Below are 138,170 nucleotides of genomic sequence, written 5' to 3'. Positions count from 1 at the left end.
GCCCTTTTTCTTGCTCCCTGAGCCTTTACTGGTCAGGCTCCTGTGTGTGTTGGGCAGGGCAGAGGTGGGATGTGCTAGGAAGGGGCCGGCATGCAGGAATCCAGGGGGTGGATCTGTGAACCCCACGTGTGAGCCATGAACCCCACAAGCACACACTCTGCCTGACCCTGGTTACCTTTCGGTCTCGTCTGGTGTATGATTTTATCCTCCCCGCCCATAGATGCTCGTTAGTTCTCTTGCTTGCCTGTGTGCATCTTGTCGTCAGTCCATCGTCTTTGCTCGGTGAACATACCTTTCAGACTCTGTGCTGGGCCCTTCACACCATCATCTTTTTAATCTTCACAACAGCCCAGCACAGTAGGTGGTCTTACCTGTACTCTGCAGAGAAGGCTGAGGTTCAGATAAGGAACGCATTGAAGGTCACACAGCTGTTAAGTGATGAGATTCTCAGCCCGGTCTGGCTGACTCCAAAACCACATTTCTTTCCTTTACATGCTCCCCAATACCCACAGGCCATGTTTTTATTTATTTATTTATTTATTTTTCTTGGCACACAAAATATTTGTACTACCTTTTTCAAAAAAAACCTTCCTTAAGTAGATCCTCACGGACCTGTTCAACACGACGTGAATGAAGTGTAAGCTTTGGGGCCCATCCCTCGCACAGGTCCCTTCTGCTGTCCTGGAAGGCTCCCTAGCAAGTCCACGTTCTTTTCCTTAAATGGGACTCCCCGTAAAACTGGGACTTGCACCCGCATACCCTCATGGAAATGCCCCAATTCGGTCGTCTCACTTAGACCTGTAAAAGGCGACCTGCCTCATCACCACACGCTGGGGCCCTTTTCACACATGGTGTCCGCATGGCTCTCACAGAACTCGTGTTCATGTTGAGACAATACACTCTCTCCTTCGTCAGCGGCCGCCGTTCCCGGCTCAGGCCTGGCGGGCAGAGCTGTGGCCCGCTATTCTCTCTTCATGGCGGCCTGTCTTCTTCCATTCGTGGACGCCCTCCACTGGGGGAAGTGCTCAGAGTTTATTCAGAGGCCAGTCTGGTGAACAGGGTGAACCCTGAGAACAGTGTCTTGTGAGAATTCTGGCTTCAGCCGAACTCACCGATCCTGTGGCGCTGGCCCTCTGAGCCTGTGCCCTGCTTCCCCTGCTTCCTGGGCAGTCTCCGTGCCCGCGAAACGCAGGCAGTGCCCTGTCCCTGACAGGTCGTCGTGCTGGGGGTAAATGGTAGCTGTGTCCCCCTCCTCCTTTCCGCAGGGGAATTGTGAGCTTTAGCAATAGGACAGCCTCTGGGGACCCGTATGTTGGCCTCCTAAGGGACCGCTGCGCAGGAGAACACAGTAGGACCTGCTCCTTGTAAAATGACTGTTTTCCCACGTACAGGCTTTGTGTGCTTAGCAAACATTTAGTAGGCACCTCTGGGCACAGAGCACTGTTGGAACCATAAAGTGATTTGGACAGGTGGGTCGGCGCTGGCTCATGGAGGGCCTTAAACCCCAGGACGAGGTGACCTCTAGGGCAGGGCATGACCTGTTGAAAAGGAGGCCGATGCTAGGGCAGAATGGGGAGGAGGGATGGGCCCCGGTCTCTGACGGTGGGGAGGCCAGTGAGAGTGTGGGATCGGGAGCTGTCGCCATCGGGGACACCTCCTACCTGGCCCGTCCTCTCACCGCTTCTCACTCACTCTCCTGGGCAGCTCTTTCTGCCCAGGTGTTGGCGGCAGCTCTGGGCAGTGGAAGGAGCTCCGGCCCTGCACTGTGGCCCTGGCTCTAGTGCTGACTCGCTGTGTGATCTTGGGCAAGTCACTACCCCTCTCTGAGTATCTGTTTTCCCCTCTGTGACATGGGGGACCAGGAGACAAACCCTGGCTTCCTTTCCAGCTCAGCCGTTCAGCCTGACAGATGTGCCTCAGTTCCGCTGGGCTGACACTTTCCTCAGCTGGCGTTTCTTTGGCCACAGGGGAGGATTGGATGCCCAAGACCCCATCTACTTTGTTGAGTCTGGCGTGAGGGGGCGACAGTCTCTGAGTGCGCCTGGCATCAGTTGGGGTCATGTGTGTTTTGTGGGCAGGGACAGGAGGAGACCTGAAGTGAACCTTTGGTGCAGTCTGTGGGCCTGCAGTTGCAGGTTTGGTTTGGTTTGGCGAGGAGTGGTTATTCCCGGAGGACAGCTGACGAGCTGGAGCTGGGGCTGGGCCCCTCTCTCTTAGCACCTGCTCCAGAGAAAGCCGGGCTGCCAGGCCCTGGGTCAAACGCAAGGCTTTCTTTCATCAGAAATGGAAGGCCAGATGGTGTTGATTTAGGGAGAAAGGACTGCTGTCTGCCCCCTCACCCCAATCCACAAGGTGACATCTGAAGTCTGAGCTGGAGGTGTCCACTGCAGATATGACCTCTGGCCTGCAGCTCTGGCTCCTGGGCCTCCATGTGGCTGGCACCCCTGGGCTTACCCAGGCCTCATGTCCCTCTCTTCCTGCTAGGTCGACACTACCCCTAAAGCAAGAAGAATATGAGGTGAGTGTCAGCTGTCAGGCTGGGGGAAGGAGAAGGGCAGGGGTGTCCAGGAGAGGCGGGGATGGGGCCCAGGTGCTAGGGCCGGGGCTGGGTGGAGAAGGCCCCCTGAGCTCCCTCTGTGCCCTGCCCCCACAGGCCTTTCTGCTCAAGCTGGTGCAGAACCTGTTTGCCGAGGGCAATGACCTGTTCCGGGAGAAGGACTCCAAGCAGGCCCTGGTGCAGTACATGGAGGGGCTGAACGTGGCCGACTACGCCGCCTCCGACCAGGTGTCCCTGCCCCAGGAGCTGCTGTGCAAGCTACATGTCAACAGGGCCGCCTGCTACTTCACCATGGTGAGCTTTGCACCCTGCCTTCCTCCCCCACCCCGGTCACTGCTTTGCCCAGATGCCCAGCCGAGCTAGGCCCACACCCTGAGGAGCCTCTGCAAGGCTGGGTCTTCCGCGTCGTCCTATCTGAGTCTCACCGTCTATACCCTTGGCTGTCAACTCTGCTGTACAACCGATTCACCCTGAGAGCTTTTGAAGTACTAATACATAATAAAAAAATTTTTTTAAGTAAGACTTGTGCCTAAGTCCTACCCCAGATAGATTCAGTTAGAATCCTGGGGTGGCCTGGCCGTTGGCAGGAGTCCGTGGGCAGTCAGGGTTGAGGACCGCTACTCTCATCAGGCTGCCTCTTGCCGCAAACCTCCGGCCTCCCTCGCTCCTTCCTCCTGGGCTCCTCCCCTCCCATCACACCTCACTTTCTCCACACTCAGTCTCCTCCTCTCTTCCTCAGGGCTCCGGCCCACCCCTCTTCCCTGCCCTGCTCCCCTCTTCCCTGCCCTGCTCGCTCCCTGACTCAGTCACCCGCCAGATCCTGTGGGAGGCTGTGCTGTGGGCTCTGTAGAGGCTCCAGTGACACCTCTGCAGCCCACAGTGGATGTTCCGGATACGTGAGCCTACCAGATGCCGGCTCCCACCATGTTCTGTACGTGGGCCGCCTTCACGATTTCGCTTCCTCTCGGAGGTGCCTGTATCACTCTCAGTCCATGGTGTCCTGAACTGAAGACAGCTATGAAATAGACGTGTCTGGGTGACCGGGCTCATCACTGTAGAATGTGAAGGCCCCTCCCCTTCAGTGACCTGCCGGGGTCCATTGGCAGCCCCTTCAGCTGGACACACGGATGCCCTTGACCAGAGTGTGAATGCCAGAGCTGTTTTTTGGAGCCCCCTCCCTGAGCCTGGTCCTCCCTCATCTTCCACCTCTGCAGGGAAGGGTGGCTGGTCTTCAGTGGGACGGGGTGGGGGCAGGATGCCTGGGGGAGGGCGGGTAACAGGTGCTGACCACCAGGCCACCTGTTCCTCTCTGGCAGGGGCTGTATGAGAAGGCGCTGGAGGACAGCGAGAAGGCACTGAGCCTGGACGGCGAGAACATCCGGGCGCTGTTCCGCAAGGCACGTGCCCTCAACGAGCTGGGGCGCCACAAGGAGGCGTATGAGTGCAGCAGCCGCTGCTCCCTCGCCCTGCCCCACGTGAGTGCGGCCCTGCGTCCACGCGGGGGTGGGGTCAGGCTCCCGCCTCTGTGCCCGCCCACACTTGGGCCAAGCTACCACATCTTTCTGAATCTCGGCTTCCTCCTTTGTGACATGCAGTTGCAGATACTGACTTAACACTAAGCTCTGATTGTGTGCCAAGCATCGCTAAAGATACACTATGTGAACTCACCTGCAACAACCCTCTGAGGCAGCTACAATTACCCTTTTGAAGATGACAGAGGAAAGGAACTTTTCCCCACATCACAGCTAGGGGGCGACAGAGCTAAGATTTGAACTCAGGCGGTATGATTCTAGAACCCGCACAATCAGCCTCAACACTGAGTGCCAGGTTGCAGTGAGGACTAAGAGGGGTGCCACATGCATGGGGTCCTGATATCCAGGCTGTCATTTGGGGAAGAGATGATGGGACATGACAAATAGCTTGCTTAGGCCACTCACAGCTGGTCGTACCCCCCAGCCCCACACGTATTCGTCTGTTTAACAAGTATTTACTGAGTGCCCATGCAGTGATCTGTACCTTTCAGGGAGTCATAGTCCACTAGGAGGTAAATGGAAACAGTCTTGGGGGCTCGGCCCGGCTCCACCATAGACCTTGGACAAAGCTCTTCCCCTCTCTGCACATGAGCTTCACATCTACGAAGTGCCCATCCTTCTTTACCCCTGAAATAATGAGTGTGAAAAGGCTTGGGGATAGGTAGTTGCTGCCCAGGGAGGGATGAGAGCCCTCGAGAGTGGTCAAGATCCCAGAGGACTCCCTGGAGGAGGTGGGGCTCAAGTAGGAACTCATGTGCACGATGGTCAAGGACGCCGGTGCCAGAGAGTTGGCCTGGGTTTGGGTCCTAATCTTGGGATTGCCATCTACCAGCTGTGTGACCTTGGACACAAGGCTTAGCCTCTCTGAGCCTTGGTTTAGACCCTGTGAAGTGGGAGTGATAATATACTGTCATCATAGGGCTGACAAGGCAGGTGGTACGGTGGCCAGACACAGTGTTCAGAACACATTCACTGTTATTCTGCTTTTTATTATTCTTTCTTCCCCAACTCAGCTTAGTTCCCCATGAGAACCTTTCTTGTGATAATTGTCCTCGATCTGAACTGCGTTTTCTGGCATTTGCGGCAGGCCCACGTCCTGCTGTCATGGCTCCCTACTCCTGGGAGGGCAGGCGGACTTACCCCACCGGACCACCCAGTGAGGGCTGGTGACTTGCTTGAGGAAAGTACCCAGACAAGGACTTCGGACCTAAGGGGGAGATTCCCCGGTTTTCCAGTCGTTGTGGGCAGATACCGAGCCCTGCTCTGTGCTGGGCACCGGGGCCATAGATGACCCGGGCCCTGGCGCTGGGCTCCAAGAGCTCGTCAGTGAGGTGGACAAGTGCACAGGATGTCCCAACATCCCTGTTGCCCTTTGCTACCCAGACCACAGTCCCCATTTCTTTGTTTATTAATTGGTCTCTCCCACACGACTGGCGCCTCCACAAGACCTGGGCCCTGTGACGGAGGTGTTGCTGGCCCCTCACTTGTGTCCGGCACATGGTACAAGTGCAGTAATATGGACTAGGAGCAAGGAAGGCATGCTGGGTGCTGTTACTGAGCTCTAACCGTGGGCCAGGCACATTCTAACACGTCCTCCTCTTTTGGGCCTGTGCATAATCCCTGACTCGCAGAGAATTATAAGATATTGTTTGATGAAAGAAGCAAGTTGAAGAAAAACAGGTATAATATGATCCTAGTTCTGTAAAAAAAAAGAAGGAAAACTCTCCGCAGAGCAAAACTAAACATCCGTTATAGGTCCAGATGCACGTCTGTAAATTCCTAGAAAAGATCTGTAGGGAAACACATCAGACTGACGAGGCGCACTCCCTCTAGGGAGTAGCCTGGGGAGAGGGCGGCGTGGTCCAGGGCACATTCCAGCCTTCCACAGTGGCACTGTGACTTGCTGAGTTGTGGAAATAAAAAGATAATATGAAGATGACCAAAAACCATTCCTTTCCCCTCCCCACAGGGAGAGAAAGCCAGAAGCATGGGTTTCTGGTCCCAGCCCCACCACCCTGTAGCTGTGTGGCTTGGACAGCCAGTGTCCCCTCCCGGGGCCCCACTTATCTATAACATGGGGTGACGGCAGGCCCCCTTGCAGAGCTACACAGCTATCCATAGCATGGCTTCGTGAACCAGGCAGATTAATGCACTCCACCCTGTGTCTTGCCTTCCCAGGATGAAAGTGTAACTCAGCTTGGACAGGAGCTGGCTCAGAAGCTTGGGCTGCGAGTTCGGAAAGCATATAAGAGGCCCCAGGTAGGTGGGCTCTGGGTGCTGGGGGTGGGCCGGGGTGGAGATGGGGCAATCTGAAGAGGGGACCAGGTGCCTTTAATGAGGGTGGCCACAGCCAGGCCATCACAGAGGGAAGTGACAGCAGGTAATCTTCCCTCCCTTTGGCTGAAAGCCCTGGAATGACTTTCAGAAGCTTTTGGGAAAGGAAAGAACAGCCAAAACTTCCAGCTCACCTTAGACACCAGCTGTTAAAACCTGCTCCCTCCCTTGCCCTGGCCGACTTCGGTACCAGGGAGATGGCCTGTGTTGACACTGGTGTCCTTCAGCCTTAGCTTCTCAAATAAGCCCTGTATGATGCATATTTGAAATGTTGATATCTGTTTGGATCATTCAAATCCAGGTATGTTCACCTGGCACCTGCATTTTGCCTGGAAGCTGCACGTAGGAAAGGATATGGCTCCAGAATCTCTGTTGTGACCTTGAGTAACTGAGCTCTCGCTCCACCTTGTTTTCGGCACCTGGAATGTGGGATCACTATGCCCATCTCGGGGGCTCGTGGGAATGCGATGGCGCTGGAGCAGTGCCTGGCACATGGCAGGGGCATGTGCATGGAAGCTTTCTGTTCAGATCATGGTTGCAGGAAGAAAACACCCAAATCTGACTCAGTGCAGGTGACCCCCGGCCAGCCCGGAGACCCGGAGCCTTGGAGGGCACTACAGAGCCCACTGCCTGTTCTGTTTCCTTTGCTACCCTGACTGAAGGGACCCTGAGCATCTTTCCAGAATCTCCATCTCTTCCCACCTTTCTTCTATCTCTGACAGGAATTGGAAACCTTTTCTCTGCTCAGTAATGGCACAGCGGCTGGCATGGCAGATCAGGTAGGATGGGGCCAGAACTCCAAGCCTTCCTCCTCGCCCCCAGAAACAACCTCTTGTGGTTCATCCATTGTGAGAGCTTTGAATTCTCTCTCTGCGGTATGAATGACCTCAGGTAGCAGGGGCAGAGGCTTCAGGCTGAAGGGTTGGGTTCAGTCTCTCCTTGTCCCCACCACTGTAAGCCAGACACCTGCCCTGGGAAGACGGGGTGACAGCCTGGGCCTGAGTCAGGCTCGTGAGGACAGCTCTGGGATGCCCAGCTCTCCACCTCCCATGAGGTAACTCTTGTGACCATAGGAGCAAAGCATGGGGACAGGCCATGGCTGCTGCTGGTGGGAATGGTCCCTGTAGGGGACCGTCAGTGGTAGCCTTACTCACAGACTCCTGAGAAAGAAAACAGTGGCAGCAAGAAGGTTGGAGGTAAAGAAGTAGAAACAAAGGCAGTTGGGACCAGACCACCTACGCCTTGTCCTGGGGGTGGTGGCAGGGCCCGGTACGTATGCGACTGCCCCACTGCTTACCGCCTAAGAACTGCTCAGTGGACTTCGAGGCTTTCTGGAAGATGAGGAGCAGGCTGTAAGAGTGCCGATGGAGCTGGTGTCCTGCCTCCTTGTACATAAGGGGCGACTGAGGCACAGAGTGCACTGGGGACTTGGCCAGTGTCACACAGCACGACAGCAGCAGGCTTCCCTCCCTCCAGAGAGTTCCAGTACTTTCATTCATTCACTCAGCACCCTCCCAGGCAACCCCTTCTTGCCTCTGGGCTGGCCACTGGGCCAGAGTCAAATTAGGTGTGTCCTTGCCTTTGGGACCCTCTCAGACTATAGGGGAGGCAGATGTGGCTCTGCCTGTGTAGCACACATTGTGGTTTGTAACCAGAAACTATTAGCCCCTCACATACTGGGTTCTCAAAAATAAAATAAATAAATAAGCGATTGTTAGTCTAGTCATGCTGCTATAGCAAAATGCCATAGACTGGGTGACTTTTAAAGAAAAAGTCTTTATCTCACAGTTCTGGAGAGTGGAAAGTTCAAGATCAAGGCACTTGCAGATTTGATATCTAGTGAGGACCTGCTTCCTGATTTACAGATGGGGCCATCTAGTTGTAACCTCATGGGGGCAGAGAGGAAAGGGATTTCTCTGGGGTCTCTAATCCCATTCATGAGGGCTTCACTTTCATGACCTAGTCACCCCCAAAGTCCATACCTCCAAATACCATCACCTTGGGGATTACAATTTCAACATGTGAATTTCGAGGGAACAGACATTCAGACCATAAGCAGTGAGTGAATGAATGAATGAATGAACAGTCATAAATAACTTCACAACAATGCCTTGAGGGAGGTACTATTAATGTCTTATGACAAAGGAGAAACAGGTGCAAGTTAGGATTGTGACTTGCATGAGTTTGCCCAGTGTGTGCCAGGCACTGAGCTTGGGGCTGGGTATGTGGTGAACCAAACAAGTGTGGTCCCTGCCCTCAACAAGCTCCCAGTCCATGGCAGGTGATCACTAGTCCGATCGTTTCTGGTTACAAACCAGCTCTCGGTGTACACTGAGTCTGCAGCCAGGGGACCACAGATGGTGCCATGCTTGCTGTACCAGTCAACCATCCCTGCAGCCATACTTGGGCCCCCACCACGTGCAGAGAGGCCAGGGCCGGTCACAGAAATGGGGGTCTGGGAGAAGTTCAGGCAGAGCGGACTCCATGGTGGAGAAGACCAGGTCAGATCCTGCCTCAATGTGCTAGCATGGTGCATGCGCACGCACGCGCACGCACGCACGCACGCACACAGAGCCAGATCCCCTGACCGTCAGGAAGTTTTGCACAGGCACTGGGGTGAGCCTGCCTGCTGGGATGCCTGCGGGACTCTCCAGCGTGGAGGTCCTGTTCACTCAGCCAGTCAGTCGTTCGTCGTGTGCACTCGTGGCGGAGACCACACTGCGAAGAGCTGCTTATGGCTTGGGAGTTGGGCAGGCCCTGCAGGCACAGTCTCTGTGCCAGAGCTGCCTCGTGGCAGCATGACGAGCGAGATGCAGGGAGGGCTTTGAGTTCTAGGAGCAGATGGAGCCTGAGGCAGCCGTGCTTGGAGAGGACTTCACCGCCGGGTAGCAGGATTCAAGCAGGTGGAGAGGAGGGAGCAGCACTCAAGGTCGGGGAGACAGCTCGAGCAAAGGCTGAGAGAGGAGAAGGAAGTACATGCCTGGACCCCGGGACCGGTTTCTCCACGCTGGGGCTCAGAAAAGTCTGGGCTCCGCAGCTACATGTGTGTCGGTTCAGAGCCTGAGTGTGTCTCTTATCAGGGGTGGCCCCCCACCTCTCAGGTGCTGGGACCTGCCATCTGTGGTGGCGGTAGGACCGTCGTAGGTGACATGCGAAGGCTCCCAGCAGCGCACCTGCCAGAGAGGAGGTGCTCGATAAACTTCTGTTGCTAAGTGGGTGTCAGTAGCAGCAAAAAGGGCAGGGAGCGGTGAACCTGGAGAGATGGGCCAGGTACCTGGTGGGCAGGGGACTGAGAAGGCTTCTGCCCCGGGGGGGCTGTGGCCGCACTGAGCACAGGGAAGCACAGCTGCTCTGAGAGATGTTCATCTGGCATCTTTTTCCCCTCAACTGTTTCATATACTGACTGTAAGAGCAGCAGCTGTCATCCAGCGTGGTGGCCTTGGTTTGTGCCCCTTGCCTGTGTTGGACAGACATACCCCGGGAGGCTGAACCGCACGCGTTTGCCATGTGCCCAGGAATGGGCTCTGTGCGAGAAGGAGGCACTCTGTGCAGGCGGCCGAGGGGATGACAGCATCTCTGGACTGACATCGCCCCTGTGCCAGGGGACAACACCTCCCAGGGCGCCTGGACCAAGGGCTCAAGTTGATCTTGACTGGGCGCGCAGTGCCGGCCCAGGCCTAGCGCGCGGCAGGGGCCTGGTTAATCCTGCTGCTCTGTCCGTCGCTGTGATACGTGGGCGGGGATGGCCCGCAGTGAGGTCCTGGTCCCCCTGCTACCTTCTGCGGGAGCACAGAGGAGATGGGGTCACCTAGGGCCTCACCAGGGAAGGAGGACTTCCGCTTGACTGTGCAGGACTCTGAGAAGGGGAGGCCATGCCAGGCTTGAGGGATGACAGGTCGCGGCTTGGAGGTGGTGGTGAACCGGGCGCATCTGTGGGCATGGAACATGGAGGCTGGGGAACGAGAGCACCCAGTTCACCCAGGCCGGCCCTCTGAGGGCATGGACTTAAAGTTTTATGTTACACATTTATCAAACACATAAAGTGCTTCCTGTACGCCAGGCAGTGTTGTCAGCTCCGTATGAACGTCAAGTGATTTCATCCCCGTGACAGTCCTAGGAGGTGGTGGCTATGTTGTCCTCCCTTTAAACAGAAGAAAACAGGTCCAGAGAGGATGAGGAAGAGCGAGCTCTGCCAGGCTTCCCCTCAGAAGTGGGGTCCCACTCGTGCTGCTTCAGCCTGGGGCTGTCCTGGAGAAGGGGACTCTGGTGATTCAGGGTGTGGTACTCTGGTCTTTGAGCTGCTAACTGTCGGTTCCTGGATGGTGTGTGGAGGGCTCAGTAAAACCCTCTGCAGCCTCCCCAGGATATGCACCCTGTCCTGTGACGGCTGAGGAAACTGAGGCTCAGAGGTTGTATGTACCCTTCTCCCAAGGGCGCTTCTCCAGCATGGGGGGCAGATGGAAGGCTGTCTGACCCTACACTCCTGCCTCCCAGCCCAGCTGGTCCAGCCCTATGGTTAATATCAGCAATAGTTACTTGGGCCCAGGTGACATTTTGGGTGGTGGGCACCGTGGCCTACGCAGCCTGCTTCTGCCTGACTCGCCATGTCTTTCTCCACAGGGAACTTCCAATGGATTGGGGTCCATAGATGACATCGAAACAGGTAGTGTGCATGATGTGAGGGGACAGGTGGAGATGGGGTCCTGGGGAGGGCTCAGCCCCAACTCCCCAAGACCCCTGGGAGGTCAGGCGAGTCAAGCTCCACCTCTGCAGATACGGGCTCCTGAGGGCTCCCTGCCCTGGGGACTCCCTGAAGCATGAAAGCAAATAGTGGGTTCTGGAAAGGCCTCCCCCTCAGGGAGGGGAGAGCACCCCTTCAGCCTGGGAGGGTGGGGGCTGCCTCACAGTGGGGTAGCACTGGCCCCACGTCCTCCACGCCAGGCCAGCTGCCCCAGCTGGGAGTCTGCCTCTCTGAAAGCCGTCTTCCCCTTCTCCTCCTCGATGGCTTCCAGAAAGCGTCATTTTAAAAGTGCCCCTTACAGAAGTACTGCTTACGCCAGAGGCAGGACATGTAGGGACTGAGCCAGGCCCATCAGGGACTCACTGTGGGACTGAAGGACCCTCTCCCGCCCTGTGTGGCCTTCCTCCACCAAGACCGAGCCTCCGCCAGTGGGGCCAGGCCAGCGGCACAGGCAGGTTCCCAGCAGGAGCTGGAGGAAGGAGGGGAGGGCTAGGCGAGGACCCCCGGGCCCGGAAACCTTCCCTACTTGGAGCAAGCAGGACCCCCTGCACCTACTGAGCCCACCCCCCTTTACAGACTGCTACGTGGACCTGCGAGGCTCCCCAGCCCCGCTCCCCTCTCCCCCCACGATGCCCCTCTTCCCTCACGTTCTGGACTTGCTGGCCCCCCTGGACAGCAGCAGCAGGGCCCTCCCCAGCACCGAGGGCCTGGACGACTTCTCCGACGGGGACGTCTTTGGTCCTGAACTGGACAGCCTCCTGGACTCACTGGTGAGCCATGCTGCTGCCCTCCTGTACCTCTGAACCCCTCTCCCGCCTAGGACCCCATCACATGCGTCCTCACATCCCATGACAGGCAGAGGGAAGGCCCCATCTCCATGTCACCTGTGGGGAAACTGAGGCCTTGGGAGGGAAAGAGACCTGCTTGGGATTGAAATGAAGCTACAGAACGTGCAGCCGGAAGAGAGGGGCAAGGCCAGGGCTGGAGCGTAGAGGGGTCGGGGCCCCTGCAGTGCCCGACTGTGCCCAGGCCTGGGCAGTCGCGATCTCCTTCGACCACCCCCCCTCTGTTCTCCACCTTGCAGTCTCTGGTCCAGGGCGGCCTGCCTGGCAGCGGTGTGCCCAGCGAGTTGCCCCAGCTGATACCCGTGTTCCCCGGCGGGACCCCGCTGCTGCCGCCTGTGGTGGGCGGCTCTATCCCTGTCTCCAGCCCACTGCCCCCTGCCTCTTTTGGCCTCGTCATGGACCCCTCCAAGAAGCTGGCTGCTTCCGTGCTGGATGCCCTCGACCCCCCAGGCTCCGCGCTGGACTCCCTGGACCTGCTGCCGTACTCCGAGACCCGACTGGACGCCCTGGACAGCTTCGGGCCGACCCGGGGCTCCCTGGACAAGCCCAGCTCCTTCATGGGTGAGGCCTGGCTGGGCACAGTCACCCCCCCACCCCCTTGACAGTTCTCAAAGTGCCGTCCCCTCTCCAGATACGGGAGTTGAGAATTACAGCTCTGTTTTGCCAAAGCCCAGGTCCGTGCACCTGTTACAGCCCAAGGCCACATCTTCTGAGTTGCTGTGTCTCCTGCAGCACTGGGCACAGTGTGAGGCTGAGGCCTGAGGGCCTGGTGTCTTGTTAAAGATCACACACAGCACTGAGATAGTCCAGGGCCCCAGACCTGCAGTCTGGTGCTGTCTGCCCAGCCTCCCAGGGCCCTGGGGTCGCCAGGCTGGTGGGGTCCCACAGGAATGATCCTGAGGCTGGGGGAAGGGATGCAAAGCCATGGGCTTTGGCACCACTCTGAGCTGGGTGCCACTGGCCTAGTGAGTATACAGGTCTGTTTGGGCCTTTGTGAGACTGGCTTTCCACAGTCAGACCTAGCCCTGGGCACTTGTGGCTCAAGGGAATTCAGCGGGGGCTTCACTCAGCCTCAGGGCCAAGGCAGACTTCCTGGAAAGGGTGATGGCTAAGTGGGGTCTCGAAGAAGGTCATCTGCCAGCAGAGGGAGCAGTACAACCAGCACGACACAGGCCTGCGAGGGAGGGAGGGAGGGACTGGCAGATGAGCAGAGTAATCACCCAGTCAGGAGGGCGGGTTGGAGGCCTTGGAGGCCTAAGCTGGTCTCAGAGGACCTGTCATCCAAGTTGAGGAGCTTTGATTTTCTTCTGGGGACAGTAGAGGGACAGAAGATGTAGATGTGGGTGGACATGCTCAGGCTAGCCTCTGTCCCTGGCAGTGGCCATGGGGGTAGAGTTAAGGGATCAGAACCAATGGGTGGCTCCTCCGGGTTGGAAATATGGAGGAAAAATTCCTTGGAGGGCCCCTCATTCCCTTTAGAGCAGGGCAATGATCCCCCGTGTCTTCTCCTTGCCCAGAAGATGCCAACTCACAGGACCATCGTCCCCTAAGCAGTACTCAGAAACCAGCCCCCTCGGTGAGTGACTTGGCGAGGATCAGTGACCCAGCATCTCATGCCCTCCTTGGGGGTGGAGGGCAAGTGGTTGTGGGCTCCAGAGTGGAGTGAGCCCTCTGCCTGGGACAAGGGGCTACAGCCCCCAAGGAGGGGCCCCCTCAGCAGACCGACCAGAGATGGTCTCGCCTAGCCCTTCCGAACCAAGCTCTGTGCAGGGAGGGTGAGCAGAGGGCCCTGGGGTCTGACGGAAGAGCACATCGAGGCTCAGAGGGGCTAAGTAACTTCTCCGGGGTTAGCATCTCTGGTCTCGGTACTCGGCCAGGTTCTGAGTGCAGGCAAGCCCTCGGCCTGGAGTTGGGCAGTCTGAACTCAGGCCTCAGCCTGGATGCCTGCTGTGTGGCCCCAGGAAAGTCGCCAAACCTCTCTGGGTCTTGCCTTCTAACCCACGTGTTGATGCCACGTGGCCTTGGGAGATGGAGGCTGTGGGTGGACAAAGTCCTGTTTCTCTGCTTTCATGTTGGGCTTTCACTCAAGGAACGGTCTGGGCCAAGATCACTGTCACCTATGCACTCCCACTAGGTCGGTCCGGTCCTTATGTTCTGGATTCATGGATCACATTACAAGGAGCTCCCTGCTGGGAGGGTAGAGGAAGTGGGAGGATCTTGGGCTACAGTTCTGCTCTAGGGTGGTATGCGGGGGGTCATAGAGCCCCCCACCTCCAGTGCCCGGGCTGGCCCCAGTGGCTCCAGCCATCGTCCAGCGCCCAAGATGGCCAACTTCCTCCTGTCACAGCCAGAGCCCTCCATGCCCAATACCGCCTTGCTCATCAAGAATCCCTTGGCTGCCACCCATGAGTTCAAGCAGGCCTGCCAGCTCTGCTACCCCAAAACAGGTAATGTCCCGCCTTCGTACTCCACCCCTCTGCCCAGAGATGCCGGGCATCTATGGGCGTAGAATCCCAGAATGACAGAATCCTAGCGTGCCAGTCAGAGATGAGTACAGGAAACAGGAATCTCTCCAGGCATTTAGAGCCAACAGAGATATAACATGGGTTTGGGGGCTTTCAGAAGTGCTAGAAAGACTGGAAGACAGGGAGTGGGGACCTGCCGGTGCTGCCGGCCAGCGTGGCGGCCTGCCCGCAGCCCAGAGCCCGGTACCTGGCCGTGGGGTGCAGAGTCCAGCTGGCTGCTGCAAAAACACACACACAGCTCGTTGCTGTTCCCCACACCCCTCGCCCCAGCACGTCTGGGTCATCCCACCAGAGCGCCCATGGACCTGTGGGGATGGGGAGCAGGGTGCCGTCTTGTTGGATGCCTTGCCCATGATGAAGTTCTTTGCATGGACCTTAGACTGCCTCCCCAAGCCATGTGCCCGCTGCCCTGGTACTGGGGGAGCCGACTAAGGCCCCAGAAGTTGGCGCTGACAGCCAGATCACATGGGGTCTCCACAAAGGCCATTTTCTCTTTGTGTCTTTGAGGGGGTCCCCCCACCCCATTGTTTGGGGAGAGGAGACCCTTGGTCAGGATATTCGAGAGGGCCAGGGAGAGAAGCAGCAGGAGAGGGAGGATGAATCAGAGCAAAGCCATTCCGTGCGGGAAAAGAAAGGGGTTGGCACTTGTGGGGTCTGCACTCTTTCTGGCCCTGGCTCACTAGAGAGTCGGGGTGGTGGTAGAGAGGGGGCGGGTGTGAGAAGGGGCTCCTTGAGGGCCCTCCCCTCAATCCGGGCCCCCATCTCCAGGGAGAATATGGCAGAGAGAGGTATGGTGGGAGGCCCAGGTGAAGGAGGTAGGATTTTAGGCAGGGGTGCTGATTCCCACTGCCTGAGCCCATCAGCCATCACCCTTCAGTTCTGCTTCTGGAATCATAGTCCCTGTTCCCTCTGCACCCACAGGCCCCAGAGCGGGTGACTACACCTACCGAGAGGGCCTTGAGCACAAATGCAAGCGTGACATCCTGCTTGGCCGGCTCCGCAGCTCGGAGGACCAGACCTGGAAGCGGATCCGGCCCCGGCCCACCAAGACCAGTTTCGTGGGCTCTTACTACCTGTGCAAAGGTGGGTGGGCTGCGGCAGGGGCGGCCACATAGCCAGAGCCTTGCTCTTCTGCCAGGCTGTTGCTCCGCTCTGCATCGCAGGTAGGCAGGTAGACTGGACAGGTGTGGTCTATTGAGGACAAATGCCACATCAAAACGAGCGTCTCCCACTCTGACCAGCTCCACAGACAGGTGGGAACATTGAGACGTGACACGGGAGCTGGCGGCCTGTACTCCCAAGGGTGAGCGTCAGACAGTACCCAGAGAGCTAGCTTTTGTCAGCGCTGCGGGGTCCCACAGGGCTGTCGGAAGGATGTGGACAGAATCCATGTAAAGCATTTGGGACTGGCACATAGTAAGGGCTTGATACGTGTTAGCTGTTAAAAGTTATTGTCGTCACTTCTGGCTCCTGTCAACTTGGTCAGCATTTAATGGACAGTTACCAGGTCCCTTATCTGTTTCCTTCCATTCTCCATCCACTGTCTTGGTACATTCTCCATGGCAATAATGACAGTCACAATATTGTTAAGCGTTTTATAGTGTCGCCCTTTTGTATGCACCATCACGCATCCTCACGGCAACTCTAGGTGAGGAAACGGGCTTGGGGAGCCCTCCCCAGGCTCCATGGCAGTGGCCCCCTGGGCTTTCCAAACCAGCTCACTGTCCTCCCTGCAGGATCTTAAGGACATGTCATTTCTGGACTCAAAGGTCTCTGGCAGCACGCCCTGCCCAGTGTGGATGAAATCCAAAATCTACAAGTGCCCTAACCATTTCCCAAACATGCTGAACCCTGACCCCTTTGTACACGATCTGCCTGTGAACTTGGTTGTCCGCTGCTGCTCCTTCAAGCAGTACCTGCACCCAGGCTCCCCCTGGGTTCAGAGCTGGTTACGGCGCAGGGCGCAGTCTCTGGTGATCTCCATGCACCCAGCCGCTCGCCCTCCTGTGCCTGCAACCCGAGGGCTGGGGCAGGCAGACTTAGAGTAGTGGAGGGAGAAAGAAGGAAGAACAGTTCCCCCTCCAGGCCGCGAGCCTTCGGCCCTCCCAACTACCTGGCCCCCCGAATTTTAGTTATTATCTCGCTTAATTTCATAAGAATCCAGTGTTTACCTTTTATGGGCAGACAGCTGAGGTTTGAAATAACAGAGTCCCGGTCCAGTCAGCCGGACTCCAAAGCCCAGGCCCTCACCAGTGGCATTTTTCCATACGGTGGTGGAGCCAGCCGAGGGCCATGCTTTGCAGATGAAGATGCCAGTCCCCCCACCACCACCACCCAGGTGTCGAGATAAAGGGGGTCTGGCCTGGCAGGGGTTCCGTCGCACTTCTCCTCCCAAGTCCCCTTGGTCAGCAGGCCACCCCCCCTGGTGTGGGAGATGAGCCCAGGCCCCACCCGTGGCTGCTGCCCCACCCCACGCCGCAGCAGTGGTCGCGGGGGCGCTGCGGGCTGCCGTCCCGCCTGGCAGAACGTGTATCCTGTTGCCTCTTTGCAGACATGATTAACAAGCAGGACTGTAAGTACGGGGATAACTGCACCTTCGCCTACCATCAGGAGGAGATCGACGTGTGGACGGAGGAGCGGAAGGGCACCCTCAACCGTGACCTGCTCTTTGACCCGCTGGGGGGCGTCAAGCGCGGCAGCCTCACCATCGCCAAGCTCCTTAAGGAGCACCAGGGCATCTTCACTTTCCTCTGTGAGGTACCTGCCCACCCGCCCCGCCCGCCTGCCGCTCCTCGGTCACCGGCCCAGATGGGGCTGGGAGGGGCTGTGGAGTGTCCTGCAACCTGTGTGTTTTGGAGGCAGGACCCTAGACTCAGTAGGTCCTTGGACTGTCAGAAAGGCTCAGAGGACCCTATCGCACTAGAGCCCGGATCCTATCCAGCCCCTTCATTTCGTGGAGGTGGAAACTGAGGCCAAAAAGAAATAATCACACCTGCTTTCTCCGTACGGCCACCCTGGGCCAGGCTTGGCCACCCCACCACACCTTCTCGTCCAGCTGAGCCAGCCTCGGTGCCTGCTGTCCCTCCCTGTCCACTTCCCTACATGTGTCCCGCCTGCGTCCTCTGTGAGAGTCCTCAGACCCTCTGTGGCTCAGCTCTGATCCCAGCAGCTCCAGCCAGCTGTTGCGAATTCCCTTGCTGGCGCAGGCCCTGCCTCCCCGCCCAGCCGTGGCACGTGAGGGCTCATCTCTGTGGAGCGATAGATACCTCTGGTCCGGGTTACTGGCAGGGTTTGCAGCTCAGCCCACCCCTGACCCATCGCACAGTCAGCCCTTCCCCCTGACTCAGCAGGCCAACTCAGGGAGCAGGCGGGCCTGGGGATCACAGCTCCCAGCGAGTGGCTGCATGTACTTTACTAAGCCCTGGCAGTTCTCATATGGTTTCTGAGCTTCGCAGTGACCCTGTGGGGCAGAGCAGGTGTGGTTATGTCAGTTTGCGGTTGAGGAAACTAAGGTTCAGAGGCAAGGAGTAACCCCTGCCCCAGGTGCCTGGAGGGGCGGGATCAGAGAGCCAAGGCCCAGGTCACCTGTGAGCTAGACCCAGAGAGGCAGGGACCACAGACCCCAGGACTCTCTTCCTCACTCCATCAACTCAGGGACTTGGCAAAACCTGCAGGGACCCAGTCTGTCCCTCCTGGGGTGGCTATGCCAGGTCCTAGCAGCCCACCCCCTCCCCGGACAGATCTGCTTTGACAGTAAGCCCCGGATCATCAGCAAAGGCACCAAGGACTCTCCGTCTGTTTGCTCCAATCTGGCTGCCAAGCACAGCTTCTACAACAACAAGTGAGTGGCACCCGAAGGCCTTTGGGACTCAGACCCGGCGTCCACCGGAAAGGCTAGAATATCCTCCTGGTGTTTTCCTGGTCCCCGCAGTCCGATGAGGGCAGAGTTACTGCCTCTGTTGTACAGATGAGGAGGCTGAGGCTTGGAAGTAGCTACTCATTAGGCAGGTGGGAGGCCACATCTCTGACTCCCGTCCGCCACCCTCCACTCGTGACATCGGCATTGGACAGGGAGTGGGAGGGGTCGGGTCAGCCAGGCACCCACCTTTGCTCCTTCTGACTCCCTGGCTCTGCCCCAGTGAGGATGACGGCAGCCAGGCCCTGAAGTCGCAGACCTGGGTCCAAGTCCCAGCCTGGTCAATGGCCTGTTCAGTGACTTCTGGCCACTGTGACCCTTGGTCTCATCATCTATACAGTTGATAATGATCCCAATCACCAAGAGTTGCCATGAGGGTAATTAAAATTCCTGGCCCGGAGAGGAACCTCGGTTTTGATTCTAGGCGCAGAGTCAGTTCTAGAGCATCACACTGGGGAACCAGAGGGAGAGGCCCCTTCTCCCACCCATAGGCACTGCCTTCCCCCAGCCTTGTAGCCGGGGGACCTGGTGCCCTGCTCTTGTGGGCATCTCCATCTTTGAGCTGGCCCTGGATTGAGGCCAGGGGAGGGGCGCACAGCTGGAGCGCTAACCCAGGACTCTCCATATGTAAGACCCCTACCTCTCACCGACTGTGCCACCACGTTCTAGAAACGGCTACTAGGGCAGGAGGCTCCCGGGGGAAGCCCCTCCCCTCTGGCTTGCTGGCCCTGGGGAGAGGGTCCCTGCCAGGAGTGGTGGGGACGGGCTGGGGGCTGCAGACTGCATTGTACCCCGGCCCGCCACCCTCCAGGTGCCTGGTGCACATCGTCCGCTCCGCCTCCCTCAAGTACTCCAAGATCCGCCAGTTCCAGGAGCACTTCCAGTTTGACGTGTGCCGCCACGAGGTGCGCTACGGCTGCCTGCGGGAGGACAGCTGCCACTTCGCCCACAGCTTCATCGAGCTCAGAGTCTGGCTGCTGCAGCAGTACTCAGGTGGGGGCCGGGCAGGGGCAGGCCGCGGGGCCCGCAGCTGTCTGAGGGTGGATGGGCCGACTGAGGGCAGTCAGGGGGGCACTTCAGGAGTTCCGGGGGCGGGGACTGCCTCTGGAGGTGGGGACTGCCTCTGGAGGAGCGAGTGCTTCTCGGGCATCACAGGACGCAAAGACGGGTCCTCAGGGACCCGTCAGGCTCGGAGGATTCTGGGTTTTTCCCTCTCTGGCTGCTGCCAAGGGGAGCACCGTGGGGAAGGGAGAGGCAGGCAGAGTGGGGCTCCTGCTTCACTGGCTACCTGGGTAGTCGTCAGCAAGTCATGTCCCCTCACTGAGCCTCCACTTACTTATCTGTGAAATGGTGATCATCATCTCCGGGTCGGAGTTGACGGTCAAAGCTATTTACTCACTCATCTCACAAGTATTCTCTGAGCACCTGTTCTGTGTCAGGAGACGGTGACCTCAGAACTGACCTGTGTAAGTGAGGGCAAGGCAGACAGTATAGCAAGTGGGTAATAAATACTGCATTCCATCCCTTCTAGGACACACATTTCTCCCCACTGCGTGTCATAATTTAATTAGTATTTTGTGTGTGTGTGGAACATAAAATAATGGTGCATCTAACAATCGATGTCATCATAGAGTTAATGAAGTAGCGTGACATGATTCAGATGTGCATCAGTGCCATGAGGAAAGGAGCTCAGCAGGACGGAGGGGGACTCGGGCTGGGGCGTGTGGGTAAGACAGTGGGGAGGCCCCTCTGAGGAGGTGGCGTTTGATCAGGGAAGGGTGGGGAAATCATTCGGACAGAAGAAACAGCAGGGCTGGAGGCCCCAAGGCAGGAACAAGCTTGGTACAGAAAGACTGTTCGTGAGGACAGAGCAGCTTAGTGCTGGGTGGTGGTGGCCAGGCGCAGGGGTGGGGTGGGGGTGCAGTCAAAGGTGAGGCTGCCAAGGTCGGCAGGGACCCGAATGTGGACAGAAATAGTTGGGATTGTTCTCAATGCGATGTGCAGGGTCTGGAGGGGTTTCAGCAGGTGGAATCGTAAGATCTGATCAAGGTGTTTTAGAAGTCACCCTGCGGGCAGGGCACGTATAAGGGCGAGGGTGGAGGGAGGACCACAGGGAGGCTGCCTTGGGCCGGTGGGGAGCAGCGGGGGTGGAGGAAGTGGTTCCATTCTGGGTGTATGCTGACGGCAGAGCCGACAGGAGTTGTTGATGGACCGGACGTAAAGTATGAGACCAAGGATGACGTTAAGGTCGACACCAAGGTTTCTACTAGAGTAACTGGAAGAATGGAGTTGCCACCTTCCGAGAAGGGGAGGCTCCAGGAGGAGCAGGTTTAGGGGTCATATCCAGGCTCAGTGTGGGATATGGGGTTTGAGCCTGTTGGACTCCAAGTAGAGATCTGGGACAGACAACCGGATGTGGGCAACTGGAAGTTCACAGGAGGTCTGGGCTGGAGAAGCATGTTTGGGAGTCATCAGTAGGAAAATGGATGTCAGGCACAGTGCCTGGCCCCAAGAAAACAGCCGATGACAAGTGGCCGCTGTGGAGCAGTATCCGTAGGACAAGGTTGATAGTGACATAAGTTCTGGGGAAGGGCCTGGAAGGCTGGAGGGGGTGGGAACAGGGCCGACTTCGTGGGAGAAGTGCCAAGCTGGACCCAGAGAATGAGCTCAGTGTCAGCAGTCAGCTGGGAGGGTCCGGGCCACCAGCTTCTGATATGTGCCTTTTGCTGACTGGGCCCCTCAGTGAGCTGGTGGGCTGAGCTGGGCTAGGCACAGAGCCCGAAGAACCATGGGGCTAGAGGCTGCCAAACAGGAGTCAGGCTTGAGGTCCCACTGAGGGAGGTGGGGGTCAAGGAAGGGTGCTGGTAGCTGGCCGCAGAGACGGAGTCGCCATGCCACACTGCAGGGCCAACATCTTTCTCCTGCATTTTCTTACTCCGGGCCGCACTTTACTTCCTCAGTCCCTGTGAGGGCTTGGAGCAGGCCTCTGTCCCAGGCACGCATGAACAGATGGGCCCAGAGACTAGCAGTTCCCTTGCACCCCGTGTCTTTTTGTGTCAGGCCTAACTGGGGAAGGGGCTCCTCCACCTGGGCCTGGGGTAGCACCAGCGCCTCGCAGACCCCTGCCTTTCTCCTCACTGAGCTGCTTCAGGGACACCCATGTCTGCTCTCACCCTCTGCAGGCATGACCCACGAAGACATTGTCCAGGAATCTAAGAAATACTGGCAGCAGATGGAGGCTCATGCGGGAAAGGCCAGCAGCAGCTTGGTAAGGCCCAGGGTTGGCGTTGGGGGTGGGGTCAGTCCCATCCCTTTACCGGGACATCATTTCAGACTTACCAGAAAATGTAAAAATAGTACAAATATTTAAAAAAGAAATAAAAAAGAATTTGCGTATGCAAATTCCCCAGATGTTAACGTTTTACTACATTCCATACTCGCATTTCTATAAGAAACGTGCACACTTTTTTCTGAACCATTGGAGAGTAAGTTACAGATGTGACGTTTCCTCAGCCGCAGCTACTACAGCGTGTATTTCCTGAAAACAAGAGCTCTTTTTACATGATAGACACATGAGCGTTATCAGCATCACAGAGTTAACGTTGGTGTAATTGTTCAGATTCTGGCGTACTGTTCCTCAGATTTCGTGACTCGTCCCCAGATCCTGGGTAGCACACTGCATTTATCCATCGTGTCTCTTTGCCTTCTTTAATCCTGAACAGTTTCTCAGTCTTTCTGCGTCTTTTGTCACTCTGACATTTGTGAAAAGCCGGTTGCCTCGTAAAAGGCCCATCCATCCGGGGTTGTCTGATGGTTCTTCGGACCTCAGGAGGAGGTTATGTTTTTTTTTTTTGGTTCACTCATCGGGAGGCACATCATCCGATTTGCCCCTTTACTGTGGTAACTCGGTAACATGGTTAAAGGTGCCTCTGCTGTGAAGGTTTCTCTACTGTGAAGTTATGTTTTTCCCCTTTGTAATTAATAAATATCTCTGGGGGAGATACTTGAGACTATGTAAATATTCTGTTGTCCTCAGACCTTCATCCACTGATCGTATCATCTCCCGTCCCTCTTGATCCTCATTCTGATCCTGAGAAAGTGAGCTGTGGCATTGTGGCATTTGCAGTTGGGGAAACAGAGGCTCAGAGCAGACTTGAGACATGCCCAGGGGTGAAGCCCGGGTTCTCTGACATTTTGCCCAGAGCTTGCTCTGCTCCCTTCCCGCCGTACAGTCACATTGCCCATGAGCTGCGTGATGGTCCTGGGTGGGAGGGACCATAGTCCTGCCTGCCATCTCCCAGGGTGGGTGTGAGGCTCATAGGAGGTGACCACGCTGCAGCTTGCTGAGTCCTCACTCTGCACTGGCCCCGTGCTGTCCTGCCGCAGGAGGTTGGGATCATTGTAACTTAAGATAACAGTGAGGACAGAAGCGGGGCGCCTCAGGGCCCAGGAGATGGTGACCGTGATATGAGGCCTGCATGCCATCCACACATGACGGGCGACTCCCTCACCGTGCCACCTTGGGAGAAGGCCGGGCCCTGGCCCCTCCTGGTGTGGCAGGGGGCCAGGGGCAGGGCGGGCTGTCTGGGGTAGGCCTGGCCCAGGCTGTTGTCAGGCTGCCCGTCCCCCGTGGGCCTCCCCTCTCTCCCTAGCCCCCTCATTCATGGTCCTCTTTCTTCCTCTCCTCTCCTCTGGTTGCTCCCCTCCTCTGTCCCTCTCTTGTTCCGTCCTCTTTTCCATCCCCCTCCCCGCATTTGGTTTATTTTTGGTCCTGGCCAGGAGCCTGACTAGGAAGCAGTGAGGGGCTCAGGCTGGACCTGAAGAATCGTCTTGTAGAGAGAGAACACTGAGTTCTTGCCACTTCCTATTCCTCTAAACCCCCTTCGTCCTGCCCAGGTCTGCTGCCAGGGTCCCCAGGAATGAGTGCGGGCCTAGCTGCCCAAGGGTGCCATGATGGGCTTCGACCCTCTGTTGCCACCAGGAGCCCTAGCCTTCCCACCACGATAATACTCTCTGGACTGACTAGGAAATAGAGCTTCTGTGCCAGCCTGGCCGTGGCATGGGCTTGAGGTGGCTTGCTTGCTTGCCATCAAATGGCAGGACCAGTGGCACCGTGGGGCTGAGGACAAGATGCCAGGGTGGAAGCTGCCGGTGCCCATGGCACAGCTGCGCCATCCCGCAAAGAAGCACGAGCACCCACCTCATGCTCAGTCCCCATCCTCAGGCCACTTACCCGTGGGTGGGTTAGTGACCTCTCTGAGCCTCTGCGTAGAGTTGGGAGTCACTTCCCACCAGTAAGTGATACTGGACCAGCCCATTCCAAGGTGCTCTTTAGCCCTAACACTCTCGGAGGCCACCTGCGTGACAGACCCCAGGGCCTCAGCCCTGGTGCCCACAGCTTCACTCGCCTCTCTCCGACAGGGCGCCTCACGGGCACATGGGCCCAGCACCTTTGACCTGCAGATGAAGTTTGTGTGCGGCCAGTGCTGGAGGAATGGGCAGGTGGTGGAGCCTGACAAAGACCTCAAGTACTGCAGTGCCAAGGCCCGGCACTGGTCAGTGGGCGCGGGCGGCGTGTGGGAGGGGTGGGGGCCACTCGAGCACCACTTGAGGAGGCTGGGCGCTCTGTGGAGGTCACGTAGCCCGAGGCTCTGCCCGAGCCCTCCCTAACTGGCCCCCTGTGCTGCCCTGCAGCTGGACCAAGGAGCGGCGGGTCCTTCTGGTGATGTCTAAGGCCAAGAGGAAATGGGTGTCGGTGAGGCCACTGCCATCCATTCGCAACTTCCCACAGCAATATGACGTGAGTGCCCGCGTGGGCTGCAGGGGCGGTGTGACCTTGGCTGGGGGTACCACGGGGCCCTGGGAGGGCTCGTTCTCCAGCTGGGGCGGTGACAATCCAGAGGGACCCAGGAGGCTCTCCCCTCACCCCACAGCTCTGCATCCACGCGCAGAACGGCCGCAAGTGCCAGTATGTGGGGAACTGCTCCTTCGCGCACAGCCCGGAGGAGAGGGACATGTGGACGTTCATGAAGGAGAACAAGAGTGAGTGGGCAGGGCGGGGCCCGGACCCGTGTCCCCTCACTGCCGGCACCCCAACTCATCAGCAGGCCCAAGAGCTCCTGCTGCACCTCCCTTTGTCGCCCGGACCCTCCTCTGGGCGCCCCAGGCCCCGCCCTCTCTGGTCTGTGGGCGACCGGGCGGCCCAGCAGCAGCAGAGCCTGGGATGCCCTCAGCTCCCCAGGCTGGCAGGGGTTATGGGGCAGAACGGATGGAGCATCTCCTCACCAGGCACTTTGTCCCCTATTTCCTACCAGTCCTGGACATGCAGCAGACCTACGACATGTGGCTGAAGAAACACAACCCAGGGAAGCCAGGGGAAGGGACCCCAATCAGTTCCCGGGAAGGGGAGAAGCAGATCCAGATGCCCACGGATTACGCCGACATCATGGTAATGACGCCTCGTGCGTGTTGGTGCCGTGGTCTGGGCCAGAGTGGGCACAGGCAGAGGGGAGGGGTTCAGCCCCCGCGCAGAGGCGTGAGGAGCGGGCACCCATGGTGGCTGTGCCCCCAGATGGGCTACCACTGCTGGCTCTGCGGCAAGAACAGCAACAGCAAGAAGCAGTGGCAGCAGCACATCCAGTCCGAGAAGCACAAGGAGAAAGTCTTTACGTCCGACAGCGATGCCAGCGGCTGGGCCTATCGCTTCCCCATGGGCGAGTTCCGGCTCTGCGACAGGTGCTCTGGGGGCCGGGCCCGGGTGGACGGGCAGTGGGCCTGGGGAGATGAGGCGGTGGCTCGCTCGGGCTCTTCTTGGCCCGGAGGTGGTGCACAGGGTGGTGTGTGCGAAACAGCTGCTCCTGGGTGTGAGAAGCTGGGGGCGGGGTGGCACTCGGCCAGGCCCATCCCTTGCAGCCCTGGGTCAGGTGCTAGAGAGGGTGGGGACGTGCCCGCTCTCAGCAGGACTGAAGCTGCCGGGAGAGGCTTGCAGGGGGCGGAGGAGGCTAAGTGGCTAAGTGCTGGCTCGAGGTCTAGCAGCCTGTGTGGGCAGGGCACAGGGCTTGGGCAGTGAGCCTCCTGCTGCCCTCCACAGGCTCCAGAAGGGCAAGGCCTGCCCAGACGGGGACAAGTGCCGCTGCGCTCACGGGCAGGAGGAGCTCAACGAGTGGCTGGACAGGCGCGAAGTGCTGAAGCAGAAGCTGGCCAAGGCCCGCAAGGACATGCTGCTGTGCCCACGGGACGACGACTTTGGCAAATACAACTTCCTGCTGCAAGAGGATGGCGACGCTGCCGGTGCTGCCCCGGAAGCCCCTACTGCTGCCCCTGCCGCCGTCGCCGGGGAGTAGCGCCAGGTCTTGGTCCTCAGTCAAGTCCTAGGGTCAGGGCTGGGGGGTGGGGACAGAAGGCCTAGTAGAAGGGCCAGGGCAGGCCAGGACTGGGGGCGGAGGGCCACCCTCACCAGGCAGCCCCCAGCCCTCGGGGCCGCCCATCCCGTCTGCCCCCACCTCCCCAGTGTGCAAGCCCAGGTGCACGTGCTGCAGCCACAAGCTGTCCCAGGGTCCTCATCCCGCCGAAACCCTGGGCAGGCCCTCCCCCACCCCCGGCGCTCCTGGTTGGGGAAGGAGGGGCCCGGCTGACCCCTCCAGCTTCAACTACAGCTTTAACTTCAGTCTGCTCCTAAAGGGGGCCCAAAGCTCAGGGTTGGGGAGCCTGGGGTCCCCACTTGAATCTGCAGCAGGAGGGTCCTCCCTGCCCCATCCTTGCCCCACCTTCACCTCCCTGGGGGCAGATCAGGACACAACAGAGGACTGGAGGCCCCAATTAGCTTTAAAATGCAACTCCAGAATGGAGCTGGGGACACTATACTGGTCACTTACCTTCTGGGGCCTCAGTTTCCCCTCTGGTTAGAAGAGCGGGAGGGGCTGGGCTGGATGACCGCTGGATTTTGGCTCTCTAGTGAGGCCACCAGCCCAGCCCCTCTCCCTCTTGGGCCACTGAATATAGATTGTAGATGCTCAGAGCCTTCAGAAATGACCCAGCCCAAACGTCCATTTTGCAGATGGGAAAACTGAGGCCTAGAAGGGAAGAGTGACCTGTCCAGGGTCTTCAGCTCACGGCCTGAGGTGGAGCTGGGGTGCAGACTCATGGTCAGGAGACCGAGAGCTACTCATCAGCTGGAGCCTCCAGGCTCTGAGCAGGAATATGCCAGTCTGAATTCAGCTGGGGTCCCAGGCAGTGCCACCCAGGGACTAGGGAAGGGAGGCTCAGCACCCATGGAGGGACAGTCCCCTCCTGAGGATGGTTGTGGGGAGTGTAGCAGCAAAGGTTACTTCCCCATGCCGCTCAGGGACAGGTGATAAGGAAAGGTGGTAATGGACAGGGCACCCATGCATGGGCTTGGGTTCTGCATGAGGTACTAGGGGGAGAGGGATGCAGAGAGAACACATGACCCTGGGCACCATGGGCCAGTGCAGGATCAGACGCGCATCCCTCTTTTTGGGGGACCCAGCATGGTCTTCCCCTTTTTCCCTAGATCTGGACATACAATTATAACCATCTGTCCTGGCCCCTCCCTGCTCCCCAGCCCTAACAGCTGCCTAGGACCCCAGCTGATCCCCAGCTCCTGTCCCCACCCACCAGTCCCCTGTCCCTGTTCCCCTTGTCTGATATCCGTGTGCACCCCGTCCTCTCCACCCCACCCACTGTGGGCAGACCCAGCCTTCCCTGGTTCCCTAGACATTCCAGAATGCCCCACACCATTGGCACAAGAAGTGGGGCCCCCCGGAAGGAACTGGGGAACAAGGCTGGAGTCAGGGGGTGAGATGGAGAGCATAAATACCCCTTATTTCTCCTCAAGCAAGGATTGATAGTGTGCGATATGACGATGGGCACCCCAGGCCGCAGGACCCTGTTCCCCCTTGGCGCCACTGCCCAACCTTTCCCCCAGTAACCGTGGCATGCATCCCTTCCTCCCGCTGCCCCTTCCCCCGGCAGGCCAGCACTGCAGAGTTTGGGTGTTGGCGGTGTGGCTGGAGGGGAGACGAGACCACACCCAAGGTGGGGGCCGGTGGCCGTGAAATGTCAATGACACTTATTTTCCCTGATCCGTGGTGTTGCAGTCTGTCGTCACCAGCCTTGTTTTTAGTGTGTATATATGTCGCCCCCGTGATGCATATATACACAGGTATTAAATATATCGCTCTATATAATATTATATATGTGTGTGGTATCCAACGAATCGCTTCTAATGAGGGCTAAAGATAAAGAATTTGGCCAGAAAATGCAGCCATCCTGGTGTAATTAGGAGGGATTTTCAGGGTCATCAAGGCATTTCCGAGGATTCAGGGACTGGAGCCATGGTCAGGTGATAGGGGCAGAAGCGGCCCTGCCTGAGCCCAGCTCTGCCCGGGGGCTAGCTTCCAGACCACCCAGCCTAGCGGGGAGAGAGCAAGAGTGCTCAAAGAAGAAGAAATGATTGATGTTTGTCTCCCACCAAGGGAAGAGGATTAGAGTCCAGATTTTTCTTCAGCCCATTATCTCTCCAGGGGCCCTTGACATCTGGGCCTTCCTGGCCTGGCCAGAGCTGGACCCTCGAGCAAGAGGCAGGGAGGGGTCGTGGGGAACAGGCAACAGGAGTACACTTTGAATGATGAGGATAATTATTTCAGTCGTGACCCTGACTGGGAGGCTCAGAGAGTGGAATCGGGCCTGTGCCCACCGCCATCAGGCAGGGATGAGACATCATGGGGAACATGGTGGGCGGGGCAGGTGTCCCTGGTGTGAGTGCCCCTTAGCGGTGGGCAAAGAGGGATGCTGCATTTCTCAGCTGGGCAGTAATCAATTTAAGGGTCCTTTTAAAATGTCTGTGTATTAAAAATTTAAGAATACCACACTTTAATATTAAATATTCATAAGGTCTAGTATCTCGATAATAATGTAGATGTTTTAATAACAATTTTTGTCCTTCTTAAAATAAAATGAAAGAAACTTGCTTCTTTTAGCCTTTGTTCTAGAAAATAAACGTGTGCATTTTGACCTCTGTCCCCAAGGTGTCGCTCCTGTTCCTCCCTGCCTGGCACTTGCACTCTGGGGCCTGGTCTGCTCTGTACTCATGCAGCAGAGTTGGCCTGCACTGGGCATGCCTCAAGGCAGACATTCCAAGGGGTGAGGGGCAGGTCTGTGTCCCTTTGTAAACAGGGCAACTCAGCTGACCCCAGCTCAGGCAGCACCTCTGCTGACAGGGACAAGTTGTGCTCTGCACAAGTGGCCCCAATAGTCACCCTTTGCTGGCTCTCATGCAGCCTGCCTGCTCTCAGCCCACCTAGTGGGCTGTCCAGTGGTACCCACACCTCCCTGCTTTTACCATGTGCACCATCCTGGGTTCTAAAGGGCTGGCTCTGTACCCTTTATGCATGTGGCTTTTCCAGAAAGGTGAGGGGTCATGCTGTGCTTTGGAATATGATCCCAGCTGCAACCCAGACTGCTCTCTGGGCCCAAGGGAGATCCAAGTCACATGGGCTTCCTCATCTTTAAAAGGAGACCGTGTATTAGATCAAGAACTTTCAGTGGGGTACACCTGTATCTGCTGGGGTGGGAAATACTTTCTGAAATCTCGGATTATATGGGGGGTCCTGAAGGGAGGGCCTGCACATGTTCAAGTGCAAGCTCGCCAGACAGCTTCAAACTGTAGTACGGCGTGGCCCCAGGAGCAGAGGTCCAAAGCCTGTGACTTCCGAGGACGGAATCATGTGGGCCCGGTGTGCAGTCGGGGCTCAGATGCTTGATAAATGAATGACCAGATGAGTAAGAGCAGAAGCGACTGGACTGAGCACCTGTGTGCCAGGCACTGTGGATGCAGCACGGCTGTTCTCCAGAACAACCCTGCATGTGTGGTGTTCACATCTTACAGCCAGAAATCGTTCAGCGAAGGTTCCCAGGACCCTCAGAAAGGAGGCAGAAAAAAGACTGAGAACCACTGGGAACTGGCCTGATTTGCAAAGGTCCCTTCAACGCTGACATCTGGGGTTCTCGGCACCCCCGACTACATGGTGAAAAACCAAAGCGCCACGGCGAGGTACTGCTCCCGAGGGAAGGCGCAGGCCCACCCTCAGGCTGCAGCGGTCATGGGCCTGCATCAGGGCCTCCTTTGAATCTGGAAAATCAGAGAGTGAGACAGGCAGGACGTCCATGAACCCAGTGGACTAAATTCTTAAATTCTCATAAATTCTAAATCTCTCCTGGTCCTCATTTAGCTCAGGTTGGTAAGCACTAACTGAGCAGCCACCCCATCTCAGATCCTGGGGATACGAGATTTCCTGAAGAATCATGGCTTCCCTTGACCCCCCAATCTGCTAGGGGAGACAGACCTACAGGGAAGAGTAGGAGTGTAGGGTGATGTGACAGGCTTGGGGGTGGGACAGATACTCCAGGTGCCAGGAAAGGTGCCTCCTCCAGGCTGGGGAGCCAGGGCGGGCTTCCTGGAGGAGGTGATGCTGGAACTGAGGCTTAATAAGACTGTCATTTGTAATCGATGTGCACCTACTGTTGTGCATCTTGCTTTTTCTCTGTTACATTTCGCATGTGTGTCTTCATGCCCTGATGTAACCTAGATATTTACAGTCAGTGGCTGACACTTCATTCGTTAAGAGACCAGAGTTGGTTTGAGCAGCCCCTAGTTACTGAACGCAGGCCTGTTTCTGGTCTTCGTTCCTATGAACAGGGGCTGCAGTGACCACCACCACCGTTGTACCCCTGTGGGCTCCTCCCTGCCTCTGGGGCCATCTGGGCAGGAGGGGTGACTGTCAGGGACTTGCGAATATGAGTGGGGACAGCTCTGCACCTCTACAGAGAGCCTTGAGGGCTCTGCTAGAAACTGCATCCACATGCCCACAACCAGGGGAGCCATCTACAGCAAGACTTGAGCCAGTATACCCAAGAAGTACAGACAGTCACAGCACATTGGCCACTTGGCCTTTCCAAGTGTCCCCAGGCTTATGTGTGGCCTCATCTCCCCCTACCTCTGCCCTTCCTAGCCACTTGACCCAGCAACCTGCTGATGTGGCCCTTGTGTGACCACAGGCGATGCTACAAGCTGGACCCCCTGGATGCAGAGTGGGGGTGCCAGGTGGACTGACACAGTGGATTGAAAATTCCTTAAGAGTAGGGACTTGCCTGGCCCGGGTTGGTTACTTAATTTTGAATTCCTCTAGAGGTCGAGGCAGTGCCAGGTACGCAGTAAGTGCTCGTTCGTGGTCTGAGAGGCTTAGTACATTCGTACATTGAAAGGGGTCTGCAGAGAGCTCAAGGGAACGAATCTCCGAGAATGAAATGTCATGCGGCAAGTGGGTATTTTTGAGATAGGTAGGGTACTTTCTGTTACCTCAAATCACACTCTGCGGGCACCTACCCACTCCACCTTTGAGGTAAGCCTGTCTTACACACGAGGTTCTTGGAACAAGGAATGGTTAATGGAGCCCAGCCTCAGTCAGCCACAGCCTGCAGATCGAGGCAGCTTGCACGCCAGGCCCACTGTACCCTCACACCTGGAGTCACAGAGGCAAAGGGCACCAGAAGGGTAGATACGAAATTAAATGTGTTACGAGGAAGGGGAATGGGAGGAGGGACAGGGGTAGAAATCACATTTCTAAAGGTGAAGTCCTAGGGTCAGGGGTGGGGGGTGGGCTTTTGAGCTTTGAGCCGTGTGCTGTTTTTTGTATTCAAAAATTGAAATTAATTTTAATTATTTTAGGAAAAGAACATGGTTTGAGAGGGCTATGAGGGAGAGACGAAGAGTAACTAGAGGACAAGGTGAGGGCTGTTAGGAAGGGGTGTGGCCAGAAGGCATTCTTAGAGTATGTCTGATTCTGTGCAAAATGAGATTTTGGAAAGCTGCAAAGACTGCATAGAAATCAGCTATAGTCCAAGGAAGCAACTGCTTATTGCATCCAAATGGGAGTGTCACGGACACAGAACCAGAGCTGAAGGGAAATTCAGAGGTCACAGCATTCACTAGTTTCAGGCTGGAGACCCAGAACTGCACTGCTTGTTCACGATCCCACATCACTGTGGAAGCACCAATAGCAGACGCCCCCTGGCCAAGTCTGATGTTGGTCTTCGGTGGAGGGTGACATATAGAACTTTGGCTTCAAATACACATCCAAGTGGCCTGGGGACCACGGAGGCCATTGTCCTGGTGAGAGGGCCAGGGAGGGGACTATAGCAAACAGCCAATTGCCACCAAGGTTCCCAGGACAGGGTGGGAAGGACATCCTCCAGGACACACCTGGGCCAGGTGCGTAGAGCTGCCCCCTTTCAGTAGTGACTGTTCTGCCTGCCCTCCCAGTGCGTCTGCTGGCGCCTGCCTCGTCTTCTCTCCGGAAGACTAAAGGGACCCCAGCCTGCAGGTTTTGTCCCTTCCCTTAGGACAACAGACTTAAGACTCTGCAGACAGTGGAGAGCCCAGTTACATATGCCACACGCACATCCATGTGCCTCGCAGGGCACAGGTGCCTCAGCATCGAAGCACACCAACAGCCCCCGGAGGCTCACAAGCCCGTGGGGACTGTGCGATGCACTGTCATGTGCCTGTCTGTGCCGACACAGTTCTTCCTCTGTGCCGAGCTGCCTGACGGGCCGGGGTCTCAAGTCCCAGCCCGAGGTGGTTTCCCTGGCAGGCCCTGCTCTCCCTTGCATCAGGGCTCCTCCGCTGAGTGTGCCTGAGTGTACAGTGCACGCTCGCTGTGGGCGTGGAGCCGGCTCAGTGTTCTCACCTGGCAGGCCCTGCTTATGGCTCCCAGCCTGGGGGAGAACTTCCCTTTGCAAAGTTAGATAACAGGCCGGGCTCTCTGTCAGAGGATTGGCGCGGTGGCTCCACGTGCTGCAGCTGGCACAGGGCCAGGCCCGCCCTGCTAGGCAGCGGGAAGGGAAGGCCTGGCTGCAGCCGGAGCTGGCAGGTGGCCGAGCTGGGGGTGGACGGGCGGGCTGGGGTCTGTGCTGCCCATTGGCTGCCTCGGGCTCCTGCCCCGCCCGCCTCCAGAGCTTGCGGCTCCTCAGCCAGCTCCTGCCTCTACAGCTGCCTCTGAACTCCCAGAGCAAGCTCCTCCTGCCATGTCGAGCTGCGACCGGATCGGAGTGGCCCCGGCCATGGACATGCCTGAGGTCCTCAAGTCTCTCCTGGAGCACTCTCTGCCTTGGCCAGAGAAGAGAACAGGTAGGAATGGAGGTGGCCTCCATTGGCTGTGAACCCAGGTGCCTAAGGGGTGGGGGCAGCCGGAGCACAGTGGCAGGACAGGCATCTCAAGCTAGGGAGGGACCCTTGCTTGGTCCCTTCCTGGGCAGGAGGAAGGTCTGGGGTGCAGAGAGAGACACGGTGGGGAGTGCCACTGCAACTCAGGAACTATCCCCTAGGCCTGCGAGCTTGGGGAAGCCATGGCCAGTGTGTGGCCACTGACAGGTGCTGTGCTCATGTGGGACAAGGATGGGACCAGAGGGCTCGGCTGAGAAAATGCACTGGACGCTGATGCTTATTAAGCTCCCTCGCCGTGCATGCTGAGGCGGCAGAGACTGGCAGACTGGAGACTCGGGTAGTCTCCTGTCTGGAGAAGAGGCTTTCCTCCATGCTCCTGCTTCAGCTCCCGCTCGCTGGAGGGCTGAACCCATGGATGGGAGGGAAGCTGTTATGTAACAGAACTACAGGCTCGAAGCCCGGGTTCCTAGGATACCACGGGCAAACATGGGGCGAGGCAGCCGGCGGAGGAGGGCGTGGACCCTGGGGCAGAGCCAGCAGCCAGGCCCAGGTGTCTCCCAAGTCCTGCCTGAGAAACATAAGGCCATGGCTAGCTTTGAGGGACACCTACTCAGGATATCCACCGCCCCCCCACCCCGATTAAATATTCCTCCCAGTCCCCTCTGTTCTAAGACATTGGGGGCTCACACCCAGTTCCTCATCGCTCAAACTCCCCAGGTACCTATAAAGGAGCCCAGCTGTCCTCTGCTGCCCAAATCTGACTTAGGAGCCCAGTGTCCCCTCAGGAGACCCCCCTCAGGCCTCTCCCTCACAGACATCTGGTGTTTCTCATTACCAGGTAGTCCTGGTTGCCCCCGCACAACTTCCTTCTGCTGGACCCTCAGCCCACTCCAGAACTCTAGAGCCTGGGGACAGATGCCCATGGGGAGCTGGGCTCAGGGAAGGAGGGGTGGCAGGCTCTGCTCCCTGGAGAGACTGCCTGAGGGCAGAAGGTGGGTCCCAGAGCTCATGGCAGGGTCCCTGAGGGCTCTCGCAGAGCTCTGGGCTCGGCCCCTCAGCCCACACCCTGCGGTTTCGAATGCAATCCGGGCCACCCTCAGAGGCGGGCATCACAGAAGGAGTTCCCGTGCCCGCCTAGCACTCAGGACCCCAGCTGCTCAGCAGAAGCAGCCCATCTCCTCAGGACACCCTCAACGCAGCCTGGTGGATGAGCCACAGCTGACTTTTTCTTGCCATCTCTGATCGGCCCGTGTAGGCTGATGAAACTGAAGTCCTTACAGTTAGAGGTAGGGGGCGGGGGCTCTCTTCAGTCCAGGGTGCACAGGGACTGGCTGGGCTGCCCGCGGCTTGTAGGGACAGCTCCTGGCTGGCCGGGAAGGGTTCTTGGGGGCAACTCAGGGCGCTGCTCCTCCGATGAGGATGACAGAGCCTCTGAAGTGTGGCAGCAGCTGCTGGTCGCTGGCTCCCAGCTGGTGCACAGAACCCCGCGACAGCCGGAAAGTCCCCATCGCACACTGTGGATGGGCAAAGTCGGGTCCAGCGCTGAGAGGACTTGCCCAAGGTCTCAGGCAGAACTGTGCCAAGAGCTGGCAGGCTCTGACTGAGGATCAGCTGGTCTGGTACAGCGGGGTTGGTCAAGTGGCGTGGGCCAGTGTCTCGGTCACCTCCTCTGAGTGGTATCACTTCTCCATGTGGCATCCCACTGAGAATCAGAAGCATGAGGCCCTGTGGGATTGACAGATACCGATAGGTAGATAAAATAAGGTGTCAGAGCACCCCACAAAGACTGCACTCACATCGCTGCCCCCAACCCGCAATCAACACTTTCCAAAGCTCCCAGATTCTCTAAATCTTTTATGAAAATAAAGGTATCTATCTGAAAAGCAATATACTTTGGTGGAAAGAGCACACACAGCACGCAGAACTAGAATTCCCAGTAGTCATGTCGCAAGCACTTTAAAAGTTCTGGATGCCGCAGCTTCCCTCCCTGTGTCCCCGACTCTGGCTTCGAGCTGTGGGAGGAAGACAGCTGAGGTGCCAGTTGCCCTGGCAACAGTTGCCCTCAGGATGGCTTGCCCTTTGCTTTGGTGTAGAAACGGTAGTTTCTCGTGGGGGACTGAGACCTGTTAACAAACTCCTCAGTTTCTCCAGCTCAGTGGCTGTGCTTCAGCACATATTTAGGTCATGTGCTGAGCGTACCTTGGGTCCATGAGGGAATTTCGGAGGGAAGCGGGAGGGGTGTGAGAAATTCCAGGTGTGCTCTCATGAGACTCTGCTCTCCCTGCAGCCTCTCATTCCATTTTCTAGTCTCGAGGACGCTCCCTGAGACCAACCTTGGGGTGTCTTCCTCTCTCTCTTGCCTCCTACCCCAGGCTGTGCAAACAGACCTCCACCTCTTTCCTGACCGGGCTCCAGCCTCCCTTGGCTTCAGATTACAATGGCCACCTGGCAGCCCCTCACTCTGGGCCACTAGTTTGACCAACTTTCCTGTGGGCAGAGAAATCTACGTCCAGCAAAAGGGTGGGTCTGTACGCCAAGCCCTGACTCAGTTTCAGGGGAACTGCCTCTGGGCCCTGATCTCTCCACTGTTCTTACTGTTTCTGCTGCTGCTCTTTCTTCCCAGGATCCTCTTACAGAAGGCGATTCTGTTCCAGACCGCTCACTCTCTTTCTTCTCCAGCTTCTTGAAAGACCCCTCTTCTCTTAACCATACTGTTAGCTCTTTATACCCATTCCTTCCTTACCCTATAGAGCCTTGGCTGTGCTCAAAGGCCAATCCCCGATCTTTCTGCCAGCTTCGGTCACTCAGGCCTCCTTTCTAGGGGGCCAGGCAGCATGAAACACACCCCAAGGTTGAACGAGGCCTTCACCTATTCAGTGGAGCAGGCAGGGTCCTCATCTCGGGGAGCTCCTAATTTGACACTGATGGGTCACCCGGCAAGGTATTCTAGACATTCCTCTTTCTCTATCCCCATCTGTAAAAAGTGGGGAAAGAATACCTGATTCCTAAGCTTGTTGCCGGGATTAAATGAGTTATCCCACGTGAAAGCGTTTGCAAACTGTGAAGTCTCACGCTATACTCTCTGTGAAGGGCAAAGAGCAGCTGGTCCTCGCCTTATGCTCCTTCCATCGACATCATATTTGCAATCTGACCCTCATTCCCTCCTTCCTTTGAAGCTTGTCCTTAAAAGAACTGAATGTCGCAAGTTTGTGCGACACACGTAGGGCCACCTCCTCGGAAACTTGGAAACGTGTGTTGAGGGTCTTGGGGGCATGGTGCCATTGGCCCTTCACCAAGCCGGACAGCCCAGCTGGAAGGGCCAGAGACAGAGCTGAATGATAACAGGCTGGCTCTCAAGGGGACTTGCTGGGACAGAGGCAGGGGTGCAGAGGAGGGGCCTGGGCAGCCTCCTCTTGGAGGACTGAGCTAAACAGGAGAGGGTGGACTTAGTGAAGCCAGGGCCATCCTGAATGTGGCCTTGGTAAGATACATGTGGTCACCTCCACTCCCAGTAACCAGGCAAAACAGAGAAGTCCTCAAGTTTGCTTGTAGGGAAGAGGAGTGTGAGGGGGCAGTCCTTGTGCTGGAGGCTTAGCTGCTTTAGTCCTTACCATCTACTAAATGGCGAGGAAACCCTCAGGGCCAGTATGCAGGCCAGCCTCTCTCCTTGTTCCCACTGGAGGGGTTCAGCTGTCTTCTCTACCTGTCCCGTCACCAATGAAACAGGAGAAACTCCTTGTCACTGGCTGCCAGAAACTGATGGCAGTGTCCCGGAGCGCCCCCTTCCAGATGGCATTGCATCTTGACGGGCCTGACCCAAGGCCAGGTTGCTCAAGGAATGAACCCTAAATTGAATGACCACTGTTTTCTGAGCATCAGCTGGGAGTTGTGCCAAGTGCTTTGACATCACGCCTGTGAAATGGCTTTGCAAGGGGGGTGTGATCACACACTCTACAGATGAGCAGACTGAGGCTCAGAGAAGGGAAGGCCACATAGTTGTCAGGGGTTCCAACTCAGCTCCGCCGGCTCCCAGGCTCGTCTCTGCCCACGGGGTGCCGGAGCCTCTGGAACCCCGTCTCAGGGTAGCACCTCTTTGGTCATCCGTTGCTTTTTCAACATTTGTTCATTGAGTGTTTGCTACGCTTGTGGTCTGGAACTGATGCAGGACAGGGCAAATTTCCCCAAGTGACAGGGAGACCAAGCCCAGTACCAAGAGAAGAAGGGGGTCCTTCAGCAGAGGGTGTAGAAAGAATTCAACACGCATGCCAAAGTTGGAGTCAAAAGGCAAGTATTAGAAAAGAGATAACGCTCCACAGGGTGTGGTCTCCTCTCAGAGGCAGAGAGTGAGAGGGACAGGGAGAGAGACAGAGAAAAGGCACTGAGAGGGACCCTGAGTGTTCTGAGGATTCAGTTTGTTATTCTTTAGTTCCCATGTCCTTTGATAAGGACATCCAGTGAGGAAGGGGAAGAGTATGTAGAGTTAAAAGGTAAGAATATGTAGCGTGATGAAAGGCCTGCTGGCAGTTCCCAGCCTTGAATCCTTAGGTTCCCCGTGGTTTTAGCCGAGTGACTCTTGGTGCCTGTTCCCCTTCGCAGGTGTGGAGAACGGGCTGGTTAGCAATCCCAGCAGAAACCTTCCTTTGTTCTGAAGGTGTCCTCCTAGTCAGGCTACAGGGCCGATGAGCATATTGCAGTCTCTGATTGTGGCTTGATTAAAATTTTAATTCTCTTGCATCCTCCCTACATTAGCATGAATGAGACACACAGGGCCTGCTCACCTGGCAGTTGCATTCCATAGGGAAAGAGCCGACAATAGCAATCAGGAGCCAGGGCTAGCCTCTCAGAGGGAGTGATACTTAAATCAAGGCCTAGGTGAGGAAGAGCCAGAATTTTAAGGCTGAGGGAACAGCTCCTGCAAAGGCCCTTTCCTGGGGCAGGAAAGACACACGTGTCTGAGCAACAGAAGGCCACTGTGGCTGCAGAAGGTGAGCGACAGGGAGAGAAGGAAGAGGTGGGGTTGGAGAGACCTGAAAGAGGAAGAGCCTGCAGGGCCTTGAAGGTCTTAAGGAGAATGAAGCTGTCATCTCTCTGTGTGCGAGGCCCCGCCCACTCCCACTACTCTTGGGGAAGTGGCAAGTGGGGAGGAATGAGTTACTCCCAGAAGAATCCAAAATGGAATTATAGTAAGAGTTAACTTCAACCGAGCACTTGCCATGCACCAAGTGCTGCTCACAGCAGTGCCTAAACTGATTACTTCTGACACTCAGGCGCAAAGAGGTTAAGTAACTTGCCTGAGGTCACACAGTTAGAAGTCTTGAAGCAGGAATCAGACCCCGATGATCTGGCTCAGAAGTCCACACCCTACCATGCACCATCAACACAGCTTGCACTGGAGAACGCCTGGCCATCTGGTAGTAGCTGTTGAGACATGGCAGAGGCTGGAGGTGAGGGCTTCTTTCTGCAAATGGTCCCTCTTGGGGAAGCTCCCCATCTGTAATTTGAATCCTGGGAGTGGGCAAAAAGCAAGCCAAACAGGAAACTAGTACTCTTGAGAGTATTGAAGAGATGGGCAAGAGTTAGTAAAGAGCCTCCACCCACCACTCCTGCATTAGAACACAGTGAGACCAAGGTACAAAGCTCAGCTGGGAGCTATGCAGCCACAGGTATGTGGGCTCGAAAGGAGGCAGCCGTTGGCTAGGCTAGTGCTGGGGGACTTGCCATGTTTGTCATGCCAAGTTCAAATGTGAAACACAATGACTTATTTAATGTTAATAACGTTCCACATGTATAGGACTTGGCTCTGGAACATTTTATCCCTCCTACCAGCACCAACAACAAATGAGCCAACAAATATTTACTGAGTTACTACCCTGAACAAAGCTTTGCGCTTTCCTGCATTCGGTATTGACAAAGCGCACAGAGAACTGGGCTTTGTAAGAGTTCAATTGAAGCCTTATCATAGTCCTGCTCTTATACACACCAGGCTTATATCACATACTTCAGGAAGTGGTCCTGTCTTACTAGATGCTACATATATGGCCAGAGGTCATTATGGGGTATCTGGCCAAAGGCTCCCGTGCTAGTGTTTTAGCTCCTATGAAGTTAAAGTTTAAATATTACTCCAAATTGGTATAAGGGCTTAATGAAAGGTACTTGTTCTTCATGGGCTCAGTTGAATTAGGTTTTTAACTTGGGTTGGTTAGCAGGTTTCTGGAACATAAAAGGGTAGAATTTAAAGCCAGTCTAGCCCTGGAAAATGTTCCAGCTTATACTCTAGGACTCGACCTCGGCCTCACAGCCTTGTTCCCACACCTTAAATAACTCTACTGACCCAACACAACCTGAGTGTAAGGGGAAGGGTGGAGGCCCCCCCCTACTCCATGCCACACACTGTTCCAGAAGGGCACTTGACATTGCTTCTCACACATCCTCGTAACCACTCTGTGAGGTAAGCATATCCATTTCTGTTTCCAAGAGAAAAATAACTAAGGCTTAGGAAAGATAAGTCACTTGCCCAAGGCCACGTGGCTGGTCAGTCAGTGGCTATGGGGAGACTCTACCCAGGCCTGTCTCCCAGCCCCACAAAGTCACCGCTGCCCCGACTTCCCTCAAGAAGTAGCTGCATGAAACTCTATTACTAAAGAACATTAAGGTAGCTCCTCATACCTTTAAAGCCTTAACCATGTAATAACATGTTCTTTTTATGGAGTTTATTTCTTTGTAGGGCTCACACACACTGTGGAAATCAGCTAATTGCTTCTCAACACTTATTTATCCACTCAGAGAAGGGGCAACGCCACACTGTTATTCCCACTTTCCTGACAGGAGCTGGAGGTAGAGAGAGGCTGCTATGGCTTTTCTCCGGTCAGCTGGAGAACGAAGAGGAGAACATAATGGCTCCAGCCTCCAGGATGGTGCTGTTGATGGCTGCCAGCCGGCGACGTAGCTAACCTCCCAGCTTGCAAGTAGGCACGAGAGAGAACATGTTTGTAGTGTTCCCGCATTATTTGTGACACGCCATTTACCCTGTGGTTATCCAGAGAAAAAACCCGTTTCTCGGGAGTGTCAGTACATGAAAAGAGAACTGAATCAAAACTAACTTTTGAAGACCTCACCTGCTTGCATCACTTCTCACTAGTATCACTTGCTAGGTTGGTTACTCCAGGCTGGGTGATAAGTGGAGTAGGCATAATCCCTTTGGGAATAACTGTAACTTAAAAAAAAATAATCTAAATCTTTACTTCCCCCTACTATGTCCTACTTTTGTCATAAACGAATGTTATAACTTTCCATTGTTATTGTAAATCCTCCTTTAATACCTTGAGAATTTCTCCCCCTTAACATGGTCACATTAGCCATGAAAATATACATTTAACTCTAACCCAGTAAGTTTCTTCAAGGCCAAACTAACCATTTTTTAAAAAGCTTTGTATATTGTTTTAATCTATCTCCTTGGAATGTCCTTTAAAATCTGTTTCTAAAACCCTCTAGGTTAGTTTCTCCTAAAGATAACTTAGTTTAGCCACACACAGAATTCTCACTAACAACTCTGAAACACAACAGCTTTTCTGAACCCAGTTTAGTATTTGCACTAACTTGAGAGTGGCACTGTACTAGCCTCTAGGATAATGGATACACCAAGCAGTGGATTTGTACCCATTAGTTTTAGTAAAATTACGAAAACTACCATTTGTTGTAGGTTTGCAATTGTGCATGTTCCATACACTGGCTCACAGAAACCCCACAATAGAGATCCTGCCCTGTCTCCCTTTGACATATAAGGAAAGGAGGCCTGGAGAGGCGAAGCACTTGGCTGGAGGTATCAAGTCAGAAAGTGACTGAAGTCTAATGAGTGTGGCAGTAAGAACTCGAGTTTTGGAGTCAGACTCCATCACCAGCCCCAACCACCACTTAGCATCCCTTCAAACCTCTTGCTTTCCAGGCCTGCTCAGGAACAATTTCTTTTTCCTCCTCAACGCCCAGCAAAATTATTATAGCATCAGCCTGACAAGTTTCAGCTAGTTGGGGGTTGCACTCACGCACCTACTCTATGAACTGAAAACTCTATCCTACCATTCCCCCAGCCCAACTGCTGGAAGGCTGAGGCCATTGGCAGGATACAGTATAAACAGACCAAAGTCTCTGCCCTCTGGGCGTTTAGGCAGGGAGGGTCTAGTATTGTCTGGGTTCAAAGCAGAGTATGATTTGTTCTATAAAGAGGTACAAAGTTCTGGGCACTGTTTAGAAGCAGCTGCCTATAACGTTCTCCACATGTGTGCCCCTCAGATTTTACATTTTCGAGTTTCCTAAGGAACTCCCAGGGAGTGTTTGTGTTTTCAGAGAGGACGTGGTTCTTCCACAAAATGTATAAATGGTACCCTGTGTAAAGGAGTTTGGTTGTGTTTTGTCCTTAGGAAAAGGATAGACAGGTCCTAGACAAGAACAGAATTTCAGGGCTGTTGAGAACTTTAGAGGTTGTCTAGTCTAACCCTTTAATTCTGTAAATGAGGAAACGGGCTCAAGTGAAGCAACTGGACTTTCCCAAGGTCACAGCTAGTAAGAGGAAAGACAAAAGCGTGTACCCCGGCCCTGGCTCAGAGCTGGGCCCTTTATCTCCACTCCACCCCACCCCGGCTTCAAAAATGCTCCCTCCATGCTAGTGTTTATCTGGCCGCCACGCCTGCACCAGAAACCCGGGATCTGTGAGGAACCCGACACCCCCTTCAGCGGCGACCAAGCCTGCTCCCGCCATCCCTATGGGAAAGGCAAATCGTGGTCCGCCGCCCTGCCCTCAGCCAACCTCTGGGTCGCAAGGGAGGAGGGGTGAAGGCTCGGCTCTGCGTCCTGGCCCCAGGATCCTGGGCAGAGCCCCAGGAACAAAAAGGCCCTTCCCTCCTCCCCTTCCTCCCCTCCCCGCCGCAGCCCGGCACGTGCTGCGCCTCGTGCACCAACCCAGGTCCCGCCCCCGCCTTCCATTGGCTGTTCCGCACCTTTCCCCTCTTCCCCCTCCCCGCGCGACTGGACTCGGCTGGGGCTCCACGTGACCCGAGGGGGGCAGGGCCATGCGGCCCGAGCGGGCTCTCTGATAGGCTCCCCAGGCCGTTCCCAGCCCCGCCTCCCTTCAGTGGCGCGTCCCGAAGGTGACGAGATTGGGATAAGAGGAAAGGGAGAGCGGTTACGGTGGTCTGAGAGGAGAGCGGGGATTATGAAGAAGAAGGCGAAGGTGAAACCTCTGGTAGAGGGAAAGGAGCTGCAGCCGAAGAGGGCCTATGACACAGACTCCAGCAGGCGCCAATCAGGTGACACGGGCGGACGGGGCTGGGCCTCCAGCGTTGCTCCTCACCTGGCTCGGCACGTATCCCACTTACCCCCGGCAGATTAACCAATCACAGCCTGGAAGGCTGCGCCCGCCCTCCTCACAGGGTGGGCCAATCCAAGGCCGCGATCCGGGGACGCTGGCCTGGCCTCATGAATAATTAATGTGCCGGAGCCTGTCCGCAGGCGGGGTAGGGATGGAGGGAGGCGGGGGAGCTGCTGGGCGCCTGCGCGGTAGCTGCCCGCGTCGTCAGCTGCGGCGGGTCGCACGGCTCCGGCCATATCTCGGGGGGCGGGCGGGGGAGGCGAGGCTTGCGAGGAGATCGCGGTGCACGATGTCCGACGCGAGCGGCGGAAAGAAGCCGCCTGTAGAGCCGCAGGCAGGGCCAGGCCCGGGGCGCGCAGCTGGGGAAAGGGTCTTGCCGGGCTCCTTTCCACTAGTCCTGAAGAAGCTGATGGAGAACCCCCCGCGCGAGGCGCGCCTCGGTGAGGGGAGGCGGCGGGGGGGGGGTCCGAGCGCCCTGGGGCGGGGTTTCTGCAGGGGCGGGCCTTGCGGGGGCAGGGGTCAGGGAGGTCGGAGGTCTGGCAGGAAGCCCCATGGAGGGGATGAAAGAGTGAATACCTGCAGGAAATTTGGGGGCTAGGCAAGAAGGTTGGGGAGAGAAGGTCGGGGCGTTGAGAGGAGAGGTGGGTCAGATGGGCGTTGGCGGGGAGGTTGGGTCTGGAAGGAGAGGATGGGGTGGGATCGCGAAGAAGAGGTTCTTTGGGGCAGTCTGGGCGCGCGCGACGTGTAGGGGTTACTCAGGCTGACGGGGGTCGCAGGAGCCACTTAAATCACGCTCCAGGGCGCCTTCTGTGGAGACAGCTGTATCTAAATCACTTGGGATGCTTATGTAGAATGGCAGTTACTGGGCCCCACCCTTCATCCACCGAATCTGCAGCTCCTGGGACAGGAATTCGCATTTTAAGGAGCCCCCCACTTCCGCGATTCCGAAGTCCGCTAAAGTTTGGAAAGCGCTGATTTACATGGCAAATTGGTTTTGTATATGGCCTTGCTTTCTCCTGGGAGGAAGACCTGCCTTCATCGCCACTACTGGGTACACACTGGAGATTTTCTGCAAGTGTTCCTATGGGGTGCTGCCAAGGTGAGGGAGGGGTGTCAAGAGAAGGGATGCAAGCTGCTTTCTGAGGTGGTGAGTGAGGTGAGGCAGGTAGAGAGATGAGGGTCAGAATGAGGCCACCGAGGCACTTCACCTGGTTAATTGGGGCTGACAGTAGACCTTGAGGCCACAGTGGCAGGGCTGGGCTGCTGCTTGTTTCCTAGGCCCCAAAGGTCCCTGAGGTTTATGTGGAAAGTAGGTTTGGCCTTGGTTTTTCGGCCAGGGAACATGAGGTTAAGGGAGCAGCAGGAGTGCCACTTATTGTAGTTTAAGGTGCACAGAGGAATGCTTTTCATCTGAGACCTTTGACTTTCCAGGAACCATCAGTGCAATTTGGAGATTTGGAAAGGAATAGGCCTTCTGTGAATGATCTGTCTTGGGGAATTAATTATTTTTTTTTAATTGCCATTCTTCTTCCTTTCCTGGGTGTGTTCTGAGGCTTCCATTCCTATGGCTTGTCACTGTTGGGTTATAAATAGCTTCAGCATATCAGGTGAGGCCCCTTCACTGTCTGCTTCGGGTCCTCATGTGCACAGACTGTGTTGTTTGTTTTTAAGGCGATGCTTTGTTCCAGATTTGGGGCTGAGACGAGCTGCTAGGACAGGTGTACACATCTATCAGTTCTTGTTCAAGGTTACCAAACCATCTATAACAGTGGTCCTACTTTACATTAACAGTGCTCACAAAGCACTTTGACAGAATCTTATTTAGTGTTCCACAAGTCCTATAGGGTATTATCTCTACTTCTCAGATGAAGAAAGTTGAGGCTCAGAGATATGAGAATGCTTTCTCAATGTCACATAGCTAGGCTTTCTAAGTCTCAGTCTGGTGTTCTTCACTGGATCCCTGGCAACCACTGAGGTCACTCCTTGTGACCTGAGTGATGGGCCTTGTTCTTTATTATCTCTTACAATTAAACCTCCAGCTTATGAAAACACTGAGGCTAGGCAAAACCTGGAACTTATTGTTACTTGTCCTTTGGTTGGAGTGTTTTCCTGTCTTCTCCGTTCTGTCTCCTTTGATCCCATGACCCCGCCCAATTGGATCACAGTCATTTTGGAACAGAACATAGAGTCAAGATCTCCAGGGAGGAGAACAGTGAGGCCATCTGGCCCACCCAGCCCACCAAAGCTTAGCTTTTTTACTTCCCTGGTACAGAAGGCAGTTGCAAGAGTTCAGGTTAATTCATATTAGAAGCCATAACCAAATTCTGTTGAAACCTCCATCTTTTTAACTCACTGGGTGTGTTCATTTTTATTGTCCCAACAGACTATGTTTTGGCTGGCTATGGTCTAGGAGCATGCATGACTGGAGTATTTCCAACATAATCATATTCGATTTCTCTTTTTCACTTCAGAATCCATAGTTCAAAGTTGTCTACCTCAATTTGAAAACCTATGAACTTGTCATGATTTCATCTCCCACTTTCTTGATTAGTCTCCCTGTCACTTTGATTTTCTTCCAACCTTGTCACATTTCTCTCGTCTTTTTGTCCTAATTTGCTCTTTCTTGGATATCCATGTATGGTAACTTTGTGACTGAGACAATTAGGTGGGATCCGGTCCCTGCTAATTGATTAGTTTTGCTTAAAATGGGAGTGAGCTTTCTTCTTCAGCTCCACCCTCTCCTTTTTTCCCAGAAAGTCTTGTCTGCTTATTCAGGGATAGACAGTCTCTTGAAATGGTTGATCTGAAAAAGGTCCTGAAAAGACAGCTCCAGGCCCTCTGTATCTGATAAACCTACAGTGAATCTGTTTGCAAACCCAGGGATTTCCATTCAGTATACATATTTTCTCATTCCTGTGGGCCACCATCTGCCTGCTCTTGCCTTGGCCCCAAGATCTAGAAATGCATCAGACACAGTCCCTGCCCTCGGTGAGCTCACAGCAGTAATGAGTGCCTACCACTTGCCAGGAATTCTACAAGACACTTTCAAATGTTATCTCTAGTGTACACCAAAGTCACATATCACAGCAACTGGGTGGCAGAGCTGGGATTCAAGCCCTAGGCTGGGTTGCTATGGAGAAGCATAGCAGAGGGGACAGGACAGAACACAAATATTCTTGGCCTGGAGAATCAGCTCTTTCCTATTATTTGGATAAGATATCAGGAAGGCTCAGAAACTCCCATTTCCTCCTTATAGCTTTTCTCTGGCAGATGCTAATCCCCCAGCTCATTATGAATTAACCCTGGGACCACATTAGGACTTGGAGCTTGTGACCATTCTGGGAAGTCCTGGCACAGATGAGGGCAGGCTGCTTTCTCTAAAAGAGACCAGTGGGCTTTGGTCAAGCACCGGGTTATAAGTGGTGAACACAGTGGACTCAAAAAGATGGGCATCCCTGTGATGTTCATTGTTCGCCTCCTGGGATTGAGTTAGGCTCTTGTGTGGTGTCTCATCACAGATTTTGTGTCTACAGATAAGGAAAAGGTGAAGGAGAAGCTGGAGGAAGACGAGGCTGCGGCAGCCAGCACCATGGCCGTTTCAGCCTCCCTCATGCCGCCCATCTGGGACAAGACCATCCCATATGATGGCGAGTCCTTCCACCTGGAGTACATGGACCTGGATGAGTTCCTGCTGGAGAATGGCATCCCCGCCAGCCCAACCCACCTGGTTCAGAACCTGCTGCTGCCTGTGGCAGAGCTCGAAGGGAAGGAGTCGGCCAGCTCGTCCACGGCGTCCCCACCATCCTCCTCCACCGCCGTCTTTCAGCCCTCTGAAACCGTGTCCAGCACAGGTTGGTGATGGGCCTTTGAACAGGACCAGCTGTCCTGCCCAAAGACTTCTCGTTCTGCGTTTGTTTTCTCAGTGCAGCTATGTGCCCCGCATGCACTTTGCCACAGATTATTGGGACGCTCAGGCAATAATAATAATAATGCCAGCTAACATTTATTTAGCAGTTACTCTGGGCCGCGCATTAACATGTAATCCTCACAAGAACCTTATGAGATTGATACTATTATTGTGTTTTATAGGTGAGGAAACTGAGAACTTAAGTAACTTGCCCAAGGTCACACAGTTGGTAGGTAGTAGAAGCAACACTTGAACCCAGAATGTCTGACTCCACAGCCAGGAACTGCTTTGGCACTGGTGCGAAAAAGGCATCACCTTTGGGGTCCTTTCTTTGTCCCCTTGTCCTTTTTCTGTTTTACCTCTGAGGGTTGGTTGGTTTGTTTTCATGCTCCTCAGTCATGAACCCTCCAGAGAAGGCATGGCCCCTGTTTCAGGGGTCTCTGCAAAGCTTTCTGCAGGCTCAGTTACAGGCATACAGGCCGATGGCTCCTGGAAAGACCCCAGGAGCTGGAGTGGAACCCAGGGACCCCATCCCCCCAAAATTCTCATGCTTTATTTTTTTAATTTACCTTTATTGTGGGAAGATTTTCAAATACAAGAGTAAGATTACTGTGATGAACCTCTATGTAACCATCACTCAGCTTCTATAATTCTTAACTCATAACCAACCTCGTTTTATGTAACCTTTTCCGTTCTCCTCACCTGATTATTTTCAGTCAAATCTTAGACGTTACATTATTTCATCCATAAATATTTTAATATGTATGTAAAATATAATGATTTGTTACGAAATATAACAAAGTCACCAATTTTACATCTGAACTTGACAGTAAATCCATCAGCATTCAAATTTCCAAAAAGTCATCTCATAGATATTACTGTTGTACTGTTTTTTTGAATCAGCATCCAAATAAGACCCACACATTTTTTTGGTTATGTCTCTTAAATCTCATAAGCTATAGGGTCCTCTCTCCTTTTTACCTTTGCAGTTTATTTGTTGAAGAAACAGAATCATTTGTCCTGTAGAGTTTTACACATGTTGGATTTTTCTGACTATATTCTTGTAGTGCCATTTAACATGATTCTCTGCCTTTTGTTGTTGTTGTTGTTTCTATAAATGGGTTAGATCTAGAGGCTTTAGCTGATTCCAGCCAAATTCTTGTTTGAAGGCAGCTTTTTTTTGTGCTGGTCAGGTTGTCCTAGAAGGCTGGTTTCATGTGTGGGTAGGAGACAGAGCTGGAAGTGAGCCCCAACTTGTACCTTAGACCACCTAGGTGGCATTCACCTTTGATTTTGTTTTTACGTAAACCTTCTTAATGAAGTATAGTGTACAAAAGTGCCCACATCATAAGTACACCACTCAATGAATCTTCACAAAGTAAAGCTGCCCATGTGACTACCACTCAAATCAGGAGATAGAATTCTCTTGGTGTTCCAGAAGTGCCTTGTGACCCCTATCAAGTCATTACTCCCCAGAGGTGATCACTATCCTTATTTCCATCACCAGAGTTTCCTTTTGCTTGTAGTGGAACATTCTGTAAATGGAATTGTATATTACATCCTTTGTTTTTAACTATTATACATTGATTACATTTATGCTCACTTATAGCTTTCTACTCTCTATACTCTATACTCACTTTGCTTCGGCAGCACATATACTAACATTATAGATTTTCAGAACATATTTATGGAATACTGTGACACAGAAAAACCACAATATAGATGAAGTAAGATCTATATTGAAGAATTGTACACATGGTAGGAATGAAGGTAGAATTTCCTCTCTTAATTTTCCAGTTCCTTCTGTAGCAAAGATGAGTAGTATGTATTCTTTCATATCTAGCTTCTTTCCTCAACTTTGTGAAAATCTTTCTTGTTGCCTGTAGCATAGTTTATTCACTTTTATCACCAAATGGTATTCCATTGTATGACTATACCTCAGTTTATCTGTTCTGCAGTTGATGGACATTTGAGGTGCTTCTAGTTTCGGTTATACACAACACCGCCATGAACACTTGTGTGCATGTCGTCTGGTAAATATTTGTGTACAAACCAGTTGGGCATTTACCTGGGAGTAGAATGCCTGGGTCATTGGATGTGCATGCATTCAGCTTTTGTAGCTACGGCCAGATAGTGTATGAAGTGGTTGTGCCCACCAGTGGGGTGTGGGGCTTCTAGTTGTCAGCCTTTGGTACCTTTGCTATTTGTTCTGCAGGTATAGAGTTGGCAACCACATTGGTCCCTGGTCATTCACTCCTCTGATGCTCAGCCATCTTTGTAATTAACCTCTGCAATTGGATACAATGAGTTTATGTGCATGACCCAGTGAACACCTAAGTTTGAATAATGTCATACTTCTGCTCAGAACCCTCCAATGGCTTCTCCTATTTCAGGGGAAAGGTCAAAATCAGTAGCACTATTGACATTTGGACCAGAAGATTTTTTTTTGTTGGAGTAGAGGGAGGGACTGTCTTATATATTATAGGATGATTAGCAGCATCCTTGGCTTCTACCCAGTAGAACACCCTCCTCCCCACAATCCCTACATGGCCGATGTCCCCTACAGGACAAAATTGTCCTCTGTTGAGAACCACTGCTTAATTGGGACTAAAGGCCCTATATTTTCTGTGCTTGACATGTCCCATTACCCTTCCCTATCATTCATTCACTCCAGCTACATTGGCCTCCTTTGCTGTTCCTCGGACATGTCGGTATGTGCCTGTGTACATACCAGTACACTCCACATTCACTCTTTTTGAAATGTTCTCTCAAATATTCACATGGCATCTCACGCTTTTATAGATATTTTAAATTTATCTTGTGTGATGTCAGCCTTCCCCACTAGAATAGCACTCCACGAAGACAAGATTTTTACTTGTTTTATTCATTGCTTTGTCTTTGCCAGGATAGCGCCTGGCATGCAGTAGGTGTTCAATAAATTTCTACTGACTGAGAAATTATTTTGTGTACTTTTAACAGTAGCATTGAATGAGTAGGCCAAAGTTGTAGGGTTTTTTTTTATTTTTTATAACTTATCTCTAACAACCTTTGAATTCTGAAAGTTCCTTTAATCCAATGTCCACTATAAAGTGGCAGCCAGGGAGGGTGGAGAACAAGGATTCAGAGTCAGCCAGACTTAGACTCAAATTTTGTTTCAGTCACTAATCACCTGTGTGTCTCTGAGAATACCGTGTTGTTTCTCTGAGCCTTAGTTTCCTCATCTGTTAAATAGGCTAACACCCATCTTGCTTTCAGAGTTGTTATAAAACTAAATGAGCACAATGACTGATACATCTCTAGGTATCCAAAAATGGAAGGCATTTCGTTATTCAGTCTGTGTCCCTAACCCATTATAGCTCATGGAGAGATTCAGCTGTTTCTTATTACTTGAGGGTTTGAAACCACAGGAAGTTATGGGGGTATAATGATTTAGTGTTCGCTTAACATTTCTGGGGGGAAGAAACAATCAAAATATCCTGTCTTTTTCAAGGGCCTCTGTCTCCTTTTGAGCATTTTGTCTATGAGGGAAAGAATTCTTTCCACGTGTGTGTTGCTGGATTGAATTGTGTATGCCCATCTGGCTTAGGGGCTGTCAGTGGTGCGGTCTTTCTTTCCTCCAAGTAGCAGTGGCTGTGCAACATTGAGATTCAAGCAGGTGTCTGTGTGTGATGCGATCTTCACTGTCCAGTGGGCTGCTTCGGGACCCCTCTTCTGTGTCTTTCAGAGTCCTCCCTGGAAAAGGAGAGAGAGACACCCAGTCCCATCGACCCCAACTGCGTGGAGGTGGACGTGAACTTTAATCCTGACCCTGCGGACCTAGTCCTCTCCAGCGTGCCGGGCGGGGAGCTCTTCAACCCTCGGAAGCACAAGTTTGCAGAGGAGGATCTGAAGCCCCAGCCCATGATCAAAAAGGCCAAGAAGGTCTTTGTCCCCGATGAACAGAAGGTAACCTGGTATCCATAGAGATGAAGGTACAGCATTGGTTCAAGAACTGAGGGACTGTGCTTCCTCATGGTGGATTTTATCTGGAGGCTCCTCCCTCCCGTGGACCCCATTTAAAAAGGCATGAGTTCAGAGCACAGAGCCATATCCTGCAGCAATTTGTAGAAGGAAAGGGAGTCAGGTGTCATTTGGCCCCAGCATGGCTTCCTGTAGCTTCTGTTTCCTTACCAGCCAGTGACCATGTCGATGTCCCTGCTTCCCTGGCCTTAGCCCAGCCTTTGGGCAGGAGCTCACTAGGCCACAGGAACTGGGCTGAACAAGCCCTTGCTTTGAAGGACAAAAGATGGTCGTATGTTGCCATCTCCAGGGATGAGCAAGCAGCTTTCGGGCTGATGGTTTTATAGGAATTGGGAGGGGGAAGGAAAGGAGGATTTTGCAGTTTTTCCATCTTCTGTGGGAAACTTACAGGAAGGACTTTTCATCCAAGCTTTGGAATCAGGTGGACCTGGGTTCAGAGCCCATCTTATTACCTAGAACTAGCTGGGCCTCAGGTTCCTCATCCGTGAAATGGGAATAACCATACTTGCCTCTGAGGAGGTTGAGGCTTTCAGAATAATGACGATGAAAGTGCTGTGCCTTCATGTGATCCTTACTGTAGACCAGGCACTGTTATGAGCACCTTGTACATATTAACTCATTTAATCCTCAAACAAATTTATGAGGTAGTTACTGTTATTATCCCCCATTGTAAAAATGAGGGACCTGAGACATTGAGAGGTTAAGGAATTCACTGCTAGTAAGGGGCAGGACCGAGATTTGAACTCAGGACTGGACCTTACCTGCAACTGAAATGAAGGCATGGTGTAGACAGTGTGTTTATGTCGCAGTGGCACAGAGCAGGCTCCCAGGAAGTGGAGTCTCGTTCCTTCCACCACTTCCTACCAGAGGGCCTTGTAACGCACCCTGGGGAGAGGGCAGGGCCCCTCGCTGTCCTTGGTACATGCAGCTCCTTCCCCAGGTCCCAGCTTGTTTTCCGGCTGTCCCAGATGAATGATAAGAGGAATCTGGGGTGCGCAGTGCTGGCAAGAGGGGAAGGGTTGGGGTTTCTCATGGGGAAAGAGGAGAGACCCACAGAGGACACTTCCCCACAGGATGAAAAGTACTGGACAAGACGCAAGAAGAACAACGTGGCAGCCAAACGGTCCCGGGATGCCCGGCGCCTGAAGGAGAACCAGATCACCATCCGGGCGGCCTTCCTGGAGAAGGAGAACACGGCCCTGCGGACGGAGGTGGCTGAGCTACGCAAAGAGGTGGGCAAGTGCAAGACCATCGTGTCCAAGTACGAGACCAAGTACGGACCCTTGTAACCCGTGCCCTTGCCCGGGTGGCGCTGCCTACACCTCAGCCCTCTGCCTGGGGGCTCCCTGAAACCCCACACACATGTGGAGACTTATGACTCGTCACGGGCAAATGATGGCACAGCTGCTCCAGGAGCGGTCACGTTCAGCTTCATTATCACATGGCCGGCGCACGTGGCGACTTCCCTGGGGAGCCAGCCTCCTCACTGGTGGAGATGCGAGGGAATCGACACAGACGGGTGCATCAGCCTTAGTTTCTCTTCTTGGATGTCCCAATCGAATCCGAAGGGGACCTCTGGGGCACATCTTTCACAGGGCGCTCAGGCTGCCCTGACTCTTCCTCAGCCTCCAGCCTGGGCCACGGAGGCCTGTCTCTGCAGAATGAGTCCATCGTTGTCGCCCTTACGTCTTCTCAGGTAGCAGGGCGCATTTCCACGTGGGCTGTGTCTATGGTCCACCTCACCCTCCCCGGAAAGTCTTTGAGAGGAACATCCGTTCCCACCTCCCTCAGAGGTACAGACACACCAGCTCCTCCGTAGTGTCTGCATGGGTGCCAGGCCACAGGAGCAGAGTCTCTGCACAGCCCGGGATGGGATTTGGGTTTGGGGCCTGCAGCAGAAGTGCAGCCAACCATTCTTAGGTCCCACACCCCTTTATTCCTATGGCTCCAAGGCCTGGAACCAGGGAGGAGGCGCTGGCGACTGGCTGTCTCTGCATTTCGTCTGCAGTGGAGGAGAGACTCCAGGGCGGCCAGCCTCTGAGCTCTGATCACAGTGCATCTCCTCTTCTTCAGGTCACTCATGGAGGCCAGCTGAATCTTGTTTGTCCCACTAAACTGGGCCACTGAGCCTGTTATTTCTTTTTACCCAGTGACCAATCTCAGATCTTAGATTTAAAAGGAAAACTCCACCTCATCTAGGAAGCTTAACTTCCTGGAGCCAGGATGTACCTTCCGCATGGTGTTTAGAAACCCAGCCTCCACAGCCCCTTCCACTGTGGGCGGGAGCTGGGGCATGTGTTTCCGTTTCTTCTTGCTCTGCCCTCCGCTGTTGGCCAGGCCAGAGGAAAGCAGAAGAGGGCTTCCCAGGTCCCACTTCAGGATCTCTCTCCCGTGCCACCTGCCTAGAGGGCACCTCCTGGGCAGGACACCTGATCAGGGGTCACCAGGATCGCAGCACAACTCATGGAATAGCAGGTACTCGGGACATTTACATGGGCTAGAGTCCTCTGGGTCTGGGTCCCTGGACACGTGGGCCACCACACAAGCCTGGCCACGGGGTGGCGTGGAGGCGTTCTCGCAGCCGGCGCTGTTCCACAGCTGCTTTCTCTTGTGTCCAGCTGAACTTGTCCTTTTTGCTCTTCCCGGAGATTCACCTAGGGGCTCAGTGGAACCCTCTGCTCATTGCGGTCAGCCGGGGCACCTGCAGATAGGTGTATTTATTGGCTCAGGGCCAAGCAGCCTGTGTAAGGGGGTCAGAAGTGACGGGCGTACTTTGTCGTGCTCACCACTGGCTTTATTTAAAGTGGTGGCTCCAAGACCCGGGCGCCGACCCCCAAAGACTTTTCATAATGCGTTAGGACCAGGGGAAGCTGCCCACTGGCATGGACTGCACCCCAGGGAATGCCACGGCCCTCTGGGGTCCTGCACACCTGCCTCTCTGGGGACTTGACAAGGGTCCTTGAAGCTAAGGGAGACCACCCCCTCCCTCCAGGCCCCCCTGACTTTTTCTTTGTGGTTCTATAAAAACCACGTTCACACTTTTCACTCTATTGTAACCACAACAGGGCAGTTGCATCCGGCATGTCAGTGCCCTGCCCCGGGCAGCTCGCCCGCCCGGGCCCTCCCTCTGGCCTGGCTACCCACCAAGAGAGCACTTCTCATTTTGTTATTGGTAGAAGAGCCTCTAGCTTAAAAGCTCTTCATTTTCTTTGGCCAGAAAGTGTATGGTTTATGTCTTTTCACTGTTTTTTTTTTTTTTTTTAAAGGATAGAGACTAAATCTCTGGATGGTGTCCATGTTCCAGCCCCAGCGGGTGGGATGATGGCCAGCTGTCTCTCCTCTTTGACCCTGCCCACTGCCTATTCAGTGCCCGCTCCCTCTCCTCCCCAGGGCAGTGGGTGAGTGGCTCCTTCCCAGAGTGCTCACTTGGAAAGTGTGTGGCTGTTGGCCTCTTTTAGAAGAGCCCCTTTGAGCCAGGAGCCTGGCAGGGACAGGAAGGAGATGTCCACGGAGGTTAACATGCTGGGGAAAAGGAGTGCTCAGGGAAGCATGTCTCCTTCCCAGGCCTAGAATCATGTTTTGGCAGAAGGAGAGGGTTGGTGCCTGTTAGTTTCCACTGTGGAATTGGGAGTCTCCTTGACACCCTCCTGGCCCCTCTTCATCTTGGGGCTGACAGCCAAAGGCTGAAGCTCCTGTGCTCAGATCTCTGACATTCCCTAAAAAGCACTGGAGGCCAGAGAAGTCACCATGAACAGTTTCCATGGGTTTGCTCTGGGCTGAGAAGCATCATCGCTTCCTAAGCACCCTGTCTTCAGATTCATGGGAGACTCAGCGCAACCTCAGAACGAGCTAGGAAGCTGCAAGAGTATATGCGATTAACGTATATATCTAGAAATAGAAGTGTGCGTGTGTGTGTATGTATATATACACACACACACACACGTATTTAGAGAGCGTGAGAACTTTCACAATGGCCAGCAACCTTGTGGAGGACCTAGGTAACTTACCCTTGGCCAGTGGAAGGGGTTTGCCTGTCTGGGTCCCGAGGGTGGGGAAGCCACTTAGCAGTGAACCTTGACTATGGCCCTGGGCGAGCAGCTCCTGCAGTCCTCCAGCCCGAGGCAGGGTGGCTGGCATGAGATCCAGCAGAAGAGGGCGCCTTTGTGCTGGGCATCTCGCCATCCAGGGCCCTGGGAGCTCTGCTCCACTCAACACAAAGGGCTGAGAGCCCCTGGTTTTCATGGCAGAACCCACCCCAGAGCTCCTTTAACATCTGTTAATTAAGTGCAATAAATTTTTCTAGAAAATGGCAAAGATGACTTCCAGGTGGACATTGCTGTCTTGTGGTGTTGGGGATGCCGGGACACCACTTGGTTTTATTTTTCTAAGTGCATGTGATGTGATAGAGTGTGTGGGGCTCTGCGTCCTCCCCTGGGAGCTGGCATTCCCCTGGGCCCCTCTTTCTTACCTTTGTTGGGGGAAGGAGGCAAGGAGAAACTCCTTCTTCCCAGGTGGCAAGGGCAGAAGCAGACCGTAGCCCGTTGGCCTTATGTGCGTATGTGCGTGCGCGTGTGTCACTGCTGGTGGGCCGGAGTGATGTGGGGAGGGAAGCCGGGAATGTAACCTTTTCAAAACAGAATTAAATATTTTGAGATGAGAATTGTGGGGCTGTCTTTTCTGTCCTCCTCCCTGCTTTCTGTGCTTCCTGTGTGTTGGCCAAAGAGCCTGAGGGTCATCCCTGGCACCCCTACAGCAGCAGCTGGGTCCCCTTGGCCAAGTCACCTAACCACTCTGTGCCCCATGTCCCTTGTTCGTCAGATGGAAGTCACTCCTGCCTGCTTACTTCACAGTGTATTGAGAAAGAACAAGTATCAGACCAAAAGCAGTTTGAACAAATGAAAGTGCTGCACAGCTGGTGGAGAGACAGGGAATTGCTCAAGTCACCCGATGGCACCTATGTAGAAAGAAAAAGAAAAAAGACTGGAAAAGTCGGGTCTTGGTGGATGAATTCCCGGGGTTTTCCTTTTCTCTTTTTGCCAGATGTTCACCCTTGTAGGGCACCTGCACTGTTGTTACCGATTCAGCACTGGTGCCCCCAGGTCCCCTGCTGAGGGCTGGCCTGGGCTCCCTAGGGGCTTCCATCTGGAGCAGGGCGCACAGCAGGGTGCACTGCCCTTGGCACACTTGCTGCAAGTCCCCTTCCCTCTCCCCAGCGCCACCGCCTCTTCACCCTTCTCGCTCCGCTGCCTCCTCAGCGAGGCCTGGAAGGGCCGCCTTGCAACAGAGACTGCTCTGTGCCGCCTCCCTGCCCAGCACGGTGTTAGTGCTCAGGCTCCCTGTGCTGGAGGAACCAGGAACCATTTGTAATTTCGTTTCTGAGGAGAATGACGTGTTTGGAGTTCGGAGATGGGCTGGCAACGTGGACTTTTTTAAATGGCCATTTTACAAATAAATATTGAGGCTCAGAAAAATAAAGTGATATGCCCCCAAATCACAGCAGCAGAGCTAAAATTCACGTCCAGAGTGGGTTTCAAATTTTCCAACTGAAGTTCTTAGCGCAGTAACAGCAGGCAGACTGCTCTCAGCTGGGATCAGGGCGGAGTCTCACATTCCGCCTCCTTACAGTTTGCAGAGCCTTCCCGCTCAGCCTACCCCTCAGTCCCGCTCTGCACCTCCTGCATCCTTATGTGTAGAATGGGATGCCAGCCTCACCAGGTGCTCAACACACGGCAGCTGCCCTTGTGGAGATGGTGTAGAAGGTACTGACCTACAAGGAGATGAGAGCCCTTCACGCCTAGCAGCTGTCAACCATCGGGGAGGCGTGTCCACAGGGTGGCATGGGATGCAGCCAGGGTCACAGGCTCTGCGGCCTTGAGCGAATTACTCCACCTCCCTGAGCTATTATTTCTCTGTATGATGCTACACAGGTAATGCGTGAGTGCCTGACAACGCAGCTCTTCCTCCTACCTCCCGGCTCCCCGGAGGACAGATTTTCAAAGCTAAACACCTGCCCCCTTCCCTGACTGTTCCCATCTACCAGACAGCCCTCATGCACCTCCCGCAGCTGTGCCAGGCCAACCCAGCTGGCAGCTCCTGACGTCAGCAGCTAATCCGGGAAAGCTGCCAGCCAGAGATAGGGGTGAGCAGCAAAGGAAATCAGAAACAGGTTTCAAGGTGGGTGTCCCCAGCCAATTCCCCCCGCGTTCTCATCAGCTTCTCGCTTTAGCAAACCCAACCACGCAGGCTGATGCCTGGACCCGCTGCAGCTGGAGCCTTTTATTGCGAATGGTTTCTCTGTCAGCAGGAGCTGGGGCTGCATGGTGCACCATGCTTAGCCTCCCCCAGCTCAGAGGCTGCTGGTGTCTCAGGCCTGGATTCCAGGCTGACCTCAAGTCCTGACTGGGGGACATTGGGGGTTGGGGCTGATGCTGCCTCCAGGCCCGTGCTGGCCCCGTGCAGGCCGCAGAGAAAGCAGAGGAAGGAAGGCAGCTGGGCTCTCAGAGCCCAAGCCGGTGCACCATCCCCGCTCCCTTCTGTCTTCCTGCTTCGCAGCACCCGACGATGGGTGTCCCCATTTTACAGAGGACGTTGAAGTTCAGTGAGGTCTTAGGCAACTGGCCCAAGACCTCACAGCTGCTAAGTAACAGAGCTGAGATTCACCCTAGGCTTGGCGGCTGCTAAGCCCAAGCTCCTTATGCCATCTCAGAGATCTTCCAGTCAAGGTGCTGGTACTGCCTGGGCCCGTCCATGCTTGAAGGACATCTCCGCTATCTGCCTGCCTTGGGCCAGCGGAAGTCAGCCAGTCAAAGCAGCCAGACCAAGGCCTGGTCTGACATCTTCCATGGGCTGCCCCAGCCACCCTGGCCAGCAGCAACAAGGCCCAGACCCAGCTATTGATGGTAGAAAGGAAAAGATTGCCATTTGTCCCACATGCTGGGGGCCAGGCCCTTCGTGGTGACCCCATTTGGTAAATGTGGAAACAGGTTCAGCATGGAATTAACATCCCCAAGGCCACACTGTTTCTCAGCCCACCTTCCTTCCAACCTCTTCCTTGGTCCCTACCACCCCTAGACCCCTCTCTCACTTCCTCATGGCATGGGTGCCAGGGTCAGAGGCTTTGGACAACAAGGACCTTAGAAATGATCGCATCCAGGTCCTCCCTGAATGGATGGGAAAGAGACCCAGAGAGAGAAAGGAGTTACTCAAGGTCACACAGCAAAATGAGACTTGGGCTAAGGGATCCTGCATCTCCACACTTCTCATCTCCCTGGAATCACACCAAAGTGAGTGGCTCTTCACTAAGGTTGCTCCTACTCCTACTGGACCATGAGCTATTCACAAAAACCTGAGCTCACATGGGGCCAGAAATCAGGCTTCATCCCAGGCCTCATCTCCAACTTGCTGTGTGACCTCCTGCAAGCCACATCCCTCTCTGATCTCCTTATTCTTCATCGGTGCCATGAGGATCAGGATCGATCTCCTGCCCACTCATCAGGGTTGCTGTGAGGTTCATATGAGATGCCAAATAGAAGCCCCTTACAAACTGCAAGGGGTGGGACATGGCACAATGTCTCAGTCCAACACATCTGGGACCCAGAATGCGATGAAAGGTGCCCTGCCCCACCCTTCCCCCTACATCACACACAAATCATCTTCCTCACAGACTTGCCAATGCCCGCAATTCTACTATTAGGAAAGATGGCTGGAGAGTCAAGAGTGAGGTAGGTGGAGGCAGGAAATGGGGCTGGAAGTCAGCAGGGCCAGGCTGCTCAGGGATGAAGAACATGGCTTTTTCCTGGGGTTTGAGACCAGGACTGCTTTGAACCCTGTCTGTGGCAGGGCTGGGCCATGCCCTTAACCGCAGGACTCTGTCTGAGAAGCTGCTAAAACTGAGCTCAAATCACCCTGAAACCCATCCCTAGAGCCTTGCTGAGGCCCCTAGTGTGAGCTCCAGGGCTGTGAGCAAAGCAAGTGGAAGCTCAAAGCTGGGGAGTCCTGAGCCAGGAGCCAGTGACTCGCTGGGCTCCTCCTTGCTCTGGCTCTCAGTTTCCCCATCTGCCCAAGAGGACTGGAAGCGTGGCTATCGGCCCTGAGGTTCGGACTTGGAAACACCACCACGCCTCTGTCCGAGTTTGGGCAAACCCAGCCTTCCCCTTTCCTCTCTGCCTCACGAACTCCTAGTCATCCCTCCAGGCTCCAGTCAACTGTCACTTCTACTAACTTCACCAACGCTCTTGGGGACAAGTTGCCCCTCCCTCATGATCCCACATCTTCTTCTTCAGGCCCCCAGCCAGGCCCAGTCCCTCCTCATACTCAAAGTGAAGATGCATTAAAACACTGAGTAAAACACTTAGAATAGTGCCTGAAACAGCAAGCAGCCACACAGGCCAGCTTAGAAAGCAGGAATGGCTTGTTCTGATCTGCAGCTGTCAATGGTGGAGCCAGGATTTGGACCTAGGCAGCCCAACTCCAGGGCCCTCCCTCTCAGCCACATGCTGTTCTGTCTTCCCTCTTGTTACTAAGGATGAAGTGTCCTGTCCCAACAACCCAAACCCTTCCCATGGGCACTCCACCCACACGCATCTCCACCTTAACCTGCCCAAAGGCTCCTAGTCCCCCCCAAACCTGCTTCTCCTCCATCTCTCCTTCAAAGTAAAGGGCCCTGCCATTTCTCAGGGGCTCTAACCCAAGCCTTGGGGTCAGCCTTGAGTCACTGCTTTATCTCACAGCCCCATCCAATCCATCAGTAAATCCCGTCAGTTCCAGAAACCAGAACTTCCAACCACCCCCACCGCCACCCCCTGCTGTCTGAGCCACCATGGCGTCCTGCTTGGATTATGGTAGAACCCTCCAGATTTCCCGTTTTCACCCCGCAGTCTGTCCTCCTCACAGCAGCCTGCAAACCATCCATCATATCCAGTGGCTCCCATCATACTCAGAAACAAATGCAAACCCCTCACCACAGCCTAAAGAATCCTGTGAGAACTGGCCGCTGACCCCGTCTGCTTCCCGCTCCTTCTCCCCCCGGCACCTGGGTCTGGCCACTTGGACCACTTTGCTCCTCCTGGGTGGTGCCCAGCTCCTTCTCGACTCCGAGCCATTGCGCTTGCTGTTCAGTCTGCCCGGAGTGATGTCCCCTAGATCTTCTCAGCCTAGTCTCATTCTCAGTGCCTGGCACTTAGTAGCTGCTCACTCAATGTCTGCTGAACTCGCAGTATGGATAGTTGTCAGGACCAGGGCCGGGTGTGACAGGAGTGCCATGTCACCACCAGGTGGCGCTGCAAACACATCCCTAGGCAGTGACCTCGGGTTTGGCCTCCGGTATTGTCCTCTCAGAAAAGCCTCCCCTGGCAGTGCCAGGCGGTGCTGTGGGCCACCAGCTGTCTCGCCTCAACCCTGCGTGTCCCCTAGTGGCTACTAGCAGATACCATCTGAAGTATCCACAGAAGCCCGAGAGGAAGGGAGTGTGGCTGCCACCGTGGCCTGTACTTCTGGGCTCTTTCTGGGGAGAAAGTGGGTGTGTTGGTGTGTGTGGGGGGAGGGGGCTGGGGGACTGGGATGAGGGGCTCTGGGGAGTCTGTACACTGAGCCTAGGTTTGCACCCCACCTCCTCCAGTCCTCCACATGCCTTTGACGAGCCTGGTCCTGGCTCTGAGCCTGTTTCCTCATCTGTCAACAGAGGATAAAAATGTGAGCAAGAACTAAAACCCCATGTAGCTGCTCTATCAAAAGGAGGCTGAGGAGCTTCTGGTGGGGCCTCCCCAGGGGGTGGGTGGGCAGCGTGTGGGTTTGGGGAACAGGCAGGTGAACAGGAAACCAACAGTCCCTGGGGCCTTAGCCTCCTGCTCCATCAAATGGAGCGTCCCTAGGGCCTCTCTTGCCCTGAAACCCGTGACCTGAAGTGTGTGTGTCTATGAGTGTCCCTGGGCATACGTGTGCAAGCCTGTGTTTGAATGAGTGTGTGTGTGTCTGTGCAAATGTGTCTGTGGGAGCCCGTGCGTGAGATAGGCTGCCTCTCGGCTTGGCAGAGGGGGATCGTAGACTCCAGGGATGAAGGGCCCTCAGGGCCTGGAGCGCACATTCAGCCAGTGCCTGAGGCGATGCCCTGGGAGGGCACTAAGGCCCCCGTGTCTGTTCCAGCCCCCCAGAACCTGGTAACTGGATCTTCTCCGTCTCTCCTCCAGAGCATCCTGTGCTTCCTGATGTGCATTCATTTGCTTTCAGAACCCCAAGCCCTCCCTCTCTAAGGGGCACAGTGTCATTCTCACTCCCGCCAGCCCAGTCACCGAGGCTGTGGACTTCTTGACAGTCAGGGGACAGCGATTAAGTTGGAGAGGCCCAGTCCCCAGCCTCCCCACTTTCTCCAAAGGAGAGTCAGCCTGGTTTTTTCTCTTCTCAAGAGATAAGAATTATTAAGCACTTACTCTGTGCCAGATTTATATACCTAAATAGAAAAGAAAAAGAAAAAGAAATGGCGATTCTAAGGGTTTGTCCTCGCTGGGTGCTGTGGGCCTTGGGGGTGTCTTAGACTGCCAGTTCTAGGCTGGGACGGGCAAGGTGGGTCAAGCTCAGCTCTCACAGAGCTGTAGGCCAGAGCACCCTGTAGTCTAGCCACCCCTGCACAAGTCGCTCTTCCCCTTCGAGCCTTCCTTTTCCCATTTGAAAGAGGATCCTGGCTCTTGCCCAGCCTCCCAGGGTGTCTGAGGATAGAGTCGTCAGGCTGCCATTTTCAAATGGATTTTTCAGGAGAACCTCGTTTTCAGCCACAATCTTATCAAGAAGGCCAATATATGAAACTGATTAAAGGGGTGTTTCATTAGCATAAATTTCTAAGCTCAGGGTGCTGACAGGTCCTTAGTCTAAAGTCCCTTGCGAGGGTAAGTGTGTGACAATTCTGATGGACACACGGCCTGCCTGGGGTGTGGGTGAGGGCTGTGGCCCACTGGGAGTTACCCCAGCACCTAGTCTATTTCTATACTTTATCTGAGCTGTACGGCGTCAAGAAAACTTGAGGCCTGCCGACAAAAAGCTGTTTTGAAAAAAAGAATTCAAAGCAAGCTTTGGTGACAGCTCCAAGGCCCAGCCAGGGATTCCAGGTGTCTACAGAGCCCATCTGATGCCCCCCGCCCCTGGCTGTGGGACCTTGGGCAAGTCTGTGGCCTTCTTTGGGCTTCAGGAGGCACAGGAGCCTGGAGTCCACCTCCAGTGCCCATCTGTTTACCTCGGCAGGTCCGGATTTGGCAACGAGGGACACCTGGCCGATAGCTGGGCTCCCCACTGGCCCTAAGAAGCCTGGTCAGCAACAGAGTGTGTGTGGAATGAACCTTCAGAGACTGGTCAGGGGGCTCAGCTTGGATGTGGGAGACGGGGTAGGCAGGATGAAATGGGGCGGGAAGGGGACGGGGCAGGGAGCCGACCAAGCCCTGAGAGTTTAAAAATAAATCCTGTCTGAGCGCTGTCAGCTATAGCCAGCTGTGCTCCAGGGCCTGGTGACATCACCAGGGCACAGGATGTCCCTGGCAGGGGCTGGGGGGTAGCAGAGAGGTCGTGGCAGGGGAGAGAGGGGTCCTGAGCTGCCCTTTCTGTACCTGAGAACTGTTCGTGTTTGGGCAGAGCCAGTCTGGGTTGTTCTGGGACAGAGGAGCTGTGGGGGGTCCTTCCTCTCCCAACATTTTTCATTTACAACTGAGAAACTGAGGCCCAGGGAGATTGTGACTGCCTGAGGCTCCTACTTGGAGAGATTTGCCAGCTCCAGAACTCAAGCAGTGGCTCCTGAAGCCTGGTGGGCACGGGGTGGGGACCATTTGAGAAGAAGGCTCGGCTGGATGGAGGGCAGAAGGGAGGCACCAAATGAGCAAATGGATAGCACTGTGGTGGACACTGGTCAGAGCAACCAACCTCCTCCTGCCCATCCATCGCCTCTGCTCCTCATTCCGACCCTGAGGAGGGACTGGCACGGACTAGTGCTGTCCCTAGTCTATAGACGAGGAAACTGACCTAGGGAGACAAAATCACCTACTCCAGGGCTCACAGCCTGCACATCATGCCCAGCTGGGATGGGGTCCAGTGTCCCCTGGCAGTCCCCAGCTTGAGCTGCTGATAGAGAGCTAAGGTGGAGCCCAGGTGGGTATAAGGGGGTCGGGGGAGGAAGGGCTGCCATAGGAATATAGGGAACGAGTGGGAGGGAGGCCCTACCACCTCTGCTATCGGGGTACCCCGTTCATTCAGCCTCCCTCCCACCCGTCTTCTTCCTCACCCCTCCTCCATGGGGCTCTGGCCTCCCTCCCATCCCTCGTCCTGCTTCAGGGACTCAGTGCCCCCATGCACTCGGAACAATGTCCAGCCTCCTGGCCTGCCCAAGGCTCTCCCTGCACATCCAGCCTCATCTCTTGCCTTGTGCCTGACACACTCTAAGCCTCAGCCTCGCCAAACTGCTCACAGATCCCGACAGCAATTGCTATTTCAGGCCTCTGAGCAGTTGAACAAGCTGTTCCCGCTGGCTGGAATGCCCTTCCTGTTATCTTCCTGGAGAACGCCTGTTCATCCTCCATAATTCCGCTCTGAGCTGTCATGGCTCTCCTCAGACCACGATTCTGTTTGTGATTGCTGTTTGTTGCCCGCCTCTTCTACTGGACTCACAACTCTTTTGGGGGCAAGAACTGCACTGTATTTCTCTCTCTGTGCTCTGTCTAGCTAGTGGATGAAGTCATCAAATTGGGTCCTGACCCTGCTCCTTTCTCGCCAGGGACTTTGTCCAAGTCACATCCCCTCTGTGAGCCTTGTGAGGTGGGGACAAGGCCCACTTTGCAGGGTTGCTGGAGAATAGTGGGATTCACTGTATCCCTGAGTAGGGGTCGGGGTGTTCCTTAGAGGCCACAATTCAGACTTTCTCTCTCTGGCCCAGTCCCTGGTCTACCCTTCCCCCATTCCCTAACCTCTCCCCTGCCTGTTTATCCATCTTACCCCATCAAATCAAAGCAGAGGCAGTCCCAGCCTGCCTCCCTCCTGCTGCCTGCCTGCTCCCCACAAAGGTAGCCACAGGACAGCTCCCAAACCTTAGAAAGACCAGGATTCCCCTAGGGAGCCTGTTTTAAGGGTAGAGTCCAGGCCTTAGCCCCAAGAGGCCCACTCAGAGGGCCTTGGTGTGGAACCCTGGAATCAGCATTGTTAAGCAACCTGCCAGTGACAACTTAGGAGCCTCCTGGGGTGAGGGTGGGGGCAACATGTTAACCCAAGATGATGCTCTGACCAGGGAGGGGCAAGGAGAGAGAGCTGGTCAGTAGTGCGGGACTGGGAGCTGGGGAAGACCTCCGTTAGTAGCTGCCCGCGCGTCCTTCCTCCTTTCCCCAAGACTGAGGCGAGCCAGGCCTAGGCGAAGGGCTTCCTGGGTCCACGGACCAAAAGCGGACTCTTCTGACCCCTCTGGCATCTGGTGCACAAGGTGTGCGTGCAGGCCTCAAGGCTGTCTGCTGGGAGACAGGCGCGGATATAAATAACCGCGAGGCCAGAACGGATGAAGTAAGTGTGAACGGAGAGGCGAGAACCGCGACCAGGGAGCGAAGGCGGCGCGGGCCCTGAGCTCTCTCGGGTCCCCGGTGACCTTCGAGGAGGACGAGGGGGCTCCCGGTCTCTAGGCGGGGCCCTGGCGCTGCAGGCTGAGCCGCTGCCAGCTGGGCCCGAAAGGGGGAAGTGTGACGACGCCTGGCAAAGAGGCTTTGGGGCGCCGGGCCCGGGAGCCGGCGAGGGGCTGGAAGCCGGCAGGCCCTCCGCCCAGCGCGGGCCGCGGGGACTCTGCCGCGCCCGCTCCGTGCCCCGCTCCCACCGGGAGTCCGCCCGCCCCTCCATCCCCCCTCCATCCCCCTCCATCCCCTCCATCCTCCTCCATCCCCCGCCCACTCGGCGGGAGCGGAGGGAGCTGTTCCGAGTCCCCAGGACGGAACAGCCCGGCTATTCCTAGTGGGGCGCCCCCATTGGTTCCCTCCGGGCCCGGGCGCCGACGCCCCGCCCCCTGCCCGTTACGTAACCCCTCCCCTCCCCCTCGAGCCTCCGCTGCGGTGCGGGGTGGGGAGAGGAGAGGCCGGGTCCCCTCCCTTGGCGTGGCGTTGCCTGGTCCAGCACCCTCTGTTTATGCTTAGTGCCCAAGGGGAAACTGAGGCCAATGTCCAGTGAGGGGATGGCCGCAGGGATGGAAATGACAGCACTCTCTAGGATCCTTGGGGGCCGGGGTTGCCTGCGGCCACGGCTCCCTGTGTACCAAGGTTCCCTCCCTAGCCTGGATTTGGGGGGCTCTGAAAGTCTGCTGGGGAGCCCCCATAGCTGCTCCTCCCACCCCACTGTGCCTGGGCCACCAGGTCTCTTTGCAGCCCAGCGGTGACTGGCTCCTCCTCGCACTTCTCTGAGCCTCAGTGTTCCCACCTATTAAATGGGGCTGTGATGGGTCCTCCTTCTGGTGTCGTAGGGAAGAACCCAGTCGTGTCACCACCTGCTGAGCACTTAGCAATGAAACTGAACTGTTCTATCCCTCCCCTCACCACTCCCAGAACCTGGCACAGTGCAGGACCTGCGCCTGGCTCTGAGCTGGTAGGTGGTGGCCCGCTGGTCAGTTCCCTGTGGACCTGGGCCCTTGCCCAGGCAGCGCATCGTGTAGGCCTGCCCTGCGCCCTGCAGGGTCCTGTCCTACAGGGCTGGGCCTGCGCTGGTAGAGCACAAGACCCCTGGAGCATCTGGGGATGTCACCTGCAGCGCCACCCATGGTCTCACTTGCTGAGTTGCCCACCCCACACCTGTTTTGAGCAGCTCCTAAGAGCAGATTTGGGATGGGGGGGCATCTGCTCAGGCCTTCTCTGTGCTGCTGAGACACAGTGGGAGCCGCAGTCTCTGCATCTGCAAAATGGGGATAATCCAACCATCCTCCCTCCTTCCCCTCTTGCTCTGCCCCTGCCAGGAGGAGATCAATGCCACTATCCAGGCTCCCTCTTATTGGGCCTGGACTGGGAGCCCCCAGCTTTATGCTCATGTCACCTTCAAACAGCAATCTGAGGTGAGTTGGTGTCCTTTTACAATTAAATAAACCAAGAGGTAAAATAACTCCTCCAGGTGGGGTGACCAACTGCCCTGGTTTGCCCAGGACTATGGATTTCCTTGCAATGCAACATTCTCAGAAAACTGGGAGTCACCCTACCTCCAGGCCACAAGTGACAGTGCTTAAGTCCAAAGTCTGGCAATTAGGCTCCAAGCAGCACCAAACTATTTCCCTCAGTCAGTATTTGCCCAGTGAATGAATGCACCCCTCTCCCACCTGCCCCCCAGCCCTGGCTGGGCACCTCTGCTCATGTATTTGGATCTAGTTTAGACCCCACGAGGAGTGTCCTGTGGGAAGCCAGAGAGGTCTCTGGATTAAGCTGTGGAGTTCCTGGGACCCCCTCAGCTCTTCCCTGCTTCAGGTCAGCCTGAGGGAACCCCCAGGGTCTGCTCATCAGCCCCTTACCTTTTTGCCTACAGGGGAAGCTGGATTTCCACTGGGGGGGGGCCACTCACCCCCTAATATTGCTGTGTCACTTTGCTTCTTGGAGCTCAGTTCCCTCATTTATAAAATCAGGGTGACAGAACCTGCCTCTTGTCGCTGTGAGGATTCAGGACAATGTAGGTAAAGCTAGCACACAGGAGGTCAATACGTAATCATTGGTATCGTTGCTTATTAACGTGGTAATTATAGCAAACTACTCCAGCAAGTGCTTCCTGAGGGAGGGTAACTATACTAAATGCTTTCCATGAATTCAAGGCTAAAGAAGCAGATGCCATGTTTCAGGTGAAGATCTGAGTTTCAGAAAGGTGGTGACCTGCCCAAGGTCACAGCAGGAAGGGGCAGGGCCAGCGCTGGCAGGCTTCTGTACTCTTGTAGAACTTAGCTCAAGTGATTGGCAATTGGTAGTAGTATGGGGAAACTAAGGCACAGGTTAGGGAGGGACTGTTGAGGCCCCCACAGGGTGCCAGGCCCTCTGCCTCCCTCCCAGACAAACTGGTCCTCTCCTCGCCCAAGGTGGCAGGCCAGGTTGTAGGAACAAGTCCTTTGCTCAGGCCAGGCTGCCCTCCCCCCTAGTCGGCAGGCTGCCCACACCCTCTGCCAGCCACTGTTCCCTGTCAGCCAGCCAAGCCATGGAGCAGTCCAGGACATTGTGTCCAGAGAGAGGGCCAAGTGCCCCCCTCCACTGGTGGCCGCTGACCTCCTGCCCCGCCCCTTTGGCCTTAAGCCAACCTGACCTGTCCCTGGCGCTGGCAGGAGCAGGCCAGAGTTGCCCTCCCAGGGGCCAGGTCAGTGCCTCAGCTCTTCCCACCTCACTGCAAACGTGCTTAAGAGGGGTGCCCCCTGCTCCGGCCTAAGCCCTCTCCGCAGAAGACAGCCCAATCCAGAGGGACTGGCTCCCCAGGGTGTCTCTCAGGTGAAGCCAGCTGGCCTTCTAAGATTCTTGTTTACCTGCCTTTGGCATTTTTGCTTTGCCTGTTCCCAAATCCAGCTGAGCCAAGGTGAGCGGCCCCCTTGGGCTGAGGACCGACCCTGTGGGGCCCCCGTGCCAATACGAGCTGGGCATAGCCTTGTCTCCCTTTGAAGAAAGCTGAGCCGCAGAGAGAGGCTGGGATTCACACAAAGCCACACAGCCAAGCTGAGACCCCACCGAGTAGGAGCAGGACAGGGACTGAGGGACAGTGACAGCTGGGAGAGGGCAGCCTCAGAGGGGCGGGGCACAGGAGTCAGTTTCACGGCCACTTGCCCAGAGATGCCTTCTTTCTTTCCCTCCCCCAGGTAGAGGAGAGTACCCCCCACTCTCCTGTTTTGTTTCCCTGAGGATATTTCTCTGCATGGCTTTTCTTGTTTGATTATCAGGTTTATTGTTCATCTTATCCTCATGAGCCTGGTGAGGTCAGGGACTTCATTTCATTCCTGCTGTATTTCCAGTGCCAAGAACAGGGTCTTGCACGTGGTAGGAGGTCAATAAATATTTATTGAATAAAGGATTGAGTATCAGTTTTGCCTTTCAGACCTTCTCTGGGCTTTTAAAATTTTTTTTAAACAGCTTTATTGAGGAATAGTTGACATACAATAACCTGCGCATACTTAAAGATTATAATTGATAAGTTTTGATATTATATACACATGAAAACATCAACACGATCAAGATAATGAATATACTCGTCACCCCCAAATTTTTTTTTTCTCCTTTTAATCCCTCCCTCCGGTCCTTTCCTCTCTCCCTCTCCTGTCCCCAGGCAATGGCTAAACTGCTTGCTGTGGATATATGACTAATTTGCATTTTCTAGAATTTTCTATAAATGGATTCAAATAGTATGTATTCTTTTTTTGGGGGGGGGTCTGGCTTTCATGATTATTTTGAGAGTTGTTGCATGCGTCAGTAGTTCATCTTTTTTATGGCTGAGTAGTATTCCATAGCGTGGCTCCTTTCATTCCTTGAAGGACATTTGATTTGTTTCCAGTTTGGGGCTAACAAATAAAGCTGCTACGAACATTTGTGTATAAGTCTATGTGTGGACATATATTTCCTTTTCTTATGGGTAAATACTTAGGAATCAAATGGCTGGATCACGTTGTAGGTGTATGTTTAACTTTTAAAGAAGCTTCCAAATTATTTTCTGAAGTGGTTGTACCATTTACATTCCCACCAGCAGTGCATGAAAGTTATTCATTCCTCCACATCTTCGCTAATACTTCGTATGGTCAGTCTTTTAAATTTTACCTGTTCTAATGGGTATGTTCATTGTGACTTTAGTTTGCATTTTCCTAATGACTAATGATATTGAGCATCTTTTCATGTGCTTATTTGCTATCTGTATGCCTTCTTTGTGAAGTGCCCATTCAGATCTTTTCTCCACTTTTGTATTAGGTTGATTTTTTATAATTGAGTTTTGAAAGTTCTTTATAGATTCTGGACACAAGCCCTTTTATCAGAGACATAATTTGCAAATATTTTCTCTCAGTCTGTAACTTGGTTTTCATTCTCTTAATGATATCTAAGGGTTTTTCTTTTTCTTTTTCTTTTTTTTTATAAAGTCCGATTTATCAGTTTTTTCTTTTATGGATCATTCTTTTGGAATCTTATCTAAGAAATCTTTGCCCTATACAAGATCACAAAGATTTTTTTTCCTTTGTTTTCTTTTAGAGGTTTTATAGTTTAGTTGTATATTTCTGCCTTCTGGATAGCTTCTTGAAGGGGTCATCTACACTTGCGGTGCCCAAGGCTTCCCCACCTCAGTCGTCTGCTCTTGCATCTCATTTCTCTTTCCTTCTCCCCACTGACCCCCCGGACCTCCTCGATGCTGAGTCCGGGTGTCCTCTTGCCCTGGAGAACTTGGTATGTGTCCTGTGCTCATGCTCTAGCTTCTGTCAACCCTCTGAAGAGCCGTCCTGGGGCGGGCAGCAGCCTCTTCCTGGCACCTTCCGGCTCCCTGAGCTTGCTTCTGCCGTGGATCCGATCATAATGACCAGGGTCTGTCTTCTGTCCCACTCCTCTGCCACTAGAAGCCTCCCACAATCCTTCAGCAGGCCCATGCTCAGGACCCAGCTCAAGGCCTGGCATCAAATAGGGGCCCCAGAAGGTCTGTTGATTAACTGTGAGAGAACACTGTCTCACTCTCTCTGCCCCAGACACAGAGAAGGCAAGCTGGGGTGAGAGACCTAACTCTCACATTTAAGGTAAAATCCCAACTCCCCATCTGGGCTGTGGGGCCCGTGATGTGGCCCTGAGGACTTCCACGACCTCGTCTTGTGCTGCTGGCCTCTTCGTTCCCTAAGCACACCATGCCGGTTTCTGCCTCCCCTGCCTGCAGAAGTGGCAGACCCCTCTGCTGCTCTCTCTGCTAATTCTCTTGTAATTCAGATCTAAGTTTGAAAGCCCCCTACTTAGAAAGGTCCCCCTTCCTCCGACCACGCAATCTAAAGGGGCCACTTGGTCCCTAGCTGCCATCACCGGTTGGTTGTGATGGTCTTGATGGCACATCCTCACTGTATGACATTTTCTCACTCGTTTGTGGTTAAGAGAACATCATCCTCAGGAGAGCAGGGAGTTTGCTGTCTGCTCTTATTTTCCTCATGCTTAGAACAGTGTCCAGCACTTATGGGGGCTCCATGTCGAATGGTGAATATTGAACGTTAAACGTTTGTAAATCAAGGCAGAAGTCGCCGAAGGATGCAGATGTCCGGGAGGCTGGGCCAGGCCTCTTCTTGTGCCCGGCTTTACCCGGGCCCGCCACAGCCCAGTAGTGTTCTGATCAGATCCTCGTGCCTAGGGGGGTCTCCGTCAGTCACCATGTGGTCCTGCCCAGGGCTCAGGCTATCACTGTCTCCTCTCCTCTCTGGGAAAGGTGCCACAGCACAGGGTCCTCTGGGGGCCTGGGAGCCAGTGGAGCAGGAAGAGGTGCTGGCCCAGGGATCAGCCCGAATGGCCTAGCTGGACAGGAGCCTAGCCAGGCAGGGGCCTAGCTCCACTGTCCCTCATTGTACAAATGGGACAGATATCAAGAGGGGAGAGAGATGTTTGAGGTTACACAGAGTCGGCAGCTGTGAGGACTGAGAACACACTTCTCTTGCTGGCAGTGAAATTCCCCAAATTAAAAATGGGCAGCTTAGCAGGTTCCTGTCGCCCAGGGGCTTGGAGACTTCCTGGCTGGTCTCAGCCTGTCCTTAGGTCCTGCCTAGGCCAAACTGGCCAGGCCCAGGGAGAGGAGGAGGTAGGGTAAGTGCGTGCCCCTCCATACCTTGACTCATTTAGGGGGAGGTGGCATTGGTGGAGACCAGACAGCGGCATTCCCTTGGCCCACGGGAGGACACTGACTCAGGCAAGCAGTGACAAACAGAGCCAGGTCCTCCCATGGCCATGACTCACCCCCACCCGCCCATATGCCTCTTTAGGGAGAACCTCCCAGGAGGTTTCAGGGCACACATCCAGGGCCCATCCCATCCAGAGGCAGAAGCCTGGGCCCCTGTAGAGGGGGCGTGGCAATCAGCATACCTTACAGGATGCTATCTTGCTGGGGGACAAGCAGCCTCCCACCTTGGCAGAGGGCAGCGCAGGGGCCAGCCCAGGCTCTGCTGTTTAGAGGATGGAGTTTCTTTCCTTTTCCAGCCCAGCTTGGTCCTGCTGCTGGCAGAGTTGGGTTTTGGCCTGTTGGATGATGCAAGGACATATCCTGGACTGGGTTGGCCGGTGGCTTTTGAGGATGGACAATAATAGCCCTGATGATGCAAATGATACTTGTCATTTACTCTGGGCCAGTCATTGTGCTCAGCATTTCCCACTCATTATTTTGCTTTATATCACAAGCAGACACAATTATTATCCCCATTTTAGAGGTGAAGGGACTGAGGCACCAGAGTAGGTGAAGTGGTTTGCTTGAGTGAGGTCACCCAGCTAGGAGAGGCAGGGCTGGGACTGGAACCTGCATTTTCTAAGAGAGCAGAATCCAGACTCTTCCTTGACAGGTGCCTCTCTGACAGGTTCCCTGAGGAAGGGCCTTGGCCTTGTTTTCCTCCTTCCTGGCTAACTCATACTCTTTCTTCACCTGCTAATCCTGAAGCCGGTACTTTATTAACATAAGTGGGAATGTTCAAGAGGCCTTGGCAACTTGGACACAGAGATGCAGGGACAGGCTAAGCTTTCCCCTGACAAGACAGAGGAAACCGAGGCCCCTGGGACCGGCTTTATGTCTGGCAGTCCAAGGCCTTGGCATCCTGGACTAGGGCCTCCCTCTGCTCAAGAGGTGCCATGGGGGGAAGTGGCCCATGGAAGGGCCAGACATCAAGGGCTCCTGGGACCCTGGGCAGAAGTCAAGTGTTTGGCCTGCAAGCTTCTAGGCTCAGGTCACACGCTTGGGTGGGGAGGAGTCAGTTTGGGCCTGTTTGGGAGTGAGGGGTCTGAGGAGGCTGTCACATCATTGATTCCCTGAAGAGCTGCCTGCCTCTGGACCAGCCTAGAGGTGGCAAGGTCAGCCCTCCCATGCCTCTCCTCAATGTCTCTTCCATAGATGTTACCAGTTTGTTTGTTTGTTTGTTTTTAAGGTGAGGCAACCCTTGGTTGACCTCACAGATTGCAAGGAACAATCTTACAATAAGCGTACAATCCCTTATTCTTTTTTATTTTTTACACCGACAGCACCTGGTCTTCCTAGGTGATCTCCCATCCAAGTACTAAACAGGCCCAATCCTGCTTAGCTTCCGAGATCGGATGGGATCAGGCTTGCTCAGGGTAGCATGGCTGTAGACCAGATGTTACGAGTATTTCACACATGAAAAAGTCACACACGGGGCAAAGTCTCAGCTTCCTCACTTCCTAGTTTTGTAAATTTAGCAGGTAATCGAACTCAGAGCCCATTTCTCAACTGTATTGTAGAGATAATTCCTGTATCGCCAGGTTGCTGTGAGGGCGAAATAGATTCAGCAAGCACCAGGCTGCCCTCTTCCACCAGGGACCTTGCAGGGCTGATGTGAAGAACCACTGCTGGGAAGAAGGTACCCAAGGGGCAGTTTCTCCGTGATGGGCAGCACTAACAGGGGCCCTGGGAGAGGAGGGCAGTGGCTGAGCCCCTACGGACATCAGGTGGGAGGCTGGCCCCACTCCAGCCCCAGGCTCAGGTGGGCCCTCTCACACCCAATGCAGCAGAAGCTCTGGAGGGGCCGAGAATCCAAGCACTAGCTTTTTGGACAGAACTTGGCTGAGGTGGGCTCTTCTCATCCTTGCCCAACCTGAGCGTTCAGTGGGCTGGGGCGGGCAAATGCTATACCAAGGGCTGGCTGGAGGCTAATCCCTCCCTCCTCAGGTCTCCAACACATAGGCTCTTCCTAAAAGAGCCACAAAGACTATCCTGTTCCCAAGGCTCTGCCTCCAGCCCTGGAGCCACCACCTCCCGTGGAGGGAGCTGAGGCACTTCCCAAGCTCCCGGAACCTGTCTCCATCAGTGTGGAAAAGGACCCACAGGAGCGGGTGCTCCGAGGTGTCCTGTGTGGATGGGATAGGTGGCAGGAAGGGGTCTGTGACACTCATGCCCATCCAGGGGTCAGGTGAGGATAAGCAATTGTTTCTTGAAGTGATAAGGGCTGGGTCACTTCTACTCTCTCCGTCCTAAAAGGGGGCCCAGAAATAAAACAAGCCGGGAGAAGCAGAAGGCTATTATATATCATGCTTTTAATACAAACTTAAAAAAATCTGGAACAATATAAACTGTACAGATTTGATCAATCTTTTTGTTTTGTTTTTAAACTAAACCTCTAAGCACACCAATGTCCCATTCCAAAATATTGCACAACATTCTGAATACAAAACGCTTGATTGTATTCTTCCTTCACTAAAGAAAACAAGTTCATTGCCCTGCTCCCCCAAGCCCCTCTCCACATAGCCTCAATGCCCCCTTCCCTTCCTTAAGGGTCAAACTAGAGAATCTATAGCTCACTGCATTGAGAAAAATACATCATTCTGGACTAAAAGTTTACATTCTTTACAAGACAATCCACCTTTTGATTTGTTGGGAAAGAGGGGGTAGATAGAGGATGGGGAAAGGGGAGAAATAGGTTTTATTCTCCTTTTTTATTTTAAAGTTTGTTTTTCCTGAAAAAATATCTTTCTCTCCTCTTTTTAAGAAAAAATCTTGAAAAGAAAAAAATTACATTTTTTACGTTAGAAATATACATATATTATATATACCTCTTACATTTTACAAATGTAGCAAATTATTCAATACAAACGGACACCAAAAAATGTAAAAAATAAAAAAAAAGTTTTCCTACGAAACCAGGTAAATTAGTGCAGATTTTTGTTTTCTTAAAAAAAATAAAATTGAAGCAAAAATGCCTAGATTTGAGACGAGACAGACCGTACTGGGCCCAACAGCCCGGCGCTGGAGTCATGCTCCTGATACACGCTTTTCAAGACACTAAGGGGTGGTCACCCCTCTCCCTGTATGTGGTGAGAAACAAGCTGACCGGGGGTGGTGGGTACCTGCGTGTGGGAGTGTGTGTGGGGGACTGGGAGGGGGCATAAGGCAGCATCCAACCTTTCCCAGAGAGCAGCAATCTGCCTGGGCCTGTCACCTGTGTGGGAGCCAAGGGCTAGGGAGAGGGTGGCGCAGACTGGGCTGGCCCCTGAGAAGTTTAGGGGAATAGATGGTGCTGGGCTGAGGAGTCAGAGCATTGCCCCGCTGGGGGAGGTAGAGCTGGTGCCCAGTGCAGGGAGAGGAGGCTGGCAGTGTCTGGGCCAGACCCACTGCCAGAGCAGTTGCCCACCTGGGATAGCTGGAGAGGATGGGGTCGGGTGGCGAGGGCTTTGGTACTTTCTGGTGATGGGGGCCCTGATGCCCTGTGCCCCACTTGCCAAAGCATTACGACGTGGAAGCCAGCTCACTAGGTTCGGGCTGGAGAGACAACTTCTCTTCCTGCAGAGGTGGGGAGCCAGTGCTCTTCCATAATCCAACACCTGGGCTGCGGTGGCCGAGCCCGGCCTGCCCAGAAGACCTCTCTTCACGGCATCAAGGCCCCGTGGGGTTGGGTCGGTCGGGCAGTGAGAGGGGATGGCAAGAGGTACCGAAAAGTTCTCAAGCAGGAAGGGGCAGAAATGTACTAAAACATCTACAACCAAAGGACCAAAGAGTCTCAGCTGGAGGATTAGGGCCACCCACTACGGGCACTGACCCAGAGCTCCTGGCCCCTAGGGAGCTCAGGTGAGCAGCCCCCGCCTTGGGCTTAGGTCACACAATGGGATGGTCTGAGTTCAGGGACTTCTTAGGCATCAGAGCCTGGATATTTCCTCAGCCCCTCACAGCTAACCCATTTTTCTTTTTTTGGTCAAAAACAAACAAAAGTGCAGATGCAGTCAGGAAACCAGTTCCTTCTGCAGTGCTTTCCCCTGGGAGTGTCTCAGGCTCAGCCGCAGTCTCACCCCACCGCACGAACCACCCTACAGGACTGAAACCCACCCTGGCCTGTTTCCCAACCTCACACATAAACTAAGCACTTGCTGCTACCCGGAATCACATCCAGAGGGGAAGCTTCACATGGCTTGGAACCCTTTAAAACAGGACAGCAAACCATGCACACGCACGTGCGCGCACACACACGCCTGCACCGCCCCACCTCCCTACCCACAACCTCAGGCCCTGGGAAAGGGGGCTGCATGAAAGAGACCACGTGTCCAACGGGTTGGGTCTCCAGGGCCATGATAATAGTCTGGGCCAGGTGAGGATGGTGGCATGGAGCCGCAGGACAGAGATGAAAGGGATTCCACTGGACAGAGTGCCAACCTCCCTGGAGTTAGTTATCAGCTCTAGGAGGAGGGTGTCGAGTAGCCAGCCAGCTCCCCGAGATCCAAGCCTGAGAGGGGGTGGGGCCCAGGGTCAGACCTGTTTGGGTGGCAGGGCCCAAGAAGGCCTGCTGAGGTTGGATGGCTTTGAGTGAGAAGAGAGCTGGGTGATGGAGGCAGTGACAGGGGACTGCCTCTCCCTGTTCTGGGGAGGGCCAGGCCCCAGCTGCAGCTTTTCCTTCCCTGTGAGCTTGGACACACCAATCCTAAACCAGGGGTGTGAAGGAGGGAGGGAGCAGGGAGCAGCAATTCACATCTGGACCATTCTTAGCACAGGAAGCCACTAATTAAAGATGTTATATAGAAAACTACATGTAAAAAAAAAAAAAAGAAAAAAAAGTAAAACCCAAACCAACCAGATAAATCAGAGGCAGGCGGGGAAGCAGCAGAGGGGCTGAGTTAAGCGCGCTGGGGCGCTTCGGGAGCCCCTCCCGCTCCACGCCTGGCTGGATCTTTTCTCTAGAAGTGAGAGTGAGAAGATTGTAAATCTTTTTGTAAATTTTTCTTTTCCCGTTTTTTTGGCCTTTCCTTTCATTTCTCTTTTCTGTGGTCTTGGGTGCTCCTGGCCCCACGGGCAGGTGGGTGGTCAGTTGGCCAGCACGACGGGCTGGAACGGCTGGCTGGGGTACTGCATGGCGTTCAGGTTGTAGCTGAGGCCTTCCACGAATGGTGTCTTCTCCAGGAAGAGGCTATTGGCGCCACCTCCAAATACCTGGGCCATGTCGAAGCTGCTGCTGTTGCAGGTGCCGGCCCCACTACCCCCAAAGGGGCCCGGGGTGCTGCCGCCCTGGCCATCGGCCCCATCAAAGAAGAGGCTGGGAGAGCCACTGCCATTGTACACGAACTCCTTGGCATTGGGCGAGAGCTGGGACTGCGGGGCCGGGTTGGCCGCGATGAAGTTCAGTGAATGCATAGACAAAGAGAGGCTCTTCTGCTTCAGCAGGCTGTTGGTGGGAGAGCGGGCCATGCGAGGCTGCTGCTGTGGGGGCTGCTGGCTGCTAGCCCCGCCGCTGGCCACACTTCCTCCGCTTGCTGCCCCACCACCCTTCTTCATCTTGGTGGAGCCAAACTTGGTGGCAGCGAAGGAAGCGGTGGTAAAGGTGATGGGCTGGGCGGAGCGGGGCATGAAGGTGGGGCTGGGCGACTGGCCAAAGGATGGCGATGGGGAGTTGGACAGGGAGCTGTCCTGGCTGCCGATGGGAATGAATACCTGGGCGTCAGGGTTGAAGCTGCTCTTGATCTCCTTGTCCAGCTCCGGGGCAACACAGCCCTCACTGTCATCCAGGTACAGCACTTTTACAGCCCCCTTCTCGCCGATCTGGTAGGACACCTCGAAAGGGTCGATCCAGACGCTCAGCTCCTCAGGCACATTGGCCCGCACATCCTCCACCGCCAGGCCACTCCGCTTGGCAGCCAACTCCACCACGGGGTCCACTATCTCCCCAATGTGGACACAGCGAAAGCCAGAGCCCTTCAGAGGCTTGTCAGGGTACCAGTGGCCTTCATATTTCTTTTTCAAGAGCCGTTCTAGCTCTTCTCCAAACAGGTCTGCCCGGCGCCGGGGCAGCTTGTTGTACAAGTAGGAGATGATGAAGTTCAGGGCCACTTTGATCTCCAGCTGCATGGTCCTTTCCTAGGCAGAGAATCAGCACGTGTGCAAGCCAAGGGTAGTGGCAGGAGATGGACGGTGAGCAGCCTTGGGCTCCAGACAGCTCTGGGAAACAAGAGAGGGCGTCATGAGTAGACATGCAGAAAGCCAAGTGGTGAAGGACAGATGGAAAAGCACCAGCTTCAGAACACACAGACCCAAGGTCCCATTTCTGTTCCATTAGTAACTAGCTTAATTGTGTGACTGTGGGCAATCACCTTTTCTGAACCTTAGTTTTCTGATCCTTATATTAAAACATGAGACTATCATGAACATTACATTAGTTCAAGAATGCAGACTGCCTCCTGCTGTACCTGGTATTTAGTAGTACTTGATAAAATTAGCTATTATTTTAAGCAATTCTAAAGAAACAGGCATGCTGTGGTTTCTGGTATTTTGAGAATTCAAATCACTGTATGACTGACACACACACAAAATCAAGCCCTTAATTCAGTGGAAGGAGGGAAGGCTCCTGCTGACTTGTCTCTGGCATATCTCGGTGGAATCGTGGTCCCAAACCGTCGCAGGCCAAGATAAGGTTAAAATCTTTGGTTTTCCTCCTTCAATGGAAAGGCATACAGGTCACTGAACGAGAAGCAGCACTGCTCACTTCTCACTGCGGAGCTTGGCTCCCTGGGGGGCTGTGCGCTCCTTGGGCTCACTCGGGGTTTGCAGAACTGATTTAGGAACTCCACAGTGTGCCCGAGGTGAGCACTGCCACCCAGATAGCCTCCAGGACTAGAGATGAGAGCATGATCCCCAGGAAAAAGTCAAGACCTGTCACAACCAGAGGCCTGGGCCAACAATGGAACTGCTGACTAGGGGCTACCCCAGGGAAGCCAAGAGAAGGTGAGGGAAGGAGGGCCCCGTCGGCCAACAAAGCCTTAAGAGCAGCACTAGCATGGCCTGAGGGAATCTCTGTAGTTTCTGGCTAGAGTATAAGTGACAAGGGGGGCAAAGAGAAGAAATTTTCCATCACCCTGCAGCCTCCAGCTGGAGACCTGTCATCACTCAGTCTCCCGGGGACTGTCTGACCACCTGTCCTCGGCACCAGATCAGATTTATGAAGTGTTTGGAGATCCCTGGAGAGGAGGCGGCCCAAGATAAACACTCAGATTGTTATTTTGGGATTCTCTCACAGCCAGATCGCACGGAGGTCAAAAAGGTTTATTCCCGAGTCCTGGGCCAGCCTTGTGTCTCAGGATGATGATCTGTGAGGTTCTGAGAACCAGTGATCCTCATCTCCTCACTTTCTCCAAAAGGGCAACTCTAGGCCCATGCTGTGGGAGAAATGAACTGCAAAGGCCACTTTCAGGGATTATCAAGGCCAGAACATGTTCCTAGCCAGAACCTGGGTGACATTGTGCTGCTGAGCTCAGCACAGAGACAAGAGTGATCCATGATCCATCAAGGGCATCCTGTCCTGTGATAGACCTGGAGCTGGAATTTTATTAAAATCCTTCCTGGGTCCAGCACAGAGTATCTAGGGGCTAATTCTAGGTTCAAGGATCTTGAGTTTTCTGAACACCTGCCTCAAGTCACTTCCCTGTAATTCTCAGCCCAGGGCCATGGCTCCTAGGGGCATTTTTGGGACTGACTTCTCCAGCGAAGCTCTCTGGGATGAGCATCAGAAGATGCACCGGTCAACCTGGAGCACCATATACACTGGCTAGGTCTCGGCCCGCCCTCATTTCAAGTCTGAGCAGACAGAGGGTCACGTGGGGGAGTCAAAAGAGATGTCGTGAGCATGGCCTCTCAAGCTCTCCATAGGGGTGCTCAGGATTCAGGAGACCCTTGCTCCCTTTTATCCCTGCCTCCATCGCACACTTAATCTCCAGATTTCTTCAGATGTCTATTCATGGTCATCACAGATCAATTCCAGGGTCCTTCAAGGTTTAAAAAGAAGTAGGAAGAATGGTAAAGATAAGGGGCTTTCCGTTTACGAGGATTGGCTTCACTACCAGATACAAAGCTAGCTACCAGGACTTTGGGCCTCTCCTCAAGAATGGAGGTTTACAAAGGGCCACAGAAGCCCGCTGGAGGGGTCCAACACAGAGGAGACTAAGAAGTTGTGAAGAAAGCTAGCAGTAGTTCCCAAGGGTAAGTCAGGAGTTAAAGACGATGTTTTCAAAATCTAAAACAGACCTGAATACCACTTATGATGTTTCTCCCAAGGTATCACATGGCCTCTTGGTATGCTACCCAGACCCAAGGGCTCCTACATCTTTCTAGGCTTCTTCAAACCTTGCTGCATAATTGCCTTCCAAATTTACCTCCTCTGAACAGTTCAGCCTCAAAATGGGAGCGTTTTAAATGCAGGCCAAAGTCATTGGGAAATAAGCTTCCCACCCCGAAATAACAATAGAACCACTGTCATCAGCCCTGCCTAACTAACCACTTTCTGCAGCATAAGCAACTAAAGCTGCACACCAATTTATATCTCAGTGATGCTGCTGCACAAATAAGGAAGTATATAATGCTACCTTTGCCTCTTTAATTGGAGAACAGGCCAGGCTAGATGGTTGTGGGGTGGAACCTTACAAAAATGCCGGACAACCAGAATGAGATTTTCTGCTTTATCAGCTCAGGCTCTAATTTTGACTTCAAGAAGCTTATGGAACAGAGGATTAAAGCTGTGGTGTCTTGTCTTTAACTAATGATAGAAGTGACCACTCCGATGAGTTTGCGCTTTTTTTTTTTTAACGGCCATCGTCTCCTACACATTCTAATGCTTATATGTAAAAAATTCATAGAATGTGGTTAAGATTAGAAAGCTTAGAAATAACTACCTTTCAATAAAAAGAACAAGTAGATTTGAGGTAAGCAGCAGGACAGGACTCTTAAGACCTCTTACAACCTGACCAAGTAAAAAGGCCAGAAAGGTGGCAAAAAAGAGGGTGGGGAGGCTAAGCAAGCTGAATAAGCCAAAGTCTACCTTTTATCAGTATATTAAAAAGTTGCAAAATGCGAGAATGAATTCTGTCAATTTTATTCTCTTTACTTGTTTAGCCTACAACAAAGTGTTGACCCTGATTCAGTGATCCCCCAGGATCTGTAATTTTTAAAGTCCTTAAAGAGAGGGCAAAAATGTGAGGGGGCAGCTGAAAAGGGCAGCTGTAGTCAATAATATGGTAATGGAGGTTCCAGAGAGAACTTTTAACAAAAATGCAAAGGTTTTTAAGAAGGAAAACAGTTATGTTTTAAAAAGGAAAAGGAGGGATAATGGCGATAACCCATCAGGCCTCCTAACCATGAGCACCTATAAAAATGTATTCAGCCACCTCAAGCCTTAACATCCAAATCGCTCTGCGATCAGGCACTACAAGACTCAAATGAGTGTGGAAAGAAGGAAGAGGGCCTCAATTTTGACAAGGCCAGTAGGTGTCACAAACTAGGTGCTGGGGAGTGAGATCTTGGCTCCGGCAGGACAGGGACAGCCCCACCCCACCGGTCTCGGAGGCAGCGGCCCAGACGGGAGGGTGTGGCTGAAAGGCTTCTAGGACTTGTGCCGACTGACTGACTGTACCACCCCACCCAGTCTCACACCGTCTCCCCCAAACATGCGCTGTGCCAGGTGAAGTCTGACTGCAAGGCTCTTTCAGACTAAAAGGGCCTTTTTTGGGGTACTCCAGGTTTCTCCCAAGCCAGGAGACTTGACTGAGCCCTAACATTAACCGGGAGGCCGGCGGCGACGTCGCGCTATGCACTCTGGGAATTGTAGTCCTCAGAAACCCCACGATCGGGTTGGAACAACTGACCTACTTTCTCTGCACACTACACCTCCCTGCGTACTCTGCGAAGGCTCAGCTGGCGAACTACGCATGCCTGGTAAGGAGAGCTGGACGAGGGTCGGAGGACCAAAGAAAAGTTTCCGATGCACATGCGCACTGTGGAGGACGCCCCCCGCCCCCGCCCACCGCCTAACACATTTTATATAAATTCTACCCACAAGGCCTACTCCCCGTATTGTATTACCCCACCACATCCATGTCTCGGCTTCTCGAGAGGCTGAACTTTTCCCCCCTTTCTCTTCACCGCCTCCTATGACTGCTGAATTAAGGACCTGCTTCAAAATGAGTTTTTTCTGGGTGAAGGCAGTGGGCTGGAATAGATAAGGTCACATTCCCACCCCCACTCCTGCCGCTTAATCCGTATTCCTTGGGCTTGGTGGTCTCTGCCTGGAGTTGCTCTAGGGACAGTGGGTTCAAAAGAAGTCTTTCCACTTAATGTCCAGCGGGCTAGGCTCCAGCACACTAACAGCCAGGAAAGGAAAGGCAAGAATTAAACCCAGTTCTCCTGGCCTCTCGGCCAAAGAAATTTCCTGTTAAGTTGCAGAGAGGCCGACAATCAGCAGGCCGGACGCCAGCAAAGCCCAAGCCTCACCTCTCTTCTAATCCAAGTCTGAGTAACCAGACCCGGGGAGGGCAATGGGAAAAGGTTCCCGGGTAGGGAAGGAAAAACTGTACATCTGACACCTGAACATCGTCTTCTAATACTTAAAATTGTTTGTGAGTCTCCTCCCACTGCAAGGCTTGCTTGCTCTATGACCAGACTAACCAGATCCTCGCCAAAGCTCCCCTACAGGGTGTTAAACCTTCCTAATCCGTCCTCCCACACAAGCTTCTTTCTCCCTCTGCTTAAGAGGGGGATGGGGGCAGGTGCCCAAGAAAGCAATAGGGCTGTTTTTCTGCTGGAAAATCAAAGATGAGGGACCCACTCCCAGGGTAGGGTGGGTAGGAAGAAGAAGAAAGGTTAGAATACTGAGCAGCAAGCCCCCCCTCCAGAAACTCCCTCTGCTGGCCCCCAATTTGAAGCCTGCAGCTTGCCGTGTGGGGTTCCAGTTCCTCTGGGGCGGGGGTGGGGTGGGGGTGGGAAAGGGCCTACCAGCTGCCTCTCCTAACCTGGTCAAGGGCACAGTCCATCTACTGACAGGAGGGCAGGGAGCTTAGCAGTAGGTCTCTTCCTCCCAGACACCTCTCCGGGATCAACCAGAATCCACTTACTGGTATTGCTCTAAGGGTATGTTTTTTCCGCCCAGTTTTCCCTGAAAACACTGAAGAGGATAAAAAGCTTAAGCCTAAATGGTGAATTCTGGCTCAGAGGCCAGAGGACAGTCACCAGTGACCGGTCCAAAGTGGGGGGGTGTCCACCCTTGATGCAGAAATAAACCCTATTAATTATTACCAACCCCCTTACCCGCACACGGGAAAAGAAGCAGAAAAACAAGGCCTGGATCCCCTTTCTTCCTCTAATTTATTTAATAGTGAATTATATTTTTTGGGACAAAAAATATCTAGCGAGTCTCCAGGATATGAAGAACTGAGGGAGGCGGAAAAGGGAGGCAATGCACCCCACCCAGGAGGGGACCATACTTGGAAAAGGGAGAGAAGGGGGCCCTGGGGCACCCCAGGATGAGAGCAAGCGTGAAGAGGGGTAATGAGCACAGAGGAAAGAGGGGTTTCTCAAGAGGAGGTGGAAGGTGATAGGAAAATGCTAGCTAGGCGTGGGGCGGGGGGGAGACAGCAACGGAGCGTCCAGCAAATGAAGAGCGGGGAGGGGCGGGGGTCGGCGAACGTCGAGATTGTTGGGTTTCAGCACAACCCCCCCGCTGCACGCCCCCCACTCACTCACTCGGGTCTCCGCGGCGGCGGGGCGGGTGGCGGGCCGCGGGGCGGCTTCTCCCTCCAAGGGTAGTCCTGGGCGCGGGGCGGAGGTCACTCTCCCTTCCTTTCCGGGCGTCGCTCGGCCGGGCCGATATGTCCTGTTTTTCGTTGAGGGTCGCGGGGCGAGTTGGAGGGGTTATGGGCTATGACTCTCAATAATAATTCTTTCAGCTTTTTGGAGGTCGGGCTCGGCGGCGGGGGACGAAGGGCGGGCGGGCCGGCCGGCGGCGACGGCGCGGGGATGGCGGACCGGAGGGTGGCTCGTGTCGCGGGGCGGAGGACGGTCTGGGCTGTAGCCCGCGGGCGGTCCTGCCCCTCTAGCCCCGCGTCGCCCGAGCCACTAGCTTCTCTCCGGGTACAACCCGCACCTTCCCGCGCCCCGGCCCAAAGTGAGCAAAGTCAATGAAAAGTTTCACCCTTAGCAACCCTGCGCACGGATCCGGCTTCCCCACCCCTGCGTGATGCGTCCCTCCGCCCTGCAGGGGCGGGGCCGGAGCCGGGCCGGGACTACTTCCGAGCCAGAGGGCGGCTTAACCCCTCGTTTCGCGCGGCTGTCGGCTCCGCGTGGACCGGGTGGGCACTCGACGACCTCCTCCTCACTCCCGCCCTCCCCTGCTTGGCCCCTTCACATCACTCAGATCCCAGTTCAAACGTCGGCAAGGCCGCCTGTCTTCCCCATCGCGAAGCCGCCCCTTAGTTATTTTCTTGATGCACCGAACCATTCAGAATTTGTGCTCGTCGTGTAAAGTGTTACCCTCGGTGGACAGCGAGCTCCAGGAGGGCAGAGGCCTGGGGTGGGAGCTGGTTGTTTACTTTGGGTGGGTCGGTGAAGGAACATCGCGGGAAAGGGACTTCCCCGCTGTGTCTTCGGTCCTATACCTGCACCGAACCGTCCCCCCAGGCCACCTCGACGAGTCCCTCCAGCTCTGGGCGTCCAGCCATCCCCGTGGCGCTCACACCAGCCCCAATTACGGACTCTTCGCGGGTGGGGAAGCTTTGGGGACGATGCGAGCTCTGGAAACGTCTTGGACCTTTATCAATGTGTGTTGGCCTGAGTATTTGGAGCGCCTCTTGGGCTCGGGCACGCTGAGCCGGAGGAAGGGGAGGCAAGGGAGAGGCCGGACAGAGGAGCCGAGCCCCACGTTAACCTTCCACTTGCTGCTTCTAGCTCCCCGGTACCTTGCGATAGGGCCAAGCCCCTCGGCGGACGCCCCCGTTCGCTCTCCCGGGCTGGCGACCTCCACAGGGGACCCCAGAAAGTCACATTTCTTCTAACAGCTTCCTCCGACGGGGGTTGGGGGGAGGTGCCGCCTGCCCGTGCCAAGGGCGTCGGGTTCACCCGATGGTTCCCCTGGCTGTGGACCGAGGCTCGCCGGGACAGGGAGCGCCAGGCCCGCGCGCTCTAGCCTTCTGCCCGGGCTCTGGCCATGCGGGCTCACGGCCACTTTGTGACTGTGGGACGCGGAGTTAGGGGTAGGGAGGCCTGTGCCCAGGTGAGGTCACTGGTAGATTGGACTGACAGGTGGCCAGGCCTGGGAGTCCTGGGAGCTTGCGCATCGCCTTCTTCACTGTTTCTCCTGTAATCGTCCATTCCCTAATTCTCTCTCCACCCCGACCTTTATTCTCATTCTAGACGGTTCCAGCGCAACAGCAGCCGCCAAACCCACGTGGGGTGGCGAGACGAGAAAGTTTCCAGCTACGAACAGTTTGCATTTTTTTCCCCTTGACCGCTCTTTTTGGCAAGGGCAGAGAGCAACGGTAGTTTGGGGGTTTAAATGCGCTTTCCTTGACTGCAGCAAAAAAACGCCGGACTTGGGGGCAAACTCCACGGAGACAGAGATGTAGGAGGGAGCCAAAGCCCAAGAGTCCCCATCCCCCACACTCTGAGCTCTTCAGCCCCTGGGGCACCTCCAGGGACTACTTGCCTTGTGCGTCAGCAAGTGGCAGAGCGTCACATACACGCCCCCTCCGCCATGCCCATTCCTCTCCTCCCCTTTTCCCTCCCACTCCACCTCCCTCTTCCCTTCCCCTCCTCTCTCCTCCTCTTTCCCTGCGTGTTCCACCTGGACAGAGACCTAGCCGACCCACGGGGTTCCAGAGCACTGAAGAGCTAAAAATATAACCAGTGTTAGCAACAGCCTTCCCATTGGTCGGGGAGAGGGGTGAGGCGGCATCTGATTGGGTTTTCGGTCCAACCGCTAGGACTAAGGTTGGGGGCCAGGAGCCCAGGAACCAGGCCTTGGGGAGGATAAGCGAGCGTTTACACAGCGAGCTTTGCAAGGGCTGCTGGTATTTGTAGTAATTTATTAGAGGCAGCCGTAGAAATAGGTGGGTTTGAATCCCAATTCTGCCACTACCCCTAACCATGTTATCGTAATTTAAAGCCAACAAATCTCTTTCCATCGTCAAACCTGCTTTCTCATCCATGGAGATCATGCGGGGAATAAACTTGATATTGGTAACGTAAAGCCTGGCTCAAGTTGTTGCTCGACTTAATTTAAAGGTAACCATTCTGGCCAAATTATATCCTACATAGCCTTTGCTTAGTACCGTATGCATTCCCTAAGAAGAAACCTTGCAAGGCAGAATGAGCTGAAGGGAATTCTCATAGGACATCTCAGGTTGGGGGATGGAATCCGTTATCAGCAAATAAAGGATTGAGACTCCTACCACTGCATGCAGGCTGACGGAGGGCAGACAGATCCCTGAAAGGATGATGAATTTTTGTATTCGTGCTTTCATTCAAATCTTCCCTGCAGTACTGGACACACGGCAGCCCTCAGCAACCTTACCACAAAAACAGAGAAATCCAGCCTTCTTGGCAAATGGGAGTTCTGGGTAAAGGGTTAGCATGTAAGTAGGAAGATAAAATAGAAGAAAAGGTAATCACCCTTCTTAACTGCTGATGTCTCCATTTATGATGTAGTGAGGAAGGCGTTTTTTTCTCTCCCCAACGTAATTTCGTCTTGCTAGGGCTTGTGAGCTGAATCCCTACTCAATCATTCCAAAAGTCCCTTTCCATTTTGAATAATCATTCGTGAAAGGCACACACCACGTTTTAAAAATGGTGAGCTTCAGAAGTAAGCATGTGCCGAGGGGAGAGGGTGGGAGCAGCTCCCCTGAGAGTAAGCAAGTTATGCCAAATGTTTTGTTGTTGTGACAAGTCAGGCTGGTCATAATTAGTCCCAATTAGCTCTCAGGAGTGAGTCACTGTCATATACAAATGCTGGGATGAGAAATTTTGTAGTTTCTTAGGAGCAAAGAGCTACAACAGAAACTGCCTTTGGAGGTCACTGGATAGAGGACAAACGATTCGCTGTTTATTCATCACAACTGATGTGAGTAAATTCTAGTAAACAACTTAAGTGAACAAACCTGTCTTTTGCTAAGACACTAAAACTGTAGTGTTCAAAGAAAGTAACATTTTAGTCTTGGTAGAGACCACTGGGAATAAAATTGATAAGGAATTGAATTAACTGGAATTAGATGGGAATTAAAGTCCTTTTTTTTGGTGTCCCCTTTTTTTATTTTAAGGCAGGAAAATTCCAGCCAAGGGAAAGGATCTTTCATTTTTATGTTCTACCGTCAAACTACTATTAAAGAGCTACAGGTCAGAACAGAGTGACATATAGTGTCTCTGAAATTTACTCAGCTCAGTTTAATTTCCTGGGAAGTTAACCGTCTTAATTTAGAAACTGCTAACTGGAAGGCCAGGGTCCATATCTGGTGGATGTATTGTCCTGGCATAGACTGACACATTTACATTTTTTAAACGAGTTGACATTTAAAAATTGGGAGATTGCATAAAAATCTTAATTCACTATTTGTCCTAAATTCAAAAGATCTGGTAACACTGAGTCTTCAAGCTGGCAAATTGTTCAGCCATCACCTTTAAGACAGGACCTGTGCTCTGGTTCCCCTAAGGTCCCTACCTATCCCTACTGTCTCCCAGACATGGAGGCCAAGGGTCATGTACCGTTTATCATCATGTTTGGGCTATTCTTACACCCCTTCCTTTTCAATCAATTCTATTACCTAGACTCCTGAGTTTGTGCTTTTTTCAGCTCAATGTAATAAGTAAGTGAATGGCTGTCCGTTGTATGCCTTGTAGTGGATGGAGAGGCAAAAGGAGCCCAAGGATCTTATGATCTGGTTCATTGTTTTTAAACTCTGGATCGTGATCCATTAGTGGGGCCATAAGATCACTTTGTTTAATGGATTTCAGCAGAATCTTTAGAATGAAATAAAATGAAAAATATCAAAGTGCAATACACACAGTAAATATTGTTTCATGAAACTTGTTACATGTATGTACTTGGCATGAAAATAGTCTGAGAGACTATTGTGGGGTATGGTGCATCTGGAAGCATTTATGAGATGTCAGGAGCTTAGAAGGAAGAGGTACCAAGTTGGCTGGCTGATGTGAAGGTGGGAGGTATTTCAAACAAAGGGAAACAGAGCCAAGAAAACAGGGAGTGTACAAGGAATGTCCCTTCAACCGCTTCATGAAGAGTAGAGAAAAGTGAGTAGAGGAACACCTTGTAGGTAGGGGGAAAGAGGGAAACATTTGGAGGACATTCAATGACGGGACTTAAATGTTTATGAAGCAGGGACCCACCGTAAAAGAACTACTACTTATGTAAAGCCTTCCAGTAAGGTCAGGCATTTACAAGGTCAAATTTAATCCTACAACCTGAGGAGGTAGGTACTGTTACCTTATGTAATAGGTAAGAAAGCAGAGAGGCTAAATGACTCACTAAAGGTGAACAGCAGAACAGAAGTCAAATACAGGTCTGATTATAAAGCCCACACATTTCTCATACTTTTTTTTGGGGGGGGGGAGCAAGAATAATGTAATCAGTGCACAATATAAAGGAGATTAAATTAACGTGTGTACGCTGTACTTGAGAAGCTGGAAGCAAGACACCCCTTTCTAGAACTTAGAACCGAATACTTAACAATAATCACATTCAGAAAAGGGAACTGCTTTCTCAGGCTGGCTGTGATGAGTTCAATTATTTAAACTAAACCTATGTAGGTAGTGATTTCAACAATGGAGGAAAAACGCCAGCAACTTTAAAGACCATTCTGATTTTTTAGGGCCATGCACAGATCATTATTCTAATTCTCTTCACAGATCTGTATACCATTAAAGGTTAAAATTCAGCTTGTAAGCGGGTTTTCCCCACAGAATTTGGTACCATCATTATCCCAATTTTTGCAACTGAAAAGAAATAATTCCCAAGTCCAAGGAAGACAACAATTAAATTCAAAACTATTTATCTCAGGTGTTCTCCACTCATTCGTTGTATTGTATTTGATCTCTGAAATAAAGCAAACCAAGAATAGATTATGAAATTAGGTGACAGAGGAGTAGAGTTCAGAGGAACACACTGAGCTAAGGCTGAATGTGCCCCATGGCTTTCCAGTGTGGAGGGAGTATGCCCTTTGACATCCTACTGGGTGTTGGTCTTAAGTTCCCTTGCAAGATCTTTTAGAGGCATATACACTGAGGCTGACGGAGCGCAGCTTTTGAAACACTTGTAGATGCAAGATGTTATGTGGACCTGGGAGGTTAATGAGCAAATTTTAAAAACAATGTTTTTTGGCAATACATTTTGACGCATATTGTGCATTAAAACTAAGTTACCATAGAATCGTTACTGATTGGGTTTTCGAATTTGTCGCACAGTTACTATACAATATGTGACTAATTCCAATCTGAAAATGATGTTCTCTACAATTCTTCTGACATACCATGGCCCTCACCTGATGCTTCAGAACTGCTTAGAGAGCCTCCCAAACACATCACCCTGTTCAGACTGTTGCCTCTGCCACAAATGAATGCTCTTATTTGCCCAGCCTACTCCATTTTCCTGTAAGTTCCAACATATGCTTCAAAGCCCAATTTATTAAATGGTTTCTTTGACTTCAATTTTCACTACTAAGCACCTGCTTTCTGCATGGTGGAAAATTCTTGGTTCCTGGTTCCTGCCATCATAGAATACAGCCTAGCAGCTGACAATAATTACCAAACGCTATAAACAAAATGCTTATGGTGCTACGTAGGAGTAGAAGGGGAACTTAGATTGGGAGTCGGGAGAGGCATCTTTGAGGAAATCTTTAGCTAGTCTGAAAGAGTAGAAGTCAGCAAGAGTATCCGAGCATTAGAGAAGGGTTAACAGGTAAAAAGCGCTGAGGTCGAAAGGAAAGCAGCGGGCTGGGAACTGAAAGGAGCCCCCGGGGCTGCAGTGTGGGGAGTGGGGGTGGCAGGAAAGGAGGTGCGGAAGCCTCAAGGATTATCTTTAGCCCTGCGGCCATGACCTTCCAACGCCTTCCTGAGGTGCCCCCAAGCTGGGCCAAGAACCCTTCCTTTGTGCATCCTCTGGGTTACACTGGAACTCCCTGTTTCTGGCAGACACCTTTATTAAATCCCTGAAGGCAGAGGTTATCTTCATTCAATTTTGGACACTTGGCACATCACAAATAAGAGTTTTGTTGATCCAAGCCAAAACTCTGACAAGAAGTCAGAAGACTCTCATTTCTTTCCTTGGCTTTGTCACCAAGTTTCCAAATGATCTTAGCCAAGCCCCTTGGGTCCTCAGGACTCCGAAACCTTTTTCAAATTCATGGTGTCAAACGGCCTGCTTGATCAGACTTCTCAAATTACTATGTGCCTACTCAGGGTAACCTGCTATCACCTCTGGCAAGCACAAAGCACAGACAGATGAGTTAGCGTAAAAGTATGTCTGAATTTGCCCTTAATTTGTTCATTTACTTTAAAAAATATTTGAGTGTATATGTATTTTATGAAAGAAAGCAATTCAGTTCAGTTCTCCTGACTCATTGATTTGAATGTATTCTGTCTCATTCCATTCCCCATTATTGGAAGCTATCTCTCTAGTTCAAAATTATAGTTGGACAGGAAGGATAAAAATAGCTTCTAAAAATGACTTTAAGTTTCCCCATAATCAAAGGCATGGATGGTTGTGAATTCCTTCCAGTAGAAATAAGAGGGCGAGGTGTTCTATGAATCCCAATACCTCTATTTTGAATCACAAATACCTGGAGATAAATTGGGATGGTGACTGACGACCAGAAAATAAACACCTACTTTATTAAATACAACAGAAAGGGTTTCCAATTTTTTAGAAGAAAAATAACATGAACCAGCACTACCTGGTGTTACAAGATCAAAATGCCCGCATTTATTGTTCTGAGAGCTCCCTACCACACTGCAGATGCTTCAAGGACAGATGCCATCAGAGCTGCTGTAAGACGCTTTTCCACTGCGTGTAGCTTCACAACCAACTCCTCAAAGACTGAAATGTTATTCCTATTTTAGAAGCTGTTAGTGTGGAGAGAACTTATCAATGTGGAAAACAGACTCTTGCTTCTTTAATTCAAGAAAAACCATGAACTAATCTACCATTTTTTTCTGTGATACAGTCTGCCGAATGCTCTGTGAAGAAGCCTTTTCCATTCCTACCACGTTATCTGGTGAGAGGAGGAGGGTAGAAAGGTGCCAGGGTGCCATGGGGGATTCGGGTTGCCGGTCCGCGCTCCGCTCCCTTTCTGCTGGCAGTAGTAGGCGTCTTTTCTGGCAGCTGCAGCAGCTTGATGGGGCAGGGGGAGAAAGGGGCCGCCCACCCATCACCTCTTCTTGAAGCCGTATTTTTTGCGTTCATAGAAGAGATCTGTCTTAGAGCTTCCCAAATTGACAATCTTTGGGCAACCATCTCTCTGGAAAACAGAAAAGTTGTCATCTTTAAGCATGAATTGAGAGGGATTGAAGATAAAAAGAACTTTTGGATTAATGGTCTAGCCATGCATCCTACCAGTTTAGTTATTCTATTTGATCAATTGTTAAGAACTTACTAAGCACCTAGAACATAGCCAGGGTGTGTCTACCTTCAATCCAGTGGCCTGCACAGACAATGCTGGATTCTCAGCCCACTTTTGTTGCTAACATGATATAGTTGAGGTAGAATCTAAAACTCTTAAGATGTACTAAGCGTTTTCTTCAAGGGAAAGGTAAGAAATGGTAATAATCATCTACGGATCAGCTCTCTGGCTCTCCTCCACTATCCCAAGAAAAGGGGAGAACCTAAACACTTTAGGAAACAGCACCTTATATTTTAAATACCGCAGAATATTGGGTTTGATGTGCCCTTATTAGTTTGCTTAATGTGACACACGGTCTTGGGGGCATGTGTGTTCCTATGCTAGAGATGGCTGCTGATGGTCCATACTCTGATTTGCAATGACATGCTCCCTGGCCATTTTGCGAGCTTGAATGGTTTCAGTGAAGCCCCTGGGAAGCTGTGTTCTTCAGAAAAGATGACTCTATCAGTTGATCTGGGATGATGGGAAGAAAACTGGGGTTGCTACTGGAAAAAACCTTCACAGGTCTGATGGTTTTATTAAACATCCATGTCAAAGGAGGTTGCTTCCTGTGCTGTTGGGCCGTAGAATGAATTCATCAATCCTTTAAGATATCTCATTTCTAATTCAGCTGATTTCTCTTCTCAGGGACTGATATGAACACTGTACAAGAATCTCTGAAAACGTACAAAGTCAACGCAACATTTTTTTTTCTAGAAAACATATACCATGTATTACACTGGGAACTACCATCTGTGGAGTTTGACGTGCTCAGGGAACCAGGATGTGGGCCCAGCCCTAATAATGGCTTGCTAGGTGAACTCTAGCCATATAATCTGTATTCAAAGTCCTGGTACAAATGAGGAAATGGCTGCCTCTTCGTGGCCCAAGGTAGCCTGATATTAAACACAACATGCCCTAAGACCTTTAGAGATGCTACGAAATCCTATGGTATGATGATAGCCTGTGGGCAAGGCACTCCCCTTCGGACGCATATTCCTCAACTGTAAAATAAAGGGACTGGTCAATGTTTACAAACTATATACAGAGCCCTAGAGAGTCCTGAGAGGTGCCACCCCCAATATGTTCTCATTGGCAGTTTAGGTTAGCAGGCTCTGGAAGCTAGGCTGCCTGAATTTTGATAAGTTATTAATCTCCGTGTCTCTTTTTAGTCACATGTAAAATTATTACAATGACAGATTCTACCCCCTAGAATTAAGAATCAATAAATATATTTAGAACAGTGCCTGGCATGTAATTAGTTTTTGATGTTATAAGAAATTGCCAAAAGCAAATATCAGCAATTTCGTAATGATATAAACAGACGCACAGGTTCTGCATAAAATATTTCTTTGAAAATAGGACTCTACATATTTAAAAAAAAGTTAGACGGCCAATGCATTGGATTATTAGATCTTCGGCTTTTATAGCGTTTTCTCTGACTCACAGGTTTCCTGTTTTCTTGCCCATCCTCCCGTTTTTCACTTTCTATGCATCTCCCACGGGTCTCGTGGTTGTTTCCAAAGTGAGAGGTGAGGATGTGAGCACTGGACCTGGAAGGCTTTTGTTGGGTATGCCTGTGAATGGAGAGCATGGACAGGAAGGTGGAAGGACTCTTCAGAAACCTTGGAGGATGGTACAGGAGAATATTCGGGTGTTGAGCCAGAAGTTATTTTAAAAATACCTGCAAATGTCGGCCTCATGGCAGCAGCTCCTTTAGCAAACTGTATGTGTGAATGCTAAGTTTCCTTCTCTGTCGGTCTTTGTTTCCATTATACTAATTAAACATTCCCACTAACACGACACCAGGAGTACCCTAAGCTGGGCTTCTGTCGAAACCAAACTCTGCCTTCGGCTTCCTTCTTGAGGAGGGCTGTGTGTCAAGTGCATTTCTACGGCAGGAAAGCAAGCTACAAAAATTACCCTCTTAACAGTGGTGAAACTCAGGACTTTCAAGTAAAACTTGAAAACTAACACTAATCATGTACCAAAATATAAAAGACCAACAGGAAATCTGTATAGAACTGAAATGCAGGAAAAGGCAATTTCAAAATTTTAAGATCAGAAAAATACAATTACTGAAAATGGGTCCATCTCTGTTTCTTACAAATCGTAGCAAAGAATTTCTGCTTTATTAACAGAAACTTGAAGGTGAAATGTTCATTCTTTCAGCAACTGTTTAAAGAATACCAATGATGTAAAAAACAGACTGAATGCTGGGAGTAGTATCACATTTTTTATCTGAAACTTTGTTTTTAAAGTCCTTTAAGCTCTCAGTAAATACATTCATGAGGTAATAAGGATTACTACTTCTTTTTTGTGGATATTTCTCCAAAGCCACACACAGCATGTTACTAGCAAAGCCAAGATTTGAACAGGCTTTCTGACTTCCGGTCTCATGTTTTTTCTAACAGGGCTTCCGAAGGCAAGAACCAAAACCTTCCTATGGTTCGGGCAGTTAAAGAGAACGATAAATTTGCTAATTAACTTTGAAAAGTATCAAATATCTTTTGCATTAATCTATCAAATACCTTTGGCTCTGCTGTTTATTTTTAATGGGAAGAAGAGAATGGTAGAAATAGCAAGAGAGACAGGCACAGCCTTAACCATGTGGTGCAGTGATTAGAGTTAAGTGCTTTGAGTTAGACTGTGCATTCTCAGCGGGGATAAAAACATCTTTAATGTCATAGTAGTCTGTCATCTAAAGCTCATCCATACCCAACAAAATCTTGTTCCTTGGTGTTTAATTCCTCTTGTTAGGGAGAAAACTGTTAGTTTAATTTCATGTAAACTTTAACTTTTCTCCCTGGTCCTTGAGGGAGGCAATAATAGAAAGAACTGTTGAGAAACATTGAGTAAGACAGACCTGGGTTTTAGTCCCAGATCTGCCACTTATTACTCATGTGACCTGGAACCAAGTTGCTTAATTAACATCTCTAAGCCTTACTTTCATCTATATCATATAGAATTTTTGGAACAGAATGTTCAGCACAGTACCTGGCACACAGCAAGAGCTCCGTAAATATTAGCTATTTTTACTTTCTGGTTGGGACAGCTGAGGAAAACGGTTAAGCAAAAGGAGTAAAGGAATCAAGAGTTGAAGGGGATCAAAATGATTTTGCACTAGAAATAACTACAAATTGGTCCTCTGGCAGCAGCACCCAGATATTATCCCAGACTCCTGAATACTCCTGAAACTTTGAAAAACTATAGAGAACACCCAACTTAGTTTCTTGGTCTATTGTCCTTAAAAATGATGAAAGTTGAAGGAATAGGAAAATAATGGGGGCTGTTTTGGTTGGGAAGGTTTCTGCATAGGAAAGTCTTAGCCACTTAATCTGTATGATGATCCGTCAGGCTGAAAGGCTGGATCATATCACTGGACTGCTTTTGTTCCTTGGAAACTATTGCTGAGTAAATGTGAGCTAGGTGCCTTCTCAAATATCCTTAGAACATTCTTGTATTATGTGAAGTAGGGGAAGTGACATCTAGAATAATGTTCAGAGACAGAATGAGGCACGAGGATCCAAAAGTATCAGGTCACAGACCACAGGCAGACGAGTCAGACAGAAATTAATGTTCATTAAGCACTCCTTGGTTGTAAGCTTATGCCAGATAAGGACTCTAGCTACAATCATGCGAATAGTTCCAGAAAATGGCCTTAATGGACTCTTTAGCAAGTTTAAGAATTATCTGTACTTGCTCTTCACTGCTGTCATCTTACCCTGGTTTCACTGCTTATCAACTACCAAGCATCTACTATGTACCAGACACTCTGCAGGTGAAGCTCCCCTGGATGACGTATAGGGTCAGCACCAAAATGTGTACCATTCTTACACTACATGCCAGGCACTGTACCAAGAAGTGGGGAAAAGGAGATACCAAGACACAACCAAGGTCCTTTCTCTAAAGGAGTGTAGCTGGTGGAACAGATCAAGCAGGATATGATTTGACAGTCAAAAGTAAAATGCAAATCAGAGTTTAGGGCAGGAGAAAGTTCAAATCAATGACTGAAGTTATTCATACTTTATCTATGACTCTTCTCATCTCCCTAAATAATAGAAGACTTAATAGTATAAAAAAAGTCTTATCTGGCCTGATTTGTCCCACTTACTGGGGGTACACAGGATTCAAACGCACAGACCACTGAGATGGCTGGGCTGTTTCTCCTCAACATAGGCACATCCTACCAAAAGGGTTTATAAAAGCACAACTTGGTGTAATGGGGACACCAGTAGGTTTAGCCAGACAATCTGGGCTTGCCACTTATTAGCTGGGTGAGGGACTGTAAAACGGGGATAATAATAATCCCTATTTAACAAAGTTAATGTGAAGAATAAGGGAGACTATATCTATAAACTATCTACTCTCTATCACAGGAATATTAAGAATTATATCTTTTGCATTATCCTAGATTCGGTAGCTGGATACCTTCTGTTAGCCTACTGGTACTGTATCACACTTCTTTTTCTTGTGTTATAAGAAAACAAGCTGATTCATGGGACTGTCCCTCACCCCAAGAAGTCTGCTAAAGAAAAATGGTAAAAGTCACCCTTCACATGGTATGGATCGATAAGCCCTCTATCCTACATTTGGTTCAAGGAGTTGACTCACTAGCCACTGCCACCACGCAATATCAAGGGGCAAAATATCATGAGACAGAATCAATGAATTCTACAGTAATAAACCAAAGGCATTAGCCACTTAAAAGCTGAAATCAACCTGAACTGTCTCATGTTCAAATGCCGCATCCGCCTAAAGTCCTTAATGACAGTAAAGAGAATTACTGAATGGCTGTTACACACCATGCACTGTACTAGGGCTTACAAAATGCAGGATGTTGTTTCTGAATAAAAATAATCAGAGAGACATCAAAGGAATAGAGAGAAGGCTCTCCAAATTGCTGGTGTTTACAAAGATTTGCCTCTCTTGCATTTTTGCCCTTGACTGAAAATAACTGCCTTTTAATGGACTACACCCAGTTCAGCTCACAGAACTTGAAATTATAACCTAGGTGACTAGCTGAACATAGTAATCTCCACAGTCCATAGGAGTTTGCCATGGGCGGTAAAGTGTTTTCAAATAAAAGATCAGATAGAAAGCTTAGAATACACTCACATCCTTCTCCTGGATGGTGCACTCCTTACAATAATAGGCATCGGAGACTCCGGGGCCTCCACAGATCACACAGCGCCCCTGATAGGAGCCATAGTTACACTCATCACATATGCGCACCAGGGTGCAGGGACGCACGTAAGAATCACAGATCACACACTTGCCATCACCTGTGAGGAAAAGAGAATGGAGTTATGCCCACTTGCAAGCATCTCAAGTCCTCTGCCCTCTTCCTACTATGGGGAAACACACTAGTCTCCTGAATGTGACTTTAGATCCCTCTACTTTGGCATCACAAAACTTGGCTTACTTAGTGTCCATCCCCACAACACATAGGAAAAGTTAATCAACATGTAAAGAGCTTACAACAGCACTTGGTAGATAAGTCTATATAATTACTGGCAAAAATGTGTGTGTTGGAGACCAGGTCATGCTACTTCCCGTCCAAAGCTAGAGATTTTCTCAAAACCTAAACACAGTGTCTAAAAATGTGCAAGTTGGAGTGGGGACGTGCAGGGGGCCTTCGATTGCAGTCTGGCATTCAGTGTTTATATGTTTCCGGGCACATCGACTCAAAGCCCTCTGTGGTACTACAGGAAACGCTCATTTGCTGACTCCACAGAAACTGAGTGGGAGGGGTGGGGTGTTCGGGAGGGCGTGATCCACTCACATTTTTCACACAGTCTTCCGATGGCTGCAAGATCAAAGACAGTAAAGAGTACAATTAGAATTAAGGTTCTGACGAAAAGGGGGAAAAACATCCTCGATCTTGGAATGGGGGACAGGAGCAGGGACTACAGTAAGTCCTGAGCGATCTCATCTCTCTTTTCCCCATAAACTTCCCAAACCCACACCCTCCTGAAGCTCCTTCCAGGTCCTGGGCAATCTCAGAGTTTCTCTGGACCCCTCCCCGGCCGCCCGCCCGCCTCTGGGTCCCAGAGCACGCGCGCCACCGCTTTTCATCACAGGCCACAAACCCGCGCGCTCCTATACCCCCGTAAGGCGGGAAATGTGGCATCTCCAAAGTAAAACCCGAAGAAGAGACGGGAACCCCCAACTCCCAGGAACCTCCAGCTCCTAATACTACCCCAACCCAGAGAGCCGCAGGCATGGAAGCCGTCTCACCAACACCAGCCTGCTTGCGGCAAAAGATCAAGTCCGGATGATGTTTAGCCATAGTTCGCACTGGAGAGGGCCACCGGAAGCTTCGAGACTTCCGTCCGACCTTTAACCCCCTTTGTACCCTCCCCCTTGTCGCCGTGATTGGTCCCCTAGGCTTCCATCAGCGTTCATAATCTCTGCACCAAGACCCGGTCGTTCTCGCGCGATCAAAACCCCTAAATTCCAAAGTTGAGTTTCTGTGATAGCTGGGGAGCCAGGTCCTGGCAGGAGCGTTCAAGTAATAAAACAATGCGTTTCCCCGATTTGAATGAGAGAGACAAATGCAAAGTACAAAGGTGACATCTGCACTTCGATAAGATATCTTTGTGTGATATTTACTTCCGTAAGTGCTCTTATGCAGCTTTTTTCCGTGTAGGTTCCTAACGCGGTAGCTCCGCCCACTGCACTCTCAGTGCTCTGGCGCCTCTGCGGAGGCCCCGCCTTCCCCGTGACGTCTCTCTTTAGGCCGCGCCCCTGCCCGAAGGCTTTAAATAGACCGTGCGTCACGTCACTTTCGCGCGACCTCATCTTTGTCAGTGCACAAAATGGCGCCTTACAGCCTTTTGGTGACCCGGTTGCAGGTGAGCGAGCTCAGGGCCTTCTGGGTTCACGGGGGCGGGTTACCTCCAATTGTGCCTGCGGCTGTGGGCGCGGCGAGGCGAGGCGGGCCCAACCTTCGGTGACTTTTTGTATACATTTCCCGACCGTGGGCCCTGCGCCCGTGCCCGATCCTCCGGCGCCCGAGGTCAAGGGGACCCTGGCGCAGTCAGCTCTCCCAGCCCTGTCCCCGCCCCGTGGGAAGCGTGGATCCAAGCAGCGGCGGCCGGTTGGAGAGTGGATGCACCTTTTCTCCTTTTTGGCGACCTCACTCCCCTTCTCAGTAGGGTTTCTTTACGTTCCTCAAGGTTAGGACAAGGTGACTGGGCGTATGGTCGGTGGTGAGCCCGCTGGGCCCAGCGCCTGAAGTCCTCACTTCTCATCTCTCAGCAGCAGAGACTTGCTATCCAGGTGTATCTACTGTTGCTAGGCCTGGAGTCTGGAGAAGAAAGTATCCTCCTGTTCCATCTTTCAGGGATGCTGCGGAACAGATAGCCAAGAATGGGGGCGGGGGTTATCCAGCCCCGGATATAGTAAATAGTAATAATAGTAGAGACTCACCTTTGCGTAAGATTGAAGGATTTTTAATTCCTTACCTTATTTTGAGTCATATAACCATCTGATGAGATGATTAATCTTATTTGACAGGTAATGAAAGTAAGTGAAAGTTAACTGCTGTCACCGAAATGACCTGAACATCTGCCCAACTTACAGCCCCTCTTTTCTCCTTGCCCTCATGTCAGCCTGCCCTCACAGAACTTTCTGAGCCAGAGTGTGATCCTTGAGCTAACATTCGTATTCGTGAGAGTACCAGAATGGAGTATTTTGAGCTCACTATTAGTTGCTTTTCAATTACTAGATGGGAGAGTAAAGAGACATGACAGTTTGACCTTGACTCTCCTGTTATGAACCATCTAGAAAATTGTGACTGTCAGATGGACTTTTTTTATTCCCAACTTGACAATCCTAGGAAGGTTTTATACTGAAAGGTTTAGTGTCAAGCATGTATTTTGTTAATAAAAATAAAGCAAGAATTGGTAGATATTCTTGACAACCTTTTACATTTAACTTTGTGAATCTACTTTGATTCAAGTGGCACAACTTTGATTAAAGAATTTTAAAGGTGTTATATGCTGTACTCAGGAAGCATTGTGTTACTAGAAGTTTTTTTCCTTTCTTAAATTTAAACCTTATGGTTAAAGTGAAATCATCATTTATCTTAAAACACTTCTAATCTCTCAATTTTGGGCAAAGACGAGGAATTTGCCCTAATTTTTTCTATAGATCTTTTGAGTCTCTAGGTTGACAATGTAGAAATACTGTAGTTGTTTCTTCCTAATCCTGCTATCCCATGATGTAGTGAAGTCAGGCAAGATTATTAATAAGATGATTATTTGGTAGCGATTACAGGTTTATTGAACTTGGAAAAGCAGACAGATATCACAGTGTTTTTGAACTGAAAAAGGGTCTTCGAAAGCATGAGTGTTAGTCGGGAATAGAAAGAGAGCTGGGCTATAGTTCATATTCTCCCTTGACCCTGTGACCTTGAGCAAGTTACTTCTGTATCCTGGTTTCCTTATCTGTCAATTGGGGAGCACATTCATTGACATGTTTATTGAGTACTCGGTGATTTCCATCCATTCAGATTGTTATGATGACTGTTCTAAAGTCATGAGAAAGTAGAATATATTTGTTTATGATCTGGTAGTCCGACTTCCTCTTTGACAGATAATCCAAGACCGTGAGAGCCCCGGTGACTTCCAGTAGCAGTCAGGACTAATATTCAGGTCTATGTTTGTTCATTTAGCTAAGGTGAATGAACACCATTATACCACACTGCCTCCCAGTAGCCAGGCTGTCTACGTTAAATAACGGCCAGCTAACACAGTCCTCTGAAAACCTTATAAATTTACCTCTTTTGTGTTTAGCTCCATTTAAGAGGTGATGATACTATCTTAGCTGTCATGTCTGCATAACCCTGTCCATGCATAAAATTTTCCTACCTCATTCACCGCATATTTGCTGAGCACCCACTGTTTACTGTAGATACAATGACAAGCAAAAGCAGACAATTCTTGTTCTCATGGAGCTTCCACTATATTCCAATGTATTCTACTGTAGAGAACCTTGGAGATCTTCAGTCAAAATATTTTTCTTCTGCCTTTGGCTAGACCAAAGGTGAAGGTACATTAATAGAGTGATGGCAATTACTACTATCACTAAGAGTAGCTAACATTTATCTTACTGTGTGCCAGTGATTTCATGTGACCCTGCGAGATAAGGCAGACCAGTTAGCTCTGTCCTATAGATGAAGAAAGAGAATTAGAGCAGAAATGTAGTGTAATGGTTAAGAGTGTGGGTCTTGCATCACACTACCTTATTTGAATGCTGACTCTCATATTCACTGGTTTCGACTTTGGGCAGGTTACTTCACCTCTCTGTGTTCGTTTCTTCACCTATAAGATACGGATAATAGTAGATCTGACTTATCTAATGATAGTATTGTAACTGCAAAGTACTTAGAATCCTGTCTGCATCTGGTAAGTGTGATATTATTGTTAAGTAAAACAAAATTAACTTGCTGAGGGCCTTATCACTAGCAGATTTGATTTGAATCTGCACCGTTCTGTTCCAAAGCCTGAGGTTCCAGCCCTTGCACTAACTATACTGCTTCCCTTTGGAATCAAGATCAGCCTGTTGACCAGGGTACCATTAATGCTCCATAACCTGAGAACAGTGCTGTTAAAGTTGAAAACGTCCTATCATTTGACAGGACTTGCTACTAGATAGTAAAATTAAAAACAGAATGAAGGAAATTTAGGTGAAAATTTTGAAAAGCCACGTTTAATTTACTCTCTGGTTTTTATCATTTTTGTGCAAATGACTATGAATAATTAAAGAAAGGGGTTGGGTACTTGCAAATACATTTAGGTTTTGGTTTTACCTTGAGTATTGGGTACCTTGAGTTTTCATCATGTGACTTTGGGGAAGCCATGTAACCTCTTGTAGGTAAATCTGAGATGGCATTTAACTCAAAGAAGTCTGACATTTGGCAGAAGTTAAAAGTGCCTCTATAAAGTACCATGTAAAAAAAAATCTTTCTTTGAATTGTGAAACAGCTCATTCTGGTTACATGTTCACTGTGGTACCCTCTCAGGTGTCCTATAGTCAACTGTCGATTTGATTTGAGTGAATGAATGAATGATTGAATGGATGAGTAAATAAAACTTCCAATCTCAGTTTGAGCAGATGGGGTAGAATCACCGTCTTGAGGACTAGGGGAGCACACCATTGTCTTTTGGACCAACCGTTCCCAAAATGTTTATTGAAATTTTACTATATGCCTAGCACTGTTCTGGACGCTGGGAGTGCAATACTGAACAAGAATAGCGGAACCTATATTGTAGTTCTGGGGAGCCAGAAAATAAGCAAGTAGACGAATAAGAAAATTCTAGTTTCTGAGTGCTACAAGGAAGATAAACTGGGATAGTGTGGTAGAGTTAGGGTGGGCATGTGGTATGTCATGGATTTTACTGGGGTGATTGGGGAAGGCCTCTCAGAAGGGGCGACATTTGAGCTGAGGGTTAGTGATGAGAAGGCAGTCCTTCAGCATTTTAGGGGAGGAGACTTCAAGTAGAAGGAGCAGCACGTGCAAAGCCCCTGAGATAAGTATGAGCTTAGTGTGTCGAGGATGAGAAATAAGGCCAGTGTGGCTGAGGTGTTGAGAGGAGAGGATGGTGTGATCAAGAGGTCACACCAAGTTACCAGGGTCATAGAGGCTCTCGTAAGGACGTTGGGTTGTACTCCAAGTGTAATGAAGGTTTTAAGCTGTGGAGCGACAGGATCTGATTTATGGTTGAGAGGCGTCTTCAAGCTGCTGCATGGATGATGGCCCACAGGGGGACAGAGGAGGTGGCAAGGAGACCAGTGGGGCTGTTGGAGTTGACCAGGGAGTGGTGAAGGTGTCTGGGACTAGGGTTCTGGTAGTGGAGCTATTTTGGAGGCAGATGGGTTGGATGTAGAGTGTAAGGCATGGGAAATAATTGAGGACGACACTTAGGTTTGGGGCATGAGCAGTTGAGAGATAGGTGACCTTGAATTCAGTAGTTCTCTGTTTTCATAGTACTCGTAAATCTTAGGTAGAGCTGAAAGTGATTCATAAGTTCTTGATCCTTTTATCAGCTCTCAACAGGTACTTGTATTTCACTGATAAGGAAGCAGGATAGGGTCAATTGTCTTGTCCCAGGCTCTCTCAGTTGAGCATGAGCATCCTGTCTGCCGTGAACCCTGTTCTATCTTGGGCTTTATTCTGGTACCTGGTGCCTCGGGAGGGCCATGTGGGAAGTATTTAAAATGAATGTTGATGCTTGAGCGGTCATCTTCATTGGCTCCAGCTTTCTTTGACACCCTGGTTTGGAAGGCTCTGGACCTGTCAGCGTAAAGGAGGGTAAGGACTGCAAGGAGGCTGCTCACAGTATTTTCAAAGCAGCACGTAGACTATCAGGAATCTTGGGGAGACTTACTCTGCCACAGTCTTACCCTGTGGCTTCAACAAGGTCTCAACCCTCTGTGGCCCTCCGGTTACACATCTGCAGAATGGAACATTAATAGCTATCCTCCCATTAAGAAAGGTCCTGAAGGCCTAATCATATTTGAAAAATTCTTTAAACTCTAATGCACTATAAAAATTTGTGAATGATTTCTGGTGTTATTTTAGGAATACGCCCTTAATCAGCCTATAGAAGCCTTTCTTTATTTGGGGGTCCTAAAAAGCATGGAGAATGGTTTTGGGGGTTTCATTCTGCAAAGCTTGGGCCAGAGGGAAGGGCACCGGCTTTGGAGCAAGGTCAAGAATTCCGCCTTTGCCCTGTGGCCCTCGGCGAAATAGTTAACATTCCAGAGCCTCAGTTTCCCATTCTGTAAAATGGACACACTGTTTTCTGCCCCAGGGGGTGGTTGTGAGTATTAAATGGGACTCTGTGTACAAAGTACTTGAGGCAAATCTGGCGCAAGGTCTCAGCCCTTGGGGAATGTTTGTCTCTGTCTCTAGCCCTGTATGTGGCCCACGGCCTCCATCGCCCCAGCGCTTACCCTCAGCTCATAGGTTTGGAAAAACTGGCTTTAAGGAAACCGCTTCGTCCTTGCATAATCTCCATGGATACTGGGTATGTAGTAGTCGTTCAGGAAAACCTTTTGGGTACTGCTCTAAGAGAGCCTGGAGGAGAGGGAACAATGAATCCACCGACTTCCTGTTTTTTATTCTCTAAGTTGAAGGGCAACATTGAGAAAATGAGCTCTAGAATTACATTTACAGTAGTTTCATCCTTAGATATTAAAATCCTTGGGGAATTTAGGCCCAGTAGGAGTGTTTCTGCTTTCATGTGCGGAGATGGAAACGGTAGCCAGTCCGTGGCCAGTCCTGGGAAGTACCTACCTAATGGGTCTCAGGAGTTCCTCTAGTCCTCGACCCCCAGTTCAGTGCCGGGCTCCTTCACCTTCTGCTGGACGTTGTGTTGTTACTGTTATTTTTGTTGTTGTTTACTGAGAGGGCCACAGAGCTGGTTGAAGACAAGGGCTCTGCCTGTGAAAGAGCTTGTATGCTGGTGAGGAAGAAGTCACTTCATAACTGTAATACAGTGATTGGGCTGCAGCAAGCGGAGGGGTGCACATGCTGGGCGGGGCCGACTCCAGACTGGACCGTCCTGGAACCGGGGTGTCGTGGTGGCGCATTTACTCAGATGGCTGCGCCAGTCACTGAACCAGGTCTTGTTTTACAAATACTGCCTCGTTTGTCCTTCACAAGCACCCGAAGAGGTATGTATCATTATCTTGTTTTCACGATGATGAAACTGAGACCCGGAGAGGTTAAATACTTGTCTGAGGCAACAGCTAGCGTGCAGCACAGCCAGGTTTTGAATGCAGATTTGTTGACTGCAGAATGCAGGCTTTCTACCACTCGACCAGCCTGTCTCCCCAGAGCCCTCCCCGGGGGTAGAGAGTAGAAACTAGGTCTCTGTAGAGCAGGCTAGATAGAGGGGACACGGTTGTACTGGCTCCACGCCTTTTTGGATGCATGTCTGTTTGGGGCCATGAATGCCTCCTGCTCCAAATACCAGCAAAGCTTAAGAGGGAGAGGCCAAGCTGTGGGTCAGCCTCACAGGGTGCCTCTGGAGCGCCTGGAGGATGCCCTTCCGAAGTTGGTGCAAAGCTGCTGCCCCAGGAGCTAGAGCGGGGCTATGGATTTGCATGCAGTTCACAGTGTGCCTGGAGTTTCTGCTGCTCATGCCAGCAGCAAGGGGCAATTAGATGAGTGAATCCATCAACTGATTCCTTAAAGGGGACCTCCTACTGCCTTGGAGCCGGTTAGAGGCTGTGAGTTGGAGAGACTGGCTTCCTGCCCCCCTTCCCAAGCCTCTGAAAAGGACTACATCACTTTTGTGCCTGCCAGTTGCATAGCAACCGAGCTAGCTGACTGCCTTCTGGCAGGAGGGAATTGTTTAGCTTTGGATTCTTAGGAGAGGTGCCAGGCATCTCCTACTAGGGGTGGGAGAAAATGGGAAGAAGCAGCGGAGGTGTGGGAAGATGCTTCTTATTAGGTGGGTGTTGACTGGCATGCATTCCTGTGTTGTCCACCCAGGCAGAGTCAGTCCACCAGGGGCTTTCCCACTAGGAAGGGCTAGGCCGCTAGTTGCTAAGAGCTGTGAGCCTGAAGGCTGAGGGTCATGGTCAGAGGAACCAGGGGTCTTAACCCACTCGAGCCCTGGAAGTCATCCCGCTGGTGCAATGGGCTGCCTTATAAGGTCATGCATTCCCCACCACTGGACAGGGCCTGCATAGCTAACACAAATAACTCTGTGTTAGGTATTCAAAGGCAGAATAAGTGAATAAATGAGACCTTTTCAGTATCATTTCAGTTCTGAGATGTGCTGTCCTGGTGCTGGTGACCTGCACTGGGGCTCCTGGTCTTCGGTGGCTAGGAAGGGAGGAGAAGGCATGATGGGTAATGCAGCCCATAGTTCTCTAGGATGTAGGCAGGCGTGTGGGAGTGGCTGCATCTCATTCTCCCAGGAGAACTGTGTAACGGCAGCCTACATTTATTGAATGCCTGCCAGGAACCCAGCTATTGAGCTCGGTACTTTTCATATATTTTTTCCTTAAAGAATACAGTATATTCATAAAAGTTCTCTTTCCTTCTCTCTATCCAGTCCCCAGAAACAACTACTGGTAGGAATTTTGTATTTATCATTCCAGACTTTTTTCTCTGCATTTCCAACCAATACATTCTTTCTAATTTTAAAAATCTCTACTCTTTTACTCCCATTTTACAGAAGAGAAAACTGAGGCTCAGAGAGGTGAAGAACCTTGTCTCAGGTCCCACAACTAGGGGAGCTGAGATTCTAAGCCAGATTCATTCACCTCTAGAGTAGATGCCCTTTCTGTGACTTGGCACTGGTGTTGGAGTGTTTCTGCAATGGCACGCGACAGGTCAGAATGGGGCCGGTGACTTCTCTGTTGATGAAGCAGCTGTCTCAAGAGACCGGGCCTCTTTCAAGAGCCCAGCTTAGTTAGACAGCTCACTCGCACTGCATGCTGGTGCCCACTGACACATGGTTCCCTAAGGCAGCGCTGGGGTACACTGTGCTTCACTGATTGGCCAGAAAGTCAAACTGGCCCAGCCACTCTGGCCTCCTCCCTAAGAAGGTGTCAGCCCCTTTGGTTCAGACTGTTCTCTGGATACAGTTGGTCCCAGGGGAGGACATCTGCCCTTGGGAACAGAGCAGCATGTCTGACCTTGGCCAAGTGGGTAGGCCACAGTTCTGAGTGGGTGTGCATGTGACATGCCGCGGGGTGGACCGCTTTCCCATATGCTCTGGCTCCGAACAGGCACCAGTGGCTCAGCACGGCCTCTGCCAGAGGCGCTCACAACGTGAATTTGAAAGCATGATGAAGAGACTAGCATTCAGATCATGGCTCTGCCTTCATCCATTCCATTGCCAAGTATTTCTTGATCAACTGCTGTGTGTCAGACATTGTCCTGGGCTCTGAGTATACAACGGTGACCAGAATAGACAAGTTTTCTGCCCTCATGGAGCTTACATTTTAGTGGAATTTACTTTCTCATCTAAGTCTCCATTATCCCATCTAAACGAGGAACATAATGACCTGTAAAAATCCCACTTGGCACAGTTATTGAAAGGGTGACATAAGGTAACCTTTGTGATCTTCCTGGCACAGTTTCGTTTGTTTCTTTTTTTTTTTCTTCATTCATTTCATTGCCGGCCCAGCTCCCCAGCGGGGTTCACTTTGGGTAAGCTCCTTCCTTCAGAGTTCATCCTGTGTCAGTAAATGCAGGATCAGCAAAGCCTTCCTGACGCCTTGGAAGCCCTGGGATTTGTATCCCATCCAGCAAGGGAGCGGACACTACCAGACCAAGGAGCCAGACTCTGCCAGAGGCACTCTGGTTCAGCACTTGGGACTGAGAGCCCCTAAGGAGGACTGAGCTCACCTGACTGCCGGGCCCGAGCAGAAGTTGAGAGACGCTGTCTATAGTAGTGGCCTCCAACCTTTTTGGCACCAGGCAGGGGTCAGTGCTTCTATGAGGTTCTAATGCCTGATGATCTGAGGCGGAGCTGAGGCGGTGATGCTGGTTGGTGCTGGGCAGTGGCTGCAAGTACAGATGAAGCTTCGCTGTCTCACCTGCTGCTCACCTCCTGCTGTGCAACTCAGTTCCTAATAGGCCACGGACTGGTACCAGGGGTTGGGGTCCCCTGGTCTATAGCATAGAGAGAAGGGCCTGGGCTCAGCAGGTTCCCAGTTGTGTGACCTTGGGCAGGCCACTTCTTATCTCTGGGCCTCTGCATCTTCAGAGCAGTTACGGAGGCTGAGCTCTGCGTGGCAAGGTTTACCACAGTCGCTGGCATGGAGCAGTGTGACAACAAACTGCTGTTTACTCCAAAACAGATCTGAGGGCATCTGACTACTGGCCACCCTGATGGGAAACTCCCACCTAAGTGTAAAATTAGGGAGTTTTATAGCAGAGGAAGTGCTATAGGGATGTTTAGAATGGAGAAGACACGATTATGGTTTTCAACAGTGTGGGAGAGTAGCTGAGTTCCTTTGATCTGGTTCCAAAGGATGGGGCTAGGAAGCGAGGCCTCGGGTGTGTTGGGCACTGGGCCGGGTACTTTCATGTCGTGACTCTTCTTTAATTCTCACTGCAGCCTGCAAAGGCATTAACCCCGTTTACAGATGAGAAAAGAGACGTTTAGAGAGGTTAAATAAAACTATACGTGGTCACCCAGCTTGGGGACAGAGCTGGGATTTGAGCCCAGGTTTCCAATGCTGGCATCTGTCTTCTGAGATAACGGACGCATGTTTTAGTTCAGTATAAGAAGCATTTGTTTTTGTGAAATATTAGAACTGTCCAGTACTGGAATAGGCTTTCTGGAAGAAAATGAGCTTCTTGGTGTAATCTTGTTGAATCAGGAGTTTATGGAGTTTGCTAAAGAGAGGTTTTCTGCCTTGAGGCTACCCTCATCCCCTTTGTTCCTGAGAAAGTGCAAGTCTCTCTTCTAGATCAGGGCCTGCGATTTACCCAGGATTTCACAAGGCCTGAGACTTGGGCTCCAAGTGTGGGAAAAAGTTTTACCATTTCCCAGTCGTTGTGACATCTGGGTTGGAGGAGCTTACAGGTGAACTCAGGAATGTCTCTGGGCCCTCGGGCCAAGTTGAACTAAGCCTTGAGTTTACTTTTGGACTTAGGAAATAAAAACAAAACCCAAATAAGTTATTTTTTAAAAACATGCCAAGTCATCATTCTTATTTAAATAATACTGATCGGGACTTCTCATACTCCAGTCACAGTGGTCAGCATGATAAGACTCAATAATATCCACTTTTACTTTAAAATTAATTTCTTACCCTTTTTCTTGTTTATAAAGGTATCTATTGTAGGAAACTTGGAAAATACAAAGATACAAAGAATATCATAAAAATACCTATAATTATGTGTAATATCCCACCGCCACCCAGAGGTAACTACTAGTAATATTTTGGTGTTTTTAAAATTTTACAGTCCCAGTTAAAACATATACAATAATATATGTTCTCGTAATCATACAAGTAGCAATGAAAACGTCCTTACAAATATTTGAACACTACTGACAAAGCTAGAATCTTCCTTTTCTACCAGCCCTCACCTGAACTGCCTACCCCAGGAGTAACAGGTCAGCCGGGGCATGTCCCCTTAGTTGTACATCTGCATACATATCTGCACATACAGAAATATCAACTGTTAAGTCACTACGTTGTACGTTTTTTCTGTAACTTAACAATGAATCTTGGGGATTTTTTTTAAAGTGTTGTACAGTATTTCACAGAATGGATGAGATGTAACTTTTAAGAGAATAAATGGACATTTTGTTTTTTTCTAATTTTAAAAATACTTAATGGTACAGTGAGCATTCTTACAGCTGCCTTCTTGTGCACATGTGTGGTACAGATGAATATAGAGACATGGAATTACTAGGTCATTATGTACGTTGCCAGTTCCTGCTGAGAAGACTTTATTAGTATTCTCTAACACGCAAATTTGAACTTACTGTTTTCCCCAAACCTTGTTAACACTTTATGTTGTAAATCTTTAAATTTTTTGCCCACTGACTTTCGTATAATAGGGAATAAACATTCATGTTCTTTAAAAAAAAAAAATCTAAAAATCTGAAGTAGACCACAGATTGTCGGAAATAGCGTGGGTGGTGCTTAGAAAGAAATTTATATTTAAAATTTTTTTTATTCTAAAATTAATGTATGCTCAGTGTTCGAGGCTCAAAATTACATAAACATAAAAAGTTAAATGTTCTCCATAATTTCACCCTCCAAGGATAGCCACTGTTAACAGTTCGGCAAATCCTCCATTTTGATTTTATATGATTTCTTTAATTCATTCATGTACAGCTCAGTTCTTAGAGTTGCCAGGAGACGCTTGGAGAGTTCAGTGTTGGGCTCTAGAGCCAGACCGTCTTTGAACGCCGACATGATTATTCTCTATCTGCAAGACCTTGGACCAGTCACTACCCTTCTGCAGCCCTCAGTTTCCTCATCCGTTAAGTGAGGCTCGTATACAGTAGGGCTGGTCATCAAAGCGCTTATAACTTGGCACTCAGTAGAAAGTATTAAATATTATTACTACTACTAATTATTATTATCATTGCCTTTGCTTGGAAATCTCAGCCATGACACCTGCTCAGTATGGGTATAGTGGGTACCATGATGCCGGGGACTGGGGAGGGGTAGATTCAGCATGCAACCAGTGTTTGATACCCCTCTTGGGGCCACTGAGTATTAAATGCTGCCAGGTACTTGGCATCAGCCCACAGAATCTCGTGTAGGGGTGGTGATGGGTAAGTATCATCCCGGGATGGGTTTCAGGGAGTCGTGAAATTGTATTTTATGTATTTTCTAAATTTTCTCCACGAAATATGTCCTGCTTTTTAAAATGGGAGGAAAATCCCAGCAGACACTATGTTTTAAAAAAAACTTGCTTGTGGCATTTGACATAATAATTATTGTTCTTTGGACCCAGTCATATCATTTCCTATGTTTACTACAGGTATTATTCCCTTTTTCCAAATGAGAAAGCTAGATTCAAAGGTAAAACATGCTTCAGATCACACAACTAGTGAATGGTAGAGCTGGGCTTTGGAGCTAGATCTAAGTTCTTTGCACTGTGCCACATTGCTTCTCTTAAACCACAGGCTATAATTCAAATTTTGGGATGGTGAACCACACCCTCCCTAGCCCTGCCCCGTTTCTAGGCTGACCGTCCACCATTTCCCGCTTTGTCTTTTACCTCCCACCATTTTGAGTGATTCATAGCTCCTGCCCACTTCACTTGCTGATTCTGTTTCTTTTTCATACTTCTTGTCCTCTCTGAGTGTCTCGCAAACTCCTAGACATCCTCCACACCCTCCACACCCCGCTGCTGAAGCCTCGCTGGGGCGCCCAAGCAGAGTTCGTTGTTCTCTCTGTTGCACGCCTGCCCTCGGGTGTGCTTCCTTCTCTCATAGGTCACCTGGGTTACAATTACCCGCTGATCCTGGCCAGGCTAAGGTGTATTAGTGTAGGGACCCTCTTACTCTTCTTGGTATCTGTGTCCTGTTGTTTGGCACAGAGTAGGGGCTCAAGTGTCAAAATACAAATGTTATGTGATAAGTCACCATCAATCTGTTCTACTTCTGGACCTCCTCAATGTAGTATCTACAGAGCAGCCACAGTGATTTTTTTTTTTTGTAAAACATGCAACTCCGATCTGGTCACGATGCTGCTTAACTTCAGTGGCTTCCCACTGCGTTGGGGTCAAGTTAAACCTTTAACGTGTCCTCCTGTAAAGCTCACACACACAGGACAAGGTCAGAGCCTGACTGATTGAACCGCTAAAAGTACAACAAGCCACTTTCCTATTTAGACAGTTCATTATTTACATACAGAGTGAGAAAAATAGGCCAAAGGTGCCAGTCCCCTGGGTCCTAGTCCCACACACCAAACAGGACGACGCCAAAACAAAAGGAGTGGATAATTGCATTGCAAGTTGCGAGTACCTTGTTGCAGTTGAGTGGCCTTATATTCTGCAGCTCTAGTCTGAAAGATCCGGGGCAGAAAGCTCCTCACCTCATCAGATCCTGGGAGACGAGGAAAAATTCTCATGTCGGGAGATAAGGAGGAAAGTGGGAGATGGCCTCCTCGCTCCTTAGAGGCCTCCCATCCGCTGGTGTTCCACCAAGACTCATAAGGTTCAAGGTTGCTAGGGCGCTTTTCTCCTCCACCTACAAGGTCCCTCATGATACCTGGCTGCGTTTTACCTCTTAGCCTTATTTTCGGCCGTTTCCATGCTAACTCCGTTTCCCTTGTCCCTCAGCCTCTGGCAGTCACCATTCTGCTTTCTGTTTCTATGAACTTGTTTACTCCAGGTACCTCATATACTCTGATCATACAGTATTTATCCTTCTGTGTCTGGCTTATTTCCTTAGCTTAACGTCGTCAAGGTTCATCCATGTTGTAGCTTGTGACAGCATTTCTTAGGCTTTTAAAATTCCTTTTTAAGACTAACTAATATTCCATTGATTGTATGTACCACATCTTGTTTACGCATTGCCCCGTCAGTGGACACTTGAGTTGCTTGCACTTTTTGGCTGTTGTGAGTAATGCTGCTATCAGTGTGGGTGTACAACGCTCTCTCCTTTCCGATCTTGAAACACAACGTGTGCTTTCTCACTTCAGAGGCCCCTTACGCTTTCTGTCTGGAGTACCTTTCCTTCAGCTAGCTGCAGGTCGGCTCGCACCTTTCGTCAAGTCGTCATTCAGTGTCACACTCTCATCGAGCCTTTCCCAGTTGTCTAGTTTTAAATTGCAGCTCCCCGCTCTCCGGGCTCTCTTTCCAGTTGCTCCTGCTTCGTTTTCTTTAAGGATTTTAATCTGACTGAAGTTGTATTCGTTTCGCTGTCTCTACTTGTCTGTCTCCCCATCAGTTACCCGCTTTAACCTCCCAGAATGTCAATCCCAAGAGAGTAGGGAGTATTGGATCATTTCATTCATTGCCGTATCCCCAGTGCCTAGAACAGTCCCTTGTCCCGTACTTAATAACTATTTGGTGGATGGACAGGTGAATGAATAAATGAATGAGTGAGGCGTGGTGGTCGGAGGATTGACAGTGAAGATGGACGCTTCTCACCAAGGTCAACCCTTGCTCATCACTTGTCATATTTCTGGTTGCTACCGAGATTATAAGAGTAAAATTGAAATTCTAACTTTTGCTTCCTCCTGTATCTTACTTCTCCAATGACTGCTACTGCCCGCCAAAGACAACTTTGCTCTGGGAAAGTTGTGTAATAGAGGGCGCCAAAATGTACACACAGAATTGGGGGTGTCAACATGGAGTTGCAGGTTTTTAAATTTTTCCAAGTAGGAACACCAAAGCAACAACAAAAACAAACAAAACAAGCCACATCAGCATCTACTGTCGCCATCGTTTCTTAAAAGAAAGGGTCTTTGTAGCAGTATTTACAGTAGCCGAGTCGTGGAATAACCCTAAGTGTTCATTGATGAACGACTGGATAAAGAAGATGCAGTACACACACACAATGGAATACTGCTCAGCCCTAAAAAGATGAAATATTGCCATTTGCAACAACATGGATGGATGTCGAGAATAGTATGCTAAGTGAAATAAGTCAGTTGGAAAAGGACAAAACTGATTTCGTGTGGAATGTGAAACAAAAAGTAACCAAACAAACTCATGGATACAGGCAACAGAATAGTGGTTATCAGAGAAGAAGGGGGTGGAAGGAAAGCAGATTAGTAAAGGGAGTCAAATAAATGCTAATGGAAGATTGGGTGGTGAGCCTGCAATAGGGCATACAGCTATCGAATTATCATGTGCACCTGAAATCTAGATAATGTTATTAACCATGTTACCTTGATGAGTATAATTTTTTAAAGGGCCTTTTTAACCCTTTAAAAAGGTATAGGAAGGAAAGATTCAGAACAAAGGACATGTTTTAAACTTAATAAATTTGACTTTTTAAAAAACTCACTACGTTGTCCTTAATTTTCTCATTTTCCCAGTGCATAGTTGTGTGCAGACAGGCACCAAGTGGGTGGGCTGAGGCTCGGTGCGTCTAGTGCATAGAATGCCACAGAGAGCCCGATGACACTCTGCAGACCCCGTTGTAATTATGAGCAGGTCATTTGCTGGTGCCGTTTGGCTATGACATTGGTATGTAATTTTTTGATCGGGGTATAATTGACATGCATTATATTAGTTTTAGGTGTACAACATAATCTGATATTTGAATATATTGCAAAATGATCACAGTAAGTCCAATTAACATCCACCATCATACATAGTTACATAACTAATTTTTTTAATTGCAAGTTTTTTAAGGCTGTATTTTTAAAACTATGCTGCAGAGAATGTCCTTGCCAGTCTCAACACTCATTTATATATTTTTATAAGGTAGCTTCCTGGAAGAGAGAAAGCTGGTCAAAAGGTACAGCACCGCCTTATCTCGGGGGGTACGTTTCAAGACCTCCAGTGGATGCAGACAGCACTGAACCCTTTATATATTATGTTTTTTCCTGTACATACGTATCTGTGATAAAGTTTATTTATAAGTTAGACAAGTAAGAGATTAACAATAAATGGTAATAAAATTAACAATAACTGGTAATAGAAGTTATATGTAAAACAAGGGCGGCTTGAACACAAGCGCTGCAAACCAGGGCAGTCGATGTGATAACCGAGCTGGCTGAGTGGCTTAGGGGCAGGGAGCGCGTCCAGCATGGAGATGCTGCACGAAGGGATGGTTCGCGACCGGGAGGGGTGGAGCGGGACGACATGAGATTTCATCTTGCTACTCGGAATGGGATGCAGTTTTAACTTATAAGTTGTTTATTTCTGGACTTTCCCATTTAACGTTTCTGGACCTCGGTCGACCGCCAATAATCGAAACTGTGGAAAGTGAAATTGCAGATAAGGAAGGACTACTGTACAGACATTTTACATTTTAATAAGTCGTGCCTAATTGTCTTTCAAAAATGTTGAATCTGTTTACACTCTAACCAAAAGCATCTGAGACTGGTAAATTACTGATTCGTTAACAGTTTGCTGTCTTAAGGTTAACCGAACCTGCTCTGTATTTAATGTCACTCAATAAGAAAGAGCTGGTTGGTAAAGGAGAAGCAACATTCATTGGTTGAATTGACTGATATTTATGTAACACCTCCTGTGTGTCAGACCTGGTGTTTGGGCGTGGGTAATTAGTTATGAATAAACAGACACAGTTCCTCCCCTAGTGGAGCTTGCAAACTAGTGGAGACAGCTCTCACAAATGAATGTCAGGAATCAGTGGGAATATATAATAGGCTTTGAGCTGGGTTGGAAGAATCCGTGGGGGTTATCTAGACAAACGGTGGACTGGGAAGGGGGTGGGCAGTTAATTTACCAAAAGAAAGCGATAGATCTGTATGTGGACATTGAAGAGATATGTAAGATTTGTTGATAAATGATAAAAATCAGTTGCAGAACAGCTTGCCTAGTTTCTCATTTGTGTGAAAGACAGAGGGTATGCTTGTAAATGCACAGCGTAATGGTAGATTCATTGCCAAGGACTTTATTTAATCTCACCTGTCCTCACAATAACTCTTGTGTAGACATCAGTGTTTAATGAGGGTAAATTGTCCAAGATGCTTCAGACAGAAAATGGTGTGCCAGACTGAAGCCCAGATTTCCCACTGCAGAAGGGGCAGGTCATAGCTGCAGCTGCCATGTACTACATTCTTCCTGGGCACAGGCTGTTGAAAGTCCTTTGCTGTGTCATTGGTGGGTTCTGCACCCCTCCCACGTGAGGCAGATAGTGAGGATCCCTTGGTGGGTTTTGAGCTGGAGGTCAAGCGGATCTGAAGTCTGCATTGGGATCTTGGTCCTGTTGTGGCGAGTAGGTGGGTGGCGGTTGGGGGTGCTGTCCTAATGGAGTCTGCTCTCACCACCGGGTGACCTGAATAGGGAGTGGCAGCTGTGCACTTGTATTGGTTCAGGTGCTGAGGTTGGCAGGGTTTGGATTCAGATGTCCAGGTGACCCAAAGAAGGGAGCCAGGGGAAGTGGCTTGAGCTTCGCCTTGTCCTTGCCCACGGGTATGACCCCCTAAACAGGGAATATACCTAGAGGAGAAGCAACTGTTCCTTTCCTTCTATCATTTCTTTGGGTTTCTTTATTCTTCCCTGGTCATAATGTACCCTGTGAAGTTTGTCATCCATAGTTTAAAATTAAGACCCCCTCATAACAATCACTTATCTATTGCTGCATAACAGATTGTTGCCCCCAAACTTAGAGGCTTAAAACAACAATAAACATTTCTCGCTCAGTTTCTGTAGGCTGGGAATTGGGGTGTGCCTTGGCTGGGTATGTCTGGCTCATGGTCGCTCAAGAAGTTGCAGTTCAGGTGTCAGCCAGGACTGCGGTTATCTGAAGGTGTGGGCTGGGGCTGGGGCGGGGGCAGTCGCTTGCAAGATGGCATGCTCACACGCCTGGCAAGGTGGCGCTGCTTATTGGCAAGAGGCATTGATTCCTCCCCAGCTGGGCCCCTCCCAGGACTGCCTCAGTGTCGTAACAGGGTCACTGCCTTCCCACGCAGCAAAGAGAGAGCCAGGTAGAAGCTATCTTTTTTATGACCTAGCCTCAGAGGTCACATAGCCTCACCTGTGCCTCTCTCTATCTATTAGAAGTGAATCAGTAAGTATGTTCCGGGTTCAAGGGCCGGGGAATAAGGCACTGCCTGTCGAAGGGATAAGAAACATCTTATCCCTTTTCTCATTAATTTTCCATCTGTTCGACAATTACTTATTGAATAATATGTGCTAGGTGGTCTTGCTACAGAGATAAATAAGACAGAGCTTGATCCCAGCCCTTAAGGAACTTACAGCGCAGGTAGACCAGCAGCTAGGATTTGGGTAGGGCTTTACAGCTTAATGACAACTTTCACATGTGTTCTCATTTAACCTCTCCAGTGGCCCCGTGATCACCAGAGCTGGTTATGTTCCCATTTCCCATCGCCTCTGGCTCTCAATTGATGGGGCATTTTCTTTAGTTCATAGAACTTGACTTTGATAGCAGCAATTCTGACTACAAGTCCCTTGCCCTTTCTCCCAGCACAGGCTGTATTCCCGTGGCTTCTGTATCATCCCATGCCTCAGATGGGGAAACTGAGGCTGCAGTTACTGACTAACTCCGCACTGTAATTCTCACTTTTTCACCACACTGAGCTGTCCATCAGGGGTGGAGCACCCCAAGTCCTCCATTGACAGTTGGTGTTGTCTTTCTTCTTGCAGAAAGCCCTGGGTGTGCGGCAGTACCATGTGGCCTCAGTCCTGTGCCAACGGGCCAAGGTGGCCATGAGCCACTTTGAGCCCAATGATTACATCCGCTATGACGTGCTAGAGAAGAACATTAACATTGTTCGCAAACGGTAAGGCTGCCAGCGGAGCGGAGGAGACAGCTAAAGGTGCCACTGCTGCCACCTGTCCCCTTCAGGCAGCGTGGTTGACGATGGTGGCAGGACCAAGGCACGTAGGATACAAAGGTCATTGCTGACAAAGGTATTCCAGGTGGGTGGTGGACCTGCTGCCCTCTCTGCCAAGGAAAAATCTGTTATCAAGAAGCCTGGTGATATGGGTCGTAGGGAAGGTCTCTGAGACTGGTGCTGTGGCTTGACCCTTTTAGGCACCCTTTCCAGGACAGACTGCTGACTCTGGGCCAGCCTTCTGGGATCCACCAGGCCCCTGGTGGAGGAATAGCGTATTTTCCTCCGCGGTGCGCAGTCTGGAGGCGAGCTCAGGCTTGACACCCAGAGGAAAGTTCAAGTAGGATCTCGAGTGTATCTTTTCTGGGTGCCTCCTTCTGGTAAAATGACAGCCGCCTTTGCACTGCTGTCCCGTGTGCCAGGTCCTGGGCTAAGATGCTGGCACCAAAGGATGCCGCTTCTGGAATGTGAACAACTGCCTACCTGGTGACAGCGACCGGGAATAAGTGAGAACAGATATGCGTATATACGTTTTACAGCCAAGGAACAGGCCTAGGTGGAGAAGTAGCTTGCCAATGTGGTCCACAGATCTGCAGTGTCGGCATCCCCTGGGAGCTCGCTAACTATGCCGAACCCCAGGCCCCGCCCCACCGCCCCCCGCCAGAATCTGTAGTTCACAGCACCCTCCGACGCCTTGAGTCTCATCAAAATGTGAGGAGCACTGGCCAGTTTCCCAGCTGGTTCTAATGTGTGGTCAGGGTTGCAAACCACTGTCCCCATTGATATTGGGCTTTGTACAAATATTTTTTCCCCAGGAAACAACATTTCATTTATTCTTGGAGCTCTCAGACCACAGCTCAGTAGGAAAATGCTGGATTTTCCTTTAGTCTGCAAAACACTTCTCCCTTGCTGTTCGTCATGCTTGGAGGGCAAGTTAACATAGAAGTTTGCTTTGAGATAATGTGACAAAGTATCGTTCACCCTTAGTCTTCGCTTTAAAAATTAACCAAAAAACACTGCCTTCTAAGACACTGGGATTTTTTTGGGGGGGAAGGGGGATGTTAATTATTATCAGTAAAATTAACCAAAAAAAAAAAAAAGTCCTTTGCCTTTTTATTCCAACCCTGCATTAATCAGAAAAGTCCAATAACTTCCGGCATTTTCCAGATTAGTACAGATAAGGGATGCTTCATTTTCATTGTTGCTGTAGAGCTGGGGTTCTCACTGGGGGCAGGGGTGTTGGTTTTGTCCCCTGGAGGAATTTTGCAATGTCTGGAGGCATTTTTAGTGGTCATAACTCAAGGTAGGGTGGGGGTTTACTGTTATCTAGTAGGCAGAGGCCAGGAAGATGACGGAACATCCTACCTACCTCTACCATTCCCTTCAACCAAGAGTCATCTGGCCCAAACTTGTCAGTGGTGCCACGGTGGAGAAACCCTTAGGTAGAAAAAGAAGGCCGAAGTGAGGCTATTCTAAAAGGACACTAGTGGATTAAAATAGATTTAAGAATGTTTTTAGAGGACCCGAGACCTTGCAGGGAGGGTCACTCTTCCTCCACCCTGTGTCCATGGCAGAAGGGGCCCAGTTCTGTTCTTGGGAACTGGCTCTTTGTCATTAGGTGAAGCTGAGGGACAAAGAAACGCAGAGGACCCATTTTGCCACCCTCAGTTAATCCTCAAGGAAAAGTGATGTTGAACTCACCCTTAGGCTTTTGTCATCGTCAGGCTTTTTTTATACAACTTCAGGCATTTGCTGTCAAGGTCTTTAGTTTGAAAGCATTTGTGCTATTTTTCATCTCCCCTGGGGCCCCGGGAGAGGGGCTGTGCTCCTTGCACTGAGTCGCTGCGGGTGCGCCAGCCTTGGAGCTGCTGCCCCGGAACGGGGCAGGCTGTACCTCAGCCAGTGCTATTTTTATTCAGGGTTCTCATGACGGAACTGGGAGAGGTTTTCAGAATTGCCAGTTGCTCTGCCGTTGCCCACAGAGCCAGCACCTTGCGGGACTCTTGCTCTCCAGGGATTAGGTGAACCTGGGAGTGAGGAGCTGGAGCTCGGGCCAGCAGAGGGGAGTTCTTCTGCTTTCTCAGCAGGCACCTTGGTAATAGCAGTAGTGATACGACTAAACACCTAGTACCCCTACGTTGCCAGGTGTGACTGAGAGACAGGACAGGGCAGCGGGAAGAGCACGGACGGTGGAGCCACACTGCTTGGCTCCTCGCGTCCTCCCCTGCTGCTCCCTCGCTTTGTGACCTCCCCGTGCTTCAGTTTCCTCGTCTGTGTTGTGAGGATAAAGTGAACTCTGTATGTTAGTGTTCCGAGCAATGCTGAACTAAAAGTAAGGGCTGCGGTGAAACCAGTCGACTGACGAAGCAGATCAGTGGCGGTTTGGAGGTGGGGGCAGGAGGACGAGCACAGAGAAACCTTTGCCGGTGATGGATGTGTTCATTCTTGATTGTGGTGATGGTTTCACAAGTGTATACTTACGTCAAAACTTATCAAATTATATACTTTAAGTATGTGCAGTTTATCACGTGCCGATTACACCTCAGTAAAGCTGTTTTATTATAAGTGCTCTCTGTTATCTCGTTGTAGTCGAAGCCCTGGACTTTAGAATGGGTTGGCGTCCTCCCTGGGAAGGGCATTTGCTTATCTGATCACGTAGTGGGTTTAGTAAGAGGGTCAGGTCTGGACCCAGAGCCTCTGACTCCTCGCCTGATACTTTTTTCTTGGCTTTGTTGGGTGTGAGTGGAACTCTGCCCCTTCCCTGCGGGCCTCTGGGTTGGCCTAAGCTTCGTGAGTGGTCAACGTCCAGCAGTGCTGCTGTGCTCCGTGGGCAGCCAGCTTGAGTGGGCAGAGCAGGGAGCCATCAGGGCCCCGAAGTGGGTGGTTGAGAGTTGACCTGCACTGACCTCAGTCCACATGGGTGGGGCTGGAGGCGGGGCAGTCGAGTCCTGGCAGGGGCTGCACCTCCTGAAGGATCAGACTTGGACTGCCATTTTGGCTCTAATGAGGAAGGGAGGGGTGGGACCTACAGGAAAATGGGATCTGGAAAGGAAGAGGGGGACCAGTGAGAGGCTAGAGGCAGCGATGTGGGGTTCTGTTCTTGAGAGCTGACAGCCACGACTCCCTCCATGGGGTGAGAACAAGTGGGGCTGATGGACAGGGCTTTCGCACAGTAGGGTAAGGAGGCCTCTAACACCTGAGGCAGAGGTCGTGGGTGGAGGGCAGGGCAGGTTGGGTGAGGGGGACGCTGGCTCAGATCCTCTGTCTTAGGGCTGACGGCACAAGGGAGATGTTCATGGACAGAGATAAGTAGAGGGTTCAAGGTGAGACTGGCTGCGAACTTGAGGTATCAGCACCGCTCCGCTGTGCCTCCATTCTCTTGCTTATTTTAAGTGACAAGTATACAATGAAGAGTAGATGGTGAGATACACATGTAATAGATGCTAATCAGACAATAGTAATTAATATACTTTAAAGTCAAATATCCTTAAAAAAGAACCCCTGCCACCTCTTGTGGTGTTGTCATTCATTTAGTCATCAAATCATTTTGAAATACCTATTGAATGCCAGGCACTGTGTCACGCACTGCAAGTGCCTCAGTGAGTGTGACTGATTGGTCCCCACTCTCGTGAAGTAAAGGATCCCCTCTCCCCACGCTCTGTCACCGTTGCCACGGGCAGAGGGAGTGGCTGTGGTGGGCAGGGGTCATGCGGACAGTACCAGGCAGCCCCTCCCTTCTCCTCTCAGGTTGAACCGGCCTCTGACCCTCTCGGAGAAGATCGTGTATGGACATCTGGACGACCCGGCCAACCAGGAGATCGAGCGGGGAAAGACGTACCTGCGGCTGCGGCCCGACCGCGTGGCCATGCAGGATGCCACGGCCCAGATGGCCATGCTGCAGTTCATCAGCAGCGGTCTGCCCAAGGTGGCAGTGCCGTCTACTATCCACTGTGACCATCTGATCGAGGCCCAGCTCGGGGGTGAGAAAGACCTGCGTCGGGCCAAGGTGAGCTGGAGGTGGTGTCGGGGGACGGTGAGCGCGACCTGGGATGGCAGGCAGAACCCTCGAACTAGGCGTGGCCTCCAAGTTCTGAATGAGCTCTTTGGTTTAGTTTTTTTTTTTTTTTAATGTTTTTGCTCTTTTCTCATTCCAAAAATATCATTTGCTCATTGTGAAGACATTAGAAAATACAGAGAAAGCCTAAAAGCAAAATCATCCTTAATCTTACCACACAGCAGGTATTTTTTTCTAGCCCTTTTTCTGTTTATTAGAGAAGCGATGCAGACATCGGATTCTGATACCCACCGCCAGTTTCTCTGGAGAGAGCAGTTTAAGTTCCCGTTTCTGCCAGCATCACGTGCGCGCCGGCTTACGCTCTTGTCTGACCCAGAAGGCGCTGTCAGGGTGGAAGGCTGATGGCTGCCATGTAAATCTGAGGTGGTTGTGGCACCATACAGTCAAGTCCTACGCCGCATGGGGCCGCGGCTAGGGCCAGGCACGGATCCCGGCTCTCTTACTGCCTGGCCCCCTTCGGGGCTTTCTTCTTCTGTGAGTTTTGCTTAACAAGGTAGAAGGGGCTGAATGGCACCCTGAATTCCCCCCACCGTGCCTTAGGAAACCGGACCCCTTCCCCTTGCCAGGCTCTGCTCGTGGTGCCTTTGTGTGTGCCCACTCTTGGCCACAGCCGGTCTCTCCCAGCTCTGGGCCTCTGCCCCCCACCTCCTGCAGTGGAAGCGGGCGCCGCTTGTGGGGGGCCGTTGGCAGGAGCTGAATGCTGGCAGGGCCTCAGCCCGGCGGGGCACAGTGTGGGGCATGCAGTTGAAAGTGCTCCGGCTCCCAGGGCCAGCACAGCATAGAGAGCCTCTCAAACCCATGGGAACCACTCAGGGCAGCGTTCCCATTCCAGCCCTTTCTTCCCACCCGGCCCGCAGTTTGTGACCTGGTTGTACACTGGCTCTTTTTCCATTCAGCTGAAGCAATCCGCCTGCTGGCCACGTTAGCAGCGGCGGTGATAATCGGGTTACAGGGGCTCCTGGGGTGCCTGGACCTGGGTGTGGCCAGGAACTGGGGCCTCTTCAGCTCTCAGGGTGACTGCCCACAGCAGGGCCACCACCTTCAGGGTCTAGCCTTCTTTGTGGATTCAGAGATGAGACTCGCAGACTCCTGGGGTTTCAGAGCTCATTCCCTCATTTCTTTAACAACGTTAATTATGTGCCAGACACTGTGCCAGGTGCTAGGGATTCAGTGTGAACAAGACAGACAGGGGCCGCCTTCATGGATCTTAGAGTCTAGTAGGGAGGCAGCTAAACAGTCACACAAATAAGTAGGTAATTGCCAGTTTGTGTACGTGCGATACAGAGAAAGCGCACGACTCCGTAAGAGTGTAGAAAGGTGTCTAATTTAGACTTTGGTCGGGGGGCGGGAAGGACAGCCTCTTTGAGGGTGTGACATGTAAACTGAGACCTGAGCAGACAGGTCGATGTTAACTGGAAGAAGAACATTCTAGAGAGAACAGTATATACGAAGGCCCAAAGGCAGGAAGCAACTTGATGCATTTGTGGAGTTGAAAGGGACATACGGGGCTGAGGCTGTGTGCGAAGAGAGGCGTGGTGGTATGAGGTAGGCGGGGCACCATCCTGTAGTCATCGAAGGGTTTAAGCAGGGGAGGGATGTGGTCAGATATACTTGGTTGGGGCCCAGAGAGGCAGAGTGTCCTGTCCAGGGTCACTCTTCAGCAGACAGCTGGAGAGGTGTCTAGGCTGAGTTCAGGTCATGCTGCTGCACCCACCACTGCTTCTGCACCCCCTTGCACAGACACACGTGCACACGCACCCAGCCGCACGACCCCTGCCTCCTGCTCTTGGTACCAGTTTTATAAGTGACTGATTTGTAAATGAAAAAGCAGATATGTTAATAATTGGAAAGAGGCTGCTCTGGGGACCCAGGTTCTTTGTCTGCCATGCTTTCTCCTGGGGTAACCATGGGCCCTCAGAAGGGTGCATGGTTGCTCTGGAGTTTAGATGGAAAGGGGCTGCGTAGTCTCGAGGATGTTTTATTGACGGCCGAGGAGCTGGCCTTGAGGCCTTCCTCTGCCTTGGAGCGTGGCTCTCCCATGCCCAGAGGCCGGTGAGTCTCATTTCCTCGTTCCTCCTTTGGGACTCTGCAGTCCACTGTGGTCCCATCCCTTTTGTCACTGGGATCTCACCTGTCCAGTGGCACGCCATGGCTTCCAGATAAAGCCCGGCCTCACATTAGTGTGCGGGGAACCCTGCCCTCCCCGCTGAGGAAGCTGACTTCGGATCACAGGCAGAGTGGGCACAGCCCGCACTGTTGTTTCATTTCAGAACATGGTCCATTCGACACTTTCATCTGGGGCTCATGAAACATATTACAAAGTATGGAGCACCTGCGACGTGCCAGATGCTGACCCCGGTGGTCTGAGATGTAGTCTTGCGTCCTCCTCCCTGTTTTATATGAGAACGTAACTCTTGAGCTCTGGGGTCACACAAGCCTGGTTTCAAGCTCCGACTTCTCTGTTTAACTCTGGGATCTTCAGCAAGTTGTTTCACCTCTGAGCCTCCCTTTTTGCCTCTGTAAAATGGGCTTGATGACAGTGGGATGGGTTGTGAGGATATTTAGCGTGATGCCATTTCTGTAGTGAGCATTCAGTAAATGACAGCCAGGATTATAGATGAGGCATCGAGGCTTAGATGGAGAAGCGGCGCCATAGCTCTCTGGTGGCATGCCCCTCACTGCTGGCCTTGGTGGAGGACTCAGAGCCAGAGGGCCCCTTGGAGATGATGTAGCCCAGTTCCTTCTACAGGTAAGGAAACTGAGTCCCAGGGCAGGGAAGGAACTTGTTCTGGACCCACTCCTTGGCCAGGCGTCACAGAACTGGGCCTCTGTCTCGGCTCCCTTGTTCCTCCCCAGGCCGGCCAGCTGAGACTGGGCCGACATCCAAGCCCTTTTGAATTTATTAGTAGCAGGCCTCCGGGAGAGGGCCTGTCTGCACAGTGCCCGCATTTCAGAGTCACAGGGGAGCTGAGGTTGAGGGAGGAGGGCATGAGCAAGGGTCGTCCCAGACGCTAACTGTGTTACTACTGCTCTGGTTATTGATTTGTCTCAATAGGACATAAACCAAGAAGTGTATAATTTCCTGGCAACTGCAGGCGCCAAGTACGGCGTGGGCTTCTGGAGGCCTGGCTCCGGCATCATTCACCAGGTAAGGCAGGACTCGGCCTGCCTTTCGGGGTGGGGGGCTGGCGGGCCGCCCTTAGGGAACCAGAGAGCACCTCTTGGCCTGCAGGACCAGGGGGCTCGAGGCTTAGAGGGGCCAAGGGGGAACGGGATGACATCTCAGTCAGCCCTTAGGCCCCTCCTTCTTCATTTTTAAGTTAATTTTCACTAGGTCAAGTTAAACATTCTCACTCTTCACGTAAGAAATTTAAATAGTCCCTTCTGACCACCTGGTAACCAGCATTTTAAGTTCGACAGTGTTTCTTGCTACACTTTCTTCTAAGCATTATAATATTTTGTTATTTTTTTGTTTTGCCTTTTCCCACAAGTGCTAACTCCTGCTGAGCGCACACTGTTATGCCAGGCGCTAGATTTCGCATTTCCAGATCCTGACTTCCTCAGTGCTCACTACCACCCTGTGAGGGTTTTATTACTCACACCTTACACATGAGGAAACTGAGGCACAGAGAAGCAATCTACTTGCCCAGGGGCACTCAACCGGCTGATTGTGGAACCAGGATTTGCATCCCGGAGTCTGGCCTTTGCAGCCTCCGTCACATCGGGATGCTTCCCTCTCAGGGCACATAGCACTGGGCTCCTTTGTGGTATCCTGTAGGACGAGGTCATGTGGCTATGTCAGCAAAGAGTTCTTCCAGGTTCTTCCCTAGGATGGCTTTTCTCTTGGTCAGCATTTTTGTCTCCATAAGTGTGTGCGTGAGAGAGAGAGAGAGAGAGAGAGAGTAGTGTGTGTGTGTGTGTGTGTGTCTGGCCTTTGGCAGTGATGTCGTGTGTTTCTGGGGAGAGGGGGAGAGAGGTACTTAGCTTTTCATCAAAGGACTGACCTGCTTCGTGGGGCGTGCACTGGGTTGTGTGTCCACCCGCATTTGTGCAGCCTGCCTCTCCGCACCTTTCCAAGGTGACCCTTCTCCCCACCTCCACCCCAGGCTCACTTCCCAGGCCTCTTTCAGGACGAGCTGAATCAGGCTGTAATCTGACCCGTAGGCTCCCAGCACTGCCCCGCTCTGAAACCAGAGCCCATGGCTCACTGCACTGCCCTTTCAGACCATTGCCCTTGCCAGGAGGCACCTGGGAATGGCAGGTCGCATCAGTGTGCAGGGGCAGAAAGCCTCTCTCAACGGCAGGGCTAGAGAGTCAGGTGGACCCAGCTTGGCCTTTTGTTGTGAAGGACACCCCTATCCAAGTGTCCCTCTTTACACCTCAGTACAAATGCCCAGGCCTTTTGGGCAGCTCCCGAGCCAAAGTTTGGGGCTGTCAGTGATGGCAGCTCACACCTGCCACTGACCACCAGCTGAGTGTACAGCCCGATACTTTTGTTCCTTTGAAAAGAAAATGCCCAGGGACCCTGTGATCCTGTGCAGCTGTACTTGTCTCTCCCTCTCGACGTCGGGCCATCAGGAGCTTTAACCTCCCGCGCTGAAATCAAACATTAACTCCTTTCCCTCCACTTCGAATGTCCTGGCAGATCTGCCTCCTCCACATGGCTGCCTTCTTGTTACCCCTGGCGCTCCCCCATGCCTGGCGTTGGGGCCGTCTTGTTTGATCCTCTGGGACCCTTCACAGTATACCCCTAGTATGTGCCGAGTGTGCTTTGCGGGCACAGGGACTGTGGCTTATTTCTTCATCCCTAGCACTGGGCCCAGGGCCAGGTCAGTACAGAATAGCTCCTCAGTGTGTATGTATGTTGTGTGGGTGGATGGCTGAATTTCCAATTTTGTGTTCTAGATGTTAGCTCAGCCTAAAATACACTTCTCCAACCATCACCCCACCCCATTCACCCAGCCGTATCCAGCTGACCACTGAGGTCACTGTCACAACCAGCTTCCTTGTGACGCCTTTTGTAGTCCTTGGATGTGCACTAGCCTCTCCTGTCTGGATGTGGAGCACACTTGTCTACACCATGTGGCCACGCTGAATTCTGTGTGTCTGGCCTTCATGGATTAGTCTTTTTACAACCTTGAGCTTTACGGATGAACTGGTTTTAAATCTTTGTACATGGCCGAGGCAAAGTGGGCCAGAGAAATGAAACAGTGAGCTAGTGTTCTCTCCAGCAGTTGTTTTCATTGGAGATTCCCTCTGTGTTGGCCAATTCTTGCAGCCAGCTGCCACCCCCCAGGGAAGAAACCAGGCCTTCTAACTTTCTGCACTCCCGGGAGGAGGAGCCCTCGCGCCTTGCTGAGTCTGCTGGGCAGATGCCTCTCGCGGGCAGAGGCCCTGAGGTTTCTGTAATGTCCCAGGGAGCCTGCCAGCCGTCCCATCGGTCCTGACAGTCCACAGAACCTTTCACTTCTCTGATCGCATTCGTCCTTCCCAACATTGATGTGTGTGTTGGGGGCATAATTCCATCTGACAGATCAGCAGCAGAAACTCAGCTGAAGTATCTCATTGCAAAATAAATAAAAGTAACGCATTTCCCAGGCACTACTGTTACAGTTTATTGTGCCCGATCTCCCTGAGCCACCACAGCGGTCCAGGCTTGGAGGGTGGAGTGACTTGCCTCAGGGCCCATGACCACTAGTAGGTGGTGGGGCCAGAACTCAGCCAGGGCACGGGACTCCTGGCGGGGCTTTGCGGTGGGATCCTGCAGCCCTCAGCATGTCTGGCACCTCAGGTGCCTGGATGGCGGGCAGGGCTGCCCTGGGAGAGCTGACCCTGTACCTCCATCAGATGTTTTGGGGGATGTGCTCACTGCCAGAGCCTTCCCATCTAGGAGGAGTATCTCACTGAAGGGAACATTGACATGGAAAAGGCGATGAGGCAAATTCTCATTTTTTTGGACTGAGCCACTTCAGTTTGCAGAGCCACCTCCCGGCTCCTGGGGCTGGGGAGGCATCACCTATACTTTTCAGTTCAGCAGTGGAAAAGCTCATGGCCTGAGCTCCCATTGGCCCCTAAGGCTTCCTTTGGGGGCTGGAGCTGGTGATGACAGCATTGTCTGCCCTGTTGAGAGTCCAGGTGGGCACATTCCACACGTCCACCACGCGAGGCAGCAGCTGTCGTCAGAAACACCTTTCAGTGGTCACACTAGTCCCCAGGCCTGTCACAGGACACAGTCTTGTATCCTAGTTCATCTGGTTCTCACCACAGTCCCGGGGTCGGGGTGGTGTGAGTGTTCTCATTGCTGTAGCCTGAGGTACAGGGAGGCACTTTCAAGCCCAGATCGTACAGTCAGGAAGGGTCAGCCCAGGGCACCTGTCTCCCCAGCCTGGCTCTTCAGGGCCTCGCTGGAGAGGCCCCATCTTGGAGAAGTGCCCGGGAATGACCCAGTGGCCCCGGGTCAGCGGGGGGCAGTTTCGTGGATGCCCTTTGGGCCCTATCTCTATTCTCTGCTGAGGGCTTTTAACCTTAAGATCTTCAATTCTTTTTCAGATCATTCTGGAAAACTATGCATACCCTGGGGTTCTTCTGATTGGCACTGATTCCCATACCCCCAATGGCGGAGGCCTGGGCGGCATCTGCATTGGAGTTGGGGGTGCCGACGCTGTGGACGTCATGGCCGGGATCCCCTGGGAGCTGAAGTGCCCCAAGGTGAGGGGTGGGGAAGGACTCGGTCCAGGGTGGCTGCAGAGGGTGTTTGGTGGGGATGAATGGGAGACGTGGATGAAAGGGATGAGTGACTAGGTCAGCCTCAAACCTCTTTGAGGGGAGGCGGGGATAAATAAGCAGGAACGGGAATTCCAGCAGGTAGCTTCCTGGTCGGAACGTGACGTGTGGAACGTGACGCATGGCCTGTACTTGCTCTCTTGCCCCACCTATTCAGGTGATCGGTGTGAAGCTGATGGGCTCACTCTCCGGTTGGACCTCACCCAAAGATGTGATCTTAAAGGTGGCGGGTATCCTCACAGTGAAAGGTGGCACGGGCGCTATCGTGGAGTACCACGGGCCTGGCGTAGACTCCATCTCCTGCACTGGTGAGGAGGGCAGCCACGTGGCGGGGCCCGCAGCCCGTGTTGGGCCTGATGGGGCCAGTAGTTGAGCCGCAGAAGCAGTGAATGGCTTTCCCCTGAGAACCTGTCCAGTTCGGGGACTTGAGATGGATGCTTAGAGGCAGAGGGGACATGTTGAGTTTAGGTCCCTCATGAAACAGAGGAGGAGGTCCAGGCCCCTCAAGGGAGCAGGGAACTTCTCTGTGGCCACACAGAGTTAAGGGCCAAGCCTACTTCTGCTGCTGGGCTCTGGCCGTGGCACCTGGAATGATCCAGAAGAATTCCAGGGAAGATGGCGGTAACAGTGGGAACGGGGGATTAGTTGGGGCTTCACCCATAAAGCAGCCCCATTCCCACATCTGCGCTGGCTGCAGTTGGAGCTTCACTCACTTCCCTCGCATTAGAGATTCTCTCTCACCTGTTAATCTCAAAGACCAGGTAGGAACCGGCCCCTTCCTACTCATCCCTCCTGGTGACCAGGCCACGGTGCCCTCAGAAACCCAGGGAGACCTGGAATAAGCCTTAGAGGTGGTCCGGTTCAGACTTCCCCAGGTGCCTGCCTCAGCCCCACAGTAGCCCCCCAGAGCTACCGATCAGCTGGCCCCCGTACCCCTCCAGTGATGGCAGCACCCACTCTTACAGGTGGCCCTTCCTACCTTTGACAGCTCAAACCCAGACTCATGTCCTGGCAACCCCCATGAGGCTGGTGTCCTGAGAGCAGTGAGGACGTTTTCAGTGAGCGTTACCCACTCTGTGTGGGGCTTGGCGGTCCACACAGTGGACATGATTCCAGTCTTTGTGCTAGAAAGCCTGGGAGCAAGGAGCATTTCCATGTAGCCCCACGGTGTGGCTGAGAGCCAGGCCTGGACCCCAGGCAGGTGGACCTACACCTGAGCGTTGCACCTACATTTGCTTTATGACCTGGGATCTCTCCGAACCAGTTCCCTCACCTGCAAAGTGGACGCAGTAACAACTGGGCCGTCTGGCCAGGTCAGCCAGGTCCGGAACTAGAACTCGGCTGGGAGAGGTTGACTCCTGTGTTCTTGTCACTCTGAGAGAGCTGGGGCACTGAGCTCTGGCCCTAGCGGCCTCTGTTCACTGGCCTTTGTTTTAACTCTGGGCCACAACGGGAGCCTGCTGGCTGCCACTAGGTGGTCGCATGAGTGAGAGGAAATGATGCCTACTTCTCAGTGCGGAGATGGTGTGCACGTCTAGCAGATGTCTGCAACCCACACCAGCTGCTCGGCCAGCCCCACAGGCTCTGTTTCTCTACAGGCATGGCGACAATCTGCAACATGGGTGCAGAAATCGGGGCCACCACTTCAGTGTTTCCTTACAACCACAGGATGAAGAAATACCTGAGCAAGACAGGCCGGGCAGGTGAGCCTGAGGGGCAGGGTGGGTGGGGGGCAGACTAGTCACGAGCTACGCTTTCCCCTTCAGGGTGGGGGTCTCAAACCCGGTGTCTCCGGACTGGTGCCAGAGGCTCCGAAAAGCCCCTAAGGGTGTACGAAGTCGCGTGCGTGTGTGTGTGTCTGTGTGTGTCTGTCTGAGTCTCATTGTTTCGGAGTAGGGTGTCCACAGCTCTAAGCTTCTCGAAGAGCCTGGCATCTAAGTTTGAGATGTCCCTGCCTCAGGAGTGGAGTTTAGTTTCACCTGAGAGGGTGGCGGTTGAATGCTGTCATCTTGGTCTGGTCCCTGGTGCCGCCTATAGGAAGTTATGGACATGACATGGATCTGCTTCTGTTTACAATGCCTGCCTGCCCTCTCAAGGGAGGAGGAAAGCATCTGAAAGAAGAACCACTTTCCTAGCCTCCCTCACAATCTCCCTGAGGTTCTAGTATGGCTTCTCTGAAGCTCGGAGCTGGAAATGGGGCCCGTGGTGGGGGGGTCGTTGGGGCCCCTGAAGGAGGTGAGCGACAGTGGTTCGTGGAGCCAGGTGCCAGGGGCCATGGGGAGAGCGTGTCAGTTTGCTTCCAAATGCTGGGCACATGGAGTGCTCCCTGGAAGGCCAGTCCCTCCCTACCAATACTGAGTAACTTCTTCAAAACTCAGCTCTTTTCATCTGCAGGAGGCCTTCCCTGACCCTGAACCTCAGTCAGTGCTTTTCCTGTGTGTCCCCTTGTTTCTGCGTGTCTGTCGTATCATACTGTCACTTCTGGCTCACTGATAGCTCCTTCACTAGATAGCCAGCTGCTCTAGGACAGAGACAATGTCCTGTGCTGTTTATTTTGTTTGTTTGCTGTCAGCGCCCAGGGCCTGGTGTTTGGCAGGTGCCAGGTAACCTTGGCTCGAATGGATGCGTGGATGGATGCATGGATGGATCAGGTCTCAGGACTAATTTCTGTTTCACAGGCTTCAGTCTCCCTCCCTGTTGATTTCAGACATTGCCATCCTAGCTGATGAATTCAAGGATTACTTAGTACCTGACCCTGGCTGCCATTATGACCAGCTGATTGAAATTAACCTAAATGAGGTGAGGAAGGGAGTCAGCAGGGAGTTCAGGCCCCATCTGGGGCTTCTAGTGTGCCCTGGAGAGGGTCTGGGAGGGCCCTTGCCTGCACACCAGCAGGGCTCTCGGGCCCCTGGTTTCCCAGTGCTTCTGCAAACTGCTGCATGAATCAGGCTTCACGAATCAGGGTGGGAGGCCGGCAGGAGGGCTATATGGCCAAGGGGAGAGCGGAGGTGGCTATGGCTGGTGATTCAGGAACTGATTCCATTTGCCCCACCTCAGCTCTAGCAGAAGCCAAGATTTCCTCCTAGAGTTTGCTTTGTTGTCAGAGTTTAGAGAGCAGGGCCTTAGATTCCCAGGCCTGGGCAGGGTTTGGCACCCTGGGACCTGCAGACTGGGGCAGAGGAAAGGCAGGCTGCAGGAACAGAAGCAGCAAAGTAGAGTAGTCAGGGGTTTCGGCCCTGAAGCTGGTGTGCATGAGTTTAAATCCTGGCTCTGCCACTTAAGTTCGTGACCTTGGGCACGTTAAGTCACCCTCTGTGGGCCTCACTTCATTGTGTGTGAAGTGAGGCGGTCATGGGAACTGAATGAGTTAATTCACATAATAACTGCTAACCTTTATTGAGTGCTTTCTGGGTGCCAGACACTTTGCTAAGCCCTTCACATTTGTTAGTATTATCACATGTAAAGCATCTGGCCATAAGTCCATTTTGTCATAAGATTCCAAAAGCACCGTAGTATGCAACGTAGTGGACTTTGATTCATTCCATGCCTCTGCCAGCTCCTTGCTCTGTGACCTTGAACAAGGCTCTTCATCTGCGGACTGGAGATAATTCAAGCCTGGCAGGGCTGGAGGGATCCCAGGAGCATGTCTTGGGTGTTTTTCTGGGGTGAATTTTGAACCCTGAGAACAGTAGTTGGCCTCCTGGGCCCTCTGTAGGGACTTCGGGCGTGGGAGCCCGGCAGCCTCTGACTGATTGACGCTGTCCACATCCAAGGTTTGTTCTCTCTGTTTCTCATGCCTTTTCTTCTTCAGCTGAAGCCGCACATCAATGGGCCCTTCACCCCGGACCTGGCTCACCCTGTGGCAGAAGTGGGCACTGTGGCAGAGAAGGAGGGATGGCCTGTGGATATCCGAGTGGGTGAGCACCTCCCACCGGTCACGTTAACAGGCCTCGGGGCCAGCAGGTCTGCCCCGCGCTGCGGACACTCGCCTGTGCTCCCCACGGGACACTTCCTAATGCGCCAGGCACTTCTGGAATCGTTTGTTTTCTTTATGACTTTTTTTTAAATGTCAGTTTTCCTTGGTATAAAAGAAATATATGCTCATTGTAAAGCACCCGTAACCTCAGCCCCCAACTGGAAGCCAGCTCTGAGAGGTGTACTGTGTTTCTGTGTATGTGCATGTACTGATGTGTGTATCTTTCTGTTTTACAAACGTTTCATAATATCACCCACGGTGCCTGATCTCACTTTACATGCTTTATGTATACGGATACACATTAGTGTCGCTAGCACCTACTGTTGTCAAAGTACAGTGTGACTGTGAAGAGTGTGGATGCTGGAGTCAGGTGGCCTGGGTTTGAATCTGGCTCTGCCACTTCGTAGCTGGGTGACCACGAGCAAGTTACTTCCCCTCCCTGTGCCTCGGTTCCCCATCTTCAAAACAGAGTGGTAATCCGACGTACCATTACGGTTCTTAGGGGGAGTGATGAATTAGTACACAAACAGCTTTCTATGTAAAAGAACCTGGCATAAAGTGCTATGTAATGTTCACCTTTATTAGTTGAAGCAAATGAAAAAAAAAATACGGTAGTTTAATAATTAGAAAAGAAATCGTTGAACTGATGAGAGACTGTCTTGATATCTGTGATACCATCTAGTCTTTATTGACATTTTTAATAACCTTGATAGACTTTTTAAAAAGAACTCTTTCCCTTCTGGTTATAAACTAGTTAAAAAAAGCTGGAGAATTCTAGAAAGTCTAAAAGAAGGAAATTAGCCTCTCCTGTAAGCCCTCACGCAGCAGTGTCTGTCGCGCACACATGTGCAGGTTATACGACGGTAAGAATGGCCACCAGCAACCACCATGTGTCTTTAGTGTCATGTTCAGTGGCTTCATTGTCTTCCTTTAAATGGCTGGGCCGTGTGTACCCTGTCCTTTACTATTGGGCAGTTAGGCTGCTTCCATCTTGTCTCTGCTAAGAACAGCTCTTGGCACAGCATAGTTGAACTCTTGACATGGTCCGAATAGTTTGCGGTCACGTGGAGACCTCTGGTCACTGTCTCCTCCTGACCCCTGGTCCCACCACCCACAATGCACCAGGTCTGATCGGCAGCTGCACCAACTCCAGCTATGAGGACATGGGGCGTTCAGCAGCTGTGGCCAAGCAGGCGCTGGCCCACGGACTCAAGTGCAAGTCCCAGTTCACCATCACACCAGGCTCTGAGCAGATCCGTGCCACCATTGAGCGGGACGGCTATGTGAGTGCCCACACGCCCTTACCCCCGGCTCCCCAACCCCACCGCTGAATACTGTGGCTTCAGGACAGGACAGGGCACAGCCTTGTCAGCTAGGGCTGGGACAGGTACCTGCAGCAGCCCCAGGGTTCATCCCTCAGGCAGCTGAACTACTCTCCCATCAGTCACTAGCCTGCCCCCGACAATTCCCTGTCCTCCTTTCTCCCCTGCAGGCACAGATCCTGAGGGATGTGGGCGGCATCGTCCTGGCCAATGCCTGTGGCCCCTGTATTGGCCAGTGGGACAGGTGAGAGGACAGCCCCTTGCGTCCCAGATGTTGCAGGGAGACATTTTGGGGGCAGGGAGAAGAGACTAGCTTCAGGGCTGCTGCACGTTAGGCCTGCAGGCAGGACGGGGAAGCTGGGCTGCATGCGGAGAGGAAGAGCACCACGGAGGGCTGAGCGGCCGCCGGGCCGAAGCCTCAGCTGGCGGGAGGCAGCCCACGCTACTGTTGTCAGAGTACAGTGTGACTGTGAAGAGTGTGGATGCTGGAGTCAGGTGGCCTGGGTTTGAATCTGGCTCTGCCACTTCGTAGCTGGGTGACCATGAGCAAGTTACTTCCCCTCCCTGTGCCTCGGTTCCCCTGATGGACACAGCCGGGGCTGTCGGGGAGCCCCTGGAAAGCAGGCAGTGGCCCCTGGTCAAGAAAGTTAGGCCTTGGTCTGGGCTCTGCCTCGGCCTTCCGTGTGGTCTCAGGTGAACCTTGGTGGTCCCTGAGCGTCCCTCCTGCTCTGGCTGCGTGGGTCCCAGAGGGGGCTTGCTTTTTTCCCATTACCCTTTCTCTCATGAGCTAGGGAGGATGGGCCAGGTGACAAGGCCAGACATCACTAACCCTGTCCTCTCTGACCTGGCAGAAAGGACATCAAGAAGGGGGAGAAGAACACAATCGTCACCTCCTACAACAGGAATTTCACGGGTCGCAACGACGCGAACCCCGAGACCCATGCCTTTGTCACATCCCCAGAGGTGAGGCTGCCCAGCTAGGCCCTGACCTGCGACTGCCTCTCAGGGCCCTGACCCCATGGGCCTGCTGTGAGAGGGTTGGCATCAGAGCAAGGGGCTGTGGGAGCAGAACCCGAGAGCCACAGGCCTTGCCAGCCCCAAACATCACGCTCCCTTGGCACATGTGGCCCCTCATGTCCCAGGGGTCGGAGGTGCCTGCCTGGTACAGCTGTGATCACAAACAGGAGCTCTGCCTGGGACAGCCCCCAGCCCGGCCTCTGCCCCGCCGTATGGGCCTAGCCAAGTCACTTTCCTTTTCTGTGCCCTGGGGTCCCGTCAGGGTTACATGAGTGAGTGCACAAAGCACTTGTACGATCTGTGAGCTGGGAAGGCGGCCTCGTTGTTAGGCTGAACGTGGAGTGAGCCAGGCGCTCCAGGCGCTGAGTGGGGATTCAGCCGCAGCCATGGTCGGCACTCAGCCCGGCTTTCTTGACTTGGTTTTTTTTATATGGGTATTTCAGAAATATTTTTGTTTACTAAAAATGAGTGAAAAAGTGGCCCTTCCATGTTTTCACTTAGGAACATTTTCATTGCAGCTGCATTTCTTTGTCGGGGTTGCACACCTGTCAGGGGACAAGTGTACCAGGCAGTGCTGGCCCTGCCCCTGAGGAGGGCACTCTGAAGTCCTGGCCCCAGTGGGGAGTGGAGGCCAGGTCGCCTGGGTTCACGAGTGCTCTGCAGGCCCAGTGGCCTCAGAGATGTTCCTGCAGCTCCGCCGCTGCGGAGAACTTGGAGATCCCCCGGGCTGCGCGCTCATTGTGAGCTCGGCTTTGGCTTGGGGTGTTAGGGGGACAGCAGTGGTGTTTGGTCCTAACTGACAAACAGGCTACCTCCATTTCAGATTGTCACAGCCCTGGCCATTGCCGGCACCCTCAAGTTCAACCCAGAGACTGACTTCCTGACAGGCAAGGACGGCAAGAAGTTCAAGCTGGAGGCTCCAGATGCAGATGAGCTTCCCCAAGCGGTGAGCAGGCCCTGCCGCCCCTGCTGTCAGCGCTGCAGGCCTGCCTCTGCCTCTGCCTCTGCCTCGGCCTCGGCCCCGGCCCCGGCCCCGGCCCCGGCCCCGGCCCCGGTGTCTCAGGCCACTGCTGGCCGCTGTGGCCAGGACTCTTCCTTCCTAAGGACTTTTCCGTCCCAATATCTGGGCATCTCAGCCCTGCCTGTCCTGGGCAGGCAGGGGTGGCACCGTTAGTGAGAACGAAGCAGCTGTTCACTGGGAGGGCAGGGCTTGGGGTACGGCGGAGCTTGCCTTCTGTGAGAGAGGGGACTGAGGATTCGGCACCCAACATGCCCCCATCCCCTGCTGCAGGAGTTTGACCCCGGGCAGGACACCTACCAGCACCCTCCCAAGGACAGCAGTGGGCAGCGGGTAGACGTGAGCCCCACCAGCCAGCGCCTGCAACTTCTAGAGCCTTTTGACAAGTGGGATGGCAAAGACTTGGAGGATCTGCAAATCCTTATCAAGGTCAGTGGCGTGGGAACGTGGTGAGGGGTGGCTGCCGGGGCGGACAGCCCCAGCCTGCCGGGGCACCCTTTGCCGATTGGCAGGAAGGCCATGAAACCTTGCGTTTTCCCGGGGGAAGGGAAGGGCCAGGGAGCAAGGGCCAGAAGAGCAAGGGCATCGGCGGCCCCATGTCCCTTTATTCACTGCCTGAGCCGGGCAGAGCTGGATCTGGCCAGCTGCTGTCTGGGGCTCTCAGCCATCTGGCTGCAGCTGGTAAGGGCCACCTCCAGTGGGTGTGGGTGGTGAGTGTACCACAAGGAGAGCAAGAAGGGCACGAAGGGCACGTGTGACCCAGCACAGCAGGTCTCCGCCCTCTGGTTTGACCAGCAGGTTCCAGAAGCCATTGTTGCTCTGTTCCCACAGTTGGGCATCAGTGATGTGACCTGTTTGGGAGCTGAGCAGACCCAAGCCTTTGTCATGTCAGACCCATGTCAGACATGAGTTTATCCTGAGTCTCTAGGCAGTGACACAGCCAGAATTAAGCCCATGTGATAGATGAGACTGATGGGCCACCAGCCTGGACACATCCCCAGGCTCCCCTGTGTCCAGCATGAGGTCTGTAGCTGATCTTCCAGCTCAGACAACTCTTACTGGGGCCTACACCTGAAGGGTGAGCGAGCAGCCATCTGTCCGCCTTCTCTGGGCTCTGTCACCTTTGAGTGTCCTCTCCTGGAGATCTCACTCCCAAAGCTTTTGAGGGGTGGGTGATGGCCATACCTGAGCCCTTTTGACCAAGGGGTAACGATGCCAGACCACATGTCCTGCGCCTGCTTCTCGTCACTCTTCCTGGGTCCCGGCCACTGGAGCCTCTGCTGCCTCTAGAGCGCTTCTTCCCTCGTCCACCATTCGAGGGCCATGCCCCAACCCGTTCTCTCGCCCACCCACCCAAGGTCAAAGGGAAGTGCACCACTGACCACATCTCGGCCGCCGGCCCCTGGCTCAAGTTCCGTGGGCACCTGGATAACATCTCCAACAACCTGCTCATCGGTGCTATCAACATCGAAAACGGCAAGGCCAACTCTGTGCGCAACGCCGTCACCCAGGAGTTCGGCCCCGTCCCTGACACTGCCCGCTACTACAAGGTGGGTCAGAGCGGTGAGGCTGGGGGTGGGGTCCTCTGGCACCTTCTGGTAGCTGGGTAGGACAGAGTGGGTGGTCCAGGGAAGGGGTGCTCTTCGCCCAGGAGCCCACACCCACAGTTTTGCAGAGTGATGCCTCGGTGCCATAGAGGCAGTCCCGTGTCTGTCACCTCGTCTGTCACCTCCACTACACACCCACTGCTCAGGGCTCTGCTCCCACACTATGGCTCTCCACCTTGGCCTGGCTCCATGCTGAGCACCCATGGGTGGGTGGCACCTCCCCGTGCCCACCATCAAGGCCCATGTCTCATCATCTCTGACCCCTCGGGGGTCAGACTTCACCTGCCCTTGAGAAGCAGGTGAGGTGGGGCCTCTCCAGCCTCTTGACCTATGAGCCTCTGGGAGCCCAGGGGCTAGGTGGGTGGGGGGCCAGTGCCTGCTTGTACCTCGTACCTCACTGCTCCCTTGTCTGACAGGAAAACGGCATCCGGTGGGTGGTGATCGGAGACGAGAACTATGGCGAGGGCTCGAGCAGGGAGCATGCGGCCCTGGAGCCACGCCACCTTGGGGGTCGAGCCATCATCACCAAGAGCTTCGCCAGGATCCACGGTGAGCTGCAGCCCTGGCCCAGCCCCATCTACTTCCCCTCAGTGGCAGCCCAAGGTCACCCAGCTTGCCAGTGGCTGAGCTGGGCCATACCCACCAGCCTCTGCCCCTTCAGGTCTGCCTTGAGTCTGACACCCACAGCTTCCCACCTCAGGCCGTGGTCTTGCACACTTGCAGTCCTAAACAGTCGAAATCCAGGGCACACTGTCAGAGGGTTCTCTCTGCTGGGGGGTGTCGATCAGGACACAGGCACCAGCACACACAGTGCAGGGCCCAAGCGAGAGGCACCGTACCACTGGGAGCACAGCCAACCTGGGCCTGTGGTCACTGCCCCAGTTTTGTCCCCAGGCAGTAGGACTAGGCTGTCTCCCAAAGCCCTAACTGGACTTAGAAAAGAAAGCGCTTTGGGCTGATGAGGTTCCTGCACAGCGAAGGGGGACAGGACCTTGCACACTGTGGACCGAGTGTGTGACCTCTGCCTTCCAGAAACCAACCTGAAGAAGCAGGGCCTGCTGCCCCTGACCTTCGCTGACCCCGCCGACTACAACAAGATTCACCCCGTGGACAAGCTGACCATCCAGGGCCTGAAGGACTTTGCCCCTGGCAAGGTAAGGGGGCCAGGGAAAGAGGGCAGGCTGGCTGTTCATCTCCCCCGGGGCCCTCCTGGGCGGGGGAGGACAGGGGACCGCTGCCTTGCTTCCCCTTCTACACCTGGCCCCACCTGCACCTCTTCCCGTAAGCCTTAAGGAAGGGCCCTTAAACTCTCCAGGCAACCCCCAGCGGGAAGGAAGGGCCTCCTCAGTGCAGGCCCTGCTACTGTTCACCCACTAGCCCAGGCTTTGCATTCAGAGGCCAACAGCTCATGCCCAGCAGGACCCTCTTGGCCCCAGGAGTTACACCCTTCGGGTCCTGCCATGGCCACCGAGGCCTAGATTTGGCCTAGGACTTGGTTCACCTGCTGGCTCGAAGGCCCCAGAGCAGTGCCCTGCCTTCCTGCCCCTCCAGCAGAACAGGGGGCCATGTTCCTAAGAGCCGCTTCACCCACACCTGCCTCCTCCTCTGCAGCCCTTGAAATGCATCATCAAGCACCCCAATGGGACCCAGGAGACCATCCTCCTGAACCACACTTTCAACGAGACCCAGATCGAGTGGTTCCGTGCCGGCAGCGCTCTGAACAGGATGAAGGAGCTGCAGCAGTAGCTCTGCCACCCCCGCCTGCCTGCTCCTCGGACCTAACTCTGGTGTCGCAAGTGCAGTCTGCATGTCATCAGAACCAGATCTGATCCAGCCATGGCATTCTCCTCTCCTCCCCTCCCTCGGCCCATGGAGCGACCCACGGGCTTAAATGTTTCAGCCCCTGCCTTCCCGTTTTCAGTTTGGTTCAGATCTTGAGCAGTGCCATGCAACTGTATTTATTTTTGATGACAAGACTCCCATCTAAAGTTTTACTCCTGTCTGATCATTTCACTGGTGGCTGAAGGATTTTAAAGAAACTTTTGCTCTCATAAGGAAAATAAGAATTCACATCAGTGACTGTTCCCGTGTGTGCGTGGTGGTGTCTGTGCTGTTACCAACTCCAGGGTTCAGAGTGGTCTTTGTACCAGAGTTGGTGGAGGCCCTCGATGATACCACCACAGCTGGACCCTCACTGCAGCAAAGGAGACGTGAGCTGGCAGACTTCGCCGCCTTCTCCGCCCCCTCTCCCCGCCCTGACCCACCTCTGCCTGCAGGGCAGTGTCTCCTACCTCCCTCCCCCAGTCCAGTAGCTTTCCTGGTGGGCCAGGCAGCCAGGCGCTGGGCCCAAGATGGAGCCTCCCAGAAGGAAGGCCTCTCCTTCCCCTGGGTATTGATTCAGTCCTCCAAACACAGGTGGACACAACCACCATCTTCCACACAGGCGACCCTGTCCAAGGTCACAGCTAGTCCATGGTGCTCACTGTCCCCTGCCCCTCAGCACGAGGCAGCAGCAGGCACCGTCCCACAGCTGCTCCTCCTGGAGCCGTTATCGACTGGCACTACCTGCACCACGCTCTGGTGCCATGTGAGCCACAAAGGCCAGGGCAGGGGCCTTTCACCAGGACAAGACTTACTGTAAAACCAGTCTGTCCTGGCAGAAGTGGGTGAAGGGGCAGGAGGAACCCGGCAAAGCCATTGTGCTGCATAAACTGGGGTGCGCGCCCTCGTGCATCAGACCCACAGGATTGTTCCCGGTGTGGCCAAGGTCTGAGAGTGACACCTAGCCCCAGGCTTCCTACTGGTGGGGTGGGGTGACAGAGTTGGTCCCCAGCCCTCGCCTTGGGCCAGCAAAGCCCACAGCCTCCACCTTCTGCAGGTTGGTGGGAAGGAAGGTGCGTGTCCCTTAGTGGTCAGACTCTTCTCAGCAACTGGCAGCTTCTGGGGCCCAAGGCAGCGACCACAGGCCAGCCTCGCTCCGCGTCACTTTATGGAGCCGCCAAGCTCAACCGGCTCAAAGCCCGGTCTGAGGCAGCCTGGATCATGCAGTCCCCAAGTCCTGCCGTCTGTGGTGGGGCCGTCTCCGCGAGTGAGGTGGGGAGAGGAAGGACATGCCGTCCCAGGTGCGGCAAGTTAGTGACCTGATGGCCATTGAGACAGTGGTTCCCCAACTGATGCCGCCATTGTTTATTAAATACAGTCTTTGTTGTCACTGAGAGCAGGACTTTGGGAAGAGGACCAAGGCCAGGGGGGTGGGGGAGGAGACAAGCTGGCAGGGCACTCTCGGCCCCTGCCCTCCTGCTCCCCTGAGCACAGGCTGTCGTCATGGCACCCCCTGGAGGGCTGGGGTGCGGTCTGCGGATCAGGCCACTGTCAAGCCCAGGGCTAGCTGCTGGTCCACCAGGAAAGAAGGCCCAGGCCCGGCTCACTGATGGATCCCTGCCAAGGGGAGAGGGGACAGGAAGGTACATTTTATCTACCTTCAGGGCTTGAGCCAACTTGGACAGGAGGCAAAAGGAGCCCTTTGTGCTGGGCAGCCAGCAGGCCCAGCGCTCCCAGCTGATACACACAAGCACACGGCCAAACTCCCCTCTGCTGCCCCAGCTGCTGAGGCCTGGGAAGTGCCGGTTTACAGAGGGCACGGCCCCTGGCCCCAAGGCCTCAGCAGGGTCAGAGACTCTTGCTCACCCCTGGGCCTGTCCAAACACATCTTTGCTGTCACTGAGAGCAGACCAGTCCTGAGCGTGCCCTCTCGAGCCACCTGTGGTCTCATCCTGCCAGAAAATCCTAGTGACCCTGAGCCCCAGCTGCCAAATGCATGCAGAGGAGATGCCCTGGGCCACCTGGGTTTCTGTGTAAGACACTGCTGCCCCCAAAGTGAGCAACCTGGGGCC

At 52.4% G+C, this 138,170-nt stretch overlaps 6 protein-coding genes, 1 long non-coding RNA gene and 1 pseudogene across 19 annotated transcripts in view; 4 read left to right on the top strand and 4 right to left on the bottom strand.

Annotated features, from left to right (window-relative positions):
• Positions 1-28,482, top strand: part of ZC3H7B (zinc finger CCCH-type containing 7B) — a 39,513-nt gene extending 11,031 nt beyond the window's left edge. Inside the window, exons 3-24 of one of the 3 annotated variants that reach the window (XM_039863359.1) lie at positions 2,485-2,518; positions 2,654-2,851; positions 3,874-4,032; positions 6,268-6,348; positions 7,146-7,202; positions 11,044-11,086; positions 11,436-11,615; positions 11,741-11,934; positions 12,249-12,570; positions 13,530-13,585; positions 14,357-14,456; positions 15,456-15,617; positions 17,086-17,291; positions 18,275-18,375; positions 19,262-19,443; positions 21,633-21,718; positions 23,872-24,005; positions 24,145-24,250; positions 24,384-24,492; positions 24,765-24,898; positions 25,022-25,185; positions 25,541-28,482. In XM_039863359.1, coding sequence (XP_039719293.1) covers positions 2,485-2,518; positions 2,654-2,851; positions 3,874-4,032; positions 6,268-6,348; positions 7,146-7,202; positions 11,044-11,086; positions 11,436-11,615; positions 11,741-11,934; positions 12,249-12,570; positions 13,530-13,585; positions 14,357-14,456; positions 15,456-15,617; positions 17,086-17,291; positions 18,275-18,375; positions 19,262-19,443; positions 21,633-21,718; positions 23,872-24,005; positions 24,145-24,250; positions 24,384-24,492; positions 24,765-24,898; positions 25,022-25,185; positions 25,541-25,793 — 3,061 coding nt within the window. In that variant the 3' untranslated portion in view covers positions 25,794-28,482. Of the gene's footprint in view, positions 1-2,484; positions 2,519-2,653; positions 2,852-3,873; positions 4,033-6,267; positions 6,349-7,145; positions 7,203-11,043; positions 11,087-11,435; positions 11,616-11,740; positions 11,935-12,248; positions 12,571-13,526; positions 13,586-14,356; positions 14,457-15,455; positions 15,618-17,085; positions 17,292-18,274; positions 18,376-19,261; positions 19,444-21,632; positions 21,719-23,871; positions 24,006-24,144; positions 24,251-24,383; positions 24,493-24,764; positions 24,899-25,021; positions 25,186-25,540 lie in introns of all 3 variants that reach the window. The other 2 variants (XM_039863358.1, XM_039863360.1) reach the window with 2 other exon arrangements.
• Positions 28,483-32,392: 3,910 nt separating this feature from the next.
• On the top strand, positions 32,393-54,640 carry TEF (TEF transcription factor, PAR bZIP family member). Of its 4 annotated transcripts, none has more exons than XM_039863355.1 (4): positions 32,393-32,656; positions 45,587-45,904; positions 49,685-49,905; positions 51,054-54,640. In XM_039863355.1, exons 1-4 carry the CDS (start codon positions 32,554-32,556, stop codon positions 51,267-51,269), a joined length of 858 nt encoding a protein of 285 aa, XP_039719289.1. In that variant the 5' UTR covers positions 32,393-32,553; the 3' UTR covers positions 51,270-54,640. The 4 variants fall into 4 exon arrangements, with proteins under 4 accessions (XP_039719289.1, XP_039719291.1, XP_039719288.1 ...); XM_039863357.1 differs by lacking the exon at positions 32,393-32,656 and adding an exon at positions 41,786-41,991; XM_039863354.1 differs by lacking the exon at positions 32,393-32,656 and adding an exon at positions 42,258-42,493 and having other exon boundaries at positions 49,685-49,931; positions 51,054-51,189.
• Positions 54,641-71,132: 16,492 nt separating this feature from the next.
• Positions 71,133-71,251, bottom strand: LOC120603078 (uncharacterized; annotated as a pseudogene).
• Positions 71,252-72,151: 900 nt separating this feature from the next.
• On the bottom strand, positions 72,152-82,116 carry TOB2 (transducer of ERBB2, 2). Of its 2 annotated transcripts, none has more exons than XM_039863344.1 (2): positions 81,612-82,116; positions 72,152-76,050 (listed from the first exon to the last, which is right to left on the bottom strand). In XM_039863344.1, exon 2 carries the CDS (start codon positions 75,958-75,960, stop codon positions 74,923-74,925), a length of 1,038 nt encoding a protein of 345 aa, XP_039719278.1. In that variant the 5' UTR covers positions 75,961-76,050; positions 81,612-82,116; the 3' UTR covers positions 72,152-74,922. The 2 variants fall into 2 exon arrangements, with proteins under 2 accessions (XP_039719278.1, XP_039719276.1); XM_039863342.1 differs by having other exon boundaries at positions 81,616-82,116.
• Positions 82,117-88,723: 6,607 nt separating this feature from the next.
• Positions 88,724-95,965, bottom strand: PHF5A (PHD finger protein 5A). 2 transcript variants are annotated; one of them, XM_039863351.1, is made up of 5 exons: positions 95,772-95,965; positions 95,317-95,340; positions 94,650-94,816; positions 90,979-91,108; positions 88,724-89,390 (listed from the first exon to the last, which is right to left on the bottom strand). In XM_039863351.1, exons 1-4 carry the CDS (start codon positions 95,821-95,823, stop codon positions 91,013-91,015), a joined length of 339 nt encoding a protein of 112 aa, XP_039719285.1. In that variant the 5' UTR covers positions 95,824-95,965; the 3' UTR covers positions 88,724-89,390; positions 90,979-91,012. The 2 variants fall into 2 exon arrangements, with proteins under 2 accessions (XP_039719285.1, XP_039719286.1); XM_039863352.1 differs by lacking the exon at positions 90,979-91,108 and having other exon boundaries at positions 95,772-95,963.
• A 307-nt stretch (positions 95,966-96,272) lies between these two features.
• ACO2 (aconitase 2) lies at positions 96,273-136,361 on the top strand. The gene is made up of 18 exons (XM_039863341.1): positions 96,273-96,388; positions 114,289-114,425; positions 118,227-118,485; positions 121,610-121,702; positions 125,104-125,262; positions 125,495-125,645; positions 126,936-127,040; positions 128,045-128,136; positions 129,149-129,254; positions 130,439-130,596; positions 130,806-130,879; positions 131,487-131,598; positions 132,476-132,598; positions 132,944-133,099; positions 134,029-134,220; positions 134,694-134,826; positions 135,310-135,431; positions 135,889-136,361. The coding sequence occupies exons 1-18, from the start codon at positions 96,353-96,355 to the stop codon at positions 136,021-136,023; spliced, it is 2,343 nt and encodes a 780-aa protein (XP_039719275.1). The 5' UTR covers positions 96,273-96,352; the 3' UTR covers positions 136,024-136,361.
• On the top strand, positions 96,395-106,837 carry LOC120602962 (uncharacterized). The gene is made up of 2 exons (XR_005652921.1): positions 96,395-102,218; positions 103,733-106,837. It is a non-coding gene; the product is annotated as an uncharacterized LOC120602962 (long non-coding RNA).
• Positions 136,362-137,185: 824 nt separating the features above from the next.
• Positions 137,186-138,170, bottom strand: part of POLR3H (RNA polymerase III subunit H) — an 11,388-nt gene continuing 10,403 nt past the window's right edge. For 3 of the 6 annotated variants that reach the window (XM_039863345.1, XM_039863347.1, XM_039863346.1), the window contains one exon: positions 137,201-137,715. In XM_039863345.1, coding sequence (XP_039719279.1) covers positions 137,265-137,715 — 451 coding nt within the window. In that variant the 3' untranslated portion in view covers positions 137,201-137,264. Of the gene's footprint in view, positions 137,716-138,170 lie in introns of all 6 variants that reach the window. The other 3 variants (XM_039863349.1, XM_039863348.1, XM_039863350.1) reach the window with 3 other exon arrangements.

The sequence above is a fragment of the Pteropus medius genome, unplaced genomic scaffold (assembly GCF_902729225.1).
Source record: "Pteropus medius unplaced genomic scaffold, Ma_sr-lr_union100, whole genome shotgun sequence".
NCBI classification, from domain to species: Eukaryota; Metazoa; Chordata; class Mammalia; order Chiroptera; family Pteropodidae; genus Pteropus; species Pteropus medius.
This window is presented reverse-complemented; position numbering and strand designations above follow the sequence as displayed.

Excerpts from the sequence above, each read along its gene's own strand:
- TEF (XM_039863353.1), top strand. The coding sequence starts at position 42,343 with ATGTCCGACGCGAGCGGCGGAAAGAAGCCGCCTGTAGAGCCGCAGGCA. Across the intron at positions 45,905-49,684 it reads TGAAACCGTGTCCAGCACAG|AGTCCTCCCTGGAAAAGGAG; the intron begins GTTGGTGATGGG and ends TGTGTCTTTCAG. Across the intron at positions 49,906-51,053 it reads TTGTCCCCGATGAACAGAAG|GATGAAAAGTACTGGACAAG; the intron begins GTAACCTGGTAT and ends ACTTCCCCACAG.
- TOB2 (XM_039863344.1), bottom strand. The coding sequence starts at position 75,960 with ATGCAGCTGGAGATCAAAGTGGCCCTGAACTTCATCATCTCCTACTTG.
- PHF5A (XM_039863351.1), bottom strand. The coding sequence starts at position 95,823 with ATGGCTAAACATCATCCGGACTTGATCTTTTGCCGCAAGCAGGCTGGT. Across the intron at positions 95,341-95,771 it reads CCGCAAGCAGGCTGGTGTTG|CCATCGGAAGACTGTGTGAA; the intron begins GTGAGACGGCTT and ends TTGATCTTGCAG. Across the intron at positions 94,817-95,316 it reads CGGAAGACTGTGTGAAAAAT|GTGATGGCAAGTGTGTGATC; the intron begins GTGAGTGGATCA and ends TTTTCCTCACAG.
- ACO2 (XM_039863341.1), top strand. The coding sequence starts at position 96,353 with ATGGCGCCTTACAGCCTTTTGGTGACCCGGTTGCAG. Across the intron at positions 128,137-129,148 it reads TTGAAATTAACCTAAATGAG|CTGAAGCCGCACATCAATGG; the intron begins GTGAGGAAGGGA and ends TTTCTTCTTCAG. Across the intron at positions 129,255-130,438 it reads GCCTGTGGATATCCGAGTGG|GTCTGATCGGCAGCTGCACC; the intron begins GTGAGCACCTCC and ends ACAATGCACCAG.